Source organism: Thalassophryne amazonica, chromosome 8 (assembly GCF_902500255.1).
Source record: "Thalassophryne amazonica chromosome 8, fThaAma1.1, whole genome shotgun sequence".
Classification (NCBI taxonomy): Eukaryota; Metazoa; Chordata; class Actinopteri; order Batrachoidiformes; family Batrachoididae; genus Thalassophryne; species Thalassophryne amazonica.
Genome location: NC_047110.1, coordinates 53,345,844 through 53,490,022, shown reverse-complemented (window position 1 = coordinate 53,490,022; position 144,179 = coordinate 53,345,844). Strand labels below are relative to the sequence as shown.

The 144,179-nt window shown below is 42.6% G+C and overlaps 2 protein-coding genes and 1 pseudogene across 2 annotated transcripts in view; all 3 read left to right on the top strand.

The window, feature by feature from the left end:
* LOC117515091 overlaps positions 1–1,600 on the top strand; it is a 3,426-nt pseudogene extending 1,826 nt beyond the window's left edge.
* A 56,333-nt stretch (positions 1,601–57,933) lies between these two features.
* On the top strand, positions 57,934–114,655 carry LOC117515627 (LHFPL tetraspan subfamily member 3 protein-like). The gene is made up of 4 exons (XM_034176268.1): positions 57,934–58,688; positions 95,794–96,030; positions 112,878–112,906; positions 114,304–114,655. The coding sequence occupies exons 1-3, from the start codon at positions 58,253–58,255 to the stop codon at positions 112,892–112,894; spliced, it is 690 nt and encodes a 229-aa protein (XP_034032159.1). The 5' UTR covers positions 57,934–58,252; the 3' UTR covers positions 112,895–112,906; positions 114,304–114,655.
* An 18,529-nt stretch (positions 114,656–133,184) lies between these two features.
* The window catches only part of si:dkey-29p10.4 (E3 ubiquitin/ISG15 ligase TRIM25), a 30,219-nt gene continuing 19,224 nt past the window's right edge, over positions 133,185–144,179 (top strand). Inside the window, exons 1-3 of the mRNA XM_034176267.1 lie at positions 133,185–133,226; positions 133,257–133,483; positions 142,328–143,220. Coding sequence (XP_034032158.1) covers positions 133,267–133,483; positions 142,328–143,220 — 1,110 coding nt within the window. The 5' untranslated portion in view covers positions 133,185–133,226; positions 133,257–133,266. The remainder of the gene's footprint in view (positions 133,227–133,256; positions 133,484–142,327; positions 143,221–144,179) is intronic.

Below are 144,179 nucleotides of genomic sequence, written 5' to 3'. Positions count from 1 at the left end.
CGGATGCGCTTTAAGCCAGAAAAATCCAGGTCACTGGTCCTGAAGAGAGGGAAGGTGATTGACCGGTTCCACTTCCCTCTAGGAGGTACCCGTATACCATCAGTCACAGAGAAACCTGTGAAGAGCCTTGGAAAAACCTTTGACTGCTCCCTAAAGGATGCCGCCTCCATCAGGGCAACCAATGAACAATTGGAGAGTTGGCTGACAACAGCTGACAAGTCAGGTCTTCTGGGCAAATTCAAGGTGTGGTTATACCAGCATGGCAGCCTGCCTAGAATACTGTGGCCACTGCTCGTATACGGGTTTCCCATCTCTACTGTGGAAGGGTTTGAGAGGAGGATCAGCAGCCACCTGCGACATTGGTTGGGCTTACCTCGAAGCCTGAGCAGCATCGCCCTCTACGGTAATTAGACCAAGCTGACGCTCCCTATCAACAGCCTTACTGAGGAGTTTAGGGTTACCAGAGCAAGGGAGGTGCTCCAATACAGGGATTCCAAGGATCTGAAAGTATCCCAAGCAGGCATTGAGGTGAGGACTGGCAGAAAGTGGAAGGCACAGGAGGCTGTGGACCAGGCAGAAGCACAGCTGTGTCACAAAGAGCTTGTGGAATCTGCGGCAATTGGCTGGGCAGGCCTGGGAACCATTCCAACAATCCACTACAACAAACTTGAGGGCAAGGAAAGGCAGGACCTGGTTCAACGCGAAGTGAGAGCTGGGGTTGAGGAGCAGCGTGCAAGCCAGATGGTGGGATTGAGACAACAGGGCGCATGGATCAGATGGGAGGGAGCCATAGAGAGGAAGATCTCGTGGCTGGAGTTGTGGAAGGCAGAACCCTACCGCATTAAATTCTTAATCCAGTCAGTCTATGATGTCCTACCCAGCCCGTCAAACCTTTTCACTTGGGGCAAGGCTGATACCTCAGCATGCCCCTTGTGTCAGGGAAGAGGAACTCTGGAGCACATCCTCAGCAGCTGCCCTAAAGCACTGGGGGATGGTCGCTATCGCTGGCGCCATGACCAGGTGCTGAAAGCAGTTGCTAAGTCCATCAATACTGCCATAGACCAGAGCAAGAGCTTGAAACCATTAAGGCGGGAAATCTCATTTGTGCGAGCTGGAGAACAACCACCCGCCCGACCGAAGGCCTAGACAGGCCTCCTGGGAGCAGCAAAGGACTGGCAGTTAAGGGTGGACCTGGGGAAACAGCTTTTTTTTTCCTGAAAACATCATGGAAACCAGCCTTAGACCAGACATCGTCCTGTTCTCAGAGTCATCCAAGCAGGTCATTATGCTGGAGCTTACAGTGCCCTGGGAGGAGAGAATGGAGGAAGCCAGTGAGAGGAAGAGGGAGAAGTACGCTGAGCTGGTGGAGGAGTGCCGCAGACGTGGGTGGCATGCGAGGTGCCTTCCCGTCGAAGTTGGAGGAAGGGGCTTTGCAGGAAAGTCACTCTGCAAGGCCTACAGCCTCCTGGGCATCACCGGAGCACGCAAGAGAAAGGCCATCACTGCAGCATCCGAGGCTGCAGAGAGAGCCTCACGGTGGCTGTGGATCAGGAGGGACAAGCAGTGGGCAATGGCTTCTTGGACACAGGCCGGGAATTGATCACTCCCGGTCGGGTCGCCTGGGTGAGGGGGTCTGAAGTTGAAAGACCCGAAACCCCCATGACCCCAGGTACTATCACTGATGATGTGTCCAAGAATTTGCATTATGAGATGTATGTAACCACCTTCAACGGATTTTTGGTAATTTTGGGGCGCTGAATCCAAATCTTGTTACTTTTTGCCAATCACATCACGTTTTTGAGATATGAAAACATGTTTCTCGTATCAAGCATTGAAGCAAAAGCTGCAGTTTTGCACACCTCTTCAGCGCCATGAATGATATTGTGGCTCATGTTCGCATTTCATGAACCATGAACCTGCTTTTGAAGCTGCTTTTGTGTGTGAATAGTGGTATCAAACTTGTGAGTGAATGAGCAACTTTTGCGGAATCAATCAATAGGGAACATGCAGATTGCAGAAACTGTGATGTGATATAAGAAATCTGAGTTCAGATTTGGATACAGCACCCCAAAATGATCCTAAATCAGTTCTTAAAGTCCTTTCAAGAAATGTTTTTTTTTTATTATTGTTGTTGTTGACCAGTGTTGACCACTGCTGTTGAACATCTGATAGATTACATGTCTAATCATTAAAACAGTAATATGCACCAATAAAATCAGTGAATTAAAAAAGCTGTAGCATTCAAAACCTGCAAAAAATTATCTCTTTGAGTACAGCAAAGGGAAAAAGTCAAAAATAATGCTGCAAAAAGAAGAAACATAGTTATTACATAGTAATTTGCTGCAATGGGGTAGAGAGCGTATAAGGTGTGCATTGTGCAAACACAGTTGTCATGACTGTTAATGTAAAGAGTTGTGCTACTGATCACCAAGGCCGCTCTCAGTGTGCCATCTAGTGGTATTCCAGTGTTAGAAAAACTTTTATTGCATGCAAGATTGCAAGTTTCTCCCCAAATCTACCTGCAAAATATTGTCTAAAATGTTTGTGCCTTTTAAAAAACTATTGCACTCCATTTTACAGAATGTAGCCGTTTGATATAGGCATCATGAGTACACTTTTTCTAGGCTAACTAGGCTATATTTTATATTTCCAAGATATCCAAAGCTGAACAAGAGTCTCTGGGGGTTTCCAATGATAATCCGGCATCAGTGAAGATGCAAAACTAATACAACCCAAGTCCTCTTCCAAAACATGCACATGCACACTTGTTCAAATATTCATAAATGCACTCACAATCACACATGCACAGCCCAGCTGCACCTCACAGGCACACACACACACACACACACACACACACACACACACACACACACACACACACATTAGAGTGCTCATTAGTGCAGTGTGGGGTGTTATCGGTGTAATGAGAGCAGTGTAAACATGCTAATCTGAGGGTGAGAATAGGGAAGGCTGCGCTCGCACCGGCTCCACATTCTGCCAAAAAATAAATAACAAAAAAAATCTACAAGGCAGTGGAGCACAGAGAACAATCATCACACTCTCCACTGGTTTAGCTCGTCTCGCCTCATTCCATATTTCCTCTCTTGGTTTTGCAACTGCTGTTGTGGTCTGGGGAATCGGTCGGGTTCCTTTTTGTTGTCTCCCCCTCCTTCCTGTTTTTCTCTGCCAGTAGAGCTGATCATCTACACCTGTGGTTGTGACACACCTGCATCAGTTAGCGGTGTCCTGCTTAAGCCACGGCTGAACACAAGGATGCCTTCAGATCTTTCCATCATCGGGAGTGGTAACCTGCCCTCACATAGTATTCCACTGTTATCGTTTTGCTCGTGCCTGTGCTTTTGTATATGTGCAGTCCACAGCTAACACCAGCGCTCCGGCTCACCCGGCTTCTGGCATCTGCAGTCCGTCTTCCAGTGTCTTCGCCTCCTGGTCTCCAACCCATCACATCATCCACACATTTTCTAAGAAACTATTATCCTTTTTTCATTCTGCCTCGTTGCATTTGGAGTCTGTTTTAAGTTCAGTTTCTGTTACACAACAACTGCAAATGCCTTTTTTTTTCGTGTAGCTAGACCTACTGAGGGTCTAGACCAGAGGTCTTCAACTCATTCCAGAAAGGCCCAAGAGGCTGCAGGTTTTCTTTGCAACCACTCACTCCACCAGGTGATTTCACCGATTAACATCACTTTGGACAGACGGAATCAGTTAATCGGTGAAATCACCTGGTGGAGTGGGTGGTTGCAAAGAAAACCTGCACCCTCTTGGCCCTTTCTGGAATGACTTGAAGACCTCTGGTCTAGGTCTATCAGATGTTTTGGTGGTGCTGGATTTTACATGAAGGGCAATATACTGTACAATGCATACAAGTGGCACAGTTCTAAAGTGCCATAACTCCAGAGTAGCTCTAAAACAAGTATCAACCTGATGTAGAATGGTTTTAGGATTGTGTAGAGTCTACAGTACTAGCACTCCAGGTGCAAGCTAAAAATTCTTGCAACAAACATGACTGATACATTAAATATGAAGGTATTTCCAAAAGGTTCCCAACCTCACCCATAAACAGAAGCACCTGGAGGCTCAAGATGTGAACTTTTATTGTGAAGGGATAGTGAAGCTTGGATGTTGGTGGACCAAGTGCATCAAAGTTAACTGAGACTATGTTAAAAAATAAAGCAAGAATAACATTTCTTCTGTGATGTTTTCTGGGAGAGGCTAAGAACATTTTGAAGTACACTTGTATAAATAACCTTATTATATATAATAAGGTTAATAATCTTATTTCTTTAATCCATCACAGTTGTGCACAAAGATGCAAACAGTCCACACTTTGCACCCAGATTGCTCTTCAGCCATTTTGAAAAGATAAGATAGAACCAGCTTGAACATTGTGAAGTATTTATGGCATTAAATTTCAGAGCTCTATACCCATGGGAGGCTACAAAAACATCACGACGAGGCTACCCTATGTTATGATGTATCATCTTTCAATTTATTTTGTTTATATAGCGCCAAATCACAACAAACTTGCCTCAAGGCACTTCACACAAGTAAAGTCTAACCTTACCAACCCCTAGAGCAAGCACACAGGCAACAGTGGTAAGAAAAAAACTCCCTCTGATGATACTGAAGAAGAAACCTCAAGCAGACCAGACTCATAGGGGTGACCCACTGCTTGGGCCATTCTAACAAAAAGATTTACAATAATCACAATCACTGTTATGGGCCCAGTGTTGTTGTTATTATTGCCAACTAGCATAAAATCAAAAATCAAGTTTGGCATGTAGTAACTAGGGCAGTATGACAGTAGATGATGTCAATATTCCATTCAAGGGATCCTAGGGCTCTCCTTCAAAATTAAGACTATGATTGTGCTGTATCTCTGTGGAGGGTCCAGTAATGTAGGTGGGAGGTCTAGAGGGGAGAAGCTCTAGCATTTTGCTTATGTTTAAGATGTTGCAACTAGGGAAGTGTAACATTAGATGAACTCAATAAGCCATTCAAAAAATCCTGTCATCTGGTCTGGTCACCAGCCATTAGTTGTGCATAGCACAGCAGGCTATCCAGTAAGTTGATATGGGTGCCGAATAAGCACAACATCAACGGCTTATTAACATCATCTCACTCGAAAATGGCACTAAATTTGTAAAATTATTCTTTGGAGTACAATAAAAGAGAAAACAACAAACAGACTGACAACAAAATGTCAAAACTTATCTGCAAATTACTCTTGCAAAAGAGATGCTGACTAAATGCAGACTTGAAACTTTAGATAATTCTACTAAACCACAGACAGCCTCAATTTTTCCAAACACAGAGAGGCATTTGGACGCATGCTCCCTTTCCAACAAAATCTAACAGCAGACAGCACAGACATTTTCATTGTGTTGATTTTGCTCCCTCTCCTGCTTTCATTTGGGTGTCTTTTGTTTACTGGAGGCTTTAATTCTCAGTGGCTCAGTGAAGCGAAGTGTTGGCAACAGCTCATTTTGATCCGGGGCTGTGCATGAAAAGAGCCAGTGGGGGGAAAACAAGGGCATTTTGGAAATCTAAAAAACACTGGCATGTAATTACAATGAAAACACATAAATATGAGTCATCCTGACAGCGAGGGAAAGAGCCAGAGTCAGCATTGTGATGGTAAACAGTCTGCTAGGGAGTGTTTGTGTGACACAGCGGGGTGACCTCTACAATAGTCCAGCCAGAGTTTCAACTGGGAAATTAAAAAGTCGAGAAACTTCCTCACAATGGAGCGACTCTTTCATTCATTGTAGCTGTAAAATGGTACTCAGCAGGCTAGAGATGATTTACAAGAATCGACAACACCTCAAGGGTATTTTAATGATAAAAATTGTAGGAAAAAGAATTTCAATGAACATTCTTGGAGCACCATTTTGAGGTGTACAGTTGAAAGGTGCTTTCACACTGACCTTGTTTATTCCAAATCTTTCGAATTTTTGGTTTGATCTGAACAAGAATAGCAGGTGTGAAAGCTGACTTGGACCACACCAATGGACCAAATCTGGTCCGGCCAGAACTGCTGGTCTTGATCAGGATCAAACTGAACCATGGTCTGTTTTTTTTTTTTTGTTTTTTTTGTAAAGTGAAACTACTTTCTGGATTGTTCAGACTTTAGAACCAATTACAGGAAGTTGTGGCCAGTTATTGTCACCCATTAAAATAAAAAACACAAGAAAAACATAAAACACATAAAAACACAAGAAATAAAATGCACAATAATTTTATTCATTAAAAGACACAAGAGAGTTTCAACATTTTTCCACACTGTTATATTAAAACAGGAAGCTCTGGCTCTGATGACTGATCAAAATTTCAATTTTTGTCTGGTTATAGTAGCTTAATTCTTTTCTGTAATAACACACATATTATTCATGTTTATCTGCTTAAATCCCGGTGAATCTCTGTACTTAAATAGTCCGGATATTGCTGCCTGTCTTTTGTCTTTGTTAAAGAAAAAACAATCCATTTTGTCCTTGTTGCTGTGGCAGGTGGTATATGTTGAAAATTCTTAGATTTTGACAGATAATGCTGCTATTCAGAATACCATAACAATAATAGTGTAGTTACAATGAGAGGAATCTGTTCATTAGATTTCCCTGTTCAAACTGAACTTTTTTAATTTAAAAAGAGCTTTCCATCAAATGGACAACAGTACAGCATAAGATGTGCACACATGTACAAAAAGGTCAGTGTTTAGTATAGGGAGATGCAGTGTACATAGTTGATGTCAGGATGTAAGTTATTTAGTGCAAAAGCAACATTGCAAGTGAAACCAAGCTAACAGACCAAACATATACAAAAATAAGCCTTGGTTTGGACCTAGTTTTGGACATTAAAGTATCAAAATTCCTTTTAATATATGGTGCCAATCCTTTTGGGGAGTGTCCAAGCGCACAATGCTACCTAGATGATGCGCTAACCTAAACACCAGGTGGTTCTATGTCCTCATTCGTCAAGGCCATGTTGTGAGCATTTTCAAGGCATATCATATCATCAACCAATCAGTGTCACTTATCATCCCCTTTACACAGGATGGAGTAAGGTGAAGTGAATGTGTTATCTCTGCTCATTAACTGATGCAACGTGAGGAACAGAGCAGACGTGCACAAGATATTACATTGAAAAAGTAAACCTGATTTAGAGATTGATTGGGTACATGAGAGGTTCAGTATAAACCAATCATTTCATCCTTGTTCCGCACTAATTTTAATTTGGTGAGTCACAAGATAGCATTTAGAGTGTGATTTATTAAAGGTCTGTGTGTGTAAAAAAGTGTACAAACACCATTTCACTCACAAATACACCTGCATTCTGAGTTACTAACAGTACACAATGAGGACTACATCTATCAAATGCCCAAAATAGTGCATTTTGTCAATTTATTGCATTTGTCTTCATGAATATGCAATTTGGAGTTTGTCCACAGCATTTGTATTTTAAACCTTGGTGTATAAACCATTTGTATGAACCTTAGCATTAACTGATTGTACTTGACACACTGAAAACAGAACAGACCAACTTAAAAAAGTGTTACAATTGGTAAAGGAAAAGAAAACCCACTGATAAAATACAGCTGGGAAGCTAGACTGTGCTAAACTAACGACTGATGCATATCAACAGTGGGATAGAGATTTTTTTTTTCTGCAGGTGCTGTGGAGGAGCTTGGCATTTTTATGAGGATGCTATGGACTCATGTGTCGCGATGGCTCTCTGCTAAACCTCTGGCACATTCGCGGGCATGCGTACACATAGTCGCATTCTCATCTGTGACAGTCACTAACAACATATGGAATGACCAAAATCACACACACAAACCAAGGCTAGTGTTCAATACAAATATTCACAGACCTACACATGTAGCCTATAGCCTCAGGGAAAAAAAATGCCAACAGCAGGCAGAGGAAAAAATCTTTCACCTCCCATTGATGTCTTCATAACAGCACAATGCACCTGTTGTTGTGGTTATGAGCAAAAGAATCAATGATTTGGTTGCTGTCCAGAGGCTGTGTTCTCTGAGGGGTAATTGCCAGGAGTGACACTGGGTCACTGGTTTGTCTGTGCCCACTGCTGTTCCTCAGGTAGTTCTTTAGGCGACACAGACTTCACTTCTTTCCAATTCCACTCATGGATATCCATCCATCCATTCATCCATCCATCCATTTTCTTCCGCTTTATCCGGAATCGGGTCGCGGGGGCAGCAGCTCAAGCAAAGTCGCCCAGACCTCCCGATCCACACACACCTCCTCCAGCTCTTCCAGGGGAACCCCAAGGCGTTCACAAGCCAGCCAAGAGATGTAGTCCCTCCAGCGTGTCCTGGGTCTTCCCTGGGGCTTCCTCCCAATGGGACGTGCCCGGAACACCTCTCCAGCAAGGCGTCCAGGGGGCATCCGGAAAAGATGCCCGAGCCACCTGAAGTGACTCCTTTCGACGTGGAGGAGCAGCGGCTCGACTCCGAGCTCCTCTCGAGTGGCCGAGCTCCTCACCCTATCTCTAAGGGAGCGACCAGCCACACTGCGGAGGAAACTCATCTTGGCCACTTGTACTCGCGATCTCATTCTTTCGGTCATGAGCCAAATCTCATGACCATAGGTGAGGATCGGAACATAGATCAATCGGTAAATCGAGAGCTTTGCCCCCCTACTCAGCTCTCTCTTCACCACGACGGTCCGATACAGCGACCGCATCACTGCAGATGCTGCACCGATCCATCTATTGATCTCACGCTCCATCCATCCCTCACTCGTGAACAAGACCCCGAGATACTTAAACTCCTCCACTTGAGGCAAGGACACTCCACCGACCTGAAGAGGGCAAAGCACCTTTTTCCGGTCGAGAACCATGGCCTCGGATTTGGAGGTGCTGATTTTCTTCCAGGACACTTCACACTCGGCTGCAAACCGCCCCAGTGCACGCTGAAGGTCCTGATTTGACGAAGCCAACAGAACCACATCGTCCGCAAACAGCAGAGATGAGATTCTGTGGTTCCCAAACCAGACTCCCTCTACACCCTGGCTGCGCCTAGAAATTCTGTCCATAAAAATAATGAACAGAACCGTTGACAAAGGGCAGCCCTGGCGGAGGCCAACGTGCACTGGAAACAGGTTTGACTTACTACCGGCAATGCGAACTAAGCTCCTGCTGCGGTCGTACAGGGACTGGATAGCCCTTATCAAAGCACCCCAGACCCCGTACTCCCGGAGTACCCCCCACAGGGCGCCCCAAGGGACACGGTCGAATGCCTTCTCCAGATCCACAAAACACATGTAGGCAACATGGTTGGGCAAACTCCCATGAACCCTCGAGCACCCGATGGAGCGTCTAGAGCTGGTCCAGTGTGCCACGACTAGGTTTGACCATCGGTCGAATTCTCCTCTCCAGTACTCTGGAATAGACCTTACCGGGGAGGCTGAGGAGTGTGATCCCCCTATAGTTGGAACACTCATGGAACACTCATGGATATTTGGGCAGCAAAACCTGAACCATTTTCAACAACTTGAAACTACACTCACTGAAGTACAACGTCATCACTGATACTGAAAAACTCGTCCATGCATTTGTCTCCTCTAGGCTTGACTACTGTAACTCCCTGCTCTTTGGGATCTCTGGGAAAAAAACTTCAAAGGCGCCAATACATTCAAAACAGTGCTGCCAGAATTCTGATGACAGTATGTAAACAGGAGCACATTACACCTATGCTCCATAACCTTCACGGGCTCCTCATCACTTATAGAATCCATTTTAAGATTGCGCTCATCACCCACCAATACATCCATGGCAATGCCCCCCGCTCACCTCAAAGACCTCCTCACTCCCCACACACCCTCCTGCTCCCTCCATTCATACAACACTTATCTTCTCTGTCTCCCTCGCACAAAACTTCACACCATAGCAGACAGGGCCTTCTGTTCAGCTGCTCCTCATATTTGGAATTCACTTCCTGACCATCTGAGGGCTCCACATACTATGGAAGCTTTTAAAATAGTCTCTAGACATACCTGTTTAGACAGGCCTATCACAGGTCTCAATAATCTGAATCTGTTGCATCTTAGTCTTTTTATTCTATTATTTTATTTTGGTTTTATTACATACTGGTGACTGGTTTTATCTTAAGATTTTATGTTTTTATTCTCCTATTTATCCTTGTTTTTTTCCTGTAGCACTTTGAGATTTTTATTAATGAAAGGTGCCTTATTATTATTATCATGACATTGTTGAACATGATGTCACTGAACGTCACTCATTTTGTGCAAAACAATCAGTTCTGTTGATGAATGTTTATGTGACCGTAGGACCTTTGTGGCCAGGACGTCGGTGGGATTGAACCCGGACGGCTCGCACTAAAGACCATTCCTCTACCAGGTCAGCCAAAGGGGAATTTCTCGTTAGCCAATCTAGCGGGAACATCTTTTTAATCAGGACCCGGGACCTTCACACCACTACATATCTCCCCACTATTTTTGACTTCGTCCCAAAGTCACAGGTGCATTTAAGCATGTTCTGTGACTACCCACATCCTGTTCGTGATGCCAGATTGTGACCATTGGACCTTTGTGGCCGGGACAGCGGTGGGATTGAACCCGGACGGCTCGCACTAAAGACCATTCCTCTACCAGGTCAGCCAAAGGGGAATACCCATTAGCCAAGCTAGCGGGAACGTCTTTTCAGTCAGGACCCGGGACCTTCATCCCGCTACATTTATTTTCTTTTATGAGTGGAATATTTATCTAATCACATACATCTGAAAATGCAAGGAGTGTCTTACTGTGGAAAAGTGAAAGGATGATGTCATCACCCTGCCTCTGTAACATGTTAACAGTGTAATTTTACAACTTTTCATATGGGCTCTCAATATCATAATCTACCAACCCAATCATAAATTATCAGAGAAGCAATCATTAGCACCCGTCTGTCTGTGCTCTTACATTTTAACTAAATGACCTTTGACTTTGATCAGAATCAGAATAATATTTATTGCCAAGTAAGTTCTCACATACAAGGAATTTAATCTGGTGTTGTTGGTGCATAAACAACAATAAAAAAAGAAAAGGAAAAAAAATACTCCTGTAAGAAATAATAGAGTCAAATAGCCAAAGAGGCAAAACTATGTTCACTATTAACTGTCAATGTAGTGGAATGGGACTGTGCAAAAGCATGTGATTGTTGTGCAGATGTACAGTACCTTTCAGGGCAGGAATGAACAATCTGTACTTTGTGGTAGCGGGGGAGAGGGGGAGGTAGAGTAAATGGGGGTCTCTGGCATTATTTATGAGTCTAGCTATAGACTCATAAATAATGTCCTGGTATGACCTAAACTGCATCCGGCAGTGAGGTCTCTGTTCGGGAGTTCAGAGATTTGAGGAGAATTGGCGCTACCTCTTAATCACTGTTGTGCTTGGGTCGCCCTTAGGCAAGGCATAGTACCCACCAGCCTCCCCGTGTCAAGGTCTACTGACACACCATTTTTGCTGGCGGTATATAAATCCCAAACTCATGGACAGCAAACAAAGTCCTCAATGGTGGAGCAGGCGGAGAACGTGTTTCAACAACACCAAACAGCTGTGAAAGCGGAAGAAGGCTGCAGCAGAACCTCGACCCCAATCGTCTGGTTTCCCCAGCCATTGGAACCAGTCGTGGAACTGTCAAGAACCGTGGGCCTGATGGAGTGCAACGTCATCCCCACGCTAAACAAACACACGCACTCGCATCTCCTTGCTTAGGCAATTGTTTCATTGCCATCTGCCTTCTACTCCAAGTCTTTCGGCGATCGGGAATGAGCAACAGGGGCAGGACTGTGAGTCTGGGAGCCCTTAGTTTCAGACCTGGCATGGAAGCGGTGGGTGCTTGATCAGTCATCTGACTCCTTGGACGAAGCAGGAGGATCTTTCAGCAGCTACACCCGTGACTGAGCAGCCCTTTTTAGGACCCACTCTGCTCACCCTGAATAGGGAGGGGGCTACAAAAGGTGCCCTAAACATAGCCTGTTTCAATTTCACCTGTCTGGGTAACCGCGCCCAGCGGGTCACCACTATACGGTCGAAACAATGAGAAGATTCTGAAAATCGGCACGTGGATCATGCGCACCCTAATCAACACCACCAACACAGACTGGCCAGAAAGAATAACCACGCTGGTCTCGAGAGAGCTTGCCAGGTATAACTTAGACATCGTCGCCTTGAGCAAAACAAGAAGACCAGGAGAGGGTCAACTGAGGGAAGAGCTGGGAGGATACACATTCTTCTGGAAAGAACTTCCCGAAGAAGAACGCCAGATCCATGGTGTCGGCTTCGCTATCAACAACCACCTCCTCCCCAAGCTGACTGAACTCCCGCTTGGGGCCAACGAACGACTCATGACACTCCGACTCCAACTCACATCCCAGCAGCATGCATTCATCATCAGCGCGTATGCTCCCACCCTGGATGCCTCTGATGAAACGAAAGAAGCCTTCTACCAGCGTCTCGAAGACATCCTGGCAGCAGTCCCCGCATCCAACAAGATATCCTCCTCGCCGATTTCAATGCCAGAGTCAGTAGAGACTACCAACTCTGGGATGGAGTCATCGGAAGGAACGGGGTCAGAAAGTGCAACGACAACGGAACCCTGCTACTCACCAAGTGCACCGAACACCGCCTGGTTATCACAAACACCATCTTCCGACAGAGAGACAGTTTCAAGGTCTCTTGGCAATACCCCCACTCCAAGCACTGGCATCTGCTGGACTACGTCATCGTCTGAAAGCGGGATCAAAAAGATGCCCTCTCGACAAAGGCGCTCGCCGGTGCAGACGACTGCTGGACAGATCATCGGCTCATCTGCTCCAAACTCAGGCTAAACATCAGGCCAAAGAGAAGACCAGGATGCAAAACTGCCAGGAAGTACAGCATTGCAAAGCTACAGGACAACTCGATCAGGCAGGAATTCCAGCAATGGCTCGCTCAGGAGCTGCCCGCGCAGTTTTCAGCCCCAGTTTCCACCCACTGGGAAGAACTCAAGACGTCCATCAGTGCCACATGCCAGAACACACTTGGCTATGACCAGATGAAACATCAGGACTGGTTCGACAGCAACAGCCACGCACTGCAGCAACTAGTGGACCAAAGCACAAAGCCTTCCTGGAGTTCAAGAAAGATCCCAAGTCCAACGCAAAGAGGGCTCTACACCAACAGAAGAAGGCAGACGTTCAGAGGAAAACCCGAAATCTGAAGAACAAATGGTGGACAGACAAAGCCACTGAAATCCAAGCCCTCGCTGACAGAAACAACACCAGGGGATTCTTCTCCGCCACCAAGGCCATCTATGGCAAATCCACCCAGGGACAAGCCCCACTTCAAAGCAAAGAAGGCATTAGACTCCTGAAGACCAAGATGGAGATCAATGCAAGGTGGAAGGAGCACTTCGAAGACTTAACCGTCATTGACGAGGAAGAGGTCCTCAGCCTTCTGCCCGAGAATGACATCATTGAACATCTTGCCAGAGTGCCAAGCTTCCAGGAGACAAGCCAGGCGACCCAAGGACTGAAGAACAACAAGGCCCCTGGTCTGGACGGCATCCCTGCTGAGGTCTTCAAACTGGGCGGACCACTCCTGCAAATGCAGCTGCACCAGCTCATCATGAAGATCTGGGTCAACGAGGAGATCCCAGCGGACCTGAGAGACGCTGTCATTGTGATGATCTACAAGAAGAAAGCGGACAGGGCAGACTGCAGAAACTACCGTGGCATCTCACTGCTGTCGATCGCAGGAAAAGTCCTAGCCCGAATCGCCAACAACTGTTTAAGACCACTGGCAAAAACCTTTCTTCCAGAAAGTCAAACTGGTTTTCGTCCATCGCGAGGAACCTCAGACACGATCTTCACAGTCCGACAACTACAGGAAAAGTGCCGCAAACAACACCTCCCACTGTACCTGGCGTTTATCGACCTCATGAAAGCCTTTGACAGCATCTCCCACTCACTTCTCTGGAAGAACCTAGTCAAGTTCAGCTGTCCAGAAAAGTTTGTCAAGGTTGTACAACTGCTTCATGATGACATGATGGCATCCGTGCAAGCCAACGAAGAAAGATCAGATGCTTTCAGAGTCAACTCTGGCGTCAAACAGGGCTGTGTCATCGCCCCCACCCTCTTTGTCATCTTCGTGGCTTCCATCTTTCACCTGACTAAAGACAGACTCCCACTGGAGATCAAGATCACATACCGGACGGATGGGAAGGTCTTCAATCTGAGCCGACTTCGATCCAAGAACCTGACCAAGACAACATCTCTCTGTAACTTTGAGGACACAGATGACAACAGCGTCGCATCACACATAGAAGCAGGACTCCAGACCACCCTCGAAGCCTTCGCGTTTGCTTATACAAAGCTCAGCCTTCACATCAACCTGAAGAAAACGCAGGTTCTCCAGCAACCATGCCCAAACAATGCCAATCCACAACCTCCAACCATCGTACTCCAGGGCCAAACCCTCGAAAACTTCGACCATTTTCCCTACCTTGGCAGCCATGTGTCGTCCAAGGCAGACATTGATGCGGAGATCCAGCACTGTCTTCAGTGCATTGGCGCAGCTACGGTAGACTGCGCACTCGCGTCTTTCGGAACAGAGACCTCCGAACTGAGACCATGATCAGAGTCTACAGGGCTATTGTCATCCCAACTCTTCTGTACGGCTCAGAAACATGGACCACCTACCGTCGCTACATCAAAGCGCTGAAACGCTTCCACCAACGCTGCCTGAGAGGCATCCTCCACATCACCTGGGAGGACTACAGAACAAACGTCAGGCTCCTTGAAGATGCCAAACTGTCTAGCATTGAATCTCTTGTCATCAAAACCAACTTCGCTCGACAGGCCACATAGTCCGGATGAATGAGAACTGGCTGCCGAAACAAGTCTTCTACTCCAAACTGGAACTGGGCCACCGAACCAGGGAGGACAGAAGAAGCGATACAAAGATCTGCTCAAACTAAACCTGAAGAATTGCAACATCAACTGGAACACCTGGGAAACTGCAGCCAAAGATTGGCCAAAATGGAGGTCCACCATTCACCTTGGCACTCAGGCCTTCGAAGAGGCTAGGCTCTCCAACACAAAAGAGAAAAGAAGAAGAAGAAAAGAGCGACTTCAAGACTCCAACAGGCAGAAACTCCCACCAACTACCACCTTGCCAACCTGCGGGAGGCAGTGCGCTACGCAACTGGGACTCCTAAGTCACCTAAGAGTCTATGCCAACAACTAGGAGACCATCATCCTTGGCAACGAGGGATAGCCACGACGACGAGATGAAAAGAAGGTTTTTTGTGTGTTGAGGTTTTGGTGCTGATGGACATCAGCCGTCTGCCAGAGGGGAGGGTGATAAACAGTTTGTGACCTGGGTAAGAATTGGATCGACCATAACCTTCCTTGCTCACCTCAGGGCCCTGGAGATGTACAGGTCCTGTAGGGATGGCAGATTGCAGTCGACCACCTTCTTTCTGCATGGATGATATGCTTTAGTATGCTCCTGTCCTTAGGTGTGGCCACAGCATACCAGACAGTGATGGAAGAGGGGATGATGGACTTAATGATGGCAGTGTAGAAGTTCACCATCATTGTTTTTGGCAGGTTGAATTTCTTCAGTTGCCACAGAAAGCACATTCTCTGTGGTGTTCCCTTAATGAGGGAATGGGTAATGGTGATCCCCGGGTAATGTAAGGACTCTGTAATGGCGAATGGGGAGTCACACAGGGTGATGGGGTTGGCCGGGACTGGGTTCTTTCTGAAGTCATCAACCCTCTCCACTGTCTTGAGGGCAATGAGCTCCAAGTTGTTCTGTCTGCACCGGGGACCAGGTGATCAATCTCCCATTTGTAAGCAGACTCATCCCCATCAGAGACGTGACCTCCCAGCTTCACATGCTGCCTCCTGTTAGTCAGTGATCCACCTGAAGGTGTAGTCAGGCACGCCAAGCTGAGAGAGCTTGTCCTGCAGCAGGACTGGAATGATTATATGATTATGATTATAAGCGCCTTGGGGCAACTGTTTGTTGTGATTTGGCGCTATATAAAGAAATTGATTGATTGATTGATTATGTTGAAAGCAGAGCTGAAGTCCACAAATAAAATCCTGGTGTAGGTTTATGGGGAGTCCAGATGGTGGAGGATGAAGTGGAGGGCCGTGTTGACACTGTCGTCTCCAAACCTGGTGGCTCTGTAGGCAAACTGCAGTGGATCCAGGTGAGGGTCAGAGATAGCCTAGACTGATTGATGACCAAGGTCATATGGAAAGGTGAAAAGCCAAGTTCAAATTTTTTGTTTATATTTTGGCATAAAATCATGTTGAAGAAAAAGTATGACACAGGGGTCAAAATCACTGTCAGTAATGAACATTAAAGCTCAAATATCAAGGGTATGGATAAAGGTCATGGTATTCAAAAATAATAATGGTTTCCTCACATACTGTATAATTCAATGAATACCATATTTCTTTTGAGGTTTGTCCATGCTTTTGGTCTTTCGTGACAATGTGGTCAGTCTGATCTTGAATAAGGCCAAAAAAAAAATCAATGGTCAAGCCATTTTTTGGCTGAAAGTATAGTGAAAGATACTGAAACATGTTTTCTGAATTTTTTGCTTTGGTTTGGTTTCTCATTTATAGAAGAAATAGACAGAGAATCTGACAAACCATGATGGCCATATTTTCCATTATTTTATGAACAAAATAGGAAATGGTTGTAAAATAAAGATCATGGAAAATAACAGCTCTTGTCCAAATTCATCAACTTAGTCATAGTTTGCTCAGTTGTGTGCTTAAATTTAGTGTCAGAATGAGGTTCATGCTGTGGAATAGGCCTGTTGGTGTAACAATTTTAACAGCAAGCGATCCTAAATAAGCACTTTTCCTCACACGGACAGCATAAAGGGCATTTTTGGCTGCACTAAAAAGTAAGCAAAAAGAGGAAAACTGGTCTGAAATGTTTCAGAAAGAAGAAACGACATCTGGTAAACGGGAGCGAGAACAGCGACACTGAGGGTGAACATTCAAAAAGTACCATGCAAGTTCCACATTACTAATCAGCTACCAGCCACATCACGTGCTCATGTGAAGAAAAACATTTGTACCCACCAGCATACAGCCACATCTGCAACAACGCAGAGAACACAACAATCTTCGAGTGACACAGCCTTATCACAGCACACCCAGGCTTGCTGTCTTTGGCATTCACTCACAGGCGTATCTTTCATCCCAAAACTCATGAAGGCAAATCTCTCTCATCCGCCACCAGCCATTCTTTCTGTTTGACTCTCATAGGCACCGTTTCCTCCTCTGTCCCAGTGTTCCCTCTTAAAACTCCAGCTTCTGCTAAACACTGACCAAGACACCATCATGCCACATAATTCCATTGTCCCCGTTCTCTCGATTCATTTTCATCTCATCCTCTGTATCCTGCCCCCCTCCCCCAAAAAAACTCTTGTATGACCAAGCAACCCACATACAAACGTGGCAACAGTTACTTCAACAGCCGCAACAAGGTAAAGCATCACAAAGGTAAAGCAGATTGGCATCCCAATGCCTAATTATTATGCTGAAATTTTGTGTTAACAGCACCCTACACATAAGTGTTAAGTGCTCTATCATTTTCTATCACCGTGCATCTGGAAAGTATTCACAGCACTTCACTTTTTACACATTTTGTTATGTAACAGCCTTACTGCAAAATGGAGTAAATTCATTTTTCCCTCAAAATTTTACACACAGTTAAAAAAAAAAAAAAGAAATCACATGTACATAAGTATTAACAACCTTTGCCATGAAGCCCAGAATTGAGCTCAGGTACGTCCTGTTTCCACTGATCATCCTTGAAATGTTTCTATAGCTTAATTGGAGTCCACCTGGGGTAGATTCAGTTGATTGGACATGATTTGAAAAGGCACATGCCTGTCTACATATAAGGTCCCACAGTTGACAGTGCATGTCAGAGCACAAACCAAGAATGAAGGAATTGTCTGTAGACCTCTGAGATTGGATTGCCTTGAGCCACAAATCTGGGGAAGGGCACAGAAACATTTCTGCTGCTTTGAAAGTCCCAATGAACACAGTGGCCTCCATCGTCCATAAATGGAGGCCACTGTGTTCAACCTTGTTCATCTCCCTCAGCCCCAACCAGTCCCAGCAGAGGACTGCCCCTCCCTGAGCCTGGTTCTGCTGGAGGTTTCTTCCTGTTAAAAGGGAGTTTTTCCTTCCCACTGTCGCCAAGTGCTTGCTCACAGGGGGTCGTTTTGACCGTTGGGGTTTTACGTAATTATTGTATGGCCTTGCCTTACAATATAAAGCGCCTTGGGGCAACTGTTTGTTGTGATTTGGCGCTATATACATAAAATTGATTGATTGATTGATTGACAATGACCCTAAGCACACAGTCAAGATATCATAGGAGTGGTTTCAGGGCAACTCTGTAAATGTCCTTGAGTGGCCCAACCAGAGCCCAGACCTGAATCCAATTGAACATCTCTGGAGAGATCTGACAATGGCTGTGCACCAATGCTTCCCATCCAACCTGATGGATCTTCAGAGCAGAGAGTGTCAGCAAGAAAGTTATTCAGTCAAAGTATTGTTTGGCAAACGTCGTTCATTGGGGTCAAAAATGTACTGTAGTTTGGGGGGGGGCTTCATCAAAACTGGCACACACATATGGAAGTGGGTTATGAAATTGCCACGCTTGTGGCATCATATTCAAGAAGACTTGAGGCTGTAATTGCTGCTAAAGGTGCATCAACACTGTATTGAGCAAAGGGTTGTAAACACTTATGTACATGTGATTTCTTATTTTTTTTATTATTATTATTTATTTTTAATAAATTTGAAACATTTTAAAAAACTTTTTAATGTTGTCATTATGGGGTGTTGTGAGTAGAATTTTGAGGGAAAATGAATTTCTTCCATTTTGGAATAAGGCTGTAACATAACAAAATGTGGAAAAACTGAAGCTCTGTGAATACTTTCCCGATGCCATTTGTCATGTTCCATTTTTACACAGCAAGTAGCCTTAGTGAGCATTATGGTTCAGAGGTCACGGTCTCTGTGTCTGGCACAGGATTCTCACAATGGTAGATGACAGAATATACAAAAGATCAGTGTCATGATAAAGCTTCTGCAGCACATTAGGCTGTTGCTGGAAAACAGTAAGATTGTTTACAACTGATATATTACTCCATCATGTGAAACTCATGATCAGCACTAGTTTACATGTATTATCATTTCATATTTCTGCGAAAATAACATTTAAAAATGTTTTGGTCGACTGTGACATGTAGTTCCTCTTAGCTGTAGTCTAATATTAGATTATACTGATCCCTATTGGTTGGATGTAGTATTACCATGAACACTAGCAGAGTTGTTTGTGTTTTAAGGAACTCATGTTCCTTTACAAAAAAAACTCCTGCTTGAGATAATTCCTTAATATCAAATTGTAACTTTTAAATAATACAAATTCTTAAATTTACCACTTCCAAGAGTAAGTCTGCAAATATGAATTTATTGCTGGGGTAAAAGTAAATCCATTTTTAAGTTTGACAAAAGATAGTTTAAAAAAATGAAAGAGTACCCCACATCCCTCTAAACCATGTTATACCAGTCAATGGTCATAGGGAGTGGGGGGCTGGATCATATCCTAGCAGTCCATTAAATCCACACAGTTTGCATCGTCTTCGTTAGCACTACTTTGTTGCCCTCAGGTGACAGCACAATTATTTACATTGGCGTAGCAGCGTGCGCGGTCAGGGCGAGGACTAATACATTAAATGTGAAACGGTTTTAATATTTTACCACCATGTACATGATATTTTATGGTCTGAAATGTCACATAATTAACCAATCAGATTTGCGGAAAACATGTAATTGGATTAGAATGAATAATATCTGATAAAACTGGGTATTTAACAATGCTTTAATAAACATATCTTGGAAGCTTAATATGAGGTAATATTTAGTTTTTGAAAAACAACAAAAACAACAGAAGTCTCATTCATAAACAATGTGTGCATACAGCGTAGTCACCAGAGGTGTCAAGTAACGAAGTACAAATATTTCGTTACTGTACTTAAGTACACTTTTTAGGTATCTATACTTTACTCCTTTACTTATTTTTCTGCCTACTTCTGACTTCTACTCATTACATTTTCACACAAGTATCTGTACTTTCTATTCCTTACATTTTTAAAACAAACAGCCTCGTTACTCTTGGCTTCAGTTTAATGTTTATATATATATATATTTCACGTCATGTGCGCCTGTAATCAACCGTGAACCAATCGAAGCAGTGGTTCACAGATTGAAGCAATGCTTCGACCTATTGCTTCGTTTATACTTTCTTTCTTTCGCTTAATTCCCCCCGCTAAAACCCTAAAGAGCATACTTCTGTGAGTATTATTTACCTTTTCTGTGTTAAACCGACCTGTAATGGTCTTCTGAAACAGTTGATAGATGTATTTTATAACTTAAAAACGGGAGCGATGCTAACGCGTTAGCATGTCTATGGCATTTTCAATGTTAAAAGTTAGCATTTAGCAGTTGCAGCCGTCATCACGTTCGGGTGCATTTGTTTTCAAAGTGTAATATTTCTTAAATTTATTTTTGTTTATATATTAATAATCTAATGATTATTATATACAATTTTAGAGAAAGAGGCAAAAAGCACCTGAATAGAAATACAACAGAAAATATAAAAGCAACTAACAATGAACATACATAAATAAATAAATACATACAGAAATAAATAAGTGTTTCCTGTGAACACCTAGTGACTCTTACACCTCCATTTCATCCCTGTCTTATTTAAGTTTAATGACAGTTTGTTTCGGTCAAACCATATTTTCAATGTGTTAATTTCTTCAGTGATTTCCTCCAGAACTATTTGCCAAACTAGAAAACTGCTGCATCCTAGTAAGAGCAGAATACTACTGGAATGAATTTGAATAAGGAAAGTTGTATTTTTTTTTCTCACTAAATGGATGCTGCACTCACTCCAGTTTATTGTCTGGAATAGTCCCAGATTGTATTTCAGAGCTTCTAGAATTGAAACATTTTCGTGCAGATGGTGTTGGGGGGTAATTTTGGGTTTTGGGTCTTGGGCCACATGTACGAATCAGTTTTTAAATTAAGCTTTCAATTCATATAGTGGCATCTACCTTTTTTTTTCTTTTTTTTTTAAAGGTTACTTTATACTTTTATGCTTTAAGTAGGTTTTGGAGCACATACTTTTTCACTTTTACTTGAATAAAGAGGTCAAGTTGATACTTCAACTTTTACCAGAGTGTTTTTAAACTGCAGTATCTATACTTCTACTTAAGTAACAAATGTGTGTACTTTTGACACCACTGGTAGTCACAAATTCCCGCCCCCCACTACTCAGGCCCCTACAGCAGAGGTAATGCACCCATACGGAGCACTATCATAGTCAACAGTTTGCATTTTGGTCTGTACTCCTAAACCATATATTTCACATCTAGCAGTGACATATCCATACACTCATGGAATTAAACTGAATCTCATTAAGTAGGCCCCACCAAATTCTGCTTTTGAATTTTTACACAACATTGCAACATATGAGCAATGCCACATTTCTCCATGTAATGTGGAGTTGCATCATGAAGGGCATTTGGTGTAAAACTTGTGCCAAATCAACATACAGATCCACCTTGGCTTTGCTGTGGCAATCCTGGGGGGTGGGAGGCTGTTTTCTAATTGGTGAAGTAGTCATATCCAGTAGGCTCGTGAGAGCTGAATTTAAGTCATCCATAAGGCTGCCTACTGACTGATCATGTCCAGAAGGTGACGCTATAATATCAGGCACTGGTTCCAAGTTCATTTGTTTTTGAGGTGTAGTTGTGATGTTGAGATGGTAGATGTGTATGTAGTCCCAGTGAGCAGGTCATTGAAACTTTAACTTAATAAGAGAGTAATCTGGAACCACTGACATAAGAGAAACAACATCAGTATCTGAAATGGTAATACCATGAGCAAGGACCAAATCCGGGGTGCTTTCGCTAATCTGGGTTGAACCCTGAATGCTTTGCTGAAATTCTAGTATATCAATAATGTCCATGAATGATTTGCAAAGGGGGTCCAAAGGTTTATGTGACAAGTGAAATCACAGACAATCAGAATGTTATCAGCACGAGTTGCAAATCCAAGATAAGCTCACTAAAATCATCTAAGAATTCAGAATATGGGCCTGGGGGCCTGTTTGAATTCTGATTGTGTCTCCAGGTGCTGCATCACAGAGTTGTTTGACTCACCTGTCTGTAATCAACACCACCTGTTTCTAAACCTCAGTCCTGCATCTCCACAATCACCAGAAACTCAGCTCTGCCTAGTATTGTGCATCTAGACTCCACTGCTTTAACTAAAATTCAAGTGTGAAACTGCTTGTTTTAGACTTCTGTAACTTAAGTCACAAAAATCAATATATGGAGTCCTGTTTGGTCTGTGGGAGAATTGCACAGTTTATCTTTATAATGCTTGTTCTCTGCATTCCTAGAGAGTGTCGTGAACATCATCAACTTATTTTTATTCACTCCTGATGCTGCAATCTTAAGGAGAATCAAACAAAAACATCACGATGATGTAACTTCTGGAAGAGTTTTAAATTTTAAAGTCCTTCACCAAAATTTGCCAGTAAACCAGCAGAGGATTTGATTGATGGGTCAATGGACCAATCAGCTTTTGTTCATCAGTGGGAATGTGCATAAATGTGCATTGAAAGACATGTCCTTCTGTGGAACAAACAGCTGTTTGGATATGGGAAAGGTAAGGCAAAAATGTAATTTTCAGAGGAATTTCAGCAAAACTGTGAATTTTCTCTTTTTGTTGTGTTAAGAAACGCCATGCTAATTTTTGTGCCAAAACAGGGAAAGCACTATTCACCTATGTCGTGGTGTGATGACGTGGTCGTCAACAGAAGTGATATGGTTTAATTTGTTCCCATGTGAGGACAGCATGCTGACATCCGCACTTCAAGGTGAAGTTATTGTGACTTCATATTCTAGAAGCCACTACAGGTGTTCTCCAGCTGTGACTTGCCAGCACAGGTATCTGAACAGCTGCAGGTCACAGGGACACGCCCACCTGTGTCTGTCGACCTCGTCAGCTGTGTTTTGAATGTAACAACTTGCATGCACAGTCAGGTTCCAGCTGACAGTCGCTGGTCAGCTGACAGGCGCTGTATGAGTTCACACCTTTACTCTTATTTGTTTTATTTAATTTCCAGTCTTTCTGTCTGTCATATAACCTACAATTTACGTGGTGGAAGTGACATCAGCCTTCCTGGCTGGCTTCACACCGTGCCGCATGCTCAGGAGCTGGTCGGTCCTCATGTGATGAGGGCACGAGTGCCCGCCAACACATGTGCATTGCGTGTTCACCAGCTGAGTTGCAGTCCACAGCGGTCAGCTGTTTCAGCAATGCACAGCTCTGGACAGCGACCCGACTCCAGGACCCTTAGCCACAGCTGACAATGATGGATTCACGGTGTGTGTATGTGTGTGTGTGTAGGGGGGCACTCTGTGAGCCATTTGTGTTGGTGGGAGCAACAACACACTCCACAAGCCATTTGTGTGTGTGTGGGGGGGGGGGGGGGGGGGGGAGTTTGGCACAGTCACACCCATGTGTTGCAAGGTTATGCCACACTGGTATTGCACTTAGACAGTTTTCACAGACAGCTCAGATGTAGTCATTTACACTCTACTCTCGTGCTGGGAGCTCAAATGGCCACATCTTTTCTAAGTGCCCAGTGACAGAGTTGGATGTTCGTGTGTCACACCTGGAATTTGGCTGACACCTGCCGAGAGAGGAGTCGAATGGGCACTCGCAGGGCACTCACTGTTTTTCGGCCTCTGTTGTGCACAAATGTTTGTGGCGACAGCTATACAAGGCGTTTGAGGCGGCTCTGATTTTTCAAGAGTGGCATGCAATTCCTCCTTCGTGCACCAGTCGGCTTCAATCATGATATGTGTGAAGGGGCCCTAACATTCATTTAGCTAAAAGACTAAAAAAAAATTTTCATGATTTTTGAGCCTGAGAATTGAATTAGAATTTTTGAGCGTTAAGTTTGATGACAGCTTATTTTTTTTACTTTTTTTAAAAGGTATTCTGTCAGTTGGTATCGAGTAAACAAGCCATTTATCATGTGGTCAAGAGTAATAAGCCTTTACCTTTTATTTTGAAGGAATTGTGTTACAACACCCATTGGCCATAAAAGGTTAAAATGACAAGCACAAAAACAGCTTGACTGAAACATGAACATGGGTAACAGGTAGGATTATTTTTTACATGAAGCAAACTGTTTTTAAGACACTCTGTAACCTATATTTACTTGCCTAAATGTTTTGTATAAGTATAATTCGGTTCCCTTCAGATGCTCCTGTTAAGGGCCACCACAGCAGATTATCTCTTTCCATCTCACCCTGTCCTCTCTATCTTCCTCTGTCACACCAACTACCTGCATGTCCTCCCTCACCACATCCATAAACCTCCTCTTTGGCCTCCCTCTTCTCCTCCTGCCTGGTGGCTCCATCCTCAGTATCCTTCTCCCTATATACCCTGGGTTCCTCCTCTGCATATGTCCAAACCATCTCAGTCTTGCCTCTCTGACTTTGTCTCCAAACCATCCTGCCTGTGCTGTCCCAAATAAGTATAATATGACACCTTTAAATTTTTAAATTAATATGTGACTACCTTGGGATGATTTCTAATAAACTGATGCAGCAGAATATTAGTGCTCAATAACACAGACACACAAAACTCCAAAAACTGTAATACAATTTTTTTATGTAATTAACTAAATCCATCCATCCATCCATCCACCCATCCATTTTCTTCCGCTTATCCTAGGTCGGGTCGCGGGAGCAGCAGCTCAACCAAAGCCGCCCAGACCTCCCGATCCACACACACCTCCCCCAGCTCCTCCGGGGGAACCCCGAGGCGTTCCCAAGCCAGCTGAGAGACGTAGTCCCTCATGGATGGATGGATAATTCTGATTAATATATCTTGCATTGGCACAAATATCTGGATTAGGGTCACACATCTGTGTGGCATGCTGGAATTTACATTGCCATCTGTGCATTCACACATTTTTACTTCCATATTATTTTCCACAGTGATACAGATACTATATGTGTATTATCAAAGCACATGAATACAAACAAACAATGAAAGATCTGTACATACAGTACTGCACATTTTTCAGAGTAATACAACAGAATAAAATAGCAGAAAAATGTATTACAAGCTAGTGATCTCACCAATGTCGTGAGTTCAGTGTCTCATCCAGCTGTCATGGTTTGGAACCATCTGGGAAAATATTGAAATCCTCCATATGCAGACTCTCAATTCATCCAGTGGGACCATCATGGCAGCTAAATATACACAATGAGCTTATGGATAGAGGGTAGAGAAGCACTTGCAAGTGTGCATGCCTTTGCCAAAGCCCATACTGCATGCACTGACACACACACTTAATCTTTATCCTAATCCTAAACCTGTCTCCTAACCATAACCCTAACATGGCTGTGCTATCTGCAAATAGACTGTTTGTATTATTAAAACAGCTATGTCTGGATAGACACTTTGAAGCTATTTTTTTCTGCAAATGCAGTGAGTAAATAAATGGTAAATCATTTCATGCATTAAGAGCAGTGAATGATTTATATCTCCATAATAGAAGACTTATTTTTATGAGTACATGTGGCTTACATTTTAGCATCTTTAAGTTTCTTTTTCTTCTTCTTAACAATCATACACCAGCAAAATGCTAAATTGGTGCTAAGGCATAAAATTAGAAAGAGGAGGAAGCTGGCTGAGCAAGTCATGTGGAACGGGGTCATGATGCTGAAACCTGCACTTCGATGGTGCTGCAGTTTCTTTCAAGTTATCTTCTGACAGTCCTGATTACTTGACTTAAGGAAAACTGTTACACAGAGAAACTCTTCACTGATAATGATGACTCAGTGCCATCATCGAGTCCATAATTTCCTCCGCCATCAACATCTGGTACACTGCTGCCACTGCTAAGGACAGGAACAGACTGCAGCGTATCATCCATGCAGCAGAGAAAGTGATCGACTGCAATCTGCCATCCCTACAGGACCTGTACACCTCCAGCGCCCTGATGCGAGCAAGGAAGATGGTGTCTGATCCCTCTCACCCAGGGGACAAACTTTTTCTCACCCTCCCCTCTGGCAGAAGGCTGAGGTCCATCAGGACATAAACCTCAAGTCACAAAAGCAGCATCTTTCTGTCCACAACTACAATTATAAATAATGCCAGAGACCCCCATTTACCCTGCCCCTCCACTCCCACAAAGTACAGATTGATTATCCCTGCACTGAAAGGTACTGTACATCTGCACACCGTTGCACAGCCCCATTCCATTCCACTAAGTTCCAACCCCATTTCCAGTGAAGTTGGGACATTGCGTAAAATGTAAATAAAAACAGAATACAATGATTTGCAAATCCTCTTCAACCTATATTCAACTGAATACACCACAAAGACAAGATATTTAATGTTCAAACTGATAAACTTTATTGTTTTTGTGCAAATATTTGCTCATTTTGAAATGGATGCCTGCAATGCGTTTCAAAAAAGCTGGGACAGTGGTATGTTTACCACTGTGTTGCATCACCTTTCCTTCTAACAACACTCAATAATAAGTGTTTGGGAACTGAGGACACTAATTGTGAGTGTCGTGACTGGGTATAAAAGAAGCATCCCAAAAGTCTCAGTCGTTCACAAGCAAAGATGTGGTGAGGATCACCACTTTGTGAACAACTGCGTGAAAAAATAATCCAACAGTTTAAGAACAATGTTTCTCAATGTTCAGCTGCAAGGAATTTAGGGATTCCATCATCTACAGTCCATAAAATAATCAGAAGATTCTGAGAATCTGGAGAACTTTCTACACTTAAGTGGTAAGGCTGGAAAAACAACATTGAATGCCCGTGACCTTTGATCCCTCAGGTGGCTCTGCATTAAAAATCAACATCATTGTGTAAAGGATCTTACCGCGTGGGCTCAGGAACACTTCAGAAAACCATTGTCAGTTAACACAGTTTGTCGCTACATCTACAAGTACAAGTTAAAACTCTACCATGCAAAACAAAAGCCATACAACATCCAGAAATGCCGCCGCCTTCTCTGGGCCCGAGCTCATTTGAGATGGACAGATGCAAAGTGGAAAAGTGCGCTGTGGTCTAATGAGCCCACATTTCAAATTGTTTTTGGTAATCATGGACGTCATGTCCTCCGGACAAAAAAGGAAAAAGACCACCCAGATTGTTACCAGTGGAAATTTCAAAAGCCAGCATCTGTGATGGTATGGGGGTGTGTGGTGCCCATTGCTTGGACAACTTACACATCTGTGATGGCACCATCAGTGCTGAAAGGTACATCCAGGTTTTGGAGCAACACATGCTGCCATCCAAGTAACGTCTTTTTCAGGAACATCTCTTCTTATTTCAGGAAGACAATGCCAAGCCACATTCTGCACATGTTACAACAGCGTGGCTTCATAGTAAAAGAGTGTGGGTACTAGACTGGCCTGCCTGCAGTCCAAACCTGTCGCCCATTGAAAATGTTTGGTGCCTTATGAAGTGCAAAATACGACAAGGGAGACCCCGGTCTGCTGAACAACTTAAGTCAAACATCAAGCAAAAATGGGAAAGCATTCCACCTACAAAGCTTCAACAATTAGTGTCCTCATTTCCCAAATGCTTATTGAGTGTTGTTATGCCTCATTCACACCAGGCTTGACGAGATTCGCATCCGTCGCCTGGCGATGGACGTGCCACCATCTCCCGGTGTTTTGCTCTGCTTTTACTGCAAAACTTTGCCCCAGTGCATCATCAAATAGGAGGAGCTTCCATTCCGCTCGCCGGCTCCGGTTGTCAGTCAGGTTACCATGACGGACCTTGATCACACGGAGCAAGTTGCTGTGCTCTTAATTGTTGTGGAAAGTTGACAAACGTCACCAGTGAAGCCGTCCCTGGGTTCACAACATCCTCATGGGGAGTTTCATTATTTGCTGCAGGAGCTTCATTGCCCATTCCTCTTTACAGCACCTTTCAAGCTCCGTCAGAAAAACTTTTTTCACATTGACATTATGGGGTATTGTGTGTAGAATTTTGAGGGGAAAAAAGTAATTTCATCCATTTTGGAATAATGCTCTATGTACACTCTATGTAAAATTTTCACTCTCTGAAATACCTGATAAAAAAATATTGAACTTTTTCCACAATATTCTACATTTTTTAGATGCACCTGTATACTGGACAAAGCCTGCGTGTCACCTGTAGGTTTTCTATGGAGACCCAGAACAGCTGATATGAAGACCATATCTGGATGTCGCCATGTTGGCAGCAGCAGCTACCCTGACTTTGGCTATGTCACGATAAACCCAGAAATTGAAAAAGAGGTGGCAGGTGGGTGGCTCCATTGTGTGATAAATGAAGCCTGAACATGCCCATATCTTCCAGTCTGAACCAGTTAACAGGGCTATTCCACCATGCGTCGTTCTACTATGATCGCCCAAGATCCAAAAAAGTACAAAAATGTGACGAAACAGCACCCCCCCACCACCACCACCAACAGCTGCAGGTTTGCCTCCTAATAGGCTATGAAGTGCTGATCTGGCTGTTGTGAAAGTGTAGTGACACGGACCCACAACAGGGGGCGTAAATGAACGGACACTAGAAGGAGTTAAATTTGAACACTTTACTGTTGTGAATGCCACAACCACACACAGCAGATTATAGAATAAATACAAAGTCAATGGATAAAGGTGTCGTGTGGGCAGGCTCGACGATAGGAGACGTCCGTCTAGAGAAGAACTGGAACCACACGATTTCCTCCGCCACCGAACCAGAAGGATACTGGAGCTGCCAGGTCCCGGGCTGCACCAAGATGGGTGCAGTCGAGAAGCACTGTTTCAACTCCCTGAACGTGGCTTCGCACCGATCCGACCAGGTGAAGGGGACTTTTGGAGAGGTCAGGGCTGTCAGGGGACTAACTACCTGACTATACCCCTTAATGAACCTCCTGTAAAAATTGGTGAAGCCGAGGAACTGTTGCAGCTTCCTACGGCTCGTAGGTTGGGGCCAGTCTCTCACCGCCGCGACCTTGGCTGGATCCGTGGCGACGGAGTTGGAGGAGATGATAAACCCCAGGAAGGACAAAGAGGTGCGATGAAACTCACACTTCTCGCCCTTCACAAACAGCCGGTTCTCCAACAACCGCTGCAGGACCTGACGTACATGCTGGACATGGGTCTCAGGATCCGGAGAAAAGATGAGTATATCATCCAGATATACGAAGAAGAATCAGTGCAGGAAGTCCTGCAAGACGTCGTTAACCAAGGCTTGGAACGTCGCGGGGGCGTTGGTGAGGCCGAACGGCATGACCAGGTACTCAAAGTGACCTAACGGGGTGTTAAATGCCGTCTTCCATTCGTCTCCCTTCCGGATCCGAACCAGGTGATACGCATTCCTAAGATCCAGCTTAGTAAAGATTTTGGCTCCATGCAGGGGGGTGAACACGGAATCTAACAATGGCAACGGGTATCGGTTGCGAACCGTAATCTCATTCAGCCCCCTGTAATCAATGCATGGATGGAGTCCGCCATCCTTCTTGCCCACAAAAAAGAAACCTGCACCCATCGGGGAGGTGGAGTTCCAGATCAGTCCGGCAGCTAATGAGTCCCGGATGTAGGTCTCCAATGATTCGCGCTCAGGTCGTGAGAGATTGTACAGCCTGCTGGACGGGAAATCAACGCCTGGAATCAGATCAATGGCACAATCGTACGGACGGTGCGGGGGAAGGGCGAGTGCCAGATCCTTGCTGAAGACATCAGCAAGATCGTGGTACTCAACCGGCACCGCCGTCAGATTGGGATGGACTTTGACCTCCTTCTTAGCATGTAAACCGGGAGGAACCGAGGATCCTAAACACGCCCGATGGCAGGTTTCGCTCCACTGAACCACCACCCCAGGCGGCCAATCAATCCGGGGATTGTGTTTCAACATCCACGGGAAGCCCAGAATCACGCGGGAGGTAGAAGGAGTCACAAAAAACTCGATCTCCTCCCGATGATTCCCAGACACCACCAGAGTTACAGGTTGTGTCTTGTGCATGATTAAAGGGAGAAGGGTGCCATCTAGTGCCCGCACCTGCAATGGCGAAGGAAGCGCCACCAGAGGGAGCCCTACCTCCCTTGCCCATCTGCTGTCTAGCAGATTCCCTTCGGACCCCGTGTCCACCAGTGCTGGGGCTTGAAGGGTTAAATCCCCGCTCAGGATTGTAACTGGGAGTCATGTGGCAATATGTGTGTGTCCCACGTGAATGTTATGACCCCCCCTTAGCCCAGTCTCTAAGGGCGGGTGTTGTCGTTTTGGCCATTTGGGGCAGTTTTTCTGTATGTGCTCTTTTGAGCTGCAGAAAAAACACTCCCCGCGGACCAGCCTCCTCATTCTGTCAGCTGTTCTCATTTTGGCCCTGTGCGTTTCCCTAGCAACGTCAGCAGGGGGAGCTGTTGCCCCACGGAGCACTGCGGCTGTGGAGCGTGGGGAGGGCGGAACCTTTTTGAACCCGGAAGGGAGAGGGACGGCGCGTGCCCGGCCACGTCCTTTGCCTCGCTCCCGACGGCATTCCTCCAACCGATTGTCTAACCGTATAATGAGATCGATAAGCCCATCTAAATCCCGCGGTTCTTCCTTAGCTACCAGGTGCTCCTTCAGGACCGACGACAGTCCGTTTATGAAGGCGGCGCGGAGCACAACGTTATTCCTGCCGGACCTCGCAGCCGCGATGCGGAAGTCGACTGCATATTCGGCTGCGCGCCGGCGCCCCTGTCGCATTGACAGCAGCACTGTTGAAGCGGTCTCTCCTCTGTTAGGGTGATCAAACACTGTTCTGAACTCCCTCACAAACCCAGTATAAGAGGTAAGGAGCCGTGAGTTTTGCTCCCAGAGCGCTGTAGCCCAAGCGCGTGCCTCACCACGAAGCAAGTTAATAACATAAGCCACCTTGCTGGTGTCAGACGCGTACATCACGGGTCGTTGTGCAAAGACGAGCGAACACTGCATCAGAAAGTCTGCGCACGTCTCCACACAACCTCTGTACGGCTCTGGGGGGCTTATGTATGCTTCAGGGGATGGTGGGAGGGGTTGTTGAACGACCACTGGAACATTCATATCTTGCACAGGGTCGGCAGGAGGAGGAGCTGCAGCAGCGCCCTGAGCGCTCGCTGCCACCTCTGCGGAGAGAGCCTCCACCCTGCGGTTCAGGAGGATGTTTTGCTCGGTCATCTGATCCAACCGAGCCGTAAAGGCGGTGAGGATGTGCTGCAACTCACCAATCACGCCTCCTGCAGACGCCTGTGCCCCCTGCTCTCCCATTGGCCATTCAATTGCTGGGTGATGGCCCTCGGAGTCCATGACGCTGGCCGAGATATCCTGTTGTGAAAGTGTAGTGACACGGACCCACAACAGGGGGCGTAAATGAACGGACAATAGAAGGAGTTAAATTTGAACACTTTACTGTTGTGAATGCCACAACCACACACAGCAGATTAGAGAATAAATACAAAGTCAATGGATAAAGGTGTCGTGTGGGCAGGCTCGATGATAGGAGACGTCCTTCTAGAGAAGAACCGGAACCACACGATTTCCTCCGCCACCGAACCCGAAGGATACTGGAGTCGCCAGGTCCCGAGTCCCTCAGGTGGCCACCGTCTCCGCGTGTCGGATCTGGTACTGCTGGCGAAGAGCAAAGACAGTCAAGTATGCGTGTGTGTACACCCAGTAACAACAACGGTGGGAATTCCACCTCCACCTCTAACACACACTCGTGCAGCGTCTGTCTATTCACTTATCTGGCGGAAAGCAGAGCGAAGCAGTCGCGGCCCACGCCGGTCCTCCGGGGAGACAGCTGCAACAATGTATCTACTGGAATCAATATTGGAATATTCAGGCTGAGAGTATTACCTCCATAGAAGAACGATATCTCGGCGACGTGGTGGAGGTGTCATCCTGCTTTTATCCGGGGTGAAGTGCAGATGATCTGTGACAGCTGTCATAGTTGATGAGTGACAGCTGTCACCTCGGCTGTTCCTGTGAGGCGGCAGCGCCCTCTCGTGCCTGAAGCCCGCACTTCAGGCAGGGCGCCCTCTGGTGGTGGGCCAGCAGTACCTCCTCTTCTGGCGGCCCACACAACACTGGCAACTTGTCCAGGGTCAGAGACATGTCAACTGGACTAAGAGGCAACAAGCTGGCTTACAAAGTGCAGACCTGGCAACCCACTCAGGGTCAGCAGTAAAGGTAACAAGGCGCTGGCACTGCTAAAGAGGCCACTGAACGAAAAAAAAGGAACTGTGCCCTCAACTAGACGTGATCGAGCTGCTCAACTCTGAGCAAAAAATGCAACAAGCCTTGCTTCGGTTTCAAATCTTTACCCTGATGGAGCACTATCAAATTAGTTTCAAGCCGTAGTCACTGTAAATACTGTACCCTGTTTAAAGAAGTTTGAACATGACTGAAGCTGTTAAGACTATGAACACCCAGAAGTTACTTACCATCAGAAATTTTGAGAATCTGGATCCAGTTTTTAAACAGTTCAAAAATATTATGCCGATTTTAAATCTGGTGCCGATGATGGCCGTAACTATTACGTATACCAAGTTTATTCAAAATTGACAAAGATGGAGAAAGAAGTTATTATGATGCTTCATAACACACCCCAATTTGCTATTCATGATTAAATGGGAATGACCGGTGCTCTGTGGAATAGCCCCAATAAGCTACTGTAAAAGGCCTCAGTTCTGGTGTTCATTAAATCATATTTCTGAGGACCCTGCGATAGACTGGTGTCCTATCCAGGTGTACGCACCTCACGCTCTATGACTGCTGGGATAGGCTCCAGACTCCCCCCGGTGAACCTTAATTGAAGTAAGCAGGTATAAAAAATGAATGAATGGATGAATATTTTTGAGGACTGCATGGAGGTTTTCATAAGGGTTTTCTTTGGTGTGGGCAATAAATTTATAAATTGCTTATTTTCTCGATAATCATGCATTAAATGGACCTGACAGGCAAAGCTACTGTCAAATTTAATAAGGTGGAAATTGGTCCAATCAAATAAATTTGGCAAGGTCACCTCAACCATGGGATTAAATAAAGAAAAATAAAAAATGCAGAGTTCATTTTTAACACTGTAATTCAGCAGTTTATGACTGCATAGATTTATTTTGTAATGAGTGGGTTTTTACAGTTGCATTTCTTGTGATAAAGTACAAATGAACAAATTAGCTTTTGGTGTGCAGGGAGTCCTACAGTGTCATTAAATACTATATTGCCCGCTTTCACCAAAGTAGCACATTATGGATATCATAAAGTGGCCAATTACAAATACATTGCATGTAATTAACAGTACATATTCTCTAGATTAAATCTACAACAGTCTGGTGGATGATTAAAATTATTGCTTAATCACAGAAATGATGTTATGCAAATGTTTTAGTAGTTTCAGTTATTACTGCATCAGTTGGCCTACTGTGCTTATGAGCTTTTATCACATTACATCTGAGACCAAATGTTCAAAATGGTTTTCACTTATAATGCTACTGCCAAAATAATACACAAACACTCAATAATCTATTGCTGCTTTTTGTTAATGTGGTTTCTGTGGTTTGTGTGATTCCTTTTACCTGTTATGTTCCACATGTTGTTGGTTATACCATCTCCGAGCTACTGTATGTCATGAAATCCAAATTTAATAAAATCTTGTCACTACTGGTAAGTGTTCCAACAACAAACTATTGGATAATACCAATAAATTACTCTTATGTTCATCTATTTTGTATGTAGCAACTTTGTCAGCTAGCTCGGTTAGCCCAGTCAGTACAGTCATTACAAAGGTCCTCCATGTTAGCTTGGTTGGTAAACTAATATAGCTTTCTAAAAAAATATATATATATTAAAAAAAAGTTTGTTACATTCGTCTGTGAGGAAATGGTCTCTTCTGCTGATATGTGTTGATGTCAATGTAATGTCAAGTTTCTGAGTTAGCTTGCGATTATATTAAGTACAGATTTAACATCATTTGTGCATAATTAGCAAAAATGTAAAAGCTTAGGTCTGATGGCCACAAAGGTAAGACTCAAAGTAAGTCCTTTCTGCTTCTCCCTTGTTTCACTCAGGGTTGCCTCAGGCAGAGGCAATTTTAGACTTCCAGTTTTAGGGGTGCTTAGAAAATTTTTAAAATTTTTAAAATCTAGATGTCCAGAAATACAATGCCATATCAAGATGCTGATTAGACACCATGATTAGTGCACAGGTGTGCCTTAGACTGCCCACAATAAAAGGTCACTGTGAAAGGTGCAGTTTTATCACACAGCACAATGCCACAGATGTCACAAGATTTGAGGGAGCGTGCAATTGGCATGCTGACAGCAGGAATGTCAACCAGAACTGTTGCTCGTGTATTGAATGTTCATTTCTCTACCATAAGCCGTCTCCAAAGGCGTTTCAGAGAATTTGGCAGTACATCCAACCAGCCTCACAACCGCAGACCACGTGTAACCACACCAGCCCAGGACCTTCACATCCAGCATGTTCACCTCCAAGATCGTCTGAGACCAGCCACTCGGACAGCTGCTGAAACAATCGGTTTGCATAACCAAAGAATTTCTGCACAAACTGTCAGAAACCGTCTCAGGGAAGCTCATCTGCATGCTCGTCGTCCTTATCGGGGTCTCGACCTGACTCCAGTTCGTTGTCGTAACTGACTTGAGTGGGCAAATGCTCACATTTGCTGGCGTTTGGCACGTTGGAGAGGTGTTCTCTTCACGGATGAATCCTGGTTCACACTGTTCAGGGCAGATGGCAGACAGCGTGTGTGGCGTCGTGTGGGTGAGCGATTTTCTGATGTCAATGTTGTGGATCGAGTGGCCCATGGTGGCGGTGGGGTTATGGTATGGGCAGGCGTCTGTTATGGACGAAGAACACAGGTGCATTTTATTGATGGCATTTTGAATGCACAGAGATACCGTGACGAGATCCTGAGCAGTGGTGAGCACAGATAACTAAAAAATTAACTTCGATAACAGATAATCAGATAACTGAAAAGTTATCTTTGATAAAGATAAAACAATGAAGCACCAAAAAAATGTATCAGAAGTTACAGATAAATTCCAATATTACTTCTGACACATCTACAACTAGTATTAAAACAAATTTAATAGTTTATAATAATAAAAAACAAACCACACTTTTTTTTCAACATTCTGCTCCTGCTGGAAGCTCTTATTTACTACGAGAACATCCACAAAGCAAACGATCAATTATGACACTCCGGTCAGGCGCAGGTCTTGAAAAATAAAGTCATGCTGACTTATGGTTTTGATTATAAATAACATTAATACTGATAGAATAACTCCATTAATGTCAATTATGTCATTTGTACAAAGTTAAAATATAACATATATCTTTTAATGTTGAATAATAAAACTAAACTAATTCTGAGGTTTTGTTACAGACAGATCGCAAAGGATGCTGGGTAAAAGTGCCTCTTTTTGGAGCGAGGCGGAGGGGAAGGCGAAGGGCTACAAATCCCTCCGTTTGGAGGGGTAGGAGGAGCTTACTGCTGTCTCTGAAAAAACAAACATGGCGCCGAAAGAGCTGCACAAATGAAGCAGCTTTCATTACAAATTACGCTGTTTAGAAAGTTATAACTTGCCAAAAAACTTTACAGGCAGTTGTCTATGACAGCAGCGTGTCTGCTGCTGGATGCATGTTGCGTATGTTGTCATTCTGAAGAATATCGTAACGTCGCTCGTGCACTGCGTTATAATGCACATACACACGAGCGCTACGATAAGACACTTTTATATCTCACAACGGAGAAAATCATGATAAAGTGTAAGCACGTTAATTTGTATGTTCATAAATCTTTGGATAATATCAATCCCTGCTGTTGGATTTCAAGGTCTGTAACGTGTGTATTTAGTAAACAAACAGGAGCCCTGAACACACTCATCTAATAAGCTTTCAGGCAGAAAATGAAAAGTTTCATCAATGGGAATAAGTTGGAAAATATATACACACACATGTATATGTGTAACACATAACCTGACGTCCTAATAGACTGATATTATTTGTCAAGGAAATTTCTAAAGGAAATAAGGCTAGATGCAAAAAATGTGAGAATTTGAAAAAGAAATAAGGTTGTAATTCCATTAAAAAAGTGAAACTTGTATAATGTATACATTCACTGCACACAAAAAAAGCCATTTGCAAAGCCAAAAAGTTGATTTGACAATCATCTGACATAACCGGGGTCAAAATAAATAGAACACTGCTATCTACTGGTTCCCACACGCTTAGTGAACACTACTGACCAGTAGATGGCAGTAGAGGCCTTGAAAACAAAATTCCAGATACAGTAATCCCTGTCTGCTACATTTAAAATGCGTGGAATGTAACAAACACAAATAAAACCAACATCTATAAACGCAGAGAATATATTCAAGAGAGTTTTAGGCACTAGAGTTTAATGCTGTTGTCTGTGGAGCCTGAACAGAGTGTCTGAAATGCATTTGTCCTGTCATGATGTACTGAGATTACATCATTCTACCCAAAATGCAAAATGTGCTCACAAAACCTTAAAAATTAGCACATTACTTTAAAACTAAAACATATATCTGATATTTTCACTTAATAAAACTTCAGACATGACAGTAATTTTAAATAACTTGTCCAAAATTTGCTTGGTTAAAATTTGAACCATAAGTTAAAAACGTATGCCTCTGGATGACTTAGTTAATATTGGCACCTTATTTGTATGGTATTAAAATAAATTTTTTTGTTTGTTTTGGGGCCGTTTCTCTTTTATTTGTAGAGGTTTGAGATGCTTTTTGTACAAGTGGCTCTCTTCTGTTCTCAAAGGTTACAGCTGTGGATCTGTTATAAAGTTTTTAACAGGTGAGTGCCAACCTAATTTTAAAAATGCTTGTTGCTGTTCAGCTTTGTTTATCAGTTTAAATGTTATCAGACAAAGATTAAAGAAAACATTATCTTCGATTGTTATCGAATTATCGGAAGTGTGCCCACCACTGATCCTGAGGCCCATTGTTGTGCCATACATCCAAGAACATCACCTCATGTTGCAGCAGGATAATGGGCCCCATGTTGCAAGGATCTGTACACAATTCTTGAAAGCTGAAAATGTCCCAGTTCTTGCATGGCCGGCATACTCACTGGACATGTCACCCATTGAGCATGTTTGGGATGCTCTGGACCTGCGTATACGACAGCGTGTACCAGTTCCTGCCAATATCCAGCAACTTCGCACAGCCATTGAAGAGGAGTGGACCAACATTCCACAGGCCACAATTGACAACCTGATCAACTCTATGCGAAGGAGATGTGTTGCACTGCATGAGGCAAATGGTGGTCACACCAGATACTGACTGGTATCCCCCCCCAATAAAACAAAACTGCACCTTTCAGAGTGGCCTTTTATTGTGGGCAGTCTAAGGCACACCTGTGGACTAATCATGGTGTCTAATCAGCGTCTTGGTATGGCACACCTGTGAGGTGGGATGGATTATCTCAGCAAAGGAGAAGTGCTCACTATCAGAGATTTAGATTGGTTTGTGAACAATATTTGAGGGAAATGGTGATATTGATATCTTTGAGTTCATCTCATACAAAATGGGAGCAAAACCAAAAGTGTTGCCTTTATATTTTTGTTGAGTGTGTGTATATATATATATATATATATATATATATATATATATATATATATATATAGGGGTGCTTAAAATATATTTAGGGGTGCTTGAGCACCTCTAAAAATAGGCTAACTCCGCCCCCGGCCTCAGGAATTCCAAGGTGGATCTGCATGTTGATTTGGCACAAGTTCTGCTGCACATTAAGTCCTCATAAATGGACAATGGGCAAGGGTGGCCTCGAACCAGGAACCATCTGCACTGGAAAAAAGTGCACTTAACCACTTATCCGCCACCTCAAAAACCCACAGCTGCTTTTTGTTATAAGTTTGAGGACACAACATGTTTCCACTACTCGTTCCCACAGTGGAAAAACCCAACAAATGTTATTATCTTGTGTATCTCCAGATTAAAAGGGCATATAAGGGGGAGAAACTGATTAAATTCTGGAGAACTTTTATTTACAAAATCAGCTGAAAAAGCAACTTTGTTTCATCTATGTACTATCCCATAGATGTGTCCACTCCCACCTTGACAGGAGCTAACAAGGGAGAAACATGAAACACAAGAGCGCTTGGTGACATTTCTATTGTACCTGCATTAAATGTACACCAGGTGGAGATACTGCTCCATTTCAAGAGCTGTGGGCCATGAGGAACCAGTTGCTTAGTAGCAGATGAAATGTACAACAGAATAAAAAAGTAAAACTAGAATTAAATGATGTGTCAAACATGTGAGAAAAGAAATGTTTTGCACTGCAAGAGCAAACCTGAAACACTATAGGAGACTGTAGCCTTGTTTGAGCCCTCCGTGATATTGCGGGATTTTATCACTTACGGGGACCTCCATTTAATATATACACAACAAAACTTCACAGTGAAGCAGGTGCGAAAAGGGTTTTTTTCAGTTCCCGGTGGAGAAGAAAAGGTGAGGTGGTAAGAGACATTGTGTCGGTAAGTGTCGTTGTGTCGGTACACAGCTAACCAGAGTAGCTCCGTTCTCTCGCCTGCAAAACCGCCTCAACACGTTTGTGCTCCGAATCATAAACAAACCGCAAAACATGTCTACTTTCTCACCGCATCGTCACTTTTTCTTTGTATTTTCACTTTGTCTGCAAGTAATTTGCCAAAAACCCTATTGAAAATACCGTGGTTTGTACCCCAGAAGTAGAGAAATTACATCATATGTGTCATATTATACCCCTTTAGAATTTTAAACTCTATTACAAAACTGAAAATTCATGACATATTTATTTATTTTTAAAGGTATAGTGCAGGGGTGGCCAAGTTCGGTCCTCGAGAGCCACCTTCCTGACACTCAGTTGTCTCCCTGCTCCAACACACCTGAATCCAATGAAAGGTGTTGGAGCAGGGAGACAACTAAGGGGGCAATGGGGGATTAAGGACCTTGCCCAAGGGCCCTTAGTGATTTTCCGGTCAGGCTGGGATTTGAACCAAGGATCCTCTGGTCTCAAGCCCAACACTTATCCACTAGACCAGGGGTAGGCAACCTGTTCCAGAAAGAGCCATGAGGGTGCAGGTTTTCTTTGCAGCCACTGACTCCACCAGGTGATTTCACTGATTAACTGATTCCATCTGCTCAAAGTGATATTAATCAGTAAAATCACCTGGTGGAGTCAGTGGCTGCAAAGAAAACCTGCACCCTCATGGCTCTTTCTGGAACAGGTTGCCTACCCCTGCACTAGACCATGACTTCCCCTGTTAGTTTATAATTACCTGCTATAATGAATGGATGTATTTTTATAAGTTTGGAGTAAGCCATTCATGTCAACATGGGAGCTGGACCTCCATGTTGATCATACCGATGGGATGATGATGATGTGTAATGGATCATAGCTGATCCACCATCCATACGGACCGGCCCCTATGGTTCAACATGCATGTGAACTGCAGAGTTCGTGTGATGTTTTTAAAGTGATGAAAGTTCCTTTGGCTTCTTTCTCCCTGTTCTCAGTCAGTTTCACTGTAGCAGAGTCGAGGTGGACCTGCATGTTGACCTGGCGCAAGTTTTATGCCTAATGCCCTTCCTACCGCAACTCCACATTACATGGAGAATGTGTAGGTGTGGTCTTGAACTGGAAACCTTCATATTTAGAAACATGCACACTAACTGCTTGGCCACCACTATTCCACTTGTTTTTAAGGTGGTAACTGCATTAATTCCAGTGCAGTTATGGTAAAATTGCAGTCTGAGTGGAGGTTACAGAAGTCACAGCAAAGACTCCACTTTCTGAGAATCCTCAGGAAAAATCACATAAACCAGACATTGCATGTGTCTTTTTACTGCCCTACCATGGAGAACATCCTCACAAACTGCCTCTGTACGTGGTTTGCCCGCTGCATGGGGCAAACAGGAAAGAGCTCCAGAGGGTTACCAAAATGGCAGAGATCACTGGGTACCCTCTACGAACACTGGGGGACCTTCACGACTTACTGTGTCAGGAGAGCCAACACCATCCTAAAGGACTCATGTCACCCTGACAACTCTCTGTTTGAGCCACTGCCATCAGGCAGGTACCACTGCCATCAGGTACAGGACTATCAAAGCAAGTACAAATAGACCGAAAAACAGTTTCTACTAAACTGCTGTAAGAGCTTCAAATTCCACTGGAACCAAATAGCCAGGTCACATGTCACACTTGAAATGAGTGCAATATTTATGTGCAATATCCACTGTCACTGAAATATCCACAGTTTTGTACTTACTTTTCTGTTGTTTTTAAATGCATTCTCTTTTTTGCTACTATATTCTCATAATTTTTTCTTTTTTAATTTGGGCTCTGGACATACCTCTTAAATTCAGTTAAATTTTATGTTTTTCTTTTTTTTTCTCCAGACCTTTCAAGTCTGCATGTGGTTTACTCAGGTTTGTATTTGCACTGAAACGCTTGCACCTTACCTTTCCTTGTGCTGCTTACAATAACAAGAATCTATCTGTATGTATCTGTGTTGAAGCTGTGTGTGCATGGCATGCAGTCATGAATGCAGCCTTCTAAAAATAGCCTCCTGCTCCTCTTCCTGCAGGCCCCACACTTCTGGATCCAAAAATGAATAAAAAAAATCCTGTTATGTGTCGAGAATCTGGCACATACACACTGTGTACTCCAGACTTAAATGCCACCATGCTCCAATCCGTGTAGATGCACCACAGCTGTGAGTCCTGACGAGCTGCACTTGATCAGCCTCACGTGATCAGGGTGAGGTCCTGAAAACTCAGCCACACAGCCACTCAGTCCTAAACGCGTACCACCTGGAAGGAAAAACAAAAGACAGAAACAAAAGACAGCCAGGCACCCCCAGCCTCACAACAGCACCCCACCCTCACGGGAAGCCTCCCGGCGACCACACAAACCTGGCCCAGGAGAAACACCCCCCTCCAGGGACCATGGCTGGAAACCGTATCTGCATTCATCTTCCAACAGAATATTCTCCTAACAGAACGGTTGACGTCTTCTCCCCTGACTGCATCTTTGCCCTTGTTTCTGTCAGTCAATTTGCACAGGTGTGGCCAGGAGTTCTTGAACCTGTGCGGTCAGCCTTTGTCCAACCATGTTTACAGTCTGATTAGTCATAAAACAAAAAAGAACAAACACAAACAACCAAACCACCCCCCCCCCCCCCCTCCCCAGAGGACCGTTCCATCAAACCCCGGGAAGGGGAGAAAAGAAAAACAACCCAAACTTAAGCTTGCAAATAAAAACACTAACATCCCCCCCCCTCCCCATCCCCCATAACAAAAACAAAAAAAAAGAAAAAACAACCCAATTACCCTCCCATCACCCCCCAGAGGACCATCCCATCAAACCCTGGGAGGTGAAACCAAAGAAATAAAAAAGAAAGACTAACAGACTAACATAAAGTTACTTGGGTCTTGTTTTGTATGCTCCAGACAGACTGCAGGATCACGACCCCAGACACTAATAGTGTAAAAAATCCCACACAAAAACCAACTCAAAAAACACCCACAAAAAAAATGAACCAACACAAAACTAATAAGTGATTTATACCGTCAAGCTCAAACAAATGGAATACACCTGTTCCAACTTAAGAGCTTAACGGTAATGTGACTCAGTCACCAACAGAGGGAGCCAAAGTGCTGAAAATAAAAACCCCCTTTGGTAACAGAGAAAACCATTCATGCTGCTTTTCCTGTGAGCAGCTACGTGTAACACACAACCAAAATGTGATTCAACTACATTACGCCGGAGCTGAACAACAGACGCAGTAGCTATCTTTACCCGGGGAAATGGGGGCTACAACTGTAACAACAGGAAGCACAGCGACCCGTGCCACAGAGCTCCGCCGTGCGCGTTCACCCAGTACAGACACACTCATGCAGCTCCCGTTTAACCTCTTATCCGGTCGGAGTGTGACGCGAAGCTGTCGCCAGTCACACTCCACCACGACCCACGGATAAGGCACAACACAGGAACACGGCTGCAAGAGCGCTCAAATCAGTATTCAGTAATGGGTTCTCAAACACGCACCATCCGGGCGGAGAGCACCCGCAACTGATCCGTATAACTTCTGAACGTCTGCTGCCGCCTTCCCGGCGCGTTACTCTGCTGGGTCCATGATGTTTGGCCAGAGACTACTGTTATGTGTCGGACGCAGGACGGAGAACCGACCAGCATTTGAAGGACCCAGTATGAAATAAGCAGAGCACGGTACAAAGGATAACAAAATTTAATGACATAACAGTGATGTGAAAAAATACAAACAAATGAGTGCGCGGTCTGGCGTGGTGGATTTGCGGTGCGCTCCTAGCAGCACAAACGGTCCGGAGCCAGAACCAGTTCGGACCCAAGGACCCCGCCGACACCCCCCAGTTGGCCGCGACAAACCGAATCTGTGAAAGAATAAACCATCATGTGAGTCCACACTCCACACACAGAGAGACCGCTCAAAGGTGTACATAAACAGCAAACACTTCCTGGCTTAATTACTAATCAGCTTCCCACCCTGCAGGCATGGAACACCCTGTTCACATTACTCAACTGCAGTGGAAGCTGATTAAATGACTAACATAACAGCTCAATATAATAAGGTGTGAGGGACACCACATTTACTGACTGTACTAATGTTAGTCACAAAACCTAACGTACCTCAGGAAGTGTGCTGACGAGCGTGAGACCTCACCCCCTCCTCTTTCACAGACCATAGTGTCAAACCTGGTACGGTCTCTGCATCCACTGATGATGAGATGGCTCTCGAGACGACGATCTCACCCGTTTGGTCACAAGGTCGAGTCTCTGGCACATACACACTGTGTACTCCAGACTTAAATGCCACCATGCTCCAATCCGTGTAGATGCACCACAGCTGTCCTGAAAACTCAGCCACACAGCCACTCAGTCCTAACGCGTACCACCTGGAAGGAAAAACAAAAGACAGAAACAAAAGACAGCCAGGCACCCCCAGCCTCACAACAAATCCCCTGTTATAAATTACAAACTTAGGCTGGTTTTCCTCCATTTCTTCTTCTTCTTCTAATTATTATTATTATTATTATTATTATTATTATTACTTTTTTTTTTTTACTTTTCATGATTCTGACAATGGTTATTTTTTTATTCAGGGATACTATTCATATTCCAATTTTCAACAATTACCATATTTTCTGGAGTATAAGTCACACCTGTTAAATGTCTCTTGAAGAGGAAAAATCTGTATATAAATCACACTTGTGCATAAGTCGCCTCCTTTTTTCTGTTACCAGCTCTTGTGGTTTTTTGTACACTGTTGCAGTACTGACATTTATTCTTTTTCCTGGATTCCCCGAAAAGTTCTTCATAAATAGTCATAATTGTCATTTAAAAACAAATGTGATTTTTTTTTTTTTTTTTTTTTGTATTTTACTGGGTGATAAGTAGCAGGGAACTCCCAAACTAGTAACAAAAAAACATAACACGATTTATGCTTCATAAAGTAAGCATTTTATTTAAAAATATTATGTAAAACATTGGTCACCTTCATTTTCTTCAGGACCACAAGCTTCTTTATCTTGCGAAAAAAGTTCCTTGTTTTCAATGCTCATTAAGGTCTTTTATTTACAATGGAAAGCAAAGTAGTATTTGTTTTGTTGTTGTTTTTTTGTTTTTTGTTTTTGCTGATCTGCAAATTATTCGATGTGGGGTTTTAAAAAAACATATGCAACCCAAACCCTGGGTTTTACTGTCTGTGACAACCCTTATTTTGATGCAGAAGCCCAAAAGGGACATACAAAGGACGAATGAGAAGTTTTGAGCCTGACCCAGGAAAAAAGTAGGGTATGGTTCTCCATCTTTCGCATTCTGAGAATTCAACATTTCTTGAGAATGTGTGAAGATTTGACTCACTGGGTGAAATGGAGGATCATAGAAGTTGCTTATGACAAGAGAAGGCAAGGGTGTTGTGAAAGTGTAGTGACACAGACCCACAACAGGGGGCGCAATGAACGGCCAATAGATGAGCCAAAGGTAACGATTTAATGTTGTGAAATGTGCACAATGAACATAGACAATCTCAGAATATAATTACAGTCAATCCACAAAGGTGACGTGTGGGCAGGCTCGAGGATAGAAGACGTCTGTCCTGAGAAGAGCCGGAACCACACGATTTCCGCCGCCACAGAACCTGGTGAATACTGGAGCCGCCAAGTCCCGAATTCCCAGGTGATCACCGTCCCCGACTGTCGGATCTGGTACTGCTGGCGAGAACAAAGACAGTCAAGTGTGGGTGTGTGTACACCCAGTAACAACAGCGGTGGGAATGCCACCTCCACCTCTCACTCAATAACTGCAGAGTACTGTAGATTCCTCAGGGGAAAAGAGTGCCTTCAACGCTCTCTCAGCTTTCACCGATGGAGGTACCAGTACTCCTGCAAACACTCACAATATACAAATATTGCAATCACAAATGGCTGAGGATATTACCTCCAATGAAGTATGATATCTCGGCAACAAGGTGGAGATGACGTCTGGTCTTTATGGAGTGAGAGGACGTTGAGTAGATGGGTGACAGCTGTCAAGAGGTAATGAGTGACAGCTGTCACCCCCGGCTGTGTCCATGGCGGCAGCGCCCTCTCGTGCCTGAAGCCCGCACTTCAGGCAGGGCGCCCTCTGATGGTGGGCCAGCAGTACCTCCTCTTCTGGCGGCCCACACACAACAAAGGGAGCATGAATCCCGTTACTAAAAATATATATATATATATATATATATATATATGTATATATATATATATATATGGTTATTTCAGACATGTACATGTAAATAACACCACACTCCATAGATTTTAAAAGTAAACATATAAAAAGTATAGAAAAAAATTAAGTATAAAAGTATAAATATAATTATTCATTCTTGTGAAATCATTTATAAGTATACATGACTGTTCCAGAGACCAGCAATGACGAAGATAAGTAAAAATCAGATCTAACCAGTGAAACATTTGTTGACAAAGGCGATTCTTGAAGTTAAAAGCAGTTCTTCTGTACATTTCGGGATATGACTGAACATTGTTGGATACAAACACAGAACTAGCACTATATCTATGGCTCAGGTTATGAAGGATTCTGAAAATCATCATTATAGGCAACTTTAATTGGATTATTGCTTGAGGCTTTAAAATTTCTCCACAATACATATAAGTAATATTTCCACAAAAAAGAGCTGAACAATCTGTTTTTGACAAATGTTGAACAGAAACAAAATGTTCTCACTAGCATATTACTTCGAATGTACAACAGGCCAACTTTATTTTTTGTAAAGAAGTGAACATGATTGTGACCAAAATTGTGACCATGATTGGGATGAAGCAGTCTGAAACCTCGCCACTAGATGTCTCTAAATCATACACACTGTAGCTTTAACGACCTTCAATGATCCTCCTGCAGTACATTCATGGCTTGGGTTGCCACCTTTCAGAAGTGAAAATAAAGGACGCCCACCACAGCTCCTCAAAGCCACTACCACCATCCAAGGAGTGGTATAATGAATTCTGAAAAAAGCATTTAGTCATACTTAAAGCTTTAAGTGCTTTACTAACACGAAACTGTTAATGATAAACTGTGCAGTCGCTGAAGTGTACAATAATAAACATAATATTAAGGAAAACAGACCAATAATTTAATCTTTAAAGTGAGGACATTTTTACTTTAAGAGGAAATAAAAAATAAAAATATTTGTTTGCCTACAGTTTGCCTTGTACCCATTGCCACTAACGCTGTCAAGCAGGGTTCGACTCTTCCCACTCACGTCTGTACATTTGCAAACATTTTTGCTTATTTGGATGTGGTGGAGGTTCCTTGCTACAGGACCCGACGTGAGGTACGGAGATGTCATTGGCAGCCCTTAATATTTCCCATGTTTTATTTTGTTCATTATTCAGTTTTGATGAGTGTGTGAGGGACATGTATGAAAATACGGAACAATTTACATCCCATCAATATGGGACACACCAGTGGAAACTGGAAGCACGTCCAGCGTCACCAACCATGACTATACCCAGAAGTCAACCGGGAGGAGTGGAACAGCGGTTATGGCAGACGGCACAAAACGGCGCCACCCCTCCGACTTCCAAACCAGCCACCAGCTGCGGGTATATTCCACTGCCCCAAACCTCAGCCACGCCGATGGCAGACGGCTCAAAGGCGTGCTGAAGCCGGAGGTGGAACAGGGAATCAACAAAAAAAAAACACACACCCCCCCTCCCAGGTGCAGAGGTTACCTGGGAAACGCCCAGCATAACCAAACTGCACCACTCCAGCAACGCCGACAACCTACGGCTCACACGGCTGGAGCCAGAGGAGAAGAGAGGGCATAACAAAAACAAAAAAAAAGAAAAAACAACCCAATTACCCTCCCATCACCCCCCAGAGGACCATCCCATCAAACCCTGGGAGGTGAAACCAAAAGAAATAAAAAAGAAAGACTAACAGACTAACATAAAGTTACTTGGGTCTTGTTTTGTATGCTCCAGACAGACTGCAGGATCACGACCCCAGACACTAATAGTGTAAAAAATCCCACACAAAAACCAACTCAAAAAACACCCACAAAAAAAATGAACCAACACAAAACTAATAAGTGATTTATACCGTCAAGCTCAAACAAATGGAATACACCTGTTCCAACTTAAGAGCTTAACGGTAATGTGACTCAGTCACCAACAGAGGGAGCCAAAGTGCTGAAAATAAAACCCCCTTTGGTAACAGAGAAAACCATTCATGCTGCTTTTCCTGTGAGCAGCTACGTGTAACACACAACCAAAATGTGATTCAACTAAATTACGCCGGAGCTGAACGACAGACGCAGTAGCTATCTTTACCCGGGGAAATGGGGCTACAACTGTAACAACAGGAAGCACAGCGACCCGTGCCACAGAGCTCCGCCGTGCGCGTTCACCCAGTACAGACACACTCATGCAGCTCCCGTTTAACCTCTTATCCGGTCGGAGTGTGACGCGAAGCCGTCGCCAGTCACACTCCACCACGACCCACGGATAAGGCACAACACAGGAACACGGCTGCAAGAGCGCTCAAATCAGTATTCAGTAATGGGTTCTCAAACACGCACCATCCGGGCGGAGAGCACCCGCAACTGATCCGTATAACTTCTGACGTCTGCTGCCGCCTTCCCGGCGCGTTACCGCCTCTGCTACCGCTGGGTCCATGATGTTTGGCCAGAGACTACTGTTATGTGTCGGATGCAGGACGGAGAACCGACCAGCATTTGAAGGACCCAGTATGAAATAAGCAGAGCACGGTACAAAGGATAACAAAATTTAATGACATAACAGTGATGTGAAAAAATACAAACAAATGAGTGCGCGGTCTGGCGTGGTGGATTTGCGGTGCGCTCCTAGCAGCACAAACGGTCCGGAGCCAGAACCAGTTCAGACCCAAGGACCCCGCCGACACCCCCCAGTTGGCCGCGACAAACCGAATCTGTGAAAGAATAAACCATCATGTGAGTCCACACTCCACACACAGAGAGACCGCTCAAAGGTGTACATAAACAGCAAACACTTCCTGGCTTAATTACTAATCAGCTTCCCACCCTGCAGGCATGGAACACCCTGTTCACATTACTCAACTGCAGTGGAAGCTGATTAAATGACTAACATAACAGCTCAATATAATAAGGTGTGAGGGACACCACATTTACTGACTGTACTAATGTTAGTCACAAAACCTAACGTACCTCAGGAAGTGTGCTGACGAGCGTGAGACCTCACCCCCTCCTCTTTCACAGACCATAGTGTCAAACCTGGTACGGTCTCTGCATCCACTGATGATGAGATGGCTCTCGAGACCACGATCTCACCCGTTTGGTCACAAGGTCGAGTCTCTGGCACATACACACTGTGTACTCCAGACTTAAATGCCACCATGCTCCAATCCGTGTAGATGCACCACAGCTGTCCTGAAAACTCAGCCACACAGCCACTCAGTCCTAAACGCGTACCACCTGGAAGGAAAAACAAAAGACAGAAACAAAAGACAGCCAGGCACCCCCAGCCTCACAACAAATCCCCTGTTATAAATTACAAACTTAGGCTGGTTTTCCTCCATTTCTTCTTCTTCTTCTAATTATTATTATTATTATTATTATTATTATTACTTTTTTTTTTACTTTTCATGATTCTGACAATGGTTATTTTTTTATTCAGGGATACTATTCATATTCCAATTTTCAACAATTACCATATTTTCTGGAGTATAAGTCACACCTGTTAAATGTCTCTTGAAGAGGAAAAATCTGTATATAAATCACACTTGTGCATAAGTCGCCTCCTTTTTCTGTTACCAGCTCTTGTGGTTTTTGTACACTGTTGCAGTACTGACATTTATTCTTTTTCCTGGATTCCCCGAAAAGTTCTTCATAAATAGTCATAATTGTCATTTAAAAACAAATGTGATTTTTTTTTTTTTTTTTTTTTTTTTGTATTTTACTGGGTGATAAGTAGCAGGGAACTCCCAAACTAGTAAAAAAAAAACATAACACGATTTATGCTTCATAAAGTAAGCATTTTATTTAAAAATATTATGTAAAACATTGGTCACCTTCATTTTCTTCAGGACCACAAGCTTCTTTATCTTGCGAAAAAAAGTTCCTTGTTTTCAATGCTCATTAAGGTCTTTTATTTACAATGGAAAGCAAAGTAGTATTTGTTTTGTTGTTGTTTTTTTGTTTTTTGTTTTTTGTTTTTGCTGATCTGCAAATTATTCGATGTGGGGTTTTACAAAAACATATGCAACCCAAACCCTGGGTTTTACTGTCTGTGACAACCCTTATTTTGATGCAGAAGCCCAAAAGGGACATACAAAGGACGAATGAGAAGTTTTGAGCCTGACCCAGGAAAAAAGTAGGGTATGGTTCTCCATCTTTCGCATTCTGAGAATTCAACATTTCTTGAGAATGTGTGAAGATTTGACTCACTGGGTGAAATGGAGGATCATAGAAGTTGCTTATGACAAGAGAAGGCAAGGGTGTTGTGAAAGTGTAGTGACACAGACCCACAACAGGGGGCGCAAATGAACGGCCAATAGATGAGCCAAAAGGTAACAATTTAATGTTGTGAAATGTGCACAATGAACATAGACAATCTCAGAATATAATTACAGTCAATCCACAAAGGTGACGTGTGGGCAGGCTCGAGGATAGAAGACGTCTGTCCTGAGAAGAGCCGGAACCACACGATTTCCGCCGCCACAGAACCTGGTGAATACTGGAGCCGCCAAGTCCCGAATTCCCAGGTGATCACCGTCCCCGACTGTCGGATCTGGTACTGCTGGCGAGAACAAAGACAGTCAAGTGTGGGTGTGTGTACACCCAGTAACAACAGCGGTGGGAATGCCACCTCCACCTCTCACTCAATAACTGCAGAGTACTGTAGATTCCTCAGGGGAAAAGAGTGCCTTCAACGCTCTCTCAGCTTTCACCGATGGAGGTACCAGTACTCCTGCAAACACTCACAATATACAAATATTGCAATCACAAATGGCTGAGGATATTACCTCCAATGAAGTATGATATCTCGGCAACGAGGTGGAGATGACGTCTGGTCTTTATGGAGTGAGAGGACGTTGAGTAGATGGGTGACAGCTGTCAAGAGGTAATGAGTGACAGCTGTCACCCCCGGCTGTGTCCATGGCGGCAGCGCCCTCTCGTGCCTGAAGCCCGCACTTCAGGCAGGGCGCCCTCTGATGGTGGGCCAGCAGTACCTCCTCTTCTGGCGGCCCACACACAACAAAGGGAGCATGAATCCCGTTACTAAAAAAAAAAAATATATATATATATATATATATATATATATACATATATATATATATATATATATATATATATATATATATATATATATATATATATATATATATATATATATATATATATATATATGGTTATTTCAGACATGTACATGTAAATAACACCAACACTCCATAGATTTAAAAAGTAAACATATAAAAAGTATAGAAAAAAATTAAGTATAAAAGTATAAATATAATTATTCATTCTTGTGAAATCATTTATAAGTATATACATGACTGTTCCAGAGACCAGCAATGACGAAGATAAGTAAAATCAGATCTAACCAGTGAAACATTTGTTGACAAAGGCGATTCTTGAAGTTAAAAGCAGTTCTTCTGTACATTTCGGGATATGACTGAACATTGTTGGATACAAACACAGAACTAGCACTATATCTATGGCTCAGGTTATGAAGGATTCTGAAAATCATCATTATAGGCAACTTTAATTGGATTATTGCTTGAGGCTTTAAAATTTCTCCACAATACATATAAGTAATATTTCCACAAAAAAGAGCTGAACAATCTGTTTTTGACAAATGTTGAACAGAAACAAAATGTTCTCACTAGCATATTACTTCGAATGTACAACAGGCCAACTTTATTTTTTGTAAAGAAGTGAACATGATTGTGACCAAAATTGTGACCATGATTGGGATGAAGCAGTCTGAAACCTCGCCACTAGATGTCTCTAAATCATACACACTGTAGCTTTAACGACCTTCAATGATCCTCCTGCAGTACATTCATGGCTTGGGTTGCCACCTTTCAGAAGTGAAAATAAAGGACGCCCACCACAGCTCCTCAAAGCCACTACCACCATCCAAGGAGTGGTATAATGAATTCTGAAAAAAGCATTTAGTCATACTTAAAGCTTTAAGTGCTTTACTAACACGAAACTGTTAATGATAAACTGTGCAGTCGCTGAAGTGTACAATAATAAACATAAATATTAAGGAAAACAGACCAATAATTTTAATCTTTAAAGTGAGGACATTTTTACTTTAAGAGGAAATAAAAAATAAAAATATTTGTTTGCCTACAGTTTGCCTTGTACCCATTGCCACTAACGCTGTCAAGCCAGGGTTCGACTCTTCCCACTCACGTCTGTACATTTGCAAACATTTTTGCTTATTTGGATGTGGTGGAGGTTCCTTGCTACAGGACCCGACGTGAGGTACGGAGATGTCATTGGCAGCCCTTAATATTTCCCATGTTTTATTTTGTTCATTATTCAGTTTTGATGAGTGTGTGAGGGACATGTATGAAAATACGGAACAATTTACATCCCATCAATATGGGACACACCAGTGGAAACTGGAAGCACGTCCAGCGTCACCAACCATGACTATACCCCAGAAGTCAACCGGGAGGAGTGGAACAGCGGTTATGGCAGACGGCACAAAACGGCGCCACCCCTCCGACTTCCAAACCAGCCACCAGCTGCGGGTATATTCCACTGCCCCAAACCTCAGCCACGCCGATGGCAGACGGCTCAAAGGCGCGCTGAAGCCGGAGGTGGAACAGGGAATCAACAAAAAAAAAACACACACCCCCCCTCCCAGGTGCAGAGGTTACCTGGGAAACGCCCAGCATAACCAAACTGCACCACTCCAGCAACGCCGACAACCTACGGCTCACACGGCTGGAGCCACAGGAGAAGAGAGGGCATAACAAAAACAAAAAAAAAGAAAAAACAACCCAATTACCCTCCCATCACCCCCCAGAGGACCATCCCATCAAACCCTGGGAGGTGAAACCAAAAGAAATAAAAAAGAAAGACTAACAGACTAACATAAAGTTACTTGGGTCTTGTTTTGTATGCTCCAGACAGACTGCAGGATCACGACCCCAGACACTAATAGTGTAAAAAATCCCACACAAAAACCAACTCAAAAAAATACCCACAAAAAAAATGAACCAACACAAAACTAATAAGTGATTTATACCGTCAAGCTCAAACAAATGGAATACACCTGTTCCAACTTAAGAGCTTAACGGTAATGTGACTCAGTCACCAACAGAGGGAGCCAAAGTGCTGAAAATAAAAACCCCCTTTGGTAACAGAGAAAACCATTCATGCTGCTTTTCCTGTGAGCAGCTACGTGTAACACACAACCAAAATGTGATTCAACTAAATTACGCCGGAGCTGAACAACAGACGCAGTAGCTATCTTTACCCGGGGAAATGGGGCTACAACTGTAACAACAGGAAGCACAGCGACCCGTGCCACAGAGCTCCGCCGTGCGCGTTCACCCAGTACAGACACACTCATGCAGCTCCCGTTTAACCTCTTATCCGGTCGGAGTGTGACGCGAAGCCGTCGCCAGTCACACTCCACCACGACCCACGGATAAGGCACAACACAGGAACACGGCTGCAAGAGCGCTCAAATCAGTATTCAGTAATGGGTTCTCAAACACGCACCATCCGGGCGGAGAGCACCCGCAACTGATCCGTATAACTTCTGAACGTCTGCTGCCGCCTTCCCGGCGCGTTACCGCCTCTGCTACCGCTGGGTCCATGATGTTTGGCCAGAGACTACTGTTATGTGTCGGACGCAGGACGGAGAACCGACCAGCATTTGAAGGACCCAGTATGAAATAAGCAGAGCACGGTACAAAGGATAACAAAATTTAATGACATAACAGTGATGTGAAAAAATACAAACAAATGAGTGCGCGGTCTGGCGTGGTGGATTTGCGGTGCGCTCCTAGCAGCACAAACGGTCCGGAGCCAGAACCAGTTCAGACCCAAGGACCCCGCCGACACCCCCCAGTTGGCCGCGACAAACCGAATCTGTGAAAGAATAAACCATCATGTGAGTCCACACTCCACACACAGAGAGACCGCTCAAAGGTGTACATAAACAGCAAACACTTCCTGGCTTAATTACTAATCAGCTTCCCACCCTGCAGGCATGGAACACCCTGTTCACATTACTCAACTGCAGTGGAAGCTGATTAAATGACTAACATAACAGCTCAATATAATAAGGTGTGAGGGACACCACATTTACTGACTGTACTAATGTTAGTCACAAAACCTAACGTACCTCAGGAAGTGTGCTGACGAGCGTGAGACCTCACCCCCTCCTCTTTCACAGACCATAGTGTCAAACCTGGTACGGTCTCTGCATCCACTGATGATGAGATGGCTCTCGAGACGACGATCTCACCCGTTTGGTCACAAGGTCGAGTCTCTGGCACATACACACTGTGTACTCCAGACTTAAATGCCACCATGCTCCAATCCGTGTAGATGCACCACAGCTGTCCTGAAAACTCAGCCACACAGCCACTCAGTCCTAAACGCGTACCACCTGGAAGGAAAAACAAAAGACAGAAACAAAAGACAGCCAGGCACCCCCAGCCTCACAACAAATCCCCTGTTATAAATTACAAACTTAGGCTGGTTTTCCTCCATTTCTTCTTCTTCTTCTAATTATTATTATTATTATTATTATTATTATTATTATTATTATTATTACTTTTTTTTTTTACTTTTCATGATTCTGACAATGGTTATTTTTTTATTCAGGGATACTATTCATATTCCAATTTTCAACAATTACCATATTTTCTGGAGTATAAGTCACACCTGTTAAATGTCTCTTGAAGAGGAAAAATCTGTATATAAATCACACTTGTGCATAAGTCGCCTCCTTTTTCTGTTACCAGCTCTTGTGGTTTTTGTACACTGTTGCAGTACTGACATTTATTCTTTTTCCTGGATTCCCCGAAAAGTTCTTCATAAATAGTCATAATTGTCATTTAAAAACAAATGTGATTTTTTTTTTTTTTTTTTTTTTTTTTTGTATTTTACTGGGTGATAAGTAGCAGGGAACTCCCAAACTAGTAAAAAAAAAACATAACACGATTTATGCTTCATAAAGTAAGCATTTTATTTAAAAATATTATGTAAAACATTGGTCACCTTCATTTTCTTCAGGACCACAAGCTTCTTTATCTTGCGAAAAAAAGTTCCTTGTTTTCAATGCTCATTAAGGTCTTTTATTTACAATGGAAAGCAAAGTAGTATTTGTTTTGTTGTTTTTTTGTTTTTTGTTTTTTGTTTTTGCTGATCTGCAAATTATTCGATGTGGGGTTTTACAAAAACATATGCAACCCAAACCCTGGGTTTTACTGTCTGTGACAACCCTTATTTTGATGCAGAAGCCCAAAAGGGACATACAAAGGATGAATGAGAAGTTTTGAGCCTGACCCAGGAAAAAAGTAGGGTATGGTTCTCCATCTTTCGCATTCTGAGAATTCAACATTTCTTGAGAATGTGTGAAGATTTGACTCACTGGGTGAAATGGAGGATCATAGAAGTTGCTTATGACAAGAGAAGGCAAGGGTGTTGTGAAAGTGTAGTGACACAGACCCACAACAGGGGGCGCAAATGAACGGCCAATAGATGAGCCAAAAGGTAACAATTTAATGTTGTGAAATGTGCACAATGAACATAGACAATCTCAGAATATAATTACAGTCAATCCACAAAGGTGACGTGTGGGCAGGCTCGAGGATAGAAGACGTCTGTCCTGAGAAGAGCCGGAACCACACGATTTCCGCCGCCACAGAACCTGGTGAATACTGGAGCCGCCAAGTCCCGAATTCCCAGGTGATCACCGTCCCCGACTGTCGGATCTGGTACTGCTGGCGAGAACAAAGACAGTCAAGTGTGGGTGTGTGTACACCCAGTAACAACAGCGGTGGGAATGCCACCTCCACCTCTCACTCAATAACTGCAGAGTACTGTAGATTCCTCAGGGGAAAAGAGTGCCTTCAACGCTCTCTCAGCTTTCACCGATGGAGGGACCAGTACTCCTGCAAACACTCACAATATACAAATATTGCAAACACAAATGGCTGAGGATATTACCTCCAATGAAGTATGATATCTCGGCAACGAGGTGGAGATGACGTCTGGTCTTTATGGAGTGAGAGGACGTTGAGTAGATGGGTGACAGCTGTCAAGAGGTAATGAGTGACAGCTGTCACCCCCGGCTGTGTCCATGGCGGCAGCGCCCTCTCGTGCCTGAAGCCCGCACTTCAGGCAGGGCGCCCTCTGATGGTGGGCCAGCAGTACCTCCTCTTCTGGCGGCCCACACACAACAAAGGGAGCATGAATCCCGTTACTAAAAATATATATATATATATATATATATATATATATATGGTTATTTCAGACATGTACATGTAAATAACACCAACACTCCATAGATTTAAAAAGTAAACATATAAAAAGTATAGAAAAAAATTAAGTATAAAAGTATAAATATAATTATTCATTCTTGTGAAATCATTTATAAGTATATACATGACTGTTCCAGAGACCAGCAATGACGAAGATAAGTAAAAATCAGATCTAACCAGTGAAACATTTGTTGACAAAGGCGATTCTTGAAGTTAAAAGCAGTTCTTCTGTACATTTCGGGATATGACTGAACATTGTTGGATACAAACACAGAACTAGCACTATATCTATGGCTCAGGTTATGAAGGATTCTGAAAATCATCATTATAGGCAACTTTAATTGGATTATTGCTTGAGGCTTTAAAATTTCTCCACAATACATATAAGTAAATATTTCCACAAAAAAGAGCTGAACAATCTGTTTTTGACAAATGTTGAACAGAAACAAAATGTTCTCACTAGCATATTACTTCGAATGTACAACAGGCCAACTTTATTTTTTGTAAAGAAGTGAACATGATTGTGACCAAAATTGTGACCATGATTGGGATGAAGCAGTCTGAAACCTCGCCACTAGATGTCTCTAAATCATACACACTGTAGCTTTAACGACCTTCAATGATCCTCCTGCAGTACATTCATGGCTTGGGTTGCCACCTTTCAGAAGTGAAAATAAAGGACGCCCACCACAGCTCCTCAAAGCCACTACCACCATCCAAGGAGTGGTATAATGAATTCTGAAAAAAGCATTTAGTCATACTTAAAGCTTTAAGTGCTTTACTAACACGAAACTGTTAATGATAAACTGTGCAGTCGCTGAAGTGTACAATAATAAACATAAATATTAAGGAAAACAGACCAATAATTTTAATCTTTAAAGTGAGGACATTTTTACTTTAAGAGGAAATAAAAAATAAAAATATTTGTTTGCCTACAGTTTGCCTTGTACCCATTGCCACTAACGCTGTCAAGCCAGGGTTCGACTCTTCCCACTCACGTCTGTACATTTGCAAACATTTTTGCTTATTTGGATGTGGTGGAGGTTCCTTGCTACAGGACCCGACGTGAGGTACGGAGATGTCATTGGCAGCCCTTAATATTTCCCATGTTTTATTTTGTTCATTATTCAGTTTTGATGAGTGTGTGAGGGACATGTATGAAAATACGGAACAATTTACATCCCATCAATATGGGACACACCAATTAACTGTCAAATAAATGATAATTGTATATTTTAAGGGATGGGTGCACTGTTAAACTGAACACTCCATTTTAATACAATAATTAAGTTAATGGAGCTCAAACTTTGAAAAAAGTTATAGTCACTCATTTCCATTAATTAAACTAACTCAAAAATGAATTGTTGTCATAACACCTCAGTTCCTTTAAGTGCATTTAAAGTTGTGGGGCATGGACTGGATTGCACGTTAGATGATACTGATGTAAATTTTATTTGTGTAAAGTTAATATTGACAATTTTATATTCCTTGAAGAATTCTGTGAATGAATGCAACATACTTTGAATAATTACACTGTTAAACCAGACACTCCATTTTAATACAATAATTAAGTTAATGTAACTCAAACTTTGAAAGAAGATATAGTCACTCATTTCCATTAATTAAACTAACTCAAAAATGATTTGTTGTCATAACACCTCAGTTCCTTTAAGTGCAATTCAAGTTTTGGGGCATTTAAGTGTTGGTGATGTATTTCCAGTGCATTCCATTCACTCATTTTAATTGAGTTTATGTAACGGCGGCCAGCAGGTGTCGCTGTGCATATGTAGTTAGTAAACCTCACTCCCAACAGCTCAAAAGAATTCTCCGGTCACAAGGCCAGAGCCCTGGGTTTTAGCCTTCTGGTTAGAGAGTCCAACTTCCGTGCCAGAGATCATGAGTTCGCGTCCTGGGGGGAGTGAATGGGCAGAGTCATAACAACACAATGCAAAGTCAACAAGTAAACCAAAGAATGCATCAAAAAAATCTAATCCAAAATGTAATGTAAATTTTTTAGGCAGAAATTTGTCATTTTTTTTATTGAAAAACATAAACTAGATTTACATAAGTTTAATTAACTATAAATTGTTTAGTTACTAAAACTTTAACAATTAAATTTTTGAAAGTGATTTTATTTAAGTTGGCAAACTCAAATAATTTAAGGCAATCGGTTTCCTCAAATGGTTTTAAACTCTAACTCTGACTAAGATGGGGATATTCCAAATGATACTTGTGACCATGTATACAGGAGTAACTCTGTCTGCTTAAGCATGTAAACAGGTTATTCCTAATGATTCAGAAACCGGAATATTGACCTTATTCCAAATATTAACGGCATGTAAACGTAGCCAGTCTTCTAAGGTTTGATACATTTTCAAACCGTCAGCATCCAGCATGCATATGTCTATGAATGTGAGAAGGCTTTACAGCTGAGTTTAATTTGAGGGAAGGGGGCACTGAGCACATCCCTAGAACCGCCCCTGACAGTGTTATGGCGCTAAAACGCCCAATAGGCTGTGGCATAAAGAAAAAGCACATCACCGGCTGCGCGCTTTAATGCGCCCCGGCTGGTCCCTCCCTCCCCGGCTCTCAGCATCACCGTCACTCTGACGAAGCAAATAAAAAAAAAAAAAAAAAACCCGGACTCTGGCGTTCTGTGAATGGTTATTGATCGGGAGGTGGATTTTCACAGGCGTCGTTGTCTGTGTTGTGAGCTGGTATCAGCTGTGAAGGGCATCAGTGCGGCAGAGATGTGCGCGTCTGTCGGCTAGACGGAGCCAGTGGGAGGAGGCAGCGCGCGTCCAGGGTTCACATCCAGGGTTCGGACTCGGTTCGCCAGCTGGCTTCCAGACGTCATGAGTTGATTATCCGGCTTTCGTCGCCGTTTTTAAGAAGGATTGACTCAAACTGTCCGTTCATCCGTTTTTTTTTGTTTTTTTTTTTTTTTTCGGGGATGCATAAGATGATACCTGGAAGCGCCGCATCCATGCTGCCCTCCGCTGAAGCCGCCAAACTCTACCAGACCAATTACGTCCGCAACCCTCGAGTCATCGGACTTCTGTGGGCCATCTTCACCATCCTGTTCGGCATCGTGAACGTGACCATCTTCTCGCAGCCCTATTGGATCGGCGATGGCGTGGACACACCGCAGGCCGGATACTTCGGCCTTTTTCACTACTGCGTCGGAGACGGAGTGTCCAGAGAGCTGGCCTGCCAGGGCAGCTTCACCGAGTTCTCCGCCATCCCCTCCGGGGCGTTCAAGGCCGCCTCCTTCTTCATCGGAATGTCCATGATGCTGATCATCACCTGCATCGGCTGCTTCAGCCTCTTCTTCCTCCTCAGCACCTCCACCGTCTACAAGATCTGCGGCTGGATGCAGGCAGCATCAGGTCAGATCTCATCACAGGCTTTTTAAACATCACTCCCACAAGTCCTCCGATACTTGAAATAAAGTGCGTTTTATGGTTCACGTTTATCTCCATAAAATATTGCAACTTTTTCATAAGTTAAAAAAAAAAAAGAAAAAAAAAACAGTGAGGTCCCAGGGGGAACCTATAGTAGGTCCACTAAATACTTACTTATTTCCCAACCTGTAATTCAAGCTCCTCCTTGGGGGGTACCAACGATCACGAGGTGGGAGGGAGGTGAGGTTGTCAAAATTAGAAGTACAAATGTTGCAAAATGTCAAAGTAACACACTTGTTGGACAGTCAAAACCTATTAAAAAGACTGGGAGGGGGTTCTTGAAGACTGGGGGATTCAGGATTCCCCCCCCCCCCCCCCAAGTTAGAGGTAATTAAGGAGACACATTTTACACAGAGGACACTCAAAAAATTTGAATATCCTGGAAAAGTTCAGTATTTTTTGTTGGATATTTCAAAAAGCGTCAATTTTATATATTCTAGACTCATTACATATACACTAAAATGTTTCAAGCAATTTAAAAAAAATTGATAGTTATAGCCTACAGTTTCAAAGAAAATGTATCCCAGAATATTTAATTTAAAGTTTGAGTAGCGCATTATTTATGTCGTATGCAAGTCATGTGTCTGCTTTACTACACACAACCACAATGATAGGAAATACTGCTGACTTGACATTTGTCCAGAAGACTCTCACTGACAGCCTCCACAAGGAGAGTAAGCCGCAGAAGGTCATTACTGAAAGGGCTGCCTGTTCTCAGAGTGCTGTATTAAAGCAAATGAATGGAAAGTTGACTGCAAGGGAAAAGTGTGGTCGGAAAAGATGCACAAGCAACAGGGATGACTGCAGCTTTGAGAATATTGTCAAACAAAGCTGCTTAAGACCTTGGGACATTTCACAAGGGGTGGATTGAGGTTGGAGTCGGTGTGTCAAGAGCCACCATGCACAGACGTGTGTTGGAAATGGGTGACATTCTTTGTGTCAAGCCGCTCACTTTTATGTCCATAAAATATTGCAACAGGACCATGTCAGAGGGATCTCATCTGGGCTATGGTGAAAAAGAACTGGGCCATTGCTCTTTGGTCCAAAGTCTTGTTTGTCAGATGAAAGTAAATTTTGCATTTCATTTGGAAATCAAGGTGCCACAGTCTGGAGGAAGAGTGGCGTGGCACAGAATCCAAGTTGCTTAACATCCAGTGTGAAGTTTCCAGAGTCAGTGATTATTTGGAGTGCAATGTCATCTACTGGTGTTCGTCCACTGTGTTTTATCAAGTCCAAAGTCACCGAAGCAGCGTAACAGGAGATCTAAGAGCACTTCATGCTTTCATTTGCCGAGCTTGCTGGAGATGCCAATTTACTTTTCCAGCAGGACTTGGCTCCTTCCTCCAGTGCCAATACTACTAGTAACTGGCTTGCTGATCACAGTATTACTGTACGTGATTGACCTTATAAACAATACCTTAAAGATTCTGTATGGGATATTGTCAAGAGGAAGATGAGAGACACCAAACCCAACAATACAAAGGAGCTGAAGACTGCAATCAAAGCAACCAGACTTCAGCAGCATCACAGGCTGATCGCCGCCATGCCACGCCACACTGAAGCGGGAATAAATGCAAAAGGAGCCCCATCCAAGTATTGAGTACACAAATTAAATTTTGACATTTCTGTGTTATAAATCTTTTTATTATTATTATTATTATTATTATTGATCTTGTGAAATATAATATTTTGAGATATGCATTTTCTATTTTTGGGGAGTTGTAGGCCATAGTGGCCAACATGCACATTTCCCTGATCAGCACTGTGTCCATCACTCACTCATACATTTGCAGAGGTAGGTAACCTTGGCTTCAGTGAGTTAAAGTCCTACCATGCATTATTTCTACTTGTTGAACCTGAAGAGTTAAACTGATTAGAATCAGTGGGGGGACGGAATAATTATATGGTAGGACTTTTACTCACTGAAGCCGGGGTATTCCATATCTGTTCCTTTGCTCTTGGCTACGATTTCAGATTTGAAGAAAGATGCATCATTGAGTATATTTTACAATTTTTCCCTGTTTAGAGACTTTATGTTTTAAAAAGCATAGAAACTAAAAAGTCTTAACAATTTTCATATTTATTTAAACTGTGGCGCATGGACAGCACAACAGATTAAACACTTCAAATATTGAAACATAAAATACTTTAAACACACACGCCAGTATGTGAACATCTCTTTTAGTGCTCAAAGCACATTAATACATAAACAAATTATCTGAAGTAAAATCCAGGCAATGGACATTTAGCTAATTTGCTCATCTGAGAAAATCACAACTCTTCTTTTTAATGACAGGAGCTGAAATGCCACACAAATTCATTCATTCTTCTTTTACTACAAACAGCATCCAGCTTAATAGTGTATTACTGCCACCTTTTGTTTCAGAGTGGAAATCACACAGTAAACTTTAAATTTAAAAAATAATTTGTTGTTTTGAGAGGACAAGGGCTCTCCTGGGGCCAACCAGATTTCAGATGGGGGCAGTGCTCCTCTGGCTCCACCCCTGCTTTGGATGAAACAAGAAAGGGGCAGTCTGACAAAGTCATAATAATAATATGAGTGGAGCGCTACGAAGCTCACTCTATGGTAGATGGAGGCACAAACCAGAAATGGCACAAAAATTCAGCCCCTGTGGAGAAAAGGCCACAAACCGGCGGACAACATTGTCGTAAAAAGCTGTAAAATGCCACAAACCGATGATAGACAAACATAGGCATTATAAAGAGGAGTAGACGCCGCGTTAGTTGCTGAGGCGCAAGAAAGGCGGCCACCATCTTGGAGCGGTCATCGTATGGCACAGTGAAGGTTTAATTTTATACTCTTATTTCTTTTTTAATCTTTCTAACATAATAGCTGAAAGGTTTTAGCCATGCTCATGCTCCACTGCAGCATTTACTCAAAAAAAAAAAAAAAAGTCTGAAGGACCTAAATGACATGGTCCATACCGAAGAGCTTTGCTCGTCATGTCCGCAACATATACATATTAATAATAATATGTTTATGTGCTTACATACAGGCTGGGGACAGGCTGGAGGATGAATGGTATGCACATAACGTGGACACAACATGCCCATGTGGAGCTATAATTTATTCCATTTTCACACAGCATCTGTTTTATGCTGAGATTTAACACTGTATATTTAACAATGTGTAGACAGGATCCAACAAGATAGGGCCCTTAGTTTTTGAGGTGTTTCAGTTGTCTGGTGCAGATGGTTGAGTTACTGTTTCTTATATTTCAAAAGAGTGACTTATTTTGTGAAACTATTTTTTTTATCTTTAGTAGTGGTGGTGGTGGTTGCGGTGCTGTCCGTGGTGCTGAAACACTGTTGAAGCATGATGGGCATCACCCATCAATCAGTACATTTCTTTATTTTATATCTCATACAATATGAAACATTTTTTTATCCTATGGTAAATGAAAATGTAAATTTGTAAGGCTTTTGAATGTATGAATTGATGCAATGAAGCATTTAACAAACTATAGTGATACTAATATGCAGAGGCTAAATTTGTGTGATATGTTTCCAGACCTGTGTTTGTTGTAGTCTGAGTTTGATGGCAGTATGACAGAGAGTGTATGAATACTTTATACCATGCTTTTGTATTTCTTTGTCCTAATACAGTCACTCAGCGGAGGTGCACATGCATAGTGCTTAAACCTCTTTGTCAGCGAGGTAGTAAAGTGGTGGTGCACTGTGAAGGGCTGCCTTCATTAAAAAATAATGCCATGTATTGTACAACACTGTGAGACATAATAATGTGCTATTAAATTTCACCACCACCAAACCTGATGATGACTACAAATTATACTGATGATTGCCTTAAACTATTTAAGTTAAATTTATTTTATTTTCCAGCCAAATACAGCTTGAATAAGTTACAGGTCAGTAGTTTGTTTGTGTGTAACAGTAGTTAAGTACTGATCAACCCACCTTTTGTTTTGTGGGCTACCTTGTGTTACAATCTAATCTACAGTTGGCAAATGTTGTGTCTCTTGTACACTAATGTTATTATTTGAGTTTACTCAACCCACATCTCTCTTTTTTATAAACACACACACACACACACACACACACACTCATCTTCAACTGCTTAGTCCAATTAAGGGTGGCGGGGGGCTGGAGTCTATTCCAGCAGTCATAGAGCGCGAGGCGGGGTACACCCTGGACAGGACGCCAGTCTGTCACAGTTTAGATAATCATATTCTAAATTTTAATTTATTATTGTTATTATTATTATTATTATTATGACTTCTGTTTCTGTTTTATGCATATGATTTTTTTTTTAGTGTGTGTGTATATGATGACATTATGGCTGCTCATTTCTGCATAAACGCTATATATACTAATAGTAAGTGGTGTTAGTATCTGTGTAAAGAAGGTCCAGACACTGACTGCATTACATTTTATGTACTTTTGTTCAATAAACACAAAATCTGCCATTATTTTTCATTCATGAAAATAAATTCTTTAATAATTTGAGTTATTTAAACTGAATGGATTTCAGACAGTCAGCTGCAACTACAGTGTCAGATTTTATAGTTAAAATTAAACTATTAATAACAATAATAATAATAATAACAATTTTGTTTGTGTAGCACAAACAAAAGTCAAAAGTGCATAACAGCATCCATAAAATTAACAACAGAACACAAGAAAAAATAAATAGAAGGACAGTATTAAAACATAAAACATCATACGACACTGACTGTCTAATTTTGACAGATTAGTCCACAGCACGGAAGCACAATAAGCAAAGGCTGTGCTGCCCACAGTGTCTTCTTAACTCTCAAAGAACAAACAATAAACCAGCTCCCTGAGACTGAAGGGCATGTGCCGGCACATAAGGCAGTCTTTGATAGCCTGCTTGTGAACCTATGTTTTGTTCCCTTGTGTGCGCTTGTACTTCTTGCCAACTCTACATAAATCAGTGCCTCCACCCTCACCCACCCCACCCCAACCCGACCCACTCTGTCAAATAAGTCTGGACATGTATTTGAATATGTATAACTACAATGCAGACAATTTAAAACTTTTTAACTCACTGGGATTAGTAACTTTTGGATCTGCAGCCTTTGATCAGTTGTGTGCATTTGTGAATATATATTTATTACATGTTAAAATTTTTAATGTTGTCATGCTTGTGACAGCCTCCATCATTTGAAATAAGTGGAAACATGTTGCCCTGCTCAGCTTTAACAATCACCAAAATAATCAGTTTCCTGTTTTGTAACAGCTTCACTTCACCGTGTTATATTGGGCTGAATTAATGTACTAACTTTCTTTAATGAGGATACTGCTGGATTTTGTGCTTCTGCAGCTAAAAGATGAAAGAGAAAGCCAAGAACAGAGACCCTTACCACAGCAAACTGACACAAAGTCACCTAATGAACAAGGCTGGCTGCTCATTACTGCCAAGCTTTCTTGTGCTGAGCTGAAGGTTAAACCCATGCTGCCTTCACTTGTCAGCTCCGTGGAGGACAGGTGTCCTGTTTACTTTCATTTGATGTTTTATGAGGGTGATACAAACACTTATGATAGTGATGCGTGGGTTCATGAATGGAGCTGTTAAAATACATTCATTTTTATGTTACTGTTTCAAGTTTTCACTATTTTTGCAACACGAAATGTCTTATCTTGAGGTAGAGGGCGGGGTGGGGAGAGGAAAATAATTTGGAAACAAAACCCTGCTCAGACACGTTTCTTGCAGATGATATCCTTTGAGGACCTAGCCTACTATAGCTGCACAATCAAAACAAAATTCCATTTAAATTACCAAATTAAGGGCCCCTTCACACATAGCACGACTGAAGCTGACTAGTGCATGAAGGAGGAATTGCATGCCATTCGTGAAAAATTGGAGCTGCCTCAAATGCCTTGTACGGCGGTTGCCACAGCATTCGTGCACACAAGCGGCTGAAAGACAGCGAACGCACTGTGCGTGCTCATTCGATCCCCCTCTCAGCAGGTGTCGGCCATATTCCAGGTGTCACAAACGAACATCTAACACCGCTCGCTGCACACTTAGAAAAGGCGGGGCTATTCACGCACCTGGTACGATAGTAGAGAGCAGGCGACCACAATCAACTTGTCTGTGAAAAGTGTCTAAGTGCCACACGAAAGTGGTGTAACCTAGCAACACACATGGGTGTAACTGTGCTGAACCCACACACACACACAAATAGTGTGTGGAGTGAGTCATCATCATCGTTGTGGTCGTCCCCCACCCACCACCAACACACACACACACACACCGTGAACCCAATATTGTCAGCTGTGGCTGAAGGTCCCGGAGTCCAGTCACTGCCCATCACAGTGCGCTGCTGGACCAGCTGAATGCTGTGTCCTTCACCTCAGCTGGAGAACACGCAGTGCACATGTGTACGCAGGTGCTCACGCCCTCATGAGGACCGGCCACTGTCTGAGTGCACGGCACAATGTGAAACTGGCCTGACCGGCTGATGTCACTTCCACCACGTTAAATTGCAGTTTACATGACAGACAGAAAGAGTGGAAATTACATAAAGCACATAAGGGTGAGGCATGATTGTTTTGTTCATACCCTTTGCTGTGGACACACAGCGCCTCTCAGCTGATTGACTGACAGCTGGACATGACTGTGCACGCAAGGTGTTACATTACAACACAGACATCAGAAAGATGTAGGACAAATAATACATACATAAAATCACAGAACAAAGCAACAGAGAGAGAGCCTTTTTTTTCTGTGAGGTCTGTCGTGGTCCTCTGACAGAGGTGGGCGTGTCCTCCAGTGACATGCAATTGCTCTGATATCTGTGCTCACAAGTCATAGCTCGGGAACACATGTACTGGCTTGTAGGATATGAAGTCGAATAACTACAGCATGAAGCGAGGAAGTCGGCATGCTGTCCTCGTATGGGAATAAATTAAAACATATTGTTTCAGCTGACCATCACATCAGCACACTGCAAACTGCTGCATATCGTGCCATGCAGGAAATCACCCCATGGGACGTCCCCGCGAGGAACGTGTCACTGCGGGATTTCCCCACATTATAATAATTTAAACACATCACATCTGCAGTGGAGGTAATTCATGTAAAACATGATCAATCAATCAATCAGTTTTATTTATATAGCGCCAAATCACAACAAACAGCCACCCCAAATCGAACCACCAACCCTACAGTTAACATACGAGGTCTGTGATGAAAAAAGCGGTCCTTTTTATTTTTTTCAAAAAATAAATGGATTTGATTCATATGTTTTTACGTCAGACAAGCTTGAACCCTCGTGCGCATGCGTGAGTTTTTTCACGCATGTCGGTGACGTCATTCGCCTGTGGGCAGGCCTTGAGTGAGGAGTGCTCCACCCTGTCCATCGGAATCTCTTTGTCTGAATAGCCGCTGCGGACGGCGCGTGTTGCTTTATCACCATTTTTTCTGGACCTGTGAGGGATATCCGAGTGGACACTATTCGAGAAATTAAGCTGGTTTTCTGTGAAAAGTTTAACGGCTGATGAGAGATTATGGGGTGTTTCTGTCACTGTAAGGACTTCCCACGGAGCGGGACGTCGCACAGCGCTTCCAGGCGCCGTCGTTGGCCTGTTTCGACCTGAAAACATTCTAATTTAAGGCTTAATTCACCCAGGACGTCGTGAGAGAACAGAGAAGATTCAGAAGAGGCCGGCATGAGGACTTTATGCGGACATTCCACTGTTTAAGTACATTTTGTAATGAAAGACGTGCACGCAAATTCGCCGAGTCGTTTCCGTGATGACTCGGCAAATCTGTGTGAGTAACTGAGAAATTGTTTAACAGCTTGGGCAGCTGTGTGCGCCGCAACAGGAAAAACACCTCCGTGTTGAAAACCATTTGTAAAATTCAGGCGGCTTTTGATGGCTTTCAACAAGTGAGTAACTGAAAAATTGTTTAACAGCTTGGGTATGTTCCAACTTGCCCATTAAGGTTTCCAACGGAGGTGTTTTTCCTGTCGCGACCCCCCGTGGTCGGGTCCGGCCCGACATTCGACTCTGCCCGCACGTTCTTTCATTACAAAATGTCCGTTAACAATGGAATGTCCGAATAAACTCCTCATGCCGACTTCTTCTGAAAGTTCTCTGTTCTCTGATGACTTACTGGGTCAACAGAGCCTGAAATGTGGAAGTTTTCAACTTGAAATGGCGAGACGCTGCCGCCTCGAAGTGCAGATCGCCGTCAGGCACCATGGGCCGTCCTTAAAGCGACACTACCAGACCAAAGTTTCTCATCAGCCGTTAAAATTTTTACCGAAAACCAGCTGAATTTATCGAATGGTGTCCACTCAGTTGTGCCTTACAGTTTTTGAAAAAATTTTTATCAAACAAAGCAGCAGTCTCTGAGCCATTCATAAACAATGAAAAAATGACGAGAGGGTGGGCGACTCCTCACTCAAAGACTGCCCACAGGCAAATGACGTAACCGACAGGCGTGAAAAAACTCTCGCATGCGCACGAGGGTTCAAGCATGTCTGATGTAATCACACATGATTCAAATCCATATGGTTTTTGAAAAAAATAATAAGGTCCGTTACTTTTATCACAGACCTTGTATAATCTGTTCTACCACCTGGGCACTTGACAACCATGAACAAATAAACATCATCTTTATGTCATTATTACGCAGTGGTAGCTTGATAGCCTGTGTTTCCACCCATTTTCCTACAGACTTTTTTGTTTTTGGTGTATATGCGGCTACAAAATTACAAACTCTCCATGATAACAGATGGTAAAACAATGCAATCAGTGAATAAAAATGGCCATTCAGATTTTCTCTTTTTATACATGGCGGCTGTACATTCTTACAGCAGGATTACGGCATTCTTAACCTCAGCTCATGTTTACTTGGGCTGAGGTTGGAAGGTTGTGGACAATTATTTAAGAATACATTGCAAAATTTACAGCATTAGAGAGAGCTTTTTTCAAGTGAGGAAGATAATGTGACCACATTTGCAGAAAGATACCTCCCTGTAAAGAGTCCTGAATGTTTGATGAGAAACAAAACCACCCAGGGCACATTAGAAGCTCATCGGGTAAGCAGTTCTCAGCATGTCTACCAGAACCAAAGGGGTCTGAAAGCAGTACTGCCCCAGACGGACTTCTGTCCTTATGTTATGTCTGTCTGTGCATCTGCTCAAGTGCACACTTGGCAGATGCAGCCCACTAAGCTGATAATGCAAATTTAATCCAAATCCATTACCTTCACACATCTTCACTTTTCTGTTGTTGGTACATCAGGTAATTAAGGAGACAATATAAGACCAGTGATAATTAGTGCACAGTTTCAGCAGGGAATTCAGCACAAAATAAATGTTTCAGTGGCCATCATACTAACACACTATTGTGGATGACTGGTGAAGATATGTGCAGGCAGGCATGGTGCATGTGCTTTGTGAACCTACTTATGTAAGGCACATCTGAGTGCTCTGCTGTTTATATAGTGCTAGGCAGCACTGGACTTTCAACCTTTTTTTTTTAGTGATGTAAAGCAGGAGGGCAGGGTTGGTGGCCAAGTGGTTACTGTTAAGAGAGTTAAGAGTTAACTTTTTTGCACATTGCCTGACTAAATGTAATTAAAGTTTTTTAATAGCCAATTATACAGTTAGCTGCTCACCTTAACATTGGTGTCCTCCATTGCGGCTGTCCACTGAGGCATTACAAGTTGACTGCTGTTGACTAGACAGGGTCTTACAGAATGGGTCCCTCCTCTGCATCCAACTTGTAATTATAAAATCATTATTTTGATGAGTATCTGTGTGACCACTTAAAAATAATTTTTTCATAAAATATGAGCCTGGCCTGGAATAATCATCTTGACATATTGTGGTATAAAGTAGACGGTATAGAGCCCCAGTTCACAAAAGGTTGGATTGATATGAAAATAAAAAATGAAAAAGCAGTTACTCTTACATTTATGATGACTTCTGTTTCCAGAAACTGTACTGCAAACTGTACAAACCCAAGATATTTGATGTTTTGTTTTGGTCAGTTTCATTTCATTTGCTAATATACACCCATTCCTGCATGTCTGGCGAGCAACACATTTCAAAAAAGTTGAGACTTGAGCACTTTAGGGCTAATTATTTTAAAAAGATAATGTAAACAGGTGATCATGATTTGGTTTTAAAGCAGTATCCATGAAAGGCTAAGTCTTTGAGGAGCAAAAATGTGCAGAGGATCTCCAGTTTGTCAACAAATGTATAAAAAAATATTAAAATGTTTAAAAAACAATATTTGTCAGTGAAAGGTGGGAAGGGATTTGCATATTTCTCCCTCCACAGTACATAATATCAAATGATTCATGGAATCTGGAGAAATTTCAGTGCATCAACAGCAAGGGCACAAGCCTAAGCTGAACACCTGTGATCTCCTAAGCACACTGCATCAAGAACCATCATTCATCAATAGGTGATATAACCACATGGATGAGGGATTACTTTGGGAAACCTTTTTTAAACACTACAGTATAGGTTACATTCACAAATGCCATTTAAACTTCACTGTGCAAAAAACAATGATTATGTTAACTTTGTCCAGAAATGGTATCAACATCTATGGGCTTGGAGACATCTGGATTGGACACTGTGAAAATGTGTATTGTGCTAAAATGACTCAATATTCCAGTTTGTGTTTTTTATAAATAAATGGATGCTGTGTACTCTGGACCAAAGACAAGAAGGACCAACCAGGTTGTTATAAGCAACAAAATCAAAAGCCAGGGTTGTATCAGTGCCCTTGGCAAAGGTCATTTACATACCTGTGATGGCAGCATTAATGTAGAAAAGTACACTGAGATTTTAGAACAACACGTGCTGCCTTTGAGATGACTTCTTTTCCAGAGATACCCATGCATTTTTTTCAACAAGACAATGCAAAACCACATTTTGCACACATTACTATACTGTTGCACACCTTAAGATGTTTGCAGGAACAATGGATTGAAATAATACCTTACAAATGTCATCGCTTAGTATCCTCTTCATTTTTGTATCCTCAATGCCAAAACATTTTTTAAGTATTGTGAGAAGGAATAGCAATATTACCAAGTGGTTAATGCTTCAGCATCCCAACTTTATTTGGAATGTGTTGCAGGGTTGAAATATGAACACATGAAATGAAGCTTACCAGAAAAAAAACAAAAACAAAATATATTGGATTCACATGGTCTGCAGTGACACAGAGGTCAAACTAAATCTAAGAAAACACTTTATGTTTTTGTTGTTGTGTGTGGGGGGGGGAGGGGGCACACAACACACATGCACGCCACATGTGTGTTGCTTTTTGCAATGCCACACTCGGGAGGGCACTTTTTCACTGCCAGCTTGAAAGTGATTGTCTGCTCAATGTTTTCGTGCTACCTGCGCAAATGGCCACACATTTTCTAAGTGCCAAGCGAGCGGTGTTGGATGTTCGTGTGTGTCACCTGGAATTTGTCCAACACCTGCCATGAGAGGGATCGAATGGGCTCTCACAGGGCACTCTCTTTCTTTCAGCTGCTGGTGTACACAAATAGCTGTAGCGACAGGTGTACCAGACATCGGAGGCAGCTCCAATTTTAGGTATGCGGGGGGAGAGCACACTTGCATGACATGCTGATATGTATTTACAGACATGATCATATGGGGGCCAGACACTATGTCTGAGCGCACACAGCCAGGCTGCAGCGGCTGCACACAGCACATGTCATGCAGGCTGCTGCATGTGAAACAGACTGTCAGATCGCCCAGCAGGTGTTCTGAATGTCACGTGTGTCCAACAGAACATGCACACCGCAGGACTGTGTGACAGTATGACAAGCCAACAGTGCTACAAATACTCCACTTTCAGTCATATAACGCCAAAAATATGCCATAACAAATGCCATTCTGACAGTTATTATAGCACTTTAATCACTTTAAAAAAAAATACATTTATCTCCTTGTTGATTTTAGCCATTTTATGCTCCAGTTATGAGACAGTGTTTGTAACGCAGTGGTAAAGTTTCTGTCTGTTAATCAGAGCTTTTGTAAATTGCAGGTTTGAATCCCGTGAGCGGCATTTATTTTTTTATTTAACCAGGGTTATTTAACTTCAGGGTTTCTGTATTGTGTCCAGTTTTATTTATTATTAATATCAACTCAGTGCTATTCACTAATTAAACAGCTGGGTTTTCATTTTATTTTTCTCCACATCAGCGGTGCAATGTGGTGCAACACATTCCAGCTGCTCACACTGTGTTCGTGCATGCGCACGATGGTTCGTGGTTCCACATTTCGTGTTTGGTTCGTGAATTTTCTTCCGTTTTCTGCGTCTTTTGTGTTATATGTGAGGGGGCCCTAAGTAATGCGTTACTGGCATCACTGAATAGGACCCAGGCCTGTGTGCTGCAGAATTGTCAGGATATCTTCTCAAACATTCAAAAGTAGATTTAAATTTGTTTGATCAAAATGCTAAGTCTGATGTGTGTGTGTGTGTGTGTGTGTGTGTGTGTGTGTGTGTGTGTGTGTGTGTGTGTGTGTGTGTGTGTGTGTGTGTGTGTGTGTGTGTGTGTGTGTGTGTGTGTGTGTGTGTGTGTACTTTATATGGCAGTACATATTTAGCCAAGGCAGATCACCTTTGAGAGCATGCACTACTGCCACAGATCTCCACATCCACTGCACCATGGAACCACAAGTGGTCCTGGATGGCAACCATCAAGGATACAGCTGTTCTATCCCCACAAACCTGATCACACAAAACATGAAATATTTTGGGTTCATCCTGTCTACAATGTAATAAATGTCAAAGTAAATGCAAGAGTCACTGTGTTTTGTTTTGTTTTGTTTTTTGGTTGTTTGTTTGACTTTTTTCTTTGTTTTGTTTATTATTATTTGAATTTTTCCATATCCTTCCAGCATTATCTGATTTGGGGTTGTAGAAATGAACAAATTAATCTGAAATTTACACTATAAAGAGGTATAAAAATGATGACATTTTCCAGGACATATGCACACAACAATAAAGAAACATTGCATGATGAGATGTTTATTTGGGACCTCAATGTGTAGAAACTCCAACAAGTTATTTTCTAGATGTCCCTGCAGCTCTGCTGGGTGTTGACTACAGATTTCCTGACATTAATCCGTATGAACCTCACAGGTGGGCTGGACCATGTCAGAGCACTCAGGGGTGGGGGATGGCTGCTGATTTATTCCACAAGGGAAGCAATGAAGGACACTGTGTCCCATGAAAAAGCGTTCCCTTCTGGAGTGATGGACACAGCTTTCTGTTGGTCTCATCCATGGGAGGTTTTAACTCCCAGTGTGGCTGGAGGAAACATACTGATAGATTAGATTAGATATAACTTTATTAATCCCTTGGGAAGACTCCCTCAGGGAAATTGAGGTTCCAGTACATTGTATAGCAGCACACAGGGTAAGAAGTACACAGAGTATCAAAAGTGAAAGTAAAAAAGAATTTACAAAATGTAAATACAAATATAAATACCAGAAAAACTGCTCGCAACTGGCTTACTGGCTACTACTCTTCCTCTCCTTCCCATCCTCTGTCTTCCTGTTACTCCTCCCCCCGAATGAGGAGTATTATACTGTGTATATATATGTATGTATGGATTAGTAGGTATGAAGGTAGATAAGTATTTATAACCTCCTGTTGTAGGTTATTACCCTGTCACAGCCCTACAGTGTGTCCCGAGTGCATAGTCCTAAAAACTGTTCACTTAGAGAGTGTATTATTGCATAAGCTGTGGCTGTAACCCTTCATTGTCCCTGAAGTAACAGACCAGTCAGTATCATTTACACAGAAGTTAAAAGTCTCTTTTGATCCCTGCTGTCCTTGCCCATATTTATCCTCTGTGGAGGTACATACTGCATCTGGACCTGTTACATAAGCCCTCTGCCTGAGCTCCCTCCCGCCTGCTCTGGTTTTCACTGGACTCATCCTCTGTTAATTTCTGGCCAGGTCCCTTCAGCCTCATCTCTGCCTTTGAACATCAGGGTCACTCAAGGTTCAAGGTCCTGTGACCAGTGGAAAGGTGATTTATTCATGTTTCATCATAACTATAGGTGCATCATTAACCTATTCCTCAAAGTAGCCATTTAAAATATACGAGGTCTGTCAATAAAGTAATGGTCCTTTTTATTTTTTTCAAAAACTATATGGATTTCATTCATGTGTTTTTACGTCAGACATGCTTGAACCCTCATGCGCATGCGTGAGTTTTTCCACGCCTGTCGGTGACGTCATTCGCCTGTGAGCACTCCTTGGGAAGGAGTGGTCCCGCCCCCTCGTCGGATTTTCATTGTCTGGAAATGGCGTAATGAAAAGGACTTTTTTTCCATCAGAATTTTTTCAGAAGCTGTTAGAGACTGGCACCTGGAAACCATTCGAAAAATTTCGGTGAAAATTTTACGGGCTTCACAAAGAATAAGGTCTGTTACTACAGCTTTAAGGACCCCTTTAAGGATGCTCGGCGCGCCGCGCTCTGAGCTGCAATGACGCGGCACAAGCCGCCGGACGATTTCTAAACGGATGGCTCTGTGGATACGAGACCGTCGTGTGCTCTTTCTCTGGTTATCGCAAGAGCTGGACATCAGCCATTTTCTGGCAAATTTCATTTTTAACAAGAGAGTTTGTCATGGAAAGCTGCGCGGAGGCTTCGCGCGTAAAGACCGATTCACTTTGGAAGCGAGCCAAAGGAACACCTCCGTTTCGACGTGTCAGAGGACAAGTTTGGACATGTCTATCTCGGCTTTCAATGCTTACCAGTCCAGTAAGTATCAGTGAAATTGTGGAGAGCTGTACATGTCCAAACTTGTCCTCTGACATGCCGAAACGGGGTCCTTAAAGCTGTAGTAACAGACCTTATTGTCTGTGAAACCCGTAAAATTTTCACCGAAAGCCAGATAAATTTTTTGAATGGTTTCCAGGTGCCAGTCTCTAACAGCTTCTGAAAAAATTCTGATGGAAAAAAAGTCCTTTTCATTCCGCCATTTCCAGACAATGAAAATCCGACGAGGGGGCGGGACCACTCCTTCCCAAGGCCTGCTCACAGGCGAATGACATCACCGACAGGCGTGGAAAAACTCACGCATGCGCACGAGGGTTCAAGCATGTCTGACATAAAAACATATGAATGAAATCCATATAGTTTTTGAAAAAAATAAAAAGGACCGTTACTTTATTGACAGACCTCGTATATTAGCATTCGGACCAAATTTTGACTTTTTACAGATTTTTCTCAAATTCAAATTCTTTTGTCCTTGGATGACCCTTAATCATTCCATCATGTTTGTTCAAAATTGAGTCACAACTCTTAAAGTTATTCTGTTCATGCATGAGCGCAAGGGGCCAGCAGTAATGCCCTCGTATGTGCGCTGCGTGTAGGTGTAATAATTTGGTGACTAAATTAGTTTGACAAAAAACACATTGACAGTATGGAGACCGAGCAGTAAGTGCAGTAACTGCATGAGATCAGAAGGCTCTTGGTTCAGGACCACATTGGTCCATAGTCCACATAATGTGGAGCTACGTCAAGAGCGGCATCTGCCTTAAACCACTGTGCCAAATCAATATGTAGATTCATACAGTGAGAAAAATAAGTATTTGAACACCCTGCGATTTTGCAAGTTCTCCCACTTAGAAATCATGGAGGGGTCTGAAATTTTCATCTGAGGTGCATGTCCACTGTGAGAGACATAATCTAAAAAAAAAAAAAAAAAAAAATCCGGAAATCACAATGTATGATTTTTTTATTAATTTATTTGTATGTTACTGCTGCAAATAAGTATTTGAACACCTGTGAAAATCAATGTTAATATTTGGTACAGTAGCCTTTGTTTGCAATTACAGAGGTCAAACGTTTTCTGTAGTTTTTCACCAGGTTTGCACACACTGCAGCAGGGATTTTGGTCCACTCCTCCATACAGATCTTCTCCAAATCTTTCAGGTTTGGAGTTTCAGCTCCCTCCAAAGATTTTCTATTGAGTTCAGGTCTGGAGACTGGCCAGACCACTCCAGGACCTTGAAATGCTTCTTACGGAGGCCCTCCTTAGTTGCCCTGGCTGTGTGTTTGGGGTCATTGTCATGCTGGAAGACCCAGCCATGACCCATCTTCAATGTTCTTACTGAGGGAAGGAGGTTGTTTGCCAAAATCTCACAATACATGACCCCATCCATCCTCCCTTCAATACGGTGCAGTTGTCCTGTCCCCTTTGCAGAAGAGCACCCCCAGAGTATGATGTTTCCACCCCCATGCTTCACGGTTGGGATGGTTTTCTTGGGGTTGTTCTCATCCTCTAATCATGGTATGCGGAGTTGAGTCCAAAAAGCTATATTCTGGTCTCATCTGACCACATGACCGTCTCCCATGCCTCCTCTGGATCATCCAGATGGTCACAGGTGAACTTCAAACGGGCTTGGACATGTGCTGGCTTGAGCAGGGGAACCTTGCTGCCCTGCAGGATTTTAAACCATGACAGCATCATGTGTTACTAATGTAATCTTTGTGACTGTGGTCCCAGCTCTCTTCAGGTCATTGACCAGGTCCTCCTGTGTAGGTCTGAGCTTTCTCAGAATCATCCTTATCCCACAAAGTGAGATCTTGCATGGAATCCCAGACCGAGGGAGATTGACAGTTATCTTGTGTTTCTTCCACTTTCTAATAAATAATCATAACAGTTGTTGTCTTCTACCAAGCTGCTTGTCTGTTGTCCTGTAGTCCATCCCAGCCTTGTGCAGGTCTACAGTTTTGTCCCTGGTGTCCATAGACAGCTCTTTGGTCTTGGCTATGGTGGACAGGTTGGAGTGTGATTGATTAAGTGTGTGAACAAATGTTTTTTTATACAGGTAACGAGTTCAAACAGGTGCAAATACACGTAAAGAGTGCAGAATAAGATGGCTTCTTAAAGAAAAATTAACAGGTCTGTGTGAGCCAGAATTCTTGCTGGTTGGTAGGTGTTCAAATACTTATTTGCAGCAGTAACATACAAATAAATTATTAAAAATCATACATTGTGATTTCCGTATTTTTTCTTTTTCTTTTTAAGATCATGTCTCTCACAGTGGACATGCACATAAGATGAAAATTTCAGAACCCTCCATGATTTCTAAGTGGGAGAACTTGCAAAATCCCAGGATGTTCAAATACTTATTTTCCTCACTGTATCTATGGTGACCCTGAGTGGAAATGGGAGAAGCCAAAAGAACCTACTAGGGATGAACACACATTTGAATCTGTTGTACTGTTTTCATGTCCTTTTTAACAACATTCCTTCAGTGCCTTCCTTCCCTCCTGCAGACACTTGAGGGATTTGCGTATGTGGAAATGAGAAGAGCTGTAATGATGCTGCAGCAGCTACTGTGTTGGCAACTGCCTGAACCAAGGTTAGCCTGTACGCGTTAGCTTGTTTGGTAACTCTTATATGGGGTCTTGCTTGTTTGGGCTTCATTTGTCCTGCACAGGTCACACCGGTCTTGCCAACACCCCAACTCTTTACCATTAAATGGTAAAGAGTTGGGGTGTTGGGAGTTTGTAAATACTGCCAAGATGGCAACATCCAGGGTTTCAGCTTTAACACTGCTCTTCAGAAAGCCTATGTGTGATGTCACAGAGGGATTGTCCAGTATATATCTACTCTCTTCTCATTTCTGATCCTGCTACATGCTAATAAACTAAACTGGGAGAGGTCAGTGTGTGCTCAGGATTTTCTTTTTGTAATCCTTTTTGATGAGACATTCTGTCTCCTGGGATTAGACAATCTGTTTAGTATATTAAATGTATCCTTGTGAGTGCTTTTAGCTTCTCCCTTTTTGTTTGGAGTCACCACAGCAGATCCGATACAGATCTGCATGTTGATTCGGCACTAGTTTACTCCAGATGACCTTCCTGATGCAACGCTTCATTACTTGGAGTAAGTGCGTGGAATGTTATATGACCAATGATTATTTGCATTTTTACCTATGATGACAAAGTTGGGTAGAGGTTATGTTTTCACCCCTGTTTGTTTGTTTGTCTGTTTCTAAACAGCCTGTTACCCACAATTTTTCATATATTGTTATGAAATTTGGATACAGGATTCATATCCTGATAGGCAAGAACTGATTCAATTTTCAAGGTCATAGGTCAAAGGTCAAAGTTGGGAAAATCTTGGAAAAATCCCTAACATTTTTCAAAAATTCATACATTTGTCAAACAAGATCAAACTTCTTTCATATTTGAAGGATGTAGGATGACATCCTTTATCATCTGACAAAGTTTGATCTGGATCTGATCCAGGTTACACATTCTGTGGCCATTAAAATTTAACATTGAAAACCCCATTTAATGTATATTTTACATTCTATCTTAATCAAATGTGCCCCAATCACTCTCATACAGTAGTGTTCAGAATAATAGTAGTGCTATGTGACTAAAAGATTAATCCGGGTTTTGAGTATATTTCTTATTGTTACATGGGAAACAAGGTACCAGTAGATTTAGTAGATTCTCACAAATCCAACAAGACCAAGCATTCATGATATGCACACTCTTAAGACTATGAAATTGGGCTATTAGTAAAAAAAAAAAAAAGTAGAAAAGGAGGTGTTCACAATAATAGTAGTAGTGTGGCATTCAGTCAGTGAGTTTGTCAATTTTGTGGAACAAACAGGTGTGAATCAGGTGTCCCCTATGTAAGGATGAAGCCAGCACCTGTTGACAACCTCCTTCCCTCAGTAAGAGCATTGAAGATGGGTCATGGCTGGGTCTTCCAGCATGACAATGACCCCAAACACACAGACAGGGCAACTAAGGAGGGGCTCCGTAAGAAGCATTTCAAGGTCCTGGAGTGGCCTGGCCAGTCTCCAGACCTGAACTCAATAGAAAATCTTTGGAGGGATCTGAAACTCCAAACCTGAAAGATCTAGAGAAGATCTGTATGGAGGAGTGGACCAAAATCCCTGCTGCAGTGGGTGCAAACCTGGTGAAAAACTACAGGAAATGTTTGACCTCTGTAATTGCAAACAAAGGCTACTGTACCAAATATTAACATTGATTTTCACAGGTGTTCCAATATTTATTTGCAGCAGTAACATACAAATAAATTATTTAAGAAATAATACATTGTAATTGCCTGGATTTTTTTGTTGTTTTTTTAGATAATGTCTCTCACAGTGGACATGCACCTAAGATAAACATTTCAGACTCCTCCATGATTTCTAAGTGGGAGAACTTGCAAAATCACAGGGTGTTCAAATACTTATTTTCCTCACTGTGTATATATATATATATATATATATATATAGGTGTGTGTGTGTGTGTGTGTGTGTGTGTGTGTGTGTGTGTGTGTGTGTGTGTGTGTGTGTAGTTCTGCCCTTGGTGGGATGTGTTTGATGCGGTTGGAAGGGGCTGGAAGACATATTTACTGTATTGTGATTTTAAAAGTATGACAACAACCTTTTAGCACACTTGCCGATGATGCTGCAGCACAAAAATGTCTCTCGTCTTAGCTACTGCTACTTCTGCTACCACTACTAAAATGCTCAATAGCCTCTGTCACTCCCCGTATGTCAAAGTATATGTTATGGCTCAAAGTATATGGCTCAGTTCTGCAACACAAAAGTGTCTCTCACTTAACTACAAATACTACTACAACAGATACTACGACAACAGCTACTACTACTACTAGATTAGATTAGATTAGATAGAATTTTATTAATCCCTTGGGAAGGCTTCCTCATGGAAATTGAGGTTCCAACAGCATTGTACAGCAGCACATAAGGTAAGAAACACACAGAGTATCAAAATTGAAAGTAAAAAAAACTATTTGCAGATATAAATTTAAATATACAAATATAAATACCAGAAATAGTGCTCGCTACTGGTTTACTGGCTACTACTGTTCCTCTCCTTCCCATCCTGTCTTCCTGTTACTCCCACTGAGTGAGGAGTTGTGCAGTCTGATGGTCTGAGGGACAAAGGAGTTCTTCAGTCTGTTGGTCCTGCACTTGTGAAGGAGCAGTCTGTGGCTGAAGAGGCTCCTGTAGTTGCTGGTGACTGGCACCGTCCATAATGTACAGGAGTTTGTCCAGTGTTCTCTTCTCTGCCACGTCACCAGAGAGTCCAGCTTCATGCCAACCACAGAGGCAGCCTGCCTGATCAGTTTGTCCAGCCTGGATGTGTCCTTCTTGGATGTGCTGCCCCCCAGCACACCACGGTATAAAAGAGGACGCTGGCTACCACGGACTGGTAGAATATCCACAGGAGTTTCCTGCAGATGTTAAACTACCGCAGCCTTCTCAGGAAGTATAGTCTGCTCTGTCCCTTCCTGTACAGGTGGTTGGTGTGGGTTGTCCAGTCCAGTTTGCTGTCCAGCCACAGCCTGAGGTACTTGTAAGAATCCACAGCCTCTACCTCAACTCCCTCGATCAGAACTGGTCACGGTCTTGGTCTGGACTTCCCAAAGTCAATGATCAGCTCCTTTGTCTTTGAGGTGTTGAGCTTGTGGATGGTTTGGGTAGCACCAGGCAACAAATTCCTTCACTAGGCTCCTCTGCTCCTCCTCTTTGTCAACCCTGATACATCCAACAATGGCTGTGACATCTGTGAACTTCTGGATGTGACACAGCTCAGAGCTGCAGCAGCTGCAGTTCAAGGTATACAAGGTGAAAAGAAGAGGGGCCAGCACTGTGCCCTGGGGTGCTCCGGTACTGATGATCACAGTGTCAGATGTGGTGTCCCTCAACCTGACATACTGTGGCTTGTCGGTGAGGTAGCTGGAGATCCAAGTGAGCAAGCAGGGGTCCACTCGCAGCCTGTTCAGTCTGTCCTGCAGCACAAGGGGCTGGATAGTGTTGAAGGTGCTTGAGATGTCCAGGAAGAGAATCATCACTGTGCCGTTTCCTTTATCCAGGTGTGAGTGGACTCGGTGTAGCAGGTAGAGGATGGCATCCTCCACACCAACACCTGTCCGATATGCAAACTGCAGACAGTCCTGGGCATGTTGCATCTGGGGTCTGAGGAAGCTGAGGAAGAGCTGCTCTAACGTCTTCATCAGGTGTGAAATGCCACTGGTCGGAAGTCATTCAGCTTGCTGGACCGGTTCTTCTTAAGAACTGGAATGATGCATAATGTCTTCCAGAGGGTGGGTACTTTCCCTAGCTGCAGGCTAAGATTGAAGATACATTGTAGTGGTTCTCCCAGTTCAGTCACGCAGGTCTTCAGTAGTCTGGTACACACCTTGTCTGGGTCTGCAGCTTTTCTGGGATGAAGCTTCGTCAGCTGTCCTCTGACCTGGTCCACAGTGATGTATGGAGGAGGTTGTGTTGAGGTGGGGCAGGAGGAGGGGGCTGCTGCTGTGTTTTCTGGGGGTAGGTGTGCTGAGGGAAGAAGGAGAAATGGCTGTTAAGGAGAGGGTGGGGGAGTGCATGGACTGGTTGAACCAGTTGAAGAAGTTGTTAAAGTTCATTCACCCTCTCCATTATCCGCCCTGTTACTCTGATCATTGTGTTATGGCCTGTGATGGTTTTCACACCCTCCCAGACCTCCTTCTCTTCTGCTCCACCTTCCTCCTGTAGCTGTCCTTTGCTTCCCTCATGCAGTGTTTCACCTCCTGCTGTGCTGCCTTTATCACCTCCATGTCTCTGCTTCTGAAGGTGGCTTTCTTCCTGTTGAGGACAGCTTTGACTTTCCGCGTTACCCTTGGTTTGTTATAGAGGAAACAGTGGACAATCTTGGTTGGGCAGGCTACGTCTGCACAGAAATTAGGATAATCCGTCAGACAGTGTGTCAGTCCATCTATGTCCTCACCATGCAGGAGTGAGTGGTTACCAGCTGCCTTTAGACCAGGGGGGTGTGCTGTGGCTGTAGGTGGACCACATTGTGGTCAGACTTCCCTAGAGGTGGAAGGAATGTGACTCTGTATGCACCCCTCACATTAACATACAGTAAGTCAACTGTCCTGTTGTTTCTTCTTGGACAGTCCCCAGTCTGGTGAAAAGCAGCCAAAGTGGAGTCCAACACTGCATGGATAAAATCCACAGAAATGATCATCAGTGCCTCGGGATGCTCTGACTGCAGCCTTGCTGTGATAGTGTGAATTTTCTCACATGCAGTGGCTGCGTTCACTCTTGGGGGGGAGGTAAACACAGATGGTGATCACGTGGCTAAGCTCCCTCAGTAGATAGTATGGCCGCAGGCAAACAGCTAGCAGCTCGAGGTCCTGGCAGCACAAGACCATCTTTATGGAGATATGCCTTTAGCTTAGCCCCAGCCTTGCATCCCCTGAGTCTCCTCCTCAACTCTGCCAGAATGGGGTGTTGTATCCCAGCTCTTCCCTTTGTTCTCAAAGCCAGCAGTTCCTCTAAGTGAAAAAGCTGGCTCCTGGTAGTGTTGAAAAGTTCAACATATCCATGGGCTATGTATAAAGCACACAATGTCTTCATGAGAAGAGCAGAAGGGTAGAAAGGATGGGAAAAAGAGCTAACAAAAGAGGTACTGGAGAGGCAGCCATCTCCCACATCACCTGAGCAAAATAAAAAAACTACGACTGAAGTGCTCAATAGCCTATGCCACTCCCTGTATGTCAATGCATATATGTGTGCCAAGTTTGGCTCAATTCTGAGGTGCCATTTGGACAGGAGAGGAACTCATACACACATATTGTGGATTTAGTACAGCAAGTTATTGTTTAAAAGGCTGTGTTATTTATTTCTCCCCAAGTGTAATTTACAGGTGTTTAAAATAGATTTTAAAATGTTTGATTCACTGTGCCCCAGACACGAGTGAATCAATGTCCGGGGCACAGTGTAGCAACTTAGAATATAATGAAAAAACACATGATTATAAAGATTAATTCAAATTTATTCTATATATGCTGATGCATATACAAACTATAATCCAGCAAACTAGCTATGTAATGTGTGAGTGTCTTATATAGTGATCAGTGTTGCCACAGTTACTTTGAAAAAGTAATCCAATTACTGATTACTGATTACTCCTTGAAAAAGTAACTTAGTTACTTTACTGATTACTCAATTGTAAAAGTAACTAAATTAGATTACTAGTTACTTTTTTAGTTACTTTTCCCAGCTGTCGACAACAACCCTCTGCCACCTCAACATGACAATGATACCTGTTTTGCCAAAATTCACTTTATAGTCACCTTTTCTTGACTTCAATGAAAATAAATACTTGTTTTATAAAAAGTAAAATAAAGACATCTTTCTTGACCTCATATTTAACTGTTGACAGCACTGTAACAGTAAAACTTGCAATTTCGAACCTACATTTTTTATAAATGTAACTATTAAATTCTAACATTTTTCTAACATTTAAATTCTCTCTAAACATTTTACTTGTCGAAATTATTATTATTTTAAGCAATATTAGTAGTTGTAGTAAAAAACGGCTTCAAAACTGGACCTTTAATCTAGGGGTGTTGTGGGGGAGCACATCCTTGCCCCACGCCCCCATTCCATCTGGATTCACCCCTGCTTTGGCGTTTGAGCACAAAGAATGGATTACATTTATTTATGCAGAAAACATGACCAGATTTACAGGTAAGAAAGTTTTATTGCGTTTTCACATGATGTGGTCCTCAGAAAGAGAGTTTAGGTGCATTTGAGTGGAAAATAGTGTTAGTTGTTGACACGTCGCAGAGGATCAGCTGTTTTTAATGACCAGATACAGAGCGGCTCAGCTCAGAATTCTAAATAAAGGAGGAAAAAAAGTATAAAAATGTCTTTGTAAAGCTCAGTGCAGGTGTGCTGATCACCGCGCTTTAAGATGTGAGGACGAGTCGAGCAGCTGCAAAAAAACGCGGATGAAAAGCTCACAGTTCGCTTAAAGTGGGCAGTTCAGTCGAACCCCGACCTCCTGCCCACAGACCAAGTTTAATGCTGCTGTCAACCCACAATGAAAAATAATAGTAACGCACAGTGACATGGAGAAGTAACTTTAATCTGATTACTGATTTGGAAAGATTAACGCGTTAGATTACTCGTTACTAAAAAAAAGTGGTCAGATTAGAGTAACCGGCATCACTGATAGTGATATAAGTCCTTTAGAAACTGTCATCATTTCTTTTCAAACATGAAAACAGTTATGTACACAAATTATAGAAATAATTCATGGAAAAATAAATGTATAAGCTTTAACAAGTAATATTTGTCATCTACTTGATACTGGGGCTTAGTAAATCACTTTCTAAACTGAATCACTGTGCCCCGAGTGCATGTGACACACATGAGTCATGTTATCAAATAGCTGATAGTCTGGAGAAGACATAACACATGCTCATCAGTTAGACAGGGTAGTCTTCTAACTAATAACAATTTCTTGAGCCACCTTTCCTCTGCTGTGAGAAATAAAACAAAGACAGTCACATCCACAAAATTTACCTTTGACAGGAAAAAGTGACTTCACTTGCCACTTAGTTTTACCCTTAATGTATCCAAAAACAAAACACTAATTTTTAAGGGGATGTTTTTATACATAAAATATGACATAACTACTGCAAATATATATATATATATATATATATATACTGAGTTACTGTGCACTGTGATTCACCGTGCCCCGGTTTCCCCTACACACATATGTGTGTGAATAGAGCTGAAATAATTTCCTTCGAGCTGAAGTTTTTTTTTACTTTGTTGTATCAATCAAATGGCCTATAGGTGAACTGGAATGTACAATATACGCTCATGGGAAGAATATTGAATAAACTGCAATACAGCTAAAAAAAAAAAAAAAGTTTTTGTAAGACTGTTCCTGGCACAAAACAGATGATTTGACAAAATAAGTGAAATTTTCTCTCCTTCTCTGAATTGAACAGATAGCTGTGGGCACTATGTGCTCATTCTGTAGTATAGTGCTGCAGGTATTGACAGAGAAGGATATCGAAGGTGCCTGGCAGCTCCTCATTCCCCTCCGGCATCCACAAGTTTTGCCAGCAATCAGAAATAGAAACAGGTTTGGATGGAAGACAGCTCATCTTAAGAAATCTGTGTCTCATCAGCCAGGGGAGACAGCTGAAGTCAGTTTTAAAAGTTTCTCTCTATCTACTTTCCACTCAGTTCTTGACATTTAAGACATTTCTGTTGGAGAAGGCGCTTATATTTGTATCTAAACTAGTTTTATTCTCCTCTGGATGTTCTATGAACATCTTAATATATACTTCAAAGGGAAGACATCAATTATACCACAAAGTGACAAGATACAAAGTTCTTTTTCCTTCTATAATAACACTCTTACAACATTTATTACCATCTATTTTTGTTTTTCCCCAAGACTGTAAACTTGGCATTAAGCAGAGACACATTAGTCTGACTGTACAGCTCATATAGTCTTTAACTGCCTTATTTTAATCTCCATAAAAAGCATTCACCCCTGTTTGCCTCTTATTTACTGTGTCATTTCTTTAAATGAAGTGTTATACAGTCATTTGAAATCGTCATTAATTTCAAAGACAAATAGCCTAATTGCATGACAAGAGGGAGAGAGAGAGAGACAGAGAAATGGACTGCATTTATATAGCGCTTTTCCATCTGCATCAGATGCTCAAAGCGTTTTACAATAATGCCTCACATTCACCCCGATGTCAGGGTGCTGCCATACAAAGCGCTTACTACACACCGGGAGCAACTACGAGATTAAGGACCTTGCCCAAGAGCCCTTAATGATTTTCCGGTCAGGCTGGGATTTGAACAGAGGATCCTCTGGTTTCAAGCCAAACGCTTAACCACAAGACCATCACCTCCCCAGGGAAATCTCTTTCTCACTCTCTGTCCTCTTCTGGGGTGTTGGTGTGTGTCTCCCTCAAGATCAGTTCCTGTACCAGAGGCCTGGGAGGTTGACGGCCCTGCTCGGTTTCAAAGACCTCAGATGTTGCACCTCGAATCTGCTAAAGCCATTCTCCCTGTTTTGGGGGTCAAAGCCCTGAGAGCTCTTTTTACCACTGGGACCATCACCTTTACCTTCCACATCTTTTGTAGTTCTTCATTCAGCTCTGGTATTTCTTATTTTTTGATCTTCTCATGCTCTCTTTGTGAGGTTGCTGTCACTTAGAATTGCCACCGCTACCATAACTCATCAGCCTTATCAACCGCAACTATGGCTGGTTGGTTGGTCAACATCTTTTGGAATCTCACAGCATCTTAGCTATTATTTTGTCAACCACCTTTTGTGATGTTCCCCACTTGGACTTTCATATTTTCAGTCTGTATTCAGCACAGATGTTCCTGTACACTATTCCAGCTATTTGGTGGTGCCTCTTGGTGTATGCCGTCCCAGCTTACATCTTGTAACCTGCCACTATGTGCTGGACTATCTCAGGGTCATCTGTCAGCTGTGGTAGACCCCTAACTTTTTGGACTGTCACCCTAGGCTTGTTCTTGTGCTGTCATGATCTGAGCCCTTGTGATGCCCATCAGGTCAGCCTTTTCAAAGCATTGGTAGGATTTCTTGTTGTCAGCCACCCACCTCTGTCTACTGTTGGCATATTCCATGTAGAAGGTCAGGGCTTCAATGAGCTCTCCTCTACTTCAACACCTTCTGTCTTCTGTTGCTGGAGGTACTCACTTTGTGAATTGTCTCTGGGGGCTTCTTGGATATTTCTTGTTTCATTCTGGATGCTGACTTTGGCACTTGTTAGTAAATTAAATATAAATAATATGTTGTGCTCTCTTTCTTATTTCCATTTCTTGAAAATGTACTTGTACCATTTTCATACTTGTTGAAAGTCATCAGACTGTGAAAGTGAATATTTATTGTAGTTGTGTTCCAATAAAGGTCATGTGTACTTATGGAATCCATTATTAGCAGTTTTATAGTTTCGTTTATTTTAAATTAGATTATGTTGAAGAGATATGCTTGATTTTGCACAGTAAAACAGTGATTAAATAAGGCTATTAGGTGGTGCTGTAAAATACCATCAAGCAAAAGTCCAAAGGCATGAGTACCTTTGATGGTGACTAAATGTAACTTTGATACAAACTACATTTTGGAGCTCATGTGTGTTTTATTTAAATACCAGTTTTTCAGCCATTGACTCATTCATCAAAAAAAAAAACCAAAATGTGTCCGTAAGACATGTTCATTTAACACAAAAAAAGAAAATAAAAATGGTGCATTTATTGTTTATCTTGTGTCAGCGACCTGCTCACTGCAACAGGATGGTATGTGGTGATACAACCCCAATTCCAATGAAGTTGGGACGTTGTGTAAAATGTAAATAAAAACAGAATACAATGATTTGCAAATCCTCTTCAACCTATATTCAATTGAATACACCACAAAGACAAGATATTTAATGTTCAACCTGATAAACTTTATTGTTTTTGTCCAAATATTTGCTCATTTTGAAATGGATGCCTGCAACACGTTTCACAAAAGCTGGGACAGTGGTATGTTTACCACTGTGTTACATCACCTTTCCTTCTAAACAACACTCAATAAGTGTTTGGGAACTGAGGGCACTAATTGTTGAAGCTTTGTAGGTGGAATTCTTTCTTCTGGCTTGATATAGGACTTCAGTTGTTCAACAGTCCGGGGTCTCTGTTGTCCTATTTTGTGTATCATAATGCGCCACACATTTTCAATGGGCGACAGGTCTGGATTGCAGGTGAGGCCAGTCTAGTACCCACACTCTTTTACTATGAAGCCATGTTGTAGTAACAATTAGAGAATGTGGCTTGGCATTGTCTTGCTGAAATAAGCAGGTACATCCCTGAAAAAGATGTTGCTTGGATGGCAGCATGTGTTGCTCCAAAACCTGGATGTACCTTTCAGCATTGACGGTGCCATCACAGATGTGTAAGTTTCCCATGTCATGGGAACTAACACCCCCCCATACCATCACAGATGCTGGCTTTTGAACTTTGCGCTGGTAACAATCTGGATGGTCTTTTTCCTCTTTTGTCCAGAGGACACAACGTCCATGATTTCCAAAAACAATTTGAAATGTGGACTCATCAGACCACAGCACACTTTTCCACTTTGCGTCTGTCCATTTCAAATGAGTTGGGGCCCAGAGAAGGCAGCGGCATTTCTGGATGTTGTTGATGTATGGCTTTCACTTTGCATGGTAGAGTTTTAACTTGCACTTGTAGATGTAGCGACGAACTGTGTTAACTCACAGTGGTTTTCTGAAGTGTTCCTGAGCCCACGCAGTAAGATCCTTTACACAATGATGTTGGTTTTTAATGCAGTACCGCCTGAGGGATCGAAGGTCACGGGCATTCAGTGTTGGTTTTCGGCCTTGCTGCTTACGTGTAGAAAGTTCTCCAGATTCTCTGAATTTTCTGATTATATTACGGACTGTAAATGATGGAATCCCTAAATTCCTTGCTGAGAAACATTGTTCTTAAACTGTTGGACTATTTTTTCACACAGTTGTTCACAAAGTGGTGATCCTCGCCCCATCTTTGCTTGTGAACAGCGGAGCCTTTTGGGGTTGCTCCTTTTATACCCAATCATGACACTCACCAATTTCCAATCAGATGTTTTTTGAGCATTCATCAACTTTCCCAGTCTTTTGTTTCCCCATCCCAACTTTTTTTAAATGTGTTGCAGGCATCCATTTCAAAATGAGCAAATATTTGCACAAAAAACAAAGTCTATCAGTTTGAACATTAAATACAAGGTCTGTTAGAAAAGTAACGGACCTTTTTATTTTATGCAAAAAATATATGGATTTGATTCATATGTTTTTACGTCAGCCAAGCTTGAACCTTCGTGCGCATGCGTGAGTTTTTTCACGCCTGTCGGTTGCATCATTCGCCTGTGGGCAGGCTTTGAGTGAGCACTGGTCCACCCCTCTCGTCGTTTTTCATTGTCAGGAGAATGTCTGAACGACTGCAGTTTTGTTGCATTAAAATTTTTTCAGGAACCATGTGAGACAGCCAGGTGGAAACCATTCGATAAATTCAGATGGCTTTCGGTGAAAATTTTATGGGCTTCACAGAGATTAAGGAGTGTTACTACCGCTTTAAGGACGGCCCACAGCGGCCGAGGGCACGCCGCGCTCTGAGCCGCGATCGACAGGCTGAAACGACCATTTCATTTCTAAACAGATGGCTGTATGGATCCGGGACCATTGTGTGCAATTTCTCTGGTTATCACAAGAGCTGGACATCAGCCATTTTCCGGCAGATTTCACTTTTAACAAGAGATTTTGTCATGGAAAGCTGCGCAGAGGCTTTGCGTGTCACGACGGATTCGCTGATGGAGCGAGACAAAGAACACCTCCGTTTTGGAGTGTCAGAGGACAAGTTGGGACATGCCCAGCTCTCCACAATTTCTCTTATACTCACTCGACTGGTAAGCCACTGAAAGCCGAGATAGGCATGTCCCAACTTGTCCTCTGACACTCCAAAATGGAGGCGTTCTTTGTCTCGCTCCATCAGCGGCTCCGTCATGATGCGCGAAGCCTCTGCGGGGCTTTTCATGACAAAATCTCTTGTTAAAAGTGAAATCTGCTGGAAAATGGCACACGACGGTCCCAGATCCACACAGCCATCAGTTTAGAAATGATCTGGTGGTTTCTGCCTGTCGATTGCGGCTCGGAGCACGGCGCGCCGTGCACCATTGTGGGCCATCCTTAAAGCGGTAGTAACACTCCTTAATCTCTGTGAAGCCCATAAAATTTTCACCGAAAGCCATCTGAATTTTCCGAATGGTTTCCAGCTGCCTGTCTCTAACAGTTTCTGAAAAAACTCTGATGGAACAAACCCCAAATCATTCCGCCATTTCCTCGCAATGAAAAAACGACGAGAGGGGTGGACCAGTGCTCACTCAAAGCCTGCCCACAGGCGAATGACACAACCGACAGGCGTGAAATAACTCACGCATGCGCACGAAGGTTCAAGCTTCGCTGACATAAAAACATATGAATCAAATCCATATATTTTTTGCATAAAATAAAAAGGTCTGTTACTTTTCTAACTGATCTTGTATCTTATCGTTGTGGTGTAATCAATTGAATATAGGTTGAAGAAGATTTGCAAATCATTGTATTCTGTTTTTATTTACATTCTACACAATGTCCCAACTTCATTGGAATTGGGGTTGTACATATTCACCTTGATGAAGCTGGTTAGACACAGACCTTGATAAAATGTGATGGATTTATTCTTTTTGTGCGTAATCCAGAAATTCTTAATCTTGTCAGATCTTGTCAAGAAGATATATTAGAGGTGATACTGTTCATATCGTCACCGACAACACTGGCACAACTTGCACATTGAAATTATAGGACATAATCAGATTTTTTCAGTGTCAATGAGATTTGGTCATCTCTGGGAAAACAAATCTACTACTATCATGTTCTGTGCCATCTGCCCAGTTTCCAAGATGCCCCTGCTCACACCTAATCTGTCCAGTCTGCAGCCTCTTATGTAAACTGCTGCATTTCTCAGTCCAGTTTTCCACTCATGTGATCCCAGTGTTTGCAGGAAGATGGATAGACAAATGGAGGCATGGATGTTGAGAATAGCTCCACCATCGGCGAGCAGCATATGGCAGCCGTTGCGTCTGACATTAGCATGGAGCTTGATGCATGCTGGCAGCCACAGGGTTCCAGCGCGCCTCCCTGTGTGGGCTCTCACCACCTTTCATCTCTCTCCCTATAGACAGGCAAAGCTGAAACAGCTGCATAACTGACAGCTGCATTCTCGTCAGGTGTGCTGTTGTTTAAGAGCATATAGATCCGACATTATCCAAGTTCAATACCATTTCTGACATCTAGACTATATATATATCTATATATAGATATATAGTTGAGTTTGTTCTATATAGATATATACCTATATAGAAGAAAGTCAAAGACGGCAGACCCCTAACATCCAATAAGTTTCCAGTTTCAAAATGTCACAATACAACAGGTTGCTTTGTACAGTATATTCAGAAGCATTTGTTTCTGCTATTTACTTGCAGGAAAATGCAGTTTGGGGAACATTAGAGAGCAGATCTTGCCTCTTTGTTGTTTCAACATGAGGACAAACATATACAGGAGCAAAAATGTTGAAAATTACCTCATCTGTACACGGTACAGATGCTATTAAAATTCTAGAATTTTAGTTTTTAGATTTTAGTTCTATGATTGTTTCTGCAGATGTAATTTTTTTTCCACTCACCCCCCACCCCCACCTCCACACACGTACATGCACATCCACCCACAAAGCAGTTTGTAATGCAAACCACAGCAAGTAAGTATTGCCATTGTAAAGATTTGGTAGCTTAATGGTGTCCTGTGCAGAGAGTGAAATGACACTCCCTCTGTGCTCTGAGCTTTTCTGCCCCCTGGTATGTTCTTGATCTGGTTGCATGTGCATATGTAGTGCATGAGATTTCGGCATGTGAACGATTATGGCATGTGAGTCCCAGGCTCTGACTCTCTTGCCCTTTTCCCCTTCATATACGGACGGCATTACTCACAACTCACCATATAACTGTTGAGGTTGTTTCAAGATATTTGGCGGCAGCTATTTCCCAGAAATACATTTGGCTTTTTCCACAAAGAGAGCTGCCAAACCCATTAAAAGCCTATAACTGCAGAGTGTTTTGCTGAGTGTGGTGGATGGAAGATGGAGGAAGAGTGGCCAAGGAGGGATGTTTTGTTTCCATCCTGAAGTTTGTGCAAGTTTGAAAAATCATTGACAGCACATTTAAAGAGTTTCAGAAGGTGAAGTGTCCTTATTTGCTGATCAGACATGGAACATATACAGTATTAATGTGATGTTGTGTGTTTACATGACTGTTATTCATGTTAAAAAGACAAAACAAACGTAAGAAAGGCCATGAATGTGGTAAATTAATTAATTCATTTTCTATACCTGCTTATTCCAGTTAAGGGTCATGGGGTAGCCGGAGCCTATTCCAATAGTCATAGGGTGAGAGGTGTTGTACACCCTAGAGAGAATGCCATTCTATTGCAGGGCCACATATGGACACACAAACACATTCACAAATACATTCAATTTAAAGTTTCTAATTCAGTGGTAAGTGGGAGCAAGCCAGAGCACCCAGAGAGACCCACACAAACACACAAACTCCACACAGAAAGAATCAGACAGCAAGTGAAACCAGGACCTTCTAGCTTCGAGGTAACCATGCTAACTACTATGTCACCGTGCTGCCTGGATGTGCTAAATAACAATAAAAATTTGTGATCCACATATATTGAATTCACCGTGAAAATGGAGCGATATGTGTGGTCTGCATTCACATATTTTGGGGAGGGGTTAACTGCAAGAACATATAATGAAATTATCTAACATGTCTCCTTGAAGATAAATTATGCCTCACATCAAGCAATATACACTTCATATATTTCATAAATGTACACAGTATCAGTTGTTAGGGGGTGGTGGCCAAGTGGATAATGCGCTTGGTTTCAGTTTAGAAGGTTCCGGGTTCAAATCCCACCCCTGCCACATTTCTCCATATAATGTGGAGTTGCGTCAGGAAGGGCATCCGGCGTAAAACTTGTGCCAATTCAACATGCAGATCCACCTTGGATTTGCTGTGGCTACCCCAAGTGCAAACAAGGGAGCAGCCGAAGGGACTTACTTACTTACACAGTATCAGTTGCTGATCTTATTCCATCATTATTGCAAGACTGGGGTCTCCAGTTGGTTCAAAATGCTACTGCCAGATTCTTGACAGGAAGCAGAAAGTTTGACCACATTACACCCATTTTGGTGTCTCTTCACTGGTTTCCTGACTCTGTGAGATCCGATTTTAAGGTTCTGCTATTAACCTATAAAATTATTCACAGACTAGCACCTCCCTACTTAGCTGAACTAGTCAAGCCCTACGTACCGGCCCAGGCTCTGTGTTCTAAGGGTGCAGGGCTACTTTCTGTCCCTAGGGTGAATAAAAAGTCTGCGGACCACAGAGCTTTCCTCTTATTGTGCACCTGAAACCTAGAAACCGTTTGAGGAGAAAATGAAATATACAGCTGGATGTCATCCGCATAACAGTGGTAAGAGACATCTTTAAAGGAGCTCGAGGCACGACCAAATGGGAACAAATATAGAGCAAATAATACAGGTCCCAGAACAGAGCCTTAAGGCACACCACAGAAACAAGCACACACCACAGTGTGCTTATTTCCAGAATAGAAGGTTCCTGGTTCAAGGCCAATTCTCCCTTTACTATTGAGCTGCATTGAGAAGGACATCCCATGTAAAACTTGTGCCAAATCCAAATGCAGATCCACCTCAGATCTGCTGTGGTGACCCTAAGTGAAAACAAGGAGGAAGCCAAAGTGACTTACTCATAGTACCTGCACTACAGACTTATGTGATCAAGAATATAACATAAAACGTATACAGCAAATTAATCTCTCTGTAGATCTGAAAAACACCTCATCAGTGGTATAAAATGTAGCTGAATGAACCATATAATATTGTGTATTTTAGTTCCTCCCACAGATTTTGGAGCATCTCAAATTGCTCTTTATGTTCTGTGAGTGGTAAAGCTTTGATAATTTTAATAAAACTCAAAATGCGAAATGCTTTGGGAAAACATCTCTTTAATGGATGAAGCAATGTATGAGTGATTCGATGACAGTCTGAGCCTGAAAATGCTTTTGGGTAATGGGGTTGTGATCCTGAGCTGACTAACCTTAAAATGGGATTGAGTCACAATGTGCCTGCATCCCGTAAATAAATAAACAAACCAATAAATCTCAAACTGGAGTCATGTCAAGGTCCTGATTAGATTCAGTTGACAGCTGAACTACTGGATGTACCAGACTAATGCCTGCAGTTTGCTGTACCACACTTTGATGGGTAGAATGTCAGACTGTGGGTCCTAATGGGTCTCCACTGGAACCTGTCAAAGCCAAGTTCAGTTTTTGATGAGTGAATAGGGGTAACTCAGTGGTGTTTCCTGGAGACTGCAAAATGAAATCCGATCAACTGCTGCTGTTGTGTAGCTGCATTACTGTGTAAGTTTATCTGAAAGTTTTGACAGTGTTAACTGACATTTTCTGTACTACTATGTGCCATAGAAATAACTAAAGTGGCTCGCAGGTCTGAGTTTATAGCAGTCAGTCTGTCAGAACAACTATTTGAGCCACTGAGTGAACCACTACATTTTGACTTGTAAAAACACATTTCACCACTCACTGTTTTCAGGACCATTTAAGTCTGCAGCAGTGTGTGCATGCAAGGGTTTTGATGTGCATATGGGCAGATTGCATGTTTTCAAGTGTGCATTCACAGCTGTGGAGGAGCTACAAAGATGGACAAGAAGGAATTCAGGGTACTTAAGACATATACAGATAATTGTATAAAAGACATGGAGATAATGCAGGTTATATTAATTAAAAGTTCAGGTGATGGTGAAAACAAATACAGAGTACATGCAGTGATCCGATGTTGCAGGCCGAACGGTCCCCCCTAAAAATCGGTAGCCCTGTATTCACTGAGCATGCGTCATTCACAGATTATCACCTCATTTCTGCTTCAAACTGCACTCCAGTCATCATCTATCTCAGTGACAGATATCTGAAGCTTTTGTACAACAATCATTTCCACCTAAATTCAGCATTATTTCATCATAAAAGACGAAGAAAGCGATCAGAGCGTCGTGTCCGTCATTTCCAAATATCACAGTGTATCGCCTCTTTTCTGCTTAAAACAGCCTCGTTTCTGCTTAAAACTGGCTTTAGAATGATTCAAGAGGTTTTACCTTGTCATGTGATGGTTAATAATCCCATTAATCCATTTGATCACTTTGGGTGAAGAGACTCTTTCTCAGACGAGCTGTTTATGCTCTGAAATGATGCATGTGCAGTGCGACATCGGTATTCTGGGATTAAGAATTGAAGTGCACACTATTATAAATGTACAATGCATTATGGGTATCTGTGCAGTCAGCTTGTTGCAGGATTGGAATCAGGAGTGTAGGCAGTAGTTAATTTTAGAGTGGTTTGAATCCATTGTCCAATAGCTGTCACTACCATAATGCTTCATGCAATTGGGAAATAAGTGTTTTTTTGTTTTTTGGGAAATTGGTGTTTTTAGTGTTTCAAAACACAGAATTATTTTGTGAATCCAGTGTTTAATTTACTGTATGTTTACTGTACCATTAAAAGATATGAATAATTTTATTAATAATTGTTTATTAATAATTGTTTCATTTATTGCTTCAATCATATCAGAAACATTAGTTTTCAGAAATGTATTTTCAGTTTTTCAAAACAGGAAATCATTTTATGAAATAATTTTTCAGCTGGGTTTTCAAGCATTTTGAAGCAAGCGTTTCATTTAGTCAATCAATGATTAAAAAAAAATCTTGACAGAATTGTTTCATTTACAGTTTGAAGTATTTTGAGAATTTTCTGATATTTATTCTGTTATTTATTTATTTATATTATTATATTATTATTATTATTATTATTATTATTATTATCCACTATTTTCTACACCCGCTTACTCCAATTAAGGGTCACGGGGAGCTGGAGCCTATATTTTTATTATTATTGTTTTATTGTATTGCATTTTACTGTTGCAATACAATAAAATCTCTTTTTATTCTTTTTTATTTCTTTTTTCTTTTCTTTCTTTGCAATGATTTTGAAAAGTGAATTATTTCGAAAAGGTTATGGTTCATTATGTTTCAAACGTTTCAAACTAAAAACATATTCTTTGCTCATTTACAGTTTGAAGTATTCTGAAACAGTGAATTACTGATTAATTTTCTTGTTTTGAGGCTTTTAAAAGTGAAGTATTTTATGAAACGTTTCACTGTGTTTTGAATGTGACACACTAAAAACTTTTTCTGACAGTTTCATTGATTGTATTGATTGTTTCAAGTAAGCATTTAATTTAGTATCTCTAATTTAATCTCATGTATTTTGAAATGTGAATAGTTTTCTGAAGTAAAACATTTTTTACTGTTTGAAATGCTACTCATTTTGTGAAGTATTTAGTTATTTCACATTCAACAATTTTGAAACAGTGAATCATTGTCTGTTTCAAGCATTTCAGTACAATTAGAACAAGTGTTTCACTTAGTGTTTCAAGTGGTTTTGGACAATGAAAAGCTTATTGAGACAGGCGAGATGAAGTCAGTGTCAAGTCATTCTCAAGTCATCAATCTGCAAGTCCAAAGTCAAGTCTCAAGTGAGCTTGCAAACAATTGGTGGCCATTATGACTTGAGACTTGACTTGGAACTTGCTGATTCATGATAGTGACTTAGTCCCACCTCTGCTTCCTGAAGTAATTGTTTCCTTTACAGTACAAGTTTTTCTAAAAGCGAATCATTGTCACGCATTTCAAAACAATGTAACATTGTCTGAAGCAGCTGCTTTATTTAGTGTTTTCAGCATTTTGAAACTGTAAATTGTTATTTGAAAGCCACTGGTTCTTTTCCTGTCAAACACTTCCAAGAAAACTTTAGATTCTTTTTTGTCATTGTAAAAAGTACAAAGAAAAGTAAGGTGCAAGCCTTTTCAGTGCAAATATAAACCTGAGTAAACCACATGCAGACTTAAAAGGTCTTAAAAGACTTAAAAGGAAATAAACATAAAATGTAACAGAAAGAAAAAGGCATATTCAGAACGCAAGAGAAAAAATGTCATATGGCCGTAATAGCAAAATTATATGCAAAAAAAAAATTAAAGAGAAAACTATGTACATTAACTGTGGATGTTGCACATTAACAAATATTGCACTCATTTCAAGTGTCCCAAATGATATGGCTGTTTGGTTCCAGTGGCATTCCTGACTCTAACAGTGGTGGGAAGCTATGTCTAAACATTTATTTCCCATCTAGGAGAGGCAATGAAAGCCCCAAATATAAGGCTCAACAGTTTAAAGTATTTGAAGTGATTGGTTTTCTTTATCTGTAATAATTTCAGAAAAAAACCTCATTGTCTCTCACTTCATTTATTGCAGCAATTTTGCCCCTGAAATGCATTTGTGTTCTACACACGTTCTTATTTCCTTCCCTAGTTTCCTTTCCTGCCTCTTGTCATATATCCACGATGCCTCCTGATGTTTCGACCCCTGTTGTCCTTTACTTTCTCGCTCATTCTGTAGGTGTGTGTCTGGTGTTGGGTTGTATGATCTATCCTGATGGCTGGGACAGCGATGAAGTCCGGCGGATGTGTGGCGAGCAGACAGACAAGTACAGCCTGGGGGCCTGCTCGGTGCGCTGGGCCTACATCCTGGCCATTATGGGCATCCTGGATGCCCTCATCCTGTCTTTCCTCGCCTTTGTCCTGGGGAACCGACAAGATGGACTTATGACAGAGGAGCTACTGGCTGAGAGCAAGGGTGAGACAACCTGATTCTTAAAAATTTGATTTTATTGATCTCCTTGCTTGCACACCACACTGTGGGTGTGAGTAAACAGCCTTCTGAGTTGCACAAACTACTGTGTTGGGATTTAGAACCTTCAGTAAGAGTTCTGCTTGCAAACTCATGAGTGTAAATTTTGGCCTTTGGAAAAAACAAAGGAAAATCCTTTAACTCTTTCCACCTTAGCTTCACAAATGTTGTGTGTTGGGGGGGTGTGGCTGGACATTTTGGTGTTCTTTTCTTTTCTTTGCTCTCCAGGTGGTATGAAAACTGATTTGTCTGTGGAGAAGGTGCTGGCTGAAGAGTCCTTCACCCTCATCAACGTTATGTGCAGCACCTGTGGATGGTGCTCACATGCAACCTTAAAGACTTTCAGCTGAAGCAGATAATTAGATGGCATTCTGCATTTAAGCCATGTGTGATTCAAGCAGAATTGCCGGGAACTTGACCTTGTGGTGTTCGTTTGTGAGACGCTGAGGACTGCGCCTGGGTTTGACATCGTGCCTGTGAAGGAAGAAGGGTGAGGGACACATGCTGTCAGCACACATCAGAGGTGAATAATTGTTTGACTAATTGTTGATAGTAACTTGGTATTTTGTTACGCAGTATATTTGAATTGTGATGAGAATTGTGCAGCTCGCTTCTCACTGCCGTGGCGTGCGGACAACTGATCCTCCACCTGTTGTGAGAAGCTGCTCATTTACATAAAGCTTAAATAGAGACCTGAATGTGTTGCTGATAGTGTGTGCCTTTTGAAGGATATTGCTTGTAACTGCTGACTTACCTCACCTCTTCTATCCTTCGCAGAGAGTCGGTTTGTCGTTTCCACCTGGGGGGTGTTTGGCGGTAAAAGTGAGTCCAGAAGCGCTGGGCCTCAATCCTTTTGGGTGCTGGAGAGCGTGCCAGCCTTCACTCCACCAGACTGACGCTGTTTTAGTTTGTACACGTTGTTATGCACCAAAGGGTGGAAGAAATAAATTGTTTTGTTATTGGAACCGCTTTCTGGTTATTTTAGCGCTGGGTTCCGTCAGACGCAGGTCCGCTCCTCAACCCGCGTCGACACATAACAGTAGTTCCCGGCCATTCCATAATGGACCCAGCGGCAGAGGCGGTTCCTTTCGCCGAAAGAGTTCAAGAACACTTGGAGAAAATATGGGAGCAATTACTGCATCTCGCAAACCAAATTAAACCAACAGACGCCCGTGTTACGGAGCTTGCAGCGCAAGCCGTTCCGCTTCCTGCTGCTCCAGCTGCGGCACCATCGATACCGGTGCAGATAACTCCGTCTCCCAGAGATTCGGCGTCCGAACTGATTATTTGTCATCCGGAGCCTTATGCGGGAGACGTTGAAGCCTGTGCTTCATTTTTGATGCAATGTTCTCTGGTGACGTATCTCCAGGTGTTCTGGGACAGGCGAAATAATACACACACACAAAAAAAAAAAAAAAAACTTGTATGGGTTAATGTTTTGTTTCTGTGAATAGGGGTTATAATTTGTTTGGGGAGTCAGAGGCGTGTCTGGTGGAGTGAACGATAGGCGGTTAGAAGCCCGTCTGGACTCACTTGATCGTTGTTTTTTTATGTGTATTTAGGTATTTTCTGTTTGGGTCTGGGGTCGTTTTGTTTTGTTGTTGTTTATTTCCCTACTTCCCTAACCCCAACCTCACTTGCCCCAAGACCGTTCGTCTTGTGGGTTGTGGGGTGGTGCAGGTTGATCACGCTGAGCGTTCTCAGAAGACCTCTGCACCTAGGGGGGGGTTGTTAGGGGCGTTTTTCTTGGTTTGGTTAGGGCTCGGTTCCACTCCAGCCTCGGTGGGCCTTTGTACCGTTCGTCATTGGTGTTGCCGGGGTGTGGTGCAGCGGGAACATACCTCAGTCGGAGGGGTGGGCCGATCTGTTGCCGTTCGCCATTTCGGTAGTTCCACCCCTCCCGAGAGGCTGGGGTATGGTTGAGTTGGGGCACCGGACGTATTTCCGGTTTTCCGCTGCGCCTAGGGGTTGGGGCTGGGTTAGTTTTTCCTGTTCCCTTCCCCGGCTTGATGTTTTGTGCCGTTCGCCAAAATTGAGCCGCCGAGGGGCTCTGGGAGGGACCTGGGGTCTTTCGGGGTGCCGGGGAAGGTAACAGGGTTTAACGGTTGTTTTATTTGCCCCCGAGGTTGTTTAGGGTAGTCCTCCGGGGGTTGGACTTTGATTTTGTTTTGTTTCCTTCCGGGTTCCACCTCCAGGGTTGATGGGATAGTCCTCTGGGGGGGAATTGGTTTGTGGGGCCGACTAGCCAGGTGTGGCCGGGTCTGGGGTTCCGGGGTTGTGGGGAGGGTGCCTCCTGGGGTTTGATGGTACGGTCCTCTGGGGGGCGCCGTTTGCTCCATGTGTACCTGGGGACCTTTGTGGGATTCCGGTTCTGGTTATTCCTCCTGGAACCGGCGGTAAAGGCCTTCTGGGGGTGTTGGGCTCTGCAAGTCGTTCTGGGAGGGTTGTTTGTTATTTTTCTTTTATGCATTTATGTTTGTATTGTGTTTGTGGGGCTGTGTTGGGTTTTTGCATTTGGGAGTTTTTCTTTTCTTCCCGGGGTTGGATGGGACAGTCCCCTGGGGAGGTTTTGGGTGGGTTTTATGTTTTTTCTCGTATGTTGGATTGTATTAGGGACTGTTTTGGGGTTTTTGTTGATGCCAGCCGGCCTTCCAGCTGCGGTGCCCTGTCCTGCTGTCTGTGGTGGACCTTGGGAGCGTTATGCTGTCTGCTTCCTGACGAGGACCCCGGAGGGAGGTGCTATTCTCGGACCTGGTCTGTTCGGTCGCCGGGAGGCTTCCCGTTAAAGGGGGGGTACTGTTGTGTGTTGGGGGGGTGTGGCTGGACATTTTGGTGTTCTTTACTTTTCTTTGCTCTCCAGGTGGTATTGAAACTGATTTGTCTGTGGAGAAGGTGCTGGCTGAAGAGTCCTTCACCCTCATCAACGTTATGTGCAGCACCTGTGGATGGTGCTCACATGCAACCTTAAAGACTTTCAGCTGAAGCAGATAATTAGATGGCATTCTGCATTTAAGCCATGTGTGATTCAAGCAGAATTGCCGGGAACTTGACCTTGTGGTGTTCGTTTGTGAGACGCTGAGGACTGCGCCTGGGTTTGACATCGTGCCTGTGAAGGAAGAAGGGTGAGGGACACATGCTGTCAGCACACATCAGAGGTGAATAATTGTTTGACTAATTGTTGATAGTAACTTGGTATTTTGTTACGCAGTATATTTGAATTGTGATGAGAATTGTGCAGCTCGTTTCTCACTGCCGTGGCGTGCGGACAACTGATCCTCCACCTGTTGTGAGAAGCTGCTCATTTACATAAAGCTTAAATACAGACCTGAATGTGTTGCTGATAGTGTGTGCCTTTTGAAGGATATTGCTTGTAACTGCTGACTTACCTCACCTCTTCTATCCTTCGCAGAGAGTCGGTTTGTCGTGTCTACCTGGGGGGTGTTTGGCGGTAAAAGTGAGTCCAGAAGCGCCGGGCCTCGATCCTTTTGGGTGCTGGAGAGCGTGCCAGCCTTCACTCCACCAGACTGACGCTGTTTTAGTTTGTACACGTTGTTATGCACCAAAGGGTGGAAGAAATAAATTGTTTTGTTATTGGAACCGCTTTCTGGTTATTTTAGCACTGGGTTCCGTCAGACGCAGGTCCGCTCCTCAACCCGCGTCGACACATAACAGTAGTTCCCGGCCATTCCATAATGGACCCAGCGGCAGAGGCGGTTCCTTTCGCCGAAAGAGTTCAAGAACACTTGGAGAAAATATGGGAGCAATTACTGCATCTCGCAAACCAAATTAAACCAACAGACGCCCATGTTACGGACCTTGCAGCGCAAGCCGTTCCGCTTCCTGCTGCTCCAGCTGCGGCACCATCGATACCGGTGCAGATAACTCCGTCTCCCAGAGATTCGGCGTCCGAACTGATTATTTGTCATCCGGAGCCTTATGCGGGAGACGTTGAAGCCTGTGCTTCATTTTTGATGCAATGTTCTCTGGTGACGTATCTCCAGGTGTTCTGGGACAGGCGAAATAATACACACACACAAAAAAAAAAAAAAAAAACTTGTATGGGTTAATGTTTTGTTTCTGTGAATAGGGGTTATAATTTGTTTGGGGAGTCAGAGGCGTGTCTGGTGGAGTGAACGATAGGCGGTTAGAAGCCCGTCTGGACTCACTTGATCGTTGTTTTTTTATGTGTATTTAGGTATTTTCTGTTTGGGTCTGGGGTTGTTTTGTTGTTTTTTATTTCCCTACTTCCCTAACCCCAACCTCACTTGCCCCAAGACCGTTCGTCTTGTGGGTTGTGGGGTGGTGCAGGTTGGTCATGCTGAGCGTTCTCAGAAGACCTCTGCACCTAGGGGGGGGTTGTTAGGGACGTTTTTCTTGGTTTGGTTAGGGCCCGGTTCCACTCCAGCCTCGGTGGGCCTTTGTACCGTTCGTCATTGGTGTTGCCGGGGTGTGGTGCAGCAGGAACATACCTCAGTCGGAGGGGTGGGCCGATCTGTTGCCGTTCGCCATTTCGGTAGTTCCACCCCTCCCGAGAGGCTGGGGTATGGTCGAGTTGGGGCACCGGACGTATTTCCGGTTTTCCGCTGCGCCTAGGGGTTGGGGCTGGGTTAGTTTTTCCTGTTCCCTTCCCCGGCTTGATGTTTTGTGCCGTTCGCCAAAATTGAGCCGCCGAGGGGCTCTGGGAGGGACCTGGGGTCTTTCGGGGTGCCGGGGAAGGTAACAGGGTTTAACGGTTGTTTTATTTGCCCCCGGGGTTGTTTAGGGTAGTCCTCCGGGGGTTGGACTTTGATTTTGTTTTGTTTCCTTCCGGGTTCCACCTCCAGGGTTGATGGGACGGTCCTCTGGGGGGGAATTGGTTTGTGGGGCCGACTAGCCAGGTGTGGCCGGGTCTGGGGTTCCGGGGTTGTGGGGAGGGTGCCTCCTGGGGTTTGATGGTACAGTCCTCTGGGGGGCGCCGTTTGCTCCATGTGTACCTGGGGACCTTTGTGGGATTCCGGTTCTGGCTATTCCTCCTGGAACCGGCGGTAAAGGCCTTCTGGGGGTGTTGGGCTCTGCAAGTCGTTCTGGGAGGGTTGTTTGTTATTTTTCTTTTATGCATTTATGTTTGTATTGTGTTTGTGGGGCTGTGTTGGGTTTTTGCATTTGGGAGTTTTTCTTTTCTTCCCGTGGTTGGATGGGACAGTCCCCTGGGGAGGTTTTGGGTGGGTTTTATGTTTTTTCTTGTATGTTGGATTGTATTAGGGACTGTTTTGGGGTTTTTGTTGATGCCAGCCGGCCTTCCAGCTGCGGTGCCCTGTCCTGCTGTCTGTGGTGGACCTTGGGAGCGTTATGCTGTCTGCTTCCTGACGAGGACCCCGGAGGGAGGTGCTATTCTCGGACCTGGTCTGTTCGGTCGCCGGGAGGCTTCCCGTTAAAGGGGGGGTACTGTTGTGTGTTGGGGGGGTGTGGCTGGACATTTTAGTGTTCTTTTCTTTTCTTTGCTCTCCAGGTGGTATGAAAACTGATTTGTCTGTGGAGAAGGTGCTGGCTGAAGAGTCCTTCACCCTCATCAACGTTATGTGCAGCACCTGTGGATGGTGCTCACATGCAACCTTAAAGACTTTCAGCTGAAGCAGATAATTAGATGGCATTCTGCATTTAAGCCATGTGTGATTCAAGCAGAATTGCCGGGAACTCGACCTTGTGGTGTTTGTTTGTGAGACGCTGAGGACCGCGCCTGGGTTTGACATCGTGCCTGTGAAGGAAGAAGGGTGAGGGACACATGCTGTCAGCACACATCAGAGGTGAATAATTGTTTGACCAATTGTTGATAGTAACTTGGTATTTTGTTACGCAGTATATTTGAATTGTGATGAGAATTGTGCAGCTCGCTTCTCACTGCCGTGGCGTGCGGACAACTGATCCTCCACCTGTTGTGAGAAGCTGCTCATAAACATAAAGCTTAAATACAGACCTGAATGTGTTGCTGATAGTGTGTGCCTTTTTAAGGATATTGCTTGTAACTGCTGACTTACCTCACCTCTTCTATCCTTCGCAGAGAGTCGGTTTGTCGTGTCCACCTGGGGGATGTTTGGCGGTAAAAGTGAGTCCAGAAGCGCCGGGCCTCAATCCTTTTGGGCGCTGGAGAGCGTGCCAGCCTTCACTCCACCAGACTGACGCTGTTTTAGTTTGTACACGTTGTTATGCACCAAAGGGTGGAAGAAATAAATTGTTTTGTTATTGGAACCGCTTTCTGGTTATTTTAGCGCTGGGTTCCGTCAGACGCAGGTCCGCTCCTCAACCCGCGTCGACACATAACAACAAACGTATACTTTCTGAAGTGACTGACCCACAGCAAAGTATCTGGTCCATTATACTGGATTAAAGAAGCCAAAAATAAATGAGAACCAACTGACTTACATACTATTCAGCTTTTCAGCACACTCTTATGGGTCAGTAGGGGTCTAAAAAACATATTGAAGTTTAGGGACAGAAATACCTTATAGACAATGAAATAAGAAGAAAAATGGAAACATGTTGAAGTCTCTAAGAAAGAACAAGTTTCTGTGCCATGTCTCTTTAAATGGAAATAAGCTGGTGCTTACGACAATCTCGCTTCATTGAGAGTGGAAGCATATATCTGTCTCATTCACACCAGCGTTGCGTATATTCACACCACACTACCTCAGTGGGCTGTGGTAAAATTTGAATGATGTCCACAGTCCATTCGCTGTTTTGCAGTTAGGAATCTCGCGCCATCTCGTGGTCTATGACTCACGCGAGAGGTCGGTATCAGCAGAGTTCTGGTGCAGAGCACAATGTAAACAAACCTCATTAAGTATGGACAACATCGGGGCATGGCAGAAGTCCATCACAGCTGCTACACCTCCTCTAGAGAACCCTCTCAACTTGGGAGAATGTGTCATCATGATAATAGCCTGTGAACTCGCTGGATCATCGCCATCCACATCTTCACTTTGCCATTGTTTACATGCACTGTGAGACGCCGGAACTCTGCTGGCGCTGCAGTGCATTCTGGGGAGCGCAGGGGGCCACCAGGCGGATTATGGAAAAAGTTAAAGTACCGAATACATGGACTTTTGTGACCTTTGTCACAGAATTCTTAAATGGGAACTCTTTAGCTTACATACTATTTTTAGATGTTTTTGGATTTGTGTTTTCGCTCAGTGTAAAAGCAGCTTTAATCAGTGCACTGTGATTTCAAACACAATCACTGTCACAAGCTACGCAGTGTAATTGGTTGGAGAGAGCTAAAAACACTACCAGAAAAACACTGCTTGTCACCACTGAACAGGTGAAAATGCCAGAAGTGTCTGATAGTCTGGGGAGGATCTCTACAGTGGTAAATGTGTTCATATTTCCCTCTCTAACTGTGTCAACACTTTTTAAAATCTTGTTGTAAGCAGAAGAATGAGCCCCTCATTGGCAATTGAGTTGTCTCTGTGGAGACCAGCGCCAGCAAGCAGGCAAGGGCTAAGGTAAGTAAAAAATGTTTTAAAAGTTTCTTTACATTGAGTGAGGTAGACATACACATGTACCTCTGCAGTGACCACCTCTGTGTTACCAGACACTTCTGATATTTTGCATATTCTGTGATTAATATTAAAGAAATTTATTGATTCATTTTCTATACCCACTTATTTCCAATAGGGTAATGGGAAGCTGGCGCCTATACCAGCAGTCATAGGGTGAGAAAAAGGGTACAGCCTGGACTGGACTTCAGTATATCTCAGGACCACGTGTAGACAGACAAACCTTTTATGACTCTCATGTGCTTGTGGTGAGAGGGGGATGTTGATTTTTCACAAAACTGCAGGTTGGCTGAGGCCTTTGTTTTTTTCAATTCTATAGACTGTGGGTCCAACATATCCAAACTCTAAAAACATCAAAAAATAGCGATGAAGTTGAAAATCACCAGTGTCATACCGAAATTTGATGATATCAGCATAATTGGTGCTTGCATTAATGTTTATCTCCCAGCATTATGCCAGATTGTCGATCAAATCTCCATTGTCAAAGAACTCAAACACACAGATAGATATATAGACAGACCTCTACTTGCCCCAAAGGTACATTCACACCCCCCATCCCACAGACATACACACCCACCCAAAAAAGGTACATTTTGCTTTCAATCACTAAGAGAAAAGCCCACCGACCACAGTTACTAGGTCATAAAAATGCTTCTCTCGAGATGTTAGCCACCAAAGTCAACAGGAAAAGGAGTTTCATGGAGCACAGAGTACCATCACACTGATGCTGGTGCCCCCAGTTGGTACGTACTGGCTTGTTCTGTGAGCATTTTGTGTCTTGCACATCACAACATCTGGCAGAGTTACATTTTGCAAACAGTTATCATGCACACAACAACCTATACAAAGCCAACCAGACATTACAACTCTGGTGTTAAATATGGGAAATATTTTTATTATTTCATATTTAATTTTGTATTTTTTATATTAGAGTCTGCATCACTGCATTGTAGCTCATATACTCACTGGCCATTTTATTAGATACTTTTACCTTCAGAACTACCATAACTACCTTAAGTCTTCGCGCAATCGATTCTACGAGGTGCTGGAAACGTTCCTCAAACGCAATTTCGGTAATACTGAAACCAGCACTTTTGGCACCAACTACAAAGTCCAAAGTCACTTAAAATATATCTTTTCTTCTCCATCTGGATGCCTGGTTTAAACTTCAGTAGATGCTCTTGACCATGACGACGTGCCAGAAAGCACTGAGTTTGTGCTATACGTGATTGGCTGATTACATATTTGCTTTAATGTGCAGGTGTACCTAATGAAGATGCCACTGAATGCATATTTGCAGTTCTTAAACTTGTTAAATATGTTGCTGTTATTTTGCTCCCACCACAGCCTGTTTGGCGTGTTTCTTATCAATTTATGGATAATTTATTTCAGGGTTGTTTTTTGTTGCTTGTTTTTTTGTTTTGTTTTGTTTTGTTTTTTCACTTCTACAATTATGGGACTTAAAACACCCACAGGGTGCATATAAAGGGTCTGGTGCCGTCATGCACTGACACTCAGTTATGGTACTTGACTCTTGCAGTGTGGAACATCACCTCTCCAGAGGGGAGCCTGAGCTTGTGTGAGAAGTTGAACGATACCAACTCAAAATAGTTGGGCTCACCTCTACACACAGCATGGGCTCTTGAACAGAACTCCAGAACAGAGGCTGGAGTTGTCCAAGGTGAGAGGTGCTAGGCAGGTGTGAGGAGCCCCAACTGAGTGCCATTATTTTGGAGTTTTGACCTGTGAATGAGAGGACTGCCTCAATGCGACTCTGCCTCACAGAGAGGGATCTAACTGTTGTTTGTGCATAACTGTTAAGACTCCTTGTGAGATCCTGGAAAAGGTTCCTGCTGGGGACTCTTTAATTCTACTGGGGGACTTCATTGCTCATGTGAAACTTGGAGGGGAGTGATTGGGAGGAACTACCCCCCGATCTCAATAAGAGTGGTGCTTTGTTTTTGAACTTCTGTGCTGGCCATGGATTGTCCGCAACAAACACCTTGTTTAAGCACAAAGGTGTTTGTAAGTACAATCAGAGTACCCTAGGTCAAAAGTAATTATTGTTTTTTGTTTTTTTTTAACCTGCCAACAGATCTGCGACCGTGTGTCTTGGACACTCGGGTGAAGAGAGGGAGCTGTCAGCTGATCACCACCTGGTGATGAGTAGTGTCAGATGGCGGGGTAAGCCACCAAACTGACCAGGAAGACCTAAACACATGGTGAGGGTTTTCCGGGAACATTTGGTGGAAGAGCCTGTCCAGACAGCATTCAGCTCACACCTCCAAAGAAACTTTCCCACATTCCAAGGGAGATCTGGGACATGGAAGCGGAGTGGGCCATATTCAAGGCCTCCATTGCTGAGGCAGCTGCTTTGAACTGTGGTCAGATGGTTGACAGTACTTGTTGTCATCACAACCCAAGAATCTGCATGGGGTACACCTGTGGTAAGGGAAGCCATCAAGCTGAAGAAGGAGGCCTTCATATCTGGTTCCCACAGAGGTTTCTGGAAGTAAAGGACAGATGCCAGCAGGCCAGACGGACAGCAGTCTCAGTGGTGGAGAACTCAAGTGTGGGAGGAATTTGGAGAAGCCATGGAGAATGACTTTTGGTCAGCCTCAAAGCAGTTCTGGCAAACTGTCAGACGACTCAGGAACAGGAGGCAGTTATAAGTCCAGGCTGTGTTCAGCAAAGGAGGAGAGCAGCTAAAATGGACTGAGGATATAATCAGGTGGTGTAAAGAACACTTTGGGGATCTCCTCATCCCTACTGACATGCCCTCTATTGGGGAGGCAGGAATGGAAGTCCAGGGCAGTTCTGGTGCCATCAGCCTAGTGGAAGTCACCGAGGTAGTCAAAAAAGAAGTCTCTGGATGTTCTTGGGCTGTCATGGCTGATATGCCCATACAATGTTCCATAGAAGTAAGGGACAGTACCTCCGGAATGACAAACTGGGATGATGGTATCCATGTTGAAAAACAGGGACTGGAGAGTATGTTCCAAATCTCGAAAAATTACACTCCCTGGTAAAGTCTATGCCAGGGTACTAGAGAGAAGACTTAGACCGTTAGTCAAACCTGAGATTCTGCAGGAGCAATGCGGATCCCATCCTGGTCATGAAACAGGGGAGCAGCTCTTTACAATCGCAAGGACATTAGAAGGGTCTTGGGAGTATGACCAACCAGTCTACATGTGTTTTGTGAACTTAGAAAAACTGTATGGCTGGGTCCCTTGAGGTCTATTGTGGGGACACTGCGGGAGTATGGGGTACCGGAACCACTGTAACATGCGATTTGATCTCTGTATGGCCAAAGTAGGAGCTGTGTCCTCCTTCTTAGCATTGGATGCTGGACTTCACCAGGGCTACATCTTGGCACTTTGTCCTATTTGTAATGTTCATGGACAGGATTTCAGGGTGCAGTCAGGGACCAGATTGTGTCCAGTTTAATGACTTCAGAGTTGCATGTCTGCTTTTTGCAGATTATTTGGTTCTGTTGGCTTCAGCAGGCAGCAGCACTGAGTAGGATTGAGGCTAAGTGTGAAGCGACTGGGTTGAGAATCAACACCTCCACATCTGAGATCATGATCCTCTGTCGGAAAAGGGTGGATTGTTCACTTTGGGTCAGGGAAGAGCTATTGCCTCAAGGGGAGGAGTTTAAGTTTCTCTGGGTCTTGTTCATGAGTAGGGGTAAGTTGGAGCATGAGATCGATGGACAGATTGGGGTGGCATCTGATGTTTTACAGACACTGTACCAGACCATCATGGAGAAGAAGGAGCCAAGCCAGAAGGCAAGGCTCTCAATTTATCAGTCGATTTATGCTTTGATCCTCATCTATGGTCATGAACTTTGGACTTAGACTCCTGGACTGGGTGAGAAGCTTGAATACCTGGGAGGGACTCAGAGTAGAGCTGCTGCTTCTTCAAATCAAAAGGAGTCAGCTGAGGTGGTTGGGGCAGCTGGTGAAGATGCCCCTGGTCATCTCCCTTGGGAGGTCTTCCAGGCACATCCTGGTGGAAGGAGGCCCAGGGGAAGACCCAGGACACACTGGAGGGATTATATTTCCCAGCTGGGATTCTTCAGGAAGTGTTGCAGGACTTGGCCTAGGATAAGGAAGTGTGGGATGAGCTGTTTGGTCTATTGTCACTGCAACTTGGACCCGGATAAGCAGTAGAAAATGAATGATTGAACACATTTTGGATCTTTTTTCGTAGATAGTAGCAAGCACACTAAATACTTGACCACCACCCCTGCAGCCTTTTCTCATAGATGTCAGGCTAAAATCATGACAGATTTATCATCATAGAATTGAAGTTAAACAGATCACTGTTAGTTATATGGATATTAACCTGAATCATGGAATTAAACATTTTTTTCTATTTTTGTGAAAACCTTTCATCAGCATTCTCTCACAGCTGCAAACCCTCGAACGGGGCTGAGCAGCTCCCTTGTGAAAGAAGGCCTGTAGATGTGAAGATTTCTCCCCATTGGCCTGCGTGACCAGCAATTGTTAAAATAAGAAAGAAAAGTGCAACATAAACAGAATGCTGTGCTGTCCTTTGAGGGTTAAGAATAGACCTGATTTATCAAAAGTTTCCACAACACTGACAATAGAAAGTGTAGACAACACACACTTCATTGCTGCAGCAAAAACTCGTTACAGAGTAGGATGAATTCAAAAAGTCACATTTTGTCCAATTATTACGACTAATTAATGACATATTGTTTATGTCATAACGTTTTGATGCTGTTGATGTTAAATGAAACTAAATACAAGAAGATGAGTGCATGATGTGAAAATAACCAGAAGAAGTACACGTCTGATGTTGGAGAAGACTGACATACTATTTTTATTAATAATTATATTTGGTTTGTAAAAGGTATGAAGAGTTCATACATCTTTTTATTCCTTCTTGGCATATTTTTGGATAATTCCATTGAATGGAATAAAAAATATTCCAAAGTGGCTACAGGTGCTGGAGACATACCCAAAAAATTTATTCTGCAGCTACAATAAGCATTTGTGTACACAGGGGACAGAATATTAAGCCCCTTACTGTTGGAGTTAGTGTCATGCCATGTTCACACTGGGCACGACGCAAGTGACAGGTTGCCATGTAAACCCTATGGAAGGACGCGTTGTGGCACCAAGCCACGCAGCACGGCGAGATAGACGCAAATGAAGCGAAGCGATTTTGAGCGATTGGCGCATTTGTGGCGCGATATTGCGTCACGTCACGTTACCCTCTTCCCCAAGTTGAAAAATCTGAACTTTTTCGACCGGGACTCAGGATCTCACTAAAGCTGACATGAAGATAGCCTCCACTCCAGTTTGTTTGATAAGTGAATTCACAAAAATGATTCACAATGAATCATCGGTACAACCCAAGGCCATTCATGATAAATTTGACCCAGAAGCGATAAGTCGCCAATGTTTTGATAGTGATATAGAAAAGGTAAATGCAAAAAAGTGATGGAAAAATTGATTTAGGACATAATTTTGAACAGGACAGACAAAATTCATTTAAATGGATGATACAGGTAGGAGTTTGGATGATTTTTGGTGGTGGACTATAGTGAATTTAAAAGCATTTTTGAAGAAATGAGGAAAAGAAAAGGAGGAGTTAGTGGTTCAAGAAATGAACATCGCAATCTTGCCGGACTCGGAACAAGTTGTCCAGCAAAACAAGGCAGATCATGAATCACTTAAGACCAATGATGGGGAAACGATACCAGACCCCACGAAAATTAAGAATGAAAAGTGGACGGGGGAGAAGGACAGAGTGTGACGGTAAATTTCTACAATATATTCTTAATTTATTTGACTCAATAAGAAACTATGTTCATTACACTATGTAACACAATTTTTGTTCCTGGCTTCTAAGTGTTATATTTCAACTGCTTATGTCTAAAGTCTATGGAAAAATGACTACATTCAGCACCAACTTTGATTTTATTTTTTTTTAACATTCTAGAAAGTTCTAAAAGTTTCTTGAAATTTCTAGATAATTCTGGAAACTTCTAGAGAATTCTGGACAGTTCTAGCAGTTAAAGAATATTCTAGAAGACTACCCAGTAGTAGTGAAGGCGAATGGAGAATATTCTTGAAAACAGACAAATTTCAAAATATCATTGTCCTGATCACAGAAGCAAAGTTTCTGTGGAATAACAGCTATTTTCTATTTATTTAAGGCATAACAGGTTAGGAAAACACACTGTGTACCCAGGAACAAAACAAAAATAAAAATTTGTTACATAGTGTTATAAAATCTTGTTAAAGCAGTTGTTACGATCTCGGTAAACCAACATGGGCTTTCATGTTTCCCATAAACAGCTCATTCAGATGTCGTATTTACGTAAATCAAAAACAGCAACTTCAAGAAAACAGTTCTAATAAGCTTCTATAATAAGCTTCTATGACATATTACCGGCTTATTTGAAATTTGTCAGTAAACAATGACATAACAGGTGTTTTCGATCCTTGTCACAAATTTAAACAAACGTCGGCATCCGTCTTTACCCAGAAACAGCGATCTCTCTGTGCGCTAATATGCTCCACTTTGTGTAATTCCACAACTAGTTCATCAACTGACATTGGGGTGAATGTGACGAATTATTATAAAGCGCTTTGAGCGTTTGATGCAGATGGAAAAGTGCTATATAAATGCAGTCCATTTACCATTTAATTCACACTAAATTTGCTAAGAATAGAAGCGCAGACACCCAACCTTTCATATTTCATGATATTTTAATGTGCCACAAATTCAAAGTCTAAAACATTGTCAATTTGTATACACATTAGATTAGCATCGTTCTATTCCCGAATGGCCTTTGAACGGAAGAGCTAGCTAGCTAACGGAGGTAGCGTCTTTGCTTATTCTGCAAAACTAACACAGGTTCTACAGAGAAAGGCACTGCAGAATTACCAGCTACCTCCCTTCAGGCTCAGAAAAGAGCAAACGTTTTAAAATGATAGGCACAAAAATAGGTTATTTCTCAGAGACCTGACTGTTTTTTTTTCCTTTCTTTTAAGGGTGCATCTTCTCGTGTAAGTGTAGTACTTTTGGCTACAATTTAATAGTTTCTCGTGCACACTAAACAGAATATTAATGGAGTTTGTCAGTGATTGAGTGTGTGTGTCTGCACACTGTCCGGCTGTAAGTCCATAAATCCTACTGCATGTTTAGCTTTGAAATTTCTGGTTCTGATAGATACAGATGATGATGCACAGCAACAAATTGATGTCAAATATACAGCAAAATTATACAGCAATGTGCTGTCTCACATTTAAACGGTATGTTACTGTATACTGCAGTGAACTCTGGGAGTTCATATGACCATGCTGTAGAAAAAGGTGTGTGTGTGTGTGTGTGTGTGTGTGTGTGTGTGTGTGTGTGTGTGTGTGTGTGTGTGTGTGTGTGTGTGTGTGTGTGTGTGTGTGTGTGTGTGTGTGTGTGTGTGTGTGTGTGTGTGTGTGTGACCCTTTGCCAAACCACGCCACCTTATTTGATGCTAGGTCAGACAACCTGACTTGGGTATGAATGGAGATTTCTATATTTGTATTGTTAATTGTGTCTGTAGCGTGGCCCAAGCAGAGGGTCACCCCTTTGAGTCTGGTCTGCTTGAGGTTTCTTCCTCAAATCAGAGGGAGTTTTTCCTTACCACTGTCGCCTGTGTGCTTGCTCTAGGGGTTGGTAAGGTTAGATCTTACTTGTTTGAAGCGCCTTGACACAGCTTTATTGTGATTTGGTGCAGTATAAATAAAATAAATTGAAATGGAAATTGTCAGCCAGTCTGAAATTCAAGATCACTTCTTTGGAGACTTAAAATCTTAGTTGTGTTTAGAATCCGACAAAGGACTCCAGTGTCTAAGGAGGGACATGTACAAGATTCAAATATAGTTTTGTTGGTTGACAAACAACGACTAATTCACTGATGTTAACAGTTGGCTATGCTAGATACCGTTAGGCTTGTATGCATGTTAACAGGACACTATGTGATGTAAGGAACAGGGTACCAGAAAACCTCCTATTTTAGGCATGGTTGACATCTTTTAATGTGCGTAGTGATTGTAAAATAGTCACGCAGGCCTATCAAGTTGCTTGTAAAGGCTTGATGCTAATTGCAGGGTGCTGGCACAATCAACGGTTGCCCTTCATTAGATTGATTAAAATATGGCAATTAAAAAAACAAAACAGAAATGGATAAAAGTAATGAGAACACACACAACAGAAGGTACTTAGTTAATTACAAACAAAACATTCCTCAGTACAGTGTCACACACTTTGGTTGTAATACACATAATTCATCTCAGGTGTGGAGCGTATGATGGTTCCACAGGATGCTGCATCAGTTACACCATGAAATTAATTTGGGTCCTCCCTGGCATCCACCCAAGCAGACAATTGGTCCATCCCCACCATCTGACAGTAGCCATCTCATGCACCTGTGTACTGGAATATGCTCAGGGAAGTGTGCTACATGGCCACAGCATCCTAATTAATGTCCCCTCACAGTGCAAGTAGTAGGTCTCATTGGAATCATCCTCAGTATGTGTCTGACACAAAGTGATTCCAGTTGTAATGAAGGATCCTCTCAAGAGACCTCATCATGAAGACATCATGAAGTCACTGGTTAACATCCTGGTTAGACAGGAAGCAGCACGAGCCTCATTTATAACTATTGCGCACACACAAAATCGAACCAAAACAATGCACACAACCATTTTAACACTTACTTTGTGATTTATAAACATAAACCAGATAGCAAAATGTTCACATATGAACAGATATTGGGTGCAGCAGGTAGCTGAGTGGATAAGAAGTTGGTTTACCCAGGTGTAGATATGACTACCTGTCTGTGTCCTTGGACAAGGTGCCATGTTACATCTGTTATTGTAAGAGTTAAGTGTAATACGGTGGTGTTGATTTTCTGACGCTGATGTGTGTATTATTAACACGTGTGGTGCCACAATGATCTGTAGGTAGAGGACATCACATTTAAAATAAACATATTTTTCAAAGTAGAACAAGGGATTAGTAAAGCAAGTTTCCTGATCACTGATGCACTAGTTTGGAGGTGATGGTTCTGGAAAAAGTGTATAGAAATAGTGTACTCAGTGTCATCTACTGTTGTTACTTTTCAGTACAATCACTCAGTGTGAATTGTGAATCTAACTGGGAGTGTGATGAGTCAGTGATCAGTCACCTTGAGAACTGTTGTAGCAAAATTTAAATATTTTTGTTGTTTGATTCTGTTTGCAGATGGAGGGAATGCCTAACCAAATCAGAAGGTACTGCATTTATATCATACTAGAATTTGAGAAACATTTCATTTGTGCGCTTGTTTGATTCACCACTCCTTCAAGGTGCCTAGGCCAATTTCCACCAAACTGGCTGTGCGCATGTAGCTTGACCCCAGAATTGCCTTTAAGGGATTTATTTTGCCAGAGGTCAAGGTCACTGGGTTAAAGTTCAAAATTTTGGTTCAGCCTTCTGTTTGTTCCAGCATGTGATTAAGTTTGTCTATGTGTGTTGCCACTGTGATGGACTGGCTATCCAGGATGTACCCCACCTGTCACCCAGTGACCGCTGGGATAGGCTCCAGTGCCCCCCCCCATCCATGACCCTTAATTGGAGTAAGCAGATTTAGAAAATGAATGAATGAATAGACAAATGAATGTTTTCTTCCTACTCTTCCCAGGGCCTTTGGGTGATTTCCACCAACATTGATATGTGGATAACAGTTAACCCCATAATTGCACTTAAAGCGTTTGTTCTTGGCAATGAAGAAGAAGAAGAAGAGCCTTTATTGTCATTGTACAACGAAATTTTTCCTCTACATTTAATCCATCCTAAGTCCAGTTAGACACAATCCAACCACTAGGAGCAGTGGGCAGCCACAGTCTAGTGCCCGGGGACCAACTTCAAATGTAGAGACTCTGCCTTGGTCAGGGGCAGAGAAAGGCGCAGACTAATCCACCGTGCCACCATAGCATAGTCAGTGGTCATACTCATTTGGATTAATGTTCAAAAATTAAGTTTATCACTCACTATTTGCACCAGATCTGCCACATATGTTCTGGAAATACCCAGGTGATGTCAAACTTGCAAAGCTCAGTCATTGGGTAAAGATTATTGGGGTAAAGGCAGGTCATTATTTAAATTAATCACTCTGGTTTACATCGAATGTGCTACACATATGACGGTGGGTTCTGGTTGCCCAGCAGGTCAAATTTGCCAAAGGTCAATAATTGAGGTCAAAGTCATGTCTGCCAGTCTGTGTGTTGGGTTACTCTTCCCAGGTCCTTTTGCTGATTTCTACCAAATTTGTTATGTTAATGAAAGTTGGCCCCTAAACTTCTGTTAAAAAAATTAATTTTGGTGAAAGCCAAGGTCAAAGAAGCTGATTTTCATCTACATTAGGTCCAAATATGGCACACAGATGGATTCCATAATTGGCCTGACAAGGTCAGCCAGAGGTCAATCATTTGAGTGAAGGTCAAGTTCATTGAGATCATATGTCAAGTTGCTGTAGCCATTACCGTCTTAATGTTCATGAGCATAATCACCTAATAAGAATACAGCCGTGTGGTGTGCTTCTAAATTAAGTTTTCTCATAATGAACAAGCATGCTGCATGATGTGCGTACTGAAATTTTCTCTCTGCAATTCTTTCACTGTTTTTTTAGGTTCATAAACGTAGCAGTCCCTCACCATCAGGGACAGATGCAGTCGACATGTGTGAACAGAAGACATAGTACGATTGAGTCATTCTACGGAACAAGCCAGACTGCCTTTCACAAACCCAACGAAACCTGCCCTTGGAGTCATCCATGACACTCATAGATCTTACATCATCACCGGGCTTCTCATCCAGCATTTAGACAGAGTCTTGTGCACTTACTATAACCTCGTGTGTCTGCAAAGGAGAACCGTCACAGGAGGAAGAGACACCAGTCTCACAGAGAAGTTTGAACTGATCACTACCTATGTGTCAAGGCACAAGGTCGAAATTGTTCACTTGCAGTATGAGCACAGTTACAAAGTAGTTACAAAGTAGTGCGCACACACACACACACACACACACACACACACACATATATACGCATACATGCATCTCACTCATTAAACCAGTTCTGTAAGAAAAACCTGCACATACAATGCATTCACATCACTGATCAGCGCGCTGTAATTGCCCATTCTAAACTAAGTTAACATTTAGTCGTGTCACACCACTGGAATGCGTGTCATGATTTCTTCATAAAACAAGCGACTGCTCATTTTCTGATAGCTAATGTAAATCTATTGTGTTTCATATGTAATGTTTGATTAAAAACAAACAAAAAAAAACATTTCTTTTGCTTGTACTTATGACACTTCATCTTCATTTACTGTAATGCATAGTAGACTGAAGTGCGCACAGTGAATATGAACGATATTCTAGAGGTTTTAATGAAATGCTTTCAGCGCCATATGTGCTACATTTGCGCAGCGCTTCAGTTTGAATTCTATTTTATAGATGTTGTATTGACACTGTGAGGACGGGGCTATTAGGGCTGTCTGCTGCAGAATTATAGCTGCTGTATGGTGATGGAGGCCTGAGGGTAGATGCAAGTGAGCGTGTGCGCATGCAAATGTGCATTTAAGCGAATGTGTTAGTGTGCAAGCGTATGTCTGCCTGCAGTAGTTTGTTGGCCTATAGTGAACCAATGCGCCAGCCTCAGTTGTACTGTTGTGTGATGCCTAAGTCTGTCTTTTCTCTCATTTACTGGGACATACAGGGTAACAGACATGGTGGGAGAATTAAGTGTCTCATGATGTTTCAACTTTTCTTCATAAAATGCAGGAGAACTGACAGAATGAGGAGAAAACTCCAATGGGCGTGGATTAGGGAGGTCTGTCCCATGATGCCTCACCTGTAGATATTGTATGTTCCTGTGTAAATGGATAACTTATAGATACCAAACGATTATCGGATATTAAGTTGACTAAAAGCAATTAAAGAGATTCTTATAAATATATATGAACACTTAATAAAGGTTTTCACTGTAACGTTGTGATTTTTGTTCATTTTAACACTGTTAAGCAGCTCTTACGCCTGACTGTGTGTCCTAGGGGCAAGCTGCTTGGATAGTTCAACACAAGTCTTGAACGGTCAGTTAAACACCCACCATTTTGAAAATGTTTAATATTTTGGGGAGCTCGGCTGGACAAATGGCCACCAGGGTACGACTTGTTGTCAAATTTTCACAAGAAGCATAGAAAGAATCAGCCTGAGATATCAAAAGTTGAGAGTAAAATTGAACCTAGCCTGCCCCATACCATCCAGAGCCAAGTGTTGGCAGAGCTGAAATGCCTGGGAACCCAATGAGCTCTGGAAAAAAAAATATTTTTCAACTTTTTTCCAGCCTGCATCACTGCTCATGAGGACTCAGTATGGAATGCCTTAGGATTTGGTCGGGAGAAATAGGACTTTTGGCAACTCATAACTTTCTTGATAAATTTACCTTTCCCTCAATAATTTCAATTAATACATGTAAACCCACACTGAAAGTAATTTCTGTTATTATTACATCCGCCAAGGATGTAATAAAATCATTGCCTTTTATTTATTTGTCTGTCTTTTTGGAGGATTACGTCAAAACTACTGCACGGATTTTGATGCAATTTTCACTACAGATAGCAATTACAACCCCAATTCCAATGAAGTTGGGATGTTGTGAAAAATGTAAATAAAAACAGAATGCAAGGATTTGCAAATCCTCTTTAACCTATATTCAATTAAATACATCACAAAGACAAGATATTTAATGTTCAAACTGATAAACTTTATTGTTTTTGTGCAAATATTTGCTCATTTTGAAATGGATGCCTGCAACATATTTCAAAAAAGTTGGGACGGGACAACAAAAGACTGGGAAAGTTGAATGCTCAAAAAACACCTAATTGGAAACAGGTGAGTGTCATGATTGGGTATAAAAGGAGCATCCCCAAAAGGCTCAGCCATTCACAAGCAAAGATGGGGTGAGGATCACCACTTTATGAGCAACTGCGTGAAAAAATAGTCCAACAGTTTAAGAACAATGTTTCTCAATGTTCAATTGCAAGGAATTTAGGGATTCCATCATCTACAGTCCATAATATGAAGATTCAGAGAATCTGGAGAACTTTCTACACGTAAGCGGCAAGGCCGAAAACCAACATTGAATGCCTGTGACCTTCGATCCCTCAGGTGGCACTGCATTAAAAACCGACATCATTGTGTAAAGGATCTTACCACGTGGGCTCAAGAACACTTCAGAAAACCATCCATCCATTTTATTCCGCTTTATCCGGAGTCGGGTCGCTGGGGCAGCAGCTCAAGCAAAGCCGCCCAGACCTCCTGATCCACACACACCTCCCCCAGCTCCTCCGGGGGAACCCCAAGGTGTTCTCAAGGCAGCCGAAAGATGTAGTCCCTCCAGCGTGTCCTGGGTCTTCCCCGGGGCCTCCGTCCAATGGGACGTGCCCGGAACACCTCTCCAGCAAGGCGTCCAGGGGGCATCCGGAAAAGATGTCCGAGCCACCTCAACTGACTCCTTTTCGACATGGAGGAGCAGCAGCTTGACTCCGAGCTCCTCCCGAGTGACCAAGCTCCTCACCCTATCTCTAAGTGAGCGCCCAGCCACCATGAGGAGGAAACTCATCTCGGCCGCTTGTACTCGCGATCTCGTTCTTTCGGTCATGAGCCAAATCTCATGACCATAGGTGAGGATCGCAACGTAGATTGATCAGTAAATCGAGAGCTTTGCCCCCCTACTCAGCTCTCTCTTCACCACGACGGTCCGATACAGCGACCGCATCACTGCAGATGCTGCACCGATCCGTCTATCGATCTCACGCTCCATCCGTCCCTCACTCATGAACAAGACCCCGAGATACTTAAACTCCTCCACTTGAGGCAAGGACACTCCACCGACATGAAGAGGGTAAAGCACCTTTTTCTGGTCGAGAACCATGGCCTCGGATTTTGAGGTGCTGATTTTCATCCCGGATGCTTCACACTCGGCTGCAAACCGCCCCAGTGTACGCTGAAGGTCCACGCTGAATTTGACAAAACCAACAGAACCACATCGTCCGCAAACAGCAGAGACGAGATTCTGTGGTTCCCAAACCAGACCCCCTCTACACCCTGGCTGCGCCTAGAAATTCTGTCCATAAAAATAATGAACAGAACCGGTGACAAAGGGCAGCCCTGGCGGAGGCCAACGTGCACTGGAAACAGGTTTGACTTACTACCGGCAATGCGAACCAAGCTCCTGCTACGGTCATACAGGGACCGGATAGCCCTTAGCAAAGGACCCCGGACCCCGTACTCCCGGAGCACCCCCCGCAGGGTGCCCCAAGGGACACGGTCGAACGCCTTCTCCAGATCCACAAAACACATGTGGACTGGTTGGGCGAACTCCCATGAACCCTCGAGCACCCGATGGAGCGTGTAGAGCTGGTCCAGTGTGCCACGACCAGGACAAAAACCACACTGCTCCTCCTGAATCCGAGGTTCAACCATCGGTCGAATTCTCCAGTACTCTGGAATAGACCTTACCGGGGAGGCTGAGGAGTGTGATCCCCCTATAGTTGGAACACACCCTCCGGTCCCCCTTCTTAAACAGAGGGACCACCACCCCGGTTTGCCAATTCAGAGGCACTGTCCCCGATCACCACGTGATGTTGAAATGATGGACGTTGTGTCTTCCAGACAAAAGAGGAAAAGACCATCCAGATTGTTACCAGCGCAACGTTCAAAAGCCAGCATCTGTGATGGTATGGGGGTGTGTTAGTGTTCATGGCATGGGCAACTTACACAACTGTGATGGCACTAACAATTCTGAAAGGTACATCCAGGTTTTGGAGCAACACATGTTGCCATCCAAGCAACGTCTTTTTCAGGGACGTCCCTGCTTATTTCACAAGACAATGCCAAGTCACATTCTGCACGTGTTACAACAGGTACTAGACTGGCCTGCCTGCAGTCCAGACCTGTTGCCCATTAAAAATGTGTGGTGCATTACGAAGCGCAAAATACAACAATGGAGACACCAGACTGTTGAACAACTGAAGTCGTACATCAAGAAAGGATGGGAAAGAATTCCACCTACAAAGATTCAACAATTAGTGTCCTCAGTTCCCAAACGCTTATTGAGTGTTGTTAGAAGGAAAGGTGATGTAACACAGCGGTAAACATACCACTGATCCAGCTTTTTTGAAACGTGTTGCAGGCATCCATTTCAAAATGAGCAAATATTTGTACAAAAACAATAAAGTTTATCAGTTTGAACATTATCTTGTCTTTGTGGTGTATTCAATTGAATATAGGTTGAAGAGGATTTGCAAATCATTGTATTCTGTTTTTATTTACATTTTTCACAACGTCCCAACTTCACTGGAATTGGAGTTGTATGGTATGGAAGACGCCATTGATGTTTGAATGCAATCCAGATCCAAATCCTTATTCTGGGTCAAGTTTGACAGTTGGTGCGCTTGCCTCCCAAACAGCATTGCTGCTATAAACTAGCAATGTCCCATTGTCAGTATACAGTTAGGAGCTGCTTTAGAAAAGCCACATCATCATGTGGATCCCAAGTCTACTATGGTGATGACTTCAAGCAAAATGGAAGAACCCCCCACCCCGCAAACAAATCTTGTTGAACTGCTTTATTGTATTTTGTTTTTTGTTGTGCTTTGTTGTTTTTTTTTTTTGTTTTTTTTTACAGCTGCTTACTGTAATTTAACAGTGGGATAGTACTATAACCTTTTCACAGTACTAAACTTTTGTGTGCTACAGTAGTCACACAGTATATAATAACAGTACTGTAGCATTGCACAAATCATTGGCCTCCTGGCAAATCTGCCAGGTTTAATCCACCACAATGTGGAGTTACATTCTTATGTCACACATAAAAATTTACTGCGCAGAAAAGAAGCACATTATTATTATTTTAACCTTGCCCAGAAGTGGCAGTGACTATTCTGGACTCGGATGCATCTGACTTGGACACAGCAAACCGGTCTCATTGTCTTTTTTTCGTGCCCCCATCACAAAAAGTGCCCGCTTTTCATGACATGGGTTTTTTTTATTTTTTTTTATTTACCATATATATAAAATCTTCCCTTCTCTAACCATAACCATAGTGTAAGTGTCTACCCTTCCTGAACGTTAACCATGACCCCCTCTTTCACCCCACATTTTCTGCCCCCATCACAAAATGAATTCCATTGTGTGTTGCAAAAAGTACATTAATCTATGGGTTCGTGACGGGGGCACGAATTAATTTCATGACGGGGGGCAGAAAATGTGGAGTGAAAGGGGAGGAGTCTTGGGGGGGTCATGGTTAACATTTGGGAAGGGTAGACACTTAGTTACAGTTAGGAGAAGGAGAAGATTAGAAATAGCAAAATAAAAAAAAACATGTCAGGAAAAGCTGGTGCTTTTCCTGAGGGAGGCACAAAAAAACAAACAAAAAAAACAAAAACGTGAGACCGGGCTGTGTATTGTGGTCAAACGAATGAATATCCCAGATGTTTTTTGGAAGAAATGGACAAGATGACTTGAGACAGATGAAAACAACGATCCATACTGTTATTAGCAACAAGTTAAAATCCAGGGTCTGTCACAGTTTGGGGTATGTCAGTGTCCTTGGCTAAATTAATTTCTATGATGGCAGCATTAATGTAGAAAAGTACATTGAGGTTTTAGAGCAACATGTGCTGCCTTCAATGTGACATCTTTTCCAGGAGCATCCATACATATTTCAAAAAGACAATGCAAAACCCAGTTCTTCACACATGACAAAGGTGTGCCTGCAGAAGAACACAGTATGGGTACTGGATTGGCCTGACTTGTCCCAAAGAGAGAATGTGTAGAGAATTTTGAAATGAAAAGTGTTAAAAAGAAAAAAGAAGTGTTTGCAGGAAGAATGGGACAAAACACGTGAAACAAAACTCCTTGTGTTGTGAGAAGGAATGGCAACATTATAAAGTGGTTAATGCTTTAGCATCTTAACTTTTTTGAAATGTGTTGCAGCCATGAAATGCAAGAATGGATGTACATATATTAACAAAAGAAATGAAGATGCCCAAAAGAAAAAGGTTAAATATCTAGGGGCTGTCATAGCTCATTTTTGAATGGGTTTTGTGTGAGCGGAGAAGGTAAAAAGACACGGTGCTGTGAATGTTTCAACTCTTCATACATACAAGTTGTTAGGTCTTATGGCAATATTTCTGTCAATTCTTTTGAAAAAGTCATGACGAAGACAAAAATTTTTTACAAAAGGTAGAATGATAAGAAGAACAGATATGTTTACAAGATTGTGCCACCACACAAAAGATGCTGGATTGGTTTCAGCGTGGAAGGTTCCTGGATCAAACCCCACCTCTCCCACATTTCTCCATGTAATGTGTTGTTGCGTCAGGAAGGGCATCCAGCGTAAAACTTGTGCCAAATCAACACGTAGATCCACCTTGGATCTGCCGTGGTGAAAACAAGGGAGCAGCCAAAGGGACTTTCTCATGCAACTTACATAAAAAAAACATGACAAATACATTAAAATGTACTGTTGAAAGCAACACCTGATTTAAAAAAAAAATCTGTGTTCGGATATGCAATAGCAATGCTGAATGGGATAAGAAAGAAGGGAAAAAAGGATGGGTGGATGCATGGAAGTGCAGATATGCACCACCGGTCAAAACTAAAATGGCATGGTTTAAAAGACCGACACAAAAAAGAGGTGACAGGGTTCACACTCTGTCTGTTTTGACAGTTTGATAATGCCCACATTTTTAAGAGTGCCTTCAAAGTCACATAAGAACTCACAGAAGTGCAAACCAGTCAGACAGAGGTTGCACGAAGTACCAGAAGTGGAACTGCTGAGTGGCCAGTAAAGAACTGCAGCTGTGTTGGGCAGACAGCAGCATTCAGATGGGTTAAAAAAAAAAAAAAAGCAAACTCAACTTTCCCTCTTATCTACTTTTGCTTTGACTGCATTCTGCTGGTACATCCAGTAAAAGTGAAACCAGTTGTGACTTGACATTAATGAGGCCCTCACTCTGCAGACATTTGGAAAAGGAGAGGGTAGTGCACCAAGACATCTTAACCCACTGGAACCACAGTGAATTAGAAAACGTCATCACACTTGTCGACCCAGACAGCTCATATGAAGTAGATATTTCAGTTGGTACAGAATGCTGCTGCCAGACGTTTGACACAAAGTAGAAGGTTTGACCACATTACTCCCATTCTGGCATCCCTTTATTGGCTACGGGTTTCTGCCAGATCAGATTTTAAAGTTTTATTGTTGGTTTATAAAATTGTTCATGGACTGGCACCTTCCTACCTGGCGGACTTGGTTAAGCCCTACGTACCTGCGAGGCCCTTGCATTCGCAGGGCACAGGGCTTCTGTGTGTTCCGAGGATGAACGAAAAGTCTGTGGGGTATAGAGCCTTCTCCTACCGTGGTCCGGCTCTTTGGAACGATCTACCTGCTGTTATTCGGCAGTCTGACACGGTGGAGATTTTTAAATCAAGACTTAAGACCCACTTTTTTAGACTGTCTTATCATTAATTTTTTAATCTGTTTGTGTTTGCTTTGTAATTTCTTTTTATTTTACTGTGTTTTATCTTTTTACTGTGCTTTTCTTGCTTTTAATTTTGATTTTAGATTAATTTGTGTTGTGAATTATGTGAAGCACCTTGGGGCGACTTTGTCGTGAGTTGGCGCTATATAAATTAATAAATTGAATTGAAATTGAAATTGAGATATACTATGTGATGCTCCTGCTCTTCCAACCCCCATAACAGGCATAGGAATGACAGGAAAGCAGGAATCACCAAAAAAAAAAAAAAAAAACCTGGTTCACCTCAATTCAAAGAGACGTCTGTGCACCAAGTCAGCAAGCCACCACTAATGTTCAAACATCCTGTTGCCACCTCAGAATGCTCTGCGGGTCTTTCACAATCTCAGATGAATGAATTTTGTTTATGGGTGTGTGCAACTGAGATGTGGGACAAACACACACACTTCAAGGGTATGTTGTGGTGCACCAAACTCACTGGTAAGAACATGGAAAATGAGGAAAAACTGACAGAACATCAGTTAAGACAGAAATAAAACTATTGTGAACAGCTGTAAATGGTCAAAAGTTTGGTCCTACTTGTCATGATCCCTGTCTGTATCTGTCCTTGTCCTCTGGCTCCCCCTTGCGACTGTTCCTAGTGTTGATATTGTCTGAGGTCCCTGTGGGTCTTCATCAATCAATCAATCAATTTTTTTTATATAGCGCCAAATCACAACAAACAGTTGCCCCAAGGCGCTTTATATTGTAAGGCAAGGCCATACAATAATTATGTAAAACCCCAACGGTCAAAACGACCCCCTGTGAGCAAGCACTTGGCTACAGTGGGAAGGAAAAACTCCCTTTTAACAGGAAGAAACCTCCAGCAGAACCAGGCTCAGGGAGGGGCAGTCTTCTGCTGGGACTGGTTGGGGCTGAGGGAGAGAACCAGGAAAAAGACATGCTGTGGAGGGGAGCAGAGATCGATCACTAATGATTAAATGCAGAGTGGTGCATACAGAGCAAAAAGAGAAAGAAACAGTGCATCATGGGAACCCCCCAGCAGTCTACGTCTATAGCAGCATAACTAAGGGATGGTTCAGGGTCACCTGATCCAGCCCTAACTATAAGCTTTAGCAAAAAGGAAAGTTTTAAGCCTAATCTTAAAAGTAGAGAGGGTGTCTGTCTCCCTGATCTGAATTGGGAGCTGGTTCCACAGGAGAGGAGCCTGAAAGCTGAAGGCTCTGCCTCCCATTCTACTCTTACAAACCCTAGGAACTACAAGTAAGCCTGCAGTCTGAGAGCGAAGCGCTCTATTGGGGTGATATGGTACTACGAGGTCCCTAAGATAAGATGGGACCTGATTATTCAAAACCTTATAAGTAAGAAGAAGAATTTTAAATTCTATTCTAGAATTAACAGGAAGCCAATGAAGAGAGGCCAATATGGGTGAGATATGCTCTCTCCTTCCAGTCCCCGTCAGTACTCTAGCTGCAGCATTTTGAATTAACTGAAGGCTTTTTAGGGAACTTTTAGGACAACCTGATAATAATGAATTACAATAGTCCAGCCTAGAGGAAATAAATGCATGAATTAGTTTTTCAGCATCACTCTGAGACAAGACCTTTCTAATTTTAGAGATATTGCGTAAATGCAAAAAAGCAGTCCTACATATTTGTTTAATATGCGCTTTGAATGACATATCCTGATCAAAAATGACTCCAAGATTTCTCACAGTATTACTAGAGGTCAGGGTAATGCCATCCAGAGTAAGGATCTGGTTAGACACCATGTTTCTAAGATTTGTGGGGCCAAGTACAATAACTTCAGTTTTATCTGAGTTTAAAAGCAGGAAATTAGAGGTCATCCATGTCTTTATGTCTGTAAGACAATCCTGCAGTTTAGCTAATTGGTGTGTGTCCTCTGGCTTCATGGATAGATAAAGCTGGGTATCATCTGCGTAACAATGAAAATTTAAGCAATACCGTCTAATAATACTGCCTAAGGAAAGCATATATAAAGTGAATAAAATTGGTCCTAGCACAGAACCTTGTGGAACTCCATAATTAACTTTAGTCTGTGAAGAAGATTCCCCATTTACATGAACAAATTGTAATCTATTAGACAAATATGATTCAAACCACCGCAGCGCAGTGCCTTTAATACCTATGGCATGCTCTAATCTCTGTAATAAAATTTTATGGTCAACAGTATCAAAAGCAGCACTGAGGTCTAACAGAACAAGCACAGAGATGAGTCCACTGTCCGAGGCCATAAGAAGATCATTTGTAACCTTCACTAATGCTGTTTCTGTACTATGATGAATTCTAAAACCTGACTGAAACTCTTCAAATAGACCATTCCTCTGCAGATGATCAGTTAGCTGTTTTACAACTACCCTTTCAAGAATTTTTGAGAGAAAAGGAAGGTTGGAGATTGGCCTATAATTAGCTAAGATAGCTGGGTCAAGTGATGGCTTTTTAAGTAATGGTTTAATTACTGCCACCTTAAAAGCCTGTGGTACATAGCCAACTAACAAAGATAGATTGATCATATTTAAGATCGAAGCATTAAATAATGGTAGGGCTTCCTTGAGCAGCCTGGTAGGAATGGGGTCTAATAAACATGTTGATGGTTTGGATGAAGTAACTAATGAAAATAACTCAGACAGAACAATCGGAGAGAAAGAGTCTAACCAAATACCGGCATCACTGAAAGCAGCCAAAGATAACGATACGTCTTTGGGATGGTTATGAGTAATTTTTTCTCTAATAGTTAAAATTTTGTTAGCAAAGAAAGTCATGAAGTCATTACTAGTTAAAGTTAATGGAATACTCAGCTCAATAGAGCTCTGACTCTTTGTCAGCCTGGCTACAGTGCTGAAAAGAAACCTGGGGTTGTTCTTATTTTCTTCAATTAGTGATGAGTAGAAAGATGTCCTAGCTTTACGGAGGGCTTTTTTTATAGAGCAACAGACTCTTTTTCCAGGCTAAGTGAAGATCTTCTAAATTAGTGAGACTCCATTTCCTCTCCAACTTACGGGTTATCTGCTTTAAGCTACGAGTTTGTGAGTTATACCACGGAGTCAGACACTTCTGATTTAAAGCTCTCTTTTTCAGAGGAGCTACAGCATCCAAAGTTGTCTTCAATGAGGATGTAAAACTATTGACGAGATACTCTATCTCCCTTACAGAGTTTAGGTAGCTACTCTGCACTGTGTTGTTATATGGCATTAGAGAACATAAAGAAGGAATCATATCCTTAAACCTAGTTACAGCGCTTTCTGAAAGACTTCTAGTGTAATGAAACTTATTCCCTACTGCTGGGTAGTCCATCAGAGTAAATGTAAATGTTATTAAGAAATGATCAGACAGAAGGGAGTTTTCAGGGAATACTGTTAAGTCTTCTATTTCCATACCATAAGTCAGAACAAGATCTAAGATATGATTAAAGTGGTGGGTGGACTCATTTACTTTTTGAGCAAAGCCAATAGAGTCTAATAATAGATTAAATGCAGTGTTGAGGCTGTCATTCTCAGCATCTGTGTGGATGTTAAAATCGCGCACTATAATTATCTTATCTGAGCTAAGCACTAAGTCAGACAAAAGGTCTGAAAATTCACAGAAAAACTCACAGTAACGACCAGGTGGACGATAGATAATAACAAATAAAACTGTTTTTTGGGACTTCCAATTTGGATGGACAAGACTAAGAGACAAGCTTTCAAATGAATTAAAGCTCTGTCTGGGTTTTTGATTAATTAATAAGCTGGAATGGAAGATTGCTGCTAATCCTCCGCCCCGGCCCGTGCTACGAGCATTCTGACAGTTAGTGTGACTCGGGGGTGTTGACTCATTTAAACTAACAAATTCATCCTGCTGTAACCAGGTTTCTGTTAGGCAGAATAAATCAATATGTTGATCAATTATTATATCATTTACCAACAGGGACTTAGTAGAGAGAGACCTAATGTTTAATAGACCACATTTAACTGTTTTAGTCTGTGGTGCAGTTGAAGGTGCTATATTATTTTTTCTTTTTGAATTTTTATGCTTAAATAGATTTTTGCTGGTTATTGGTAGTCTGGGAGCAGGCACCGTCTCTACGGGGATGGGGTAATGAGGGGATGGCAGGGGGAGAGAAGCTGCAGAGAGGTGTGTAAGACTACAACTCTGCTTCCTGGTCCCAACCCTGGATAGTCACGGTTTGGAGGATTTAAGAAAATTGGCCAGATTTCTAGAAATGAGAGCTGCTCCATCCAAAGTGGGATGGATGCCGTCTCTCCTAACAAGACCAGGTTTTCCCCAGAAGCTTTGCCAATTATCTATGAAGCCCACCTCATTTTTTGGATACCACTCAGACAGCCAGCAATTCAAGGAGAACATGCGGCTAAACATGTCACTCCCGGTCCGATTGGGGAGGGGCCCAGAGAAAACAACAGAGTCCGACATTGTTTTTGCAAAATTACACACCGATTTAATGTTAATTTTAGTGACCTCCGATTGGCGTAACCGGGTGTCATTACTGCCGACGTGAATTACAATCTTACCAAATTTACGCTTAGCCTTAGCCAGCAGTTTCAAATTTCCTTCAATGTCACCTGCTCTGGCCCCCGGAAGACAATTGACTATGGTTGCTGGTGTCGCTAACTTCACATTTCTCAAAACAGAGTCGCCAATAACCAGAGTTTGATCCTCGGCGGGTGTGTCGTCGAGTGGGGAAAAACGGTTAGAAATGTGAACGGGTTGGCGGTGTACACGGGGCTTCTGTTTAGGGCTACGCTTCCTCCTCACAGTCACCCAGTCAGCCTGCTTTCCCGGCTGCTCGGGATCTGCCAGGGGGGAACTAACGGCGGCTAAGCTACCTTGGTCCGCACCAACTACAGGGGCCTGGCTAACTGTAGAATTTTCCACAGTGCGGAGCCGAGTCTCCAATTCGCCCAGCCTGGCCTCCAAAGCTACGAATAAGCTACACTTATTACAAGTACCGTTACTGCTAAAGGAGGCCGAGGAATAACTAAACATTTCACACCCAGAGCAGAAAAGTGCGGGAGAGACAGGAGAAGCCGCCATGCTAAATCAGCTAAGAGCTAGTAGCTACGCTAAGCTAGCGGATTCCTAAAAACACGCAAAGTGAATAATGTGTAAATAATTTAGAGGTGATTCAGCAGAAGGAGTGCTTTAGTTAAGGCACGTAAAGATTACACTGGGAAACAAATCGTAATCTAGATAACTAGATCAATCTAACTGCGCAGATTAAACAGCTAACAGATACAGAAAAACACCGCTGTGCTCCGGAACAGGAAGTGATACAATACCGCAGTGAGAGCCAACCACCAGTAGAGGCCTTCATGTCTGTGTGCTGTCTTTATCCTTGTATGTCTTTGGTGTTTATTTACGTTCCTGAGTTATTGTAGTCTGGTTTTATCCTGTGTTTCATTCCTGTGTTTATTTTATTAGGATTTTCTTTCTGTATTTATTGTAGTTCGTTCTTCCTGTTTTATTTTGGTGGTCATGGTTTCCTTGAGTGTTTTGTTAACTTTCTTCCTGTGTCTCTCCCCAGCTTTATCAATTAGTGTTTACCGTCACCTGTGTCTCATGTGTGTGATTACTCTCTGTGTATTTATACCCCGGTGTTTCCCCCATGTGTCTGTTCTCTGTCTTGCCATACTGTCTAGTGGTTTCTCGTTCTCTGAACCTCGTTTCCTAGCAATTGTTTAGATTTTGCCTGCTGTTTTGGACACTTTACTTGTGATTGTTTCTCATGTTCTTGGATCATTCTCTGCCTCCCTGACCTCTTGCTTGTTAATCTCCTCACGGACACTGTCTCCAGTTTAGGACTGCTCGCCTATACTGACCTTTGACCTCTGCCTGAGTTATTCATTAAAGACTGTTTTGAACTTGCTAGTGTTATCTCTGATTTGGGGTCTGTACCCATCCCCCCTACCCCTGTGACACCTAGTGATTCCAGAATGACAGTACCGCTGTGGCTACTAGCATCTCCACTCGACTGTTAAACAATGAACGTCAAGCCATGTGGAGATGGTAGCGATACTGATGGTACTGTATTGAACAGTACAGGCAAAAACAAATAAAACTACTTATATGTTCAGACCAAAGTTCAGCGACGACTAAGCAAACAAAAAATGGGTTTGGAGATTAAGTTTAACAAAGCAGTGGTCACAGAGCTTTCTCTTATCATGCACCTGCTGTGTGGAATGATCTCCCTGCGTCAATAAAACAGATTCTGTAGAGACTTTCAAGTCCAGACTTAAGACGCACTTATTTTCCCTTTCGTATAGCTAGCATATTGGCATAGCATGGTAATATACTTCCTACCCTTTTAAATTAATTTATTAGTAAACAGAGTGGGTCACAGGCTGAGCTTTATCTAAAAGTCTGGGTCTTTTTCATGAAGCTTAGGGCTATAGTGGCCAGTAATCACCTAAGTATTTCTTCTGTTTTTCTTGTTGCTTAATGCTGACAAATTATACCTTATTTGTCATCTTTCTGCCTCCTGATTCTGTTTTTTTTCTCTCTGTTTGAGGGGCGGCTCCATCCAGAAGTGGGAATGGATGTCTTCTTCTGCAAGTCACCCGTCCTGTACACCAACATCGACTCCCAAAATTCCCTGTATATATTTGTATTGTTAAGTGTTTCAGTAGCATGGCCCAAGCAGAGGGTCACCCCTTTGAGTCTGGTCTGCTTGAGGTTTCTTCCTCAAATCATCAGCGGGAGTTTATCCTTACCACTGTCACCTGTGTGCTTGCTCTAGGAGTTGGTAAGGTACTTACTTGTGTGAAGCTTTATTGTGATTTGCTTATATATATATATATATATATATATATATATATATATATATATATATATATATACACACACAAGGTCTGTCAATAAAGTATCGTACCTTTTTATTTTTTTCAAAAACTATATGGATTTCATTCATATGTTTTTACCTCAGACATGCTTGAACCCTCGTGCGCATGCGTGAGTTTTTCCACACCTGTCGGTGACGTCATTCGCTTGTGAGCACGCCTTGGGAAAGAGTGGTCCCGCCCCCTTGTCGGATTTTCATTGTCTGGAAATGATGGAATGAAAAGGACTTTTTTTCCATCAGAATTTTTTCAGAAGCTGTTAGAGACTGGCACCTGGAAACCATTCGAAAAATTTATCTGGCTTTCGGTGAAAATTTTACGGGCTTCACAGAGAATAAGGACTTTTACTACAGCTTTCAGGACTGCTTTAAGGACGGTCGGTGCGCCGCGCTCAAAGCTGCGATGATGCGGCACAAACCACTGGATCATTTCTAAACGGATCGCTGTGTGGAGCCGGGACCGTCGTGTGTTCTTTCTCTGGTTATCACAAGAGCTGGACATCAGCCATTTTCCAGCAGATTTCACTTTTAACAAGAGATTTTGTCATGGAAAGCTGCGCGGAGGCTTCGCGCGTCACGACCGATTCGCTGATGAAGCGAGACAAAGGAACACCTCCGTTTCGGAGTGTTAGAGGACAAGTTGGGACATGTCCAGCTCTCCACAATTTCTCTTATACTCACTCGACTGGTAAGCACTGAAAGCCGAGATAGGCATGTCCCCGACAGGCGTGGAAAAACTCATGCATGCGCACGAGGGTTCAAGCATGTCTGACGTAAAAACATATGAATGAAATCCATATAGTTTTTGAAAAAAATAAAAAGGTACGATACTTTAATGCCAGACCTCGTATATATATATATATATATATATATATATATATATACGAGGTCTGTTAGAAAAGTATCGGACCTTTTTATTTTTTTCAAAAACTATATGGATTTGAATCGCGTGTGATTGCATCAGCCAAGCTTGAACCTTCGTGCACATGCGTGAGTTTTTTCACGCCTGTCGGTTGCATCATTCGCCTGTGAGCACGCTTTGTGGGAGGAGTGGTCCAGCCCCCTCTGCGGATTTTCATTGTGAGGAAAATGTCTGAACGGCTGGAGCAGCGCTGCATCAAATTTTTCCAGAAACTGTGAGAGACAGGCAGGTGGACACCATTCGGAAAATTCAGATGGCTTTCAGGGACGATTTTATGGGCATCACACAGATTAAGGAGTGGTACAGCCGGTTTAAAGACGGCGCACAATGGCGGAGGGCGCGCCGCGCTCCAAGCGGTGATCGACAGGCTGAAACGACCAGATCATTTCCAAACTGAATGCTGTGTTGATCTGGGACGTCGTTTGACTACCAGAGAAATGGCAGAAAAGGTGGACATAGCACTTTCCCGGCACATTCCACTGTTAAAGGAGATTTTGTCATGAAAACAGGAGCGGAGGAATTTGCCACGGAGCTGCTAATGGCGCGGAATGAAAGCACCTCTGTGTTGGTCTCATAGGACATGTTGTGACATGCTCAGCTCTTCGACAGTTTCTCGGATACTCACTCGACTGAAAAGCCACCCAAAGCCGTCTGAATCTTCCGAATGGTGGAAGAGCTGGGCATGTCCCGTGAGACTTCCAACATGGAGGTGCTTTTTGTTTTGCGCCATTAGCGGCTCCGTCCTGACGTGCAAATTCCGCCGCACGTCTTTCATTACAAAATCTCCTGTAACAGTGTAATGTGCCGAAAAAGTGCTATGTCCACCTCTCTTGCCATTTCTCTGGTAGTCAGATGACGTCCCGGATCAACACAGCCTTCACTTTGGAAATGATCTGGTCGTTTCAGCCTGTCGATGGCCTCTTGAAGCGCGGCGCACCCTCAGCTGCTGTGGGCCGTCTTTAATCTGGTTGTAATGCTCCTTAATCTGTGTGATGCCCATAAGATCTTCATCGAAAGCCATCTGAATTTTCCAAATGGTGTCCACATGGCTGTCTCTCACAGTTTCTGAAAAAATTTTGATGCAGCAAAGCGGCAGTCGCTCGGCCATTTTCCTGACAATGAAAATCCGCCGAGGGGGCTGGACCACTCCTCCCACAAAGCGTGCTCACAGGCGAATGACGCAACCGACAGGCGTGAAAAAACTCACGCATGCGCACGAAGGTTCAAGCTTGGCTGATGCAATCACACGTGATTCAAATCCATATGGTGTTTGCAAAAAATAAAAAGGTCTGTTACTTTTCTATCAGACCTCGTGTGTGTGTGTGTGTGTGTATGTGTGTGTGTGTATATATATATATATATATATATATATATATATATATATATAAATTGAATTGAATAGGTGGTGACGGAAGACCTCAAACGCAGTACACTTCTCACTCATGGTAATGGTAACATGACACTTAACTAAACTGACTAAACCAATTGAACTACAAAAACACAATAAATCAATAACACTAACAACACAGTTAAACTAACATGAACCACAATAATAACATTTAAAACCCCAAACTCCCATGGTGCATTGCAGCACAACCTCCATTGTTCACTGTTGTTAGCTTACATTGCTAATTTCTCCAAAAATATTAGTCTGCTTCCTGTCCTATGGACTTTCTGTTTTAAGAGCGTTCATCCTTCGCCCAAAATACATAAGCATACCAAATGGCAAATGTCAGCTCTCTCCAGTTTCTCCGTGATCAAAGCCTTTTCAGGTTTCAAATCCCGCAAAACCTGGAGAGTTCGCTGTGCTGCGAGATCTCAGCAACATTGAGAACTGCACTGAGATGCTCTGATCAGGCTGCACTTTAACCGCTGCATACGGACAACACCATTAACATCGCAACATACAACTATTTTTATATTGTGCCTAAAACTCTCATGAATATCTGGGTTTATAGACGTTGTTATTGTGTTTGTTTTATGTAAACATGCGAGAATCACAGGCTGTCTCTCCGTTATTTTCAATGAGAGCTGCTGTGAGCTCCACTCGTTTCCTGATCATGTCGTTCTGGGGGAAAGTCAAGTTTGCTCTTTAACGTCTTGATTATTGTTCTTTACAACACTGTTTGTCCTCTTTGTTCCAGACTAATATATATAATATGTCTGAAATTCGGTTTGCGTTTATTAAATTCCACACAGATTAAACGAAGCAGACACGGATTATTTGTTATAATTGTTTTAGCAAGTTTTCAGGGTACCATGCATGCAGTCTCTTATTAATGTGATGAAAACCATAAAAAATACATTTTTGTAGTATAATATTCATTTACAACTGTCATCATGTGGATTCTCTATGTTGTTTTGACTGCAGCAACTCTCTGGCGCGCAAGGGATTATGGGATACATGAAAACCCTGGATACACATGCACACACATAATAGTGAAGTGTACATCATATCACGTGACCAAGGTTGGGTAGGATTACTTTGAAATGTAATCAGATTACAAGTAATCCAAATGTATGTACATACATACATGTAATCCACATGTATTATTTCAAAGTAATCCTACCAAATCTTGCACGTGACAGTGTTCACAGTAATGACAAGGTTCAAATGTCAAATTCTTACTGCAATTCCAAGGCTCATAACACAGCAGCTATAGCATGTTATATGCTCAAGCCATCTTTTGAAGGGACTCTGCCTTGTAGTTCCACCACAGTTGGCAGATATACAATGAAGTGCAAAAAGTCATAAAAAGTGTAACTTTCACATAATGACTGCACATTTAACTTTTTTTTTTTTTTTTTTTTTGGTCAAGGGCATTGCACTGAGCACAGATCTTCCTAAAATGCCTATACATATCATCATCATCATCATCTGTCAGATTATCACACAGAAAATGGCCTAATTATTTACGAGTATCAGCTTTTGGCAATCGATTCGCATTCAGCGGAAAAAAAGCACAAATTTGGATGTTCTTCAGCTTTCTGCATCGAACACCTATATTACTCTTTGAGCAATTATACTGTTATTTATTGTTATATGCTGTATTTCAGACAGCCACGAGACCTAAATGTTAATGTGGTTCATACTCTGGAACAGTAGGTGGCGGTAATAAACCATATATTTCACGTGTGCCGCTGGTTACTCACAAAAAGAAGAATAAACCAGCGTCAGACAACAATATTCAAACACTTTTCCTCCGCCCCCTTTTCAGAAACAGAAACTAAACGGCAAATATTAAACGACAGCAGGGAGAAAAAAAAAATGGGCTCCTCGCTGGACACTCCGGCCAAATGTATCATTTGTAGGGAGTTGACTCGAAACCCCGTTACTCTGAAGTGCAGGCACCGATTTTGCCAGAGATGTCTGAGTGATTTCTGGAGCGCGGGCAGCGGGCCGTATCGCTGTCCTTACTCGACCTGTGGGAGCGTTTACCAGAGGCTGCCGTTCGAGGTCCCCGCCAGGACCCTGGTCACCGCAAGTACGAGTCCACACAGCACACACGCCGAAAACACTGTGATCTTCATGATACCGGCGGCCTTTTGTGCAATGTTCCTTTGCATTAGCAAGAAGTAAAAAGTCGAAGTGTGAGCGGAAGTTGGCTAACACCAGTAGTTTTAGAGCCTAATAATCACGAAATGGGGGTAAAAAGTAACGAAATGGAGCAGACTGACTCCAGATATCGCTTAATTACTTTTATTTAATTATTTTGGAGCGAAATGGGGACTGATGATAACGAAACGGGGGGTAAAACGCAACGAAATGGAGCAGACTGACCCAGACCGACTCCATATATGATTAAATGTGATTCAATTAATTACTTTTATTTAATTATTTTTAAGCGAAATGGGACTGATAACGAAACGGAGGTTAAACCTAGCGAAATGGAGCAAAAACAAAAGCTAAACAATTAAAAGTAATTATTTGGAGTCAGTCTGGTTCAGTCTGCTGCATTTCGTTACATTTTACCCCATTTCGTGATTATCAGTACCAATTTCGCTCCATTTCGTATTTTAGTATGGCCCGTAGTTTCCTGCGCATAATCCGATTACTGCCCTTTTTCTATACAAGGTCATATATAGATTATGTTGTTCACATGAGTTTTTTAAAGAATATTCCAATCATTCCTGTTTACATGTAACAGAGCAAAGTCTGATTTATGACTCAAAGTCTCATTACATCCTCTGCCCTGTGTGCTGCAAAAGTCTGACTGCTGTGTTTTAATGTCTCCAATGTACGCGTCGGATATACGCAAACTTGACTACATCCGGGTCTTTCGTAACCTAGCAGACACCATATAGCCCGATATACTCTTACGAGCGCCACTAGCTTAGTTTATGGCAAGCTAAAAGTGGACGCTCTCATTTTTGCCAAACTTCTATACAGCTTTTGTATATTCTGTGTTAGTACACGCCTGTGGCCAACATGCTTGATGAATTGCTGCGCAAAAAGTAGTTCCCAGATAACTATGATGTTTGGCACAAGAACTTGTGTATCTTGTGTGTTTTTACACCTAAATGATCGTAAGTCAAAACTCACACTCATCAAGTAGCATCTTCTCATGTCAACAAATTCAGTGCCATTTTGCAGACAACCGGACACTGGGTCAGGCAAAAGTAGTCCAACGAGCTCCATCTGTGGGTGAGCTATCCCACAATGCCAAAATAGATATTTCGATCCAACGAAAGTGGCACGCTGAGCAGGGTGACAGCCCAAGAGTGTGAGTCGCGGAAGTACAAATTCTTGCTTTCAGATTCGCCACTTCACCAGAAGTGACCTGTACCCGCACGTGTTAATTAGATTACTGTTTATTCTGATTATGAACCTATTCAGGTTAAAGTAATCAGAAATTATCTTTACATGACATTGTGTTAATCTGATTAAGATTATTAGACTCTGTGTAAATTGATACTAGTGGGGGTTTGACAGTGAATATCTATATTTTAATGGATGATTTTCAAGTTGCCGCTAGAGCAGCTCCTACGCGCATGTGTGATGACGTCACAACTCTTTCCGGTTAGGGAGATGCGGTTTGCCGCTATTTTTTTTCTGTATGACAAGGTTGCTTTTCGTCCCACACATGGACGAGTCACGTTCAGCTCATCGGATCTTTAGTTATTGATCCATTCAGATATCATATCATCAACGTCGGATTTGGGAGGTTGGACAACAGTCAAACGGAATGCTGACAGTACGGGAGCTATGCAAACGATGAGGAACCATCAAAACAGAAAGGAAAACGGAATAAGACGATTTGAAGTTGTCGTCGGGATTTGTTCACATTTTTCAGCAGTTAGAAAATACTCCCGAAGTGCCAGCCAGCTACAGGAGCAAAGCTGGATGATGGTTAAACGATGTCTCCGAAAGTCAACATAAATCCAGATTTCTTGTTTTGGCTTCGGTGTCCTTTGTTAGTGCCGTGTGACCGGGCCTTTACAGGGCTGTATGCTTAGCTTTTTCACTAGGAGCACAGGTGCTCCTAAATGAAAAAATTTAGGAGCACAGATAAAAATTTAGGAGCACTGTGAAATTTCTTGATACGATTTTATTAACGCAAAGACACGTACTGTACAGAGAGTACCTTTCCTACACACACATGCACATTTTATATGATTCTAATGTTGTATTTATTTCATTGTTTTTTACTTCCTTTTCTATCATTATTTACATCATTGCTTTTGTCCATTTCATTACTTTTTGCTGTGTATTTCTTGTATTATCTTAAACCCTCACACACACATAACATCCCCGTCCCACTTTTTATACTCAGGTCGCCTGCTATGCTTAGCTACATTCAACCAACGGTCCACAGCACACACTCTCACACACACACACACTTGTCAATTTGTACAGATGTGGGAATGGTTTTCTCTATGGGATATACAGTGGTCCCTCGTTTATCGTAGGAGTTACGTTCTAAAAATAGCCAGCGATAGGCGAAATCCGCGAAGTGGCCAGCGTTATTTTTTACAATTATTATAGACATTTTAAAGCTGTAAAACCCCTCACTACACACTTTATACAAGGTCTGTCCAAAAAGTATCGGACCTTTTTATTTTTTGCAAAAACCATATGGATTTGAATCACGTGTGATTGCATCAGCCAAGCTTGAACCTTCGTGCACATGCGTGAGTTTTTTCACGCCTGTCGGTTGCGTCATTTGTCTGTGAGCAGGCTTTGTGTGAGCACTGGTCCAACCCTCTCGTCAGATTTTTATTGCGAATAAATGTCTGAACGATTTGGAGCTTTGCTGCATCAAATTTTTCCAGAAACTGTGAGAGACCTCCAAGTGGACACCGTTCGGAAAATTTAGATGGCTTTCAGCGACGATTTTATGGGTATTACACAGATTAAGGAGTGCTCCAGCCGGTTTAAAGACCGGCCACAGCGTCTGAGAGCACGGCGCACTCCGAGCGCCGATCAACAGGCTGAAACCCCGCTGAAACAACTAGATCATTTCCAACGTGAAGGCTTTCTTGATCCGGGACGTCGTCTGACTTTCACAAAAAAGGCAGAAGGCATGGATATCAGCACTTTTTCGGCACATTCTACTGTTACAGGAGTTTTTTCATGGAAAGAGAAGCGGAGGATTGCGCCACTGTGCCGCTCATGGCGCGGGACAAAACCACCTCCGTGTTGGTCTCACAGGACGGCTTTCAGGTGGCTTTCAGACGGCTTCTGGTGGCTTTTCAGTCGTGTGACTATCCGAGAAATTGTACATGAGCTGGACATGCCCCAACATGTCCTGTGAAGCTTCATCACGGTGTTGTTTTGCGCCATGCAGCACCGCCGCGACGCGCGGAATTCCTCCGCTCCTCTTTCCATGACAAAAACTCCTGTAACAGTGGAATGTGCCGAAAAGGTACTGATGTCCACGTCTCCTGCCATTTTTGTGTAAGTCAGACGATGTCCCGGATCAACAAAGCCTTCACGTTGGAAATGATCTGATTGTTTCAGCGGGGTTTCAGCCTGTCGATCGGCGCTCGGAGCGCGGTCCGCTCTCAGACGCTGTGGGCGGTCTTTAAACCGGCTGGAGCACTCCTTAATCTGTGTAATCCCCATAAAATCGTCCCTCAAAGCCACATGAATTTTCCGAATGGTGTCCACCTGGAGGTCTCTCACAGTTTCTGGAAAAAATTGATGCAGCAAAGCTCCAATTCGTTCAGACATTTATTCGTAATAAAAATCCGACGAGAGGGGTGGACCACTGCTCACAAAGCCTGCTCACAGGCGAATGACGCAACCGACAGGCGTGAAAAAACTCACGCATGCGCACGAAGGTTCAAGCTTGGCTGATGCAATCACACGTGATTCAAATCCATATGGTTTTTGCAAAAAATAAAAAGGTCCGATACTTTTTGGCATGAGCATTTTCTCACTTTTCTCTCGTGTGTAAACACTCTCAAAGTTCAAACCTGAGTAGAAAAATCCCTGCCCCCCTACTCCCTAATTCAAGGGGGTACATATGCTTGTTCCCCATGTTGAAAATATACCCCCTATCTAGGGAAAACCTTCAGACAATCACCCCCCTATCATGGGCTTTTTTGCATGATATTTTTTTATAATTTTATTTTTTTACTGGGGTCTGATGAAAAACTACCCCCTTTTTCAAAAATCTCGGGAGATGGTTTGAAAATAGGGCTGCCACAAATGACTATTTTGATAGTCGACTAGTCAACGATTATTTTTGCGATTAGTCGACTAGTCGGCTCATACAGAATTTCCTAAATTAAGGTCTGCAGCATTTTCAGAGAAGCATCGGGATGAAAACATGAACATTTCCAAATCAGTGACTTTCTTAGACTTCATTTACATCAATCATTCAGAAATACAAACAGTGTGGTACTTTATAGTAAATCTGTGTCAGGTAGGCAGTTCTGAAAAAGTAAATGTCCATGCTGGAAGGAGACAAGTGAGGGAAGCCAACAAGACACAACTCTGCAACATTTTTATTTTTATCTTCATTTTACTTATAGTCCCAACTTTTTCTGATTTGTGGTTGTTTCTGTTGCATTTCTAAAATTACAGAACTGCTTTAAAGAAAAGTGTGAACATTTTATTGTGTTTTAAAACTTTGTGGCGCAAATGCAAACACCAAACTCTTATAAAGAGGAAAAAATACCTGGACATGTGCAGGAAAACTGATATAAACTGAACAGAACAATGCAGGCTGATTTGACTCCTCATATTTTTTGTATAAATAAATCAGAATAAAATAAGAGGTGACTCACTTTGAAATGAATAAAACATATAGCTGCAGCTTATAATAACTTTGGAAAATAACAAAAATCAGCAGCTTGTATTTTTATTCTGACTCCAGTTCATTTAGTGTGATGAAGTCATTTGTTTCTCCTCATCGCTTAAGATTGAACAAAAAAAATACCTTTGGAAAATAGCAGCTGTTAAAGTTCAGAGTTCTCACTTGCTTTTTGTGATCTGTGCCTCTGAACATCACTGCAGCAGGGTTTTATTTTTTATCCAGTGTTTGCGTCATTTTTCCTCAGTTCATTCATATATTCTCATTTTTAAGCATGTTTTTAAGGATATTTGACCGTTTATTTCATCTCATGATCTCATAAATTCAGTATACGACGTGCACATGGTGTGAACAGGACGGTGCCATCAGAAAAACACCGGTAGAGAAAGAGCAGAGAAAAGAAAAGTAAAGTGGGGTTTTTTTTGTTGTTGTTTTGTTTTATGTTCACTCGGGTTAAAATCCTCTCTCCCTGCTCCGCGCTCGCTGTGTCACATGCACTGATGGTTCTCAGCAGAATGTAACGTCTCGTGCCTCCGTTCGCAGTCTGCAGCGAGTTGACTCCGCGCGCACACACACACAGCTCCTCCGGTAAACTGCGCGTTTTAGACGGCTTTGAACAAGATGGCCACCGTTTTAATCAGCCGTCTTATCCAAGTTTGAACGTTCAAATGACGGCAGGACGGCTCGATAGGCCGCGAAAGGTGAACCGCGTTAGCGAGGGACCACTGTATTTATTTTAGGAGCAAAATGCGAATGAAAGGGTTGAAATACATTGTCGCACACGTGCGCCCGTTTTATTTTTTTTCCTCGCACAATCAAATTTTAGGCGCAGTATGCGAGCAAAACGCTCGCACTGTACAGCGCTGCTTTACGTCGACATTAAGACAGTACATTAATATTAAAATTATGTAATTAACAGGAAATAAAAAAGGGTTCTTCCTCTAAAAACTGTTGAGGTCTAAGGTTCTAAAAAACATTCTGAACTCACATTCCATTCCAACTCATAGAAATGTTTCATAATTTATTACCACCCTTGAAAAATTCTAGCTACCGATTTTTAAAAACACTGCCCAATCGAGAGCCCGTTGATCCTCACGGGCAACGTGCTACTTTCCTTTACAGTTGTACAGACTCTCAAATTTTTAAGATTTAAGTCATAAAATTAATTTTTAGGACCACTATAATTTTATTTTGGCCATGGATATCATTATGGCAACCATAACTGTGTTGGTAGGTTATTATTACGGCAGTGACATGACATCCTGATTCTCACCTTAATCTTAACCGCAATATCCCAAATAACCTAGATCTTACAGAGATACATGAGCTCAAACAATAACTGAAACAAGATACAGGGGTAGAGAAATCCACTGGTCAGAGGTTGCGGACCAGTAATTTTTGGCCTATGTCTAGTAGATATGTTCCCCTGCTTGACTGATGTTTAGTTAAAAATCTTGTTGGTCTTGTGATTAAAAGTCTTTACCTGGGCCACTACTTCAGACCAGGAGGACCAGTAGCAAAATTAGTGCTATTGGTCCTCCTGACCAGTAGGCTCAAAAAATATTTCTGTAACCCCGAAGAAATGTTGGTTGATATGAAGGAAGTTAAAAAATGAAAAGTCTTCTGTCAGAGAATCAAACCTCTGTGTCCTGTTTGACAAGTGGGGATACTTACCGCTATACTAACGAGGAGCTAGCAATACACACTGAGTCACAGAACATAAATTACGGCAGCTGCCATAAGAATAGCCCCACAATGTAGAGTTACTGCTTCCGTAATTGTAACCACTTTTATTTATTAGCCTTTAAATAGGGGATCTATAATATGACATTGCCAGTATGATCAAAATTCACATAGTCTAGAAAAACCTAATCAGTACTTCTCCTGTAGAGAAAAAAAACAAACAAAAAAAAAACAGAGCCTTTAACTGCTTACGATAGCGACCATAGACTGCATGTGTACTGACAAAACTTGTGTGACGTCACATCACCCATTGTTTTTCTACAGAGATCCGGAAGAGCTGAAATGAAGCCCGTGCCTGGGCTGCATTGTGTATGGCACCATGTTCACAGCAGCTAAACGACAAACTCATTAATGCATAAAGGGGTGGAGTATGGATGGCTCTAAGTGTAACAAGAGACCTGAACATGCCCCTCTCTTAGAGTTCAAGCCACTTAACCGCCGTTTGAGTGTTTATTAAATCACAATTTTGGGGACTGCGCAGTGTTCTCCTAACAGTTTACTTGGTTGTGGACACTGAGTTGTGAGCCATGTATTTTCTCAGTAATCATACATTAAGTGGACCTGAGGGGTGAAGCTACAGACGACCGTTAAAAGTACTAACACCGTTAGCATACAATATTAAATCAGACAAGAGTTTCACTCAGTGTGAACACTGCACCAACAAGCTGTATTATTCCAGGTGTCTGGAATAAAAGTTTTACTACAAACAAACAAACACAGCCTCCCCTACCAGCCACATTGAGCGGACAATTGAGCTAAAGACAAGAGGCAGAGACACTCCACTCAGCAGTTGTCACTCAGACACCACCCCGCCCCACAATTTTACAGAACTTTATGGCCTAGAACATCTTAAAAAAGAAAAAAATAATAATAATGTTGTCATGGAGACCGAAACTATCTATAGAAACCATTACTTTTTTGTGCTAGGCTGTAAATGTGTTTATTTCTGCTCTAAAATTGGACATTATAACAAGAAAAGATACCCTATGTGAAAGTTCTGATTTTAAGCTAGCCTCAAGTGGTCAGTCAAGGTACTGCACTTTGGCATTGACTTAATTTCACGTGGTGTCAGGTTGCTGATTGGTAGCGACCCATACAGATAGCAATGTCATAGATCATGTGGGGGCTTCCCTCAATTTGCGAGAGGGAGGCTGGGAAGCATACAGTAACAGCCAATCAAAGTAGAGATGCACAGTGATGTCAGCTGGCTGCCTGCTCAAATAAAATAATTCATCATGGGAAAACACTCCAAAATGGCTTATTTCTGTATAAATCTAATATGTCTCACATATATTTTGTAAACATAAGTGAGAAATAAACACTTCTAAATCTAAAAATGCTGTTTTTGAAACCATGTAACACCTCTGAAGAGATTTACAAGACATCTTATGGCTGTTACTTGTTAGCAACCTCACGTGATGCATGTACTTGGGTACATGCATCACATGAGGTCAAAAGGTAGCTTCCGGTAATTTCAAAACCTCACGTGTGCGCACATGCATGTCCTCCTGAAAATGGCGTTAAAAGGAAAAAAAAAAAATTTTTGGTGGAATTCCCCCCAGATAAATATGTTCTTGTCATGAAAATGAGTTGTAATTCTGCAGCATGTTTCAAAATCGACATTATAATGCTTGAGTTTTAGGAGAAACTACATTTTCTCAATTTTGTGAAATTTGAAAGGCCATACAGCTTTAAAGGTTACTTCCCTTTATACCTTACCTCCAGCGTTGCCAGGTCTGTGTGATTAAAAGCAGCTAAATTAAAAAATGAAACCACAAAACTAGCCCTACCCAGAAATATGTTCATTAAAAAAACATAGAATAAAGTCTGACAGCATTGCTGTCGTTTGGTCTGTGACATCGGCAGGCAGATTATTCCATAGTATGGGACCACATACTCCTTCATCACCTTTGGAACACACTTGCATCCCGAGTCCACAGCGCATGTGATTATATATAAGCCTTAACAACTTCTGTGAGGTACTCGAGTGCACAGCCAGTCACTGTTTTCTATGTCATCAACACAATTTTAAAATTTGCTCTCACAGTTGAGGGAAGCCAGTGGGAGGAGGTCAAAACAAGTGATAAATTAGACTCCTTGGTGCTGTGTTCTCAATTATCTGGAGGCATCTTGTGCTCCTATGGAGAGTACAAGTTGTAGTAATACATTCAAGTTTTTCTCCAATGTGAAAATCCCAACTTTCACCTCAAAGTCCAAACATATTGAGCCCTAATGAGGGATGATGGCAGTTTCATGTGAGGTTTTACTACAAACGTGCGGATTCAGCCATCCCTCTTATAATTTGTGCTTGTGTTCTAATTAAAGGTACATCCAGCAACACCGAAAGCAACTCAAGTAACTCAACACTGACGAGACCCTCGCTGTTCAGGCAAGTCTGCGGGAAGAGAAAGGCCAGTGTGGCTGTACTGGAGCAAACTGGAACAAAGCGTTCACGTGTGGAATTTCCTTGTGAAATATCTGATGCTGAGCCTGCTACCACTTCTTTGTCAGATAACTCAGGCCAGTCCACTGATGCAGAGCCATCCAGTAAAGATAAAAGCCCCGAATCAGAGCATGCTGGTAACACGCCATCATCTCATGGTAGTGACGCAGTCAGTGATGTCCCACAAGTCATCTCAAACCAACACGAACCAGAAGAATTCATTACAGTGATCGAATCTGACAGCTCAGATGAAGTAGATATATGTGACTCTGCTGTTCTTGTAACACCTAAGAAAGGCAGACAAATCACTGCTTCAGATGCAAACTCAGGCAGCTCTTCAAGTGTTTCATCTCCAGAAAAAGATCAGCCACCTGTCAACAAGGCAAGCCCAACAGTCAAACATTCTGGAGACACCTCAGGATATCTGAGAAATGTTGGCATCTTTCTCAAACCAACAAGCAAAGATACCAATCCTGTGCTTTGCCACTACTGCCCGAGCACCGTGCAGCAGATTGCAGTGAAGACCTGTTTGGTGTGTGGAGCATCGATGTGTGCTGAGCACCTTCGCCCTCACCTGGATTCACCTGTGTTCCAGAGTCATACTTTGGTTTCTCCCTTGGAAGATCTTTCTCTCTGGAAGTGCCAGGAGCACCAGGAGATGAACCGTATCTATTGTCGGCAGTGTGCGACTTGTGTGTGCACTGTGTGTACTGTGATTGGCTCGCACCGTGACCATCTCTGCATCAGCATCAAGGAGGCCGAGAGAGAGCTCAGGGTAAGAGTGTAGGCCTGACAGAAATTATGATTTGACAATGTGATACGCTGTTCTGAAATAATACCTGCCCCTTCTGTTTTCTAATTTTAAATTATTTCAGACAGTCACACAAAATTAAACATAAATCAAAGGTAACCTTAGTAAACACACAGTAGTTTGTTTTTTTGTCGTTAGAACTTATTAGCAGGGAAAGCACAGGATTAATGAAATCATTCCGTGAGTGGGTCAGTAAAATCTTCCCATAGTTCTGTAAAAACTACTACAAATTCAGCTGTGAAATTTTGGGTTGTAGTAGATGTAAGTGTGTACCAGTTAACCTCTTATTTTGGACCATGTTGGCTTCTTTTACCATAATGGATCCCTGTCTGATATTCCCTGTAACTAGCAGTTAAAGGATAGGCATGGAGTCAGTAAGTGAGTGAGTGGGTCAGCAAAATTTCCCCCAAGAACTCTGCAAAATCTACAGAATATTCAGCTTTGAAATGATTGTGATAGATACATTTGAAGACCAGCGAAGTTCTGATTTTGGGCCATGTTGGCATCTATTAACATAATAGTTCAAATTAATTATTTGATATATCCTTTTAAAACAGGATCGTTGGCACGGTGTTACATGTCTGAGCTTGTTCAGACATTTACTAAATGTTTTGTTTACATGCCATTTATAAAACCTTGTTGCTAATCGCAAGATCCTGGTGGGCACTATTGCTTGTTGTGGTGCAGATCCGAGTGCAATTACCCTGTTTACATGTGCCCAAGCCAATAGAAGTGAGTTAGGTCTGAAAATCCCTTTTCCCACTGGACCAAGGGATTTGGATCTTTTCATAGTTGCTGGGTCACCTTTAGATTTTCAAAAGATAATCTTTAAAAATTTTATTTAATGAACAGTGAGTTGTAGAGCGAGAAGAACATGTAGTTCCATGGAATTTGTCTTTTGTGCTATTATTACTCCCTTGAGT

Bases quoted from the DNA above. Each gene is read 5' to 3' on its own strand.
- LOC117515627 (XM_034176268.1), top strand. From the start codon at position 58,253: ATGCATAAGATGATACCTGGAAGCGCCGCATCCATGCTGCCCTCCGCT. The intron at 58,689-95,793 runs GTCAGATCTCAT...CTCATTCTGTAG, and splicing joins CTGGATGCAGGCAGCATCAG to GTGTGTGTCTGGTGTTGGGT.